Source organism: Furipterus horrens, unplaced genomic scaffold, assembly GCF_987537825.1.
Source record: "Furipterus horrens unplaced genomic scaffold, mFurHor1.1.pri manual_scaffold_5, whole genome shotgun sequence".
Classification (NCBI taxonomy): Eukaryota; Metazoa; Chordata; class Mammalia; order Chiroptera; family Furipteridae; genus Furipterus; species Furipterus horrens.
In genome coordinates, this window is record NW_028327175.1 from 131,338,490 (window position 1) to 131,482,668 (window position 144,179).

The following is a 144,179-nucleotide window of genomic DNA, read 5'->3' on the forward strand; positions in this document are numbered from 1 at the left end:
TCTAGTTTGTATGTGTGTGTGTGTGTGGCACATTAGGGTCTGTATATTGCATATCATATCATCTGCAAGTAGTAACAATTTAACTTCCTTTTTTTTGTTTTTGATTTAATCTTTATTGTATTTTTTCATTACCATTTAGTCCCCTTATAACACCGTTCCCTCCAGCAATCACCACACTGTTGTCCATGTCCATGAGTCATTTTTCCTTTTTGCTCAATCCCTCCATCCCTTCACCTCCCTCTCCCCGTCAGCTGTCATTTTGCTCTCCACCAGTGCAAGTTCATTCTTTACTTCTTTTTTAATGTTTTTGTTGTCACAAATTTTCCCTTTTTATACTGAGTTTATTTCCAAATTGTAGTGTCTGTTTTCTTCTTTTTTCTTAAATGTTTTGTAACCTTCTTTAACTTTTATTGTCTTATAGGAGAAGACAGCATTTTTTTTTAGTTTAACAAGTAAATACAAAAGAAACTCAATGGAAAAAAATTAAAACATATGAATCAGACAACTTCCCACTATCCTAACAATTTTTCTATGTATCTCCCATTGAATATGTATTAAAGTTCACAGAAAACATGAGTTTACATGAAACCTCTATCTCTACTTCTGTATACTCTAGTAATTCCATTGTTAGCTATAACGCACAATGAAGCATAACCATGTCATGATAGTGAGAGGAAAGCTCTAACTGTTGGAATCATTAGAGAAAGTGGATATGTTTTTTACAGTGTTAATTTCACTATTCCATTAGTAAACTTGACATTACTTGCTTGGTCTTGTAGGAGAACACAGCGTTTCCTTAGTTTAACAAGTAATTACAAAGGAACCTGAATGGAAAACACATTAGAGCAGAAGAATCAGACAAACTCCCATTATCTTAACAACTTTTCTATGTATTCCCTATTGAATATGTATTAAAGTTCACAGAAAACATGAGTTTCTCAAGAAATCTCTATCTATTACTGTATACTCTAGTATTTCCATTGTTAACTATAGCACACAATGAAGCATAAGAATATTATGGCAGTGAGAGAAAAGCTCTACCTGTTGGAATCATTAGAGAAAGTGTGTGTGTTTAGTAGTGTTTAATTTACTATTTCATCAGTAAACTTGACATTACTTGCTTGGCATTGTAGGAGAACAGAGCATTTTCTTAGTTTAACAAGTAAATACAAAAGAAATGGAATGGAAAACACATTAGAACAGACAAATCAGACAAATACCCACTATCCTAACAACTTTTCCATGTATTTCCTATAGAATATGTATTAAAGTTCACATAAAACATGAGTACACAACACCTCTATCTTTACTTCTGCATAACTAGTAATTCCATTGTTAACTATAACATTCAATGAAACATAAGAATGTTATGGCAGTGAGAGGAAAGCACTACCTGTTGGAATCAGTACAGAAAGTTTATGTGTTTAGTAGAGTGTTGACTTTATTACTTCATTAGTAAACTTGACATTACTTGCTTGGCCATGGAGGAGAACACAGCTTTTTCCTAGTTTAACAAGTAAATACAAAGGAAACTGAAAGGAAAAGACATTAGAACAGAAGAATCAGACGAACTCCCACTGTCTTAACAACTTTTTTATGTATTCCCTATTGAGTATGTATTAAATTTCACAGAAAATATGAGTGTTCATGAAACCTCTATCTCTACTTACTTTTAAAAATTGTTTTACTATTACATTTTCAGAGAAGGAAAACTCTGACTCCAAAAAACCTCCGCTGCCTTGCGGCATACCTCTTCAGAGGAAAGGCTAAGGGAGTAAACCCCGACAGAAAATCCGGAGCCGGAGTCCCTAAGGCGGTTTGACGCTGTAGTCAACACCGGCAACTCCTGCGGCGCACCTGAAGCCAAGCTGTGTTGACTCCGTCTTTCCCTTGGACCCTTCAGCTGCGAAGAGAGGGGGGGTCTGCTGCATGGGCAACAGCAGACCCTCCATATCACCCTGCCCAGGCTCTGTAGCTTCAGCTTCGCTGGAGAGGACACTCCAGCGTCATCGCAAGATGTCGATTCAACACGGGAGGAGACAGATACCGTGTCACTCCCGAGTCGGACTGCACAGCCATTCTCGGCGGTGCAGATAGACTCTTAAGAAGCTACACCATCGTCTCTCGAGACGGACGGCTGCCGCCGCCGCCGACGACTATTACATTTTCCCCACTTTTTCCCTATTGCTTCCCCCACCCTAACCATCCCTTCTCGCACAGTCAATCCCCAGCCCGTTGTCCATGTCCATGGGTCATTTATACAAGTTCCATGACTAGACCTTTCCCTTCTTACCCTCCTTCACTCCATCCATCCTCCCCCCTTGTCACTGTCAGTCTGCTCCTTGTTTACATGTATCTGGTTCAATTTTTGTTTGTGTTGTTCATTGTTTCTTTTTTGTTTATTTTTTGGTTTTTCAATTATGGTTGTCCCATTATTTCCCCATTGTTCACCCCCCAGTCCACCCCTTCTCCCACAATCATATACCTCCCCATTGTCCATGTCCATGAGTCATTTATACACATTCCTTGACTAAACCCTTCCCTTACTTATAGCCCTTCTCTCCCTCCCCCCACCCCTCATTGACTGTTATTCTGCTCCTTGTTCTATTTAGTTGATATGTTTACATTGTTCTTTAGATTTCTGTATTAGGTGATATCATATGGTATTTTTCTTTCTTTGCCTGGCTTATTTCACTAAGCATAACTCTCTCTAGTTCCATCCATGTTGTTGCAAATGGCAGGAGTTCCTTCTTTCTCTCTGCTGCATAGTATTCCATTGTGTAAATGTAACACAGTTTTTTGATCCACTCCTCTACAGATAGGCACTTAGGCTGTTTCCAGCACTTAGCTATTGTAAACAGTGCTGCAATGAATATAGGGGTGCATAAGTTCTTTTGAATTATTCTTGTATTAGGTGATGTCATATGGTATTTGTCTTCTGTTGCCAGGCTTATTTCACTAACATAATTCTCTCTAGTTCCATCCACTTTGGTGCAAATGGTAGGAGTTCCTTCTTCCTTCTGCTGCATATTACTCCATTGTGTAAATGTACCACAATTTTTTGATCCACTCATCTACAGATAGGCACTTAGGTTGTTTCCAGCACTTGGCTATTGTAAATAGCACAGCTATAAAAATAGGGGTGCATAGGTTCTTTTGAATTGGTGTTTCGGGATTCTTTGTGTATAAACCTAGCAATGGAATTGTTGGAACATAAGAGAGTTCCATTTTTTAGTTATCTGAGGAAATTCCATACTGCTTTACATGGTGGCTGCATTAGTCTGCATCCCACCAACAGTGCACTAGGGTTCTCTTTTCTCCATATCCTTGCCAGCACTTGTTGTTTGTTGATTTTTTGATGATGGCCATTCTGACTGGTGTGAGGTGGTATCTCATTGTGGTTTTTGTTTGCATCTCTTTGATGGTAGTGATGTTGAGAATTCTTTCATATACCTATGGGCCCTCTGTATGTCATCTCTGGAGAAGTTTTTGCTCAGATTCTTTGCCAATTTTTTAATTGGGTTGTCTGTCTTCTTGGTTTTGAGTTATATAAGTTCTTTATATCTTTTGGAGATCAATCCCTCATCTGAGGTATCATTGGCAAACATGTTTTCCTATATGATTGGTTTCCTTTTCATCTTGCTGATGTTTCCTTTTGCTGAGCAGAAACTCTTACTTTGATGTAGTCCTATTGGTTTATTCTTTCCTTTATTTCACTTGCCTTAGGAAATATATTGGTGAACATATTGCTACATGGGATATTTGAAATTTTCCTACCTGTTTTCCTCTGGAATTTTATGGTATCACTGCTTACATTTAAATCTCTTATCCATCTTGAGTTTATTCTGGTGTGTCGTGTAAGTTGGTGGTCTAGTTTCAATTTTTTGCATGTCTCTTTTCAGTTCTCCCAACACCACTTGTTGGAAGAGGCTCTTTCCACTCCATTTTATGGTTCTCCCCCCTTTGTCAAAGATTAGTTGGCCATATAGATCTGGGTTTATTTCTGGGCTCTCTATTTTGTTCCATTGATCTATATGTCTGTTCTTATGCCAGTACCAGACTGTTTTGATTACCGTGGCCTTGTAGTATAGTTTGATATCAGGTATTGTGATTCCTCCTACTGTGTTCTTCTGTCTCAAGATTGCCGTGGCTATTCGGATTCTTTTTTGGTTCAATGTAAATTTTTGAAGTATTTGTTCTTGGTCTGTGAAATATGTCATTGGAATTTTAATAGGGATTGCATTGAATTTATAAATTGCTTTGGGTAGTACGGACATTTTAATGATGCTGATTCTTCCCACTGATGAACACAGTATATGTATCTTCCATTTATTTGTATCTTCCTTAATTTCTTTCTCCAGTTTTCTGTAGTTTCCTGTGAACAGGTCTTTTACAACCTTGTTTAAGTTTATTCCTAGGTACTTTATTTTTCTTGTTGCTATAGTAAATGGGATTATTTTCTAGTTTCTATCTCTTGTATTTTATTGAGGGTGTACAGAAATGCCCTTGCTTTCTGAATTTTGGCTGTGTACACTGCTATTTTTCCAAATTCACTTATTAGGTTGGTAGTTTTTGGTGGAGTCTATAGGGTTTTCTATGTACACTATCATGTCATCTGCAAATAATGACAGTTTTATTTCCTCTTTTCCAATTTGGATGCCTTTTATTGCCTTTTCTTGTCTGATTGCTGTGGCTAGAACTTCCATGACTATGTTGAATAGGAGTGGAGAGAGTGGACATTCTTGTCTTGTTCCTGATCTCAGAAGGAAAGCTTTCAGTTTTTTTCCATGGAGTATGATGTTGGCTTCAGGTTTCTCATATATGGCCTTAATTATGTTGAGGTACGCTCCCTCTATTCCCATTTGGCTGAGAGTTTTTTTATCATAAATGGTTGTTGTACTTTATCAAATGCTTTTTATGCACCCATTGATATGATTATGTGATTTTTGTCTTTCATTTTGTGTTTGTGTTGTATTATGTTTATTGGTTTGCACATATTATACCATTCTTGAATCCCTGGGATGAATTCCACTTGTTCGTGGTGTATGATAATTTTAATGTGTGGCTGGATCCGGTTCACCAATATTTTGTTGAGGATTTTAGCATCTATATTCATCAGCAGTATTGGCCTGTAGTTTTCTTTCTTTGTCATGTCATGACGTGGTTTTGGAATTAGGGTAATACTGGCTTCATAGAAAGAATATGGGAGTCTTCCCTCTTCTTAGATATTTTGGAATAGTTTGAGAAGGACAGGAGTTAATTCTTTTCTAAATGCTTAATAAATTTCACCTGTGAAGCCATTCAGCTTTTGTGTGTTGGCAGTTTTTTGATTACTGCTTCAATTTCACTCTTTGTTATCCATATGTTAACCCTTTCTGCTGCTTCTTAATTCAGTTTTGGAAAATTATATGTTTCCAGAAATTTGTCCATTTTCTCTAGGTAGTCAAATTATTGTAATACAGTTGTCTGTAGTTATTTCTTACACTCCTTTGTATATCTGTGGTATCAGTTGTGATTTCTCCTATTTCTTTTCTGATTTTGTTTATTTGGTTCCTTTCTCTATTTTTCTTTCCTTCCTTTCTTTCTTTTTTTAGTTTTCTTTTTTTTAAAATTATATTTTATTGCTTATATTTACTATAGTTCTAATTTTTTTCCCCTTTGCTCCCCTCCACCCAGCACCCTCTCTCCCCCAGCAATCCTCCACCAAATCCATGCCCATGGTTCGTACATACAAGCTCTCCTGCTTCACCCTTTCATACATTCTTCTTCTTCTTTTTTAATAAATAAATAAATATTTTAACAATGAAAAATAACAACCCCTCCTTCTCAAATATTGACCTTTTATAATTATATAAAGAAAAATGGGCGTAGGTCTCAAGCTCCTCTAACTGCTTAAAGCTGCACATCGTCATTGTCATAACTACACTTGGATCCAGAAATCCCTAATAATCGTGGGGGATGTGGAGGGGAGGGTGGCCTTCCCACATGGCGAAGGATCATGCACAGTCCAGGTCAGTTGGTTGTCCCCGGACAACGGTATGCTTGGTTTAACAGGCTGGCATCCTTGTTGTATTCTGGGGGCAACAGATTTGGCAAAAGGGTTAAAAGATCTCATTCAATCCATAACTACTAAATGACAAAAGGCAGGGATTAATTTTTCAATATCCCACATTAGGGAAATAAAAAAGGGGGGCTTCTTTGGAGGAAGCTGTGCCAGTCACATCTCACCTGTTCAAAACCCTTTGTCCATTATAATTAGTTTGGACTGAGGGAAATATTTTAGGTTTCCCCCCTTTCAGACCTCTGGGCCCTTTTGGTCCAAACCTTTAGGATAGAAAAGAGGAAGCAGTTTTATTTTTTATTTTTTAAGTATATTTTATTGATTATATTGTTACAATAGTTCCAATTTTTCCCCTTTGCTACCCTCCACCCTGCACCCCCCCTCCCCCAGCAATCCCTCCCCCAAACCCATGCCCATGGTTTGTACATACAAGTTCTCCCGCTTCATCCTTTCATATATTCTTCTTCTTTTTTAAATAAATAAATAATTAATTATTTTAATAATAAAAAATAACAATCTCTCCCCCTTAGATATTAAGACCCTTTATAATCTTATAAAGGACAATGGGCAAAGGTCTCAAGCTCCTCTTGCTGATTCAAGCTGGACATGGTCGTCATCCCAACTAACCTTGGATCCAGAAATCCCTAATAAGAGTAGGGGTGTGGAGGGGAGGGTGGCCTTCCCACATGGGGAAGGATCGTGCAGACTCCAGGTCAGTTGGCTGTCCCCTAACAATGGCATGCTTAGTTTAACAGGCTGGCATTCTTGTTGTATTCTGGGGGCAACAGATTTGCAAAAGGGTTAAAAGACCTCATTCAATCCTTAACTACTAGATGACAAAAGGCAGGGATTAATTTTTCAATGTCCCTCATTAGGGAAATAAAAAAGGGGGGGCTTCTTTGGAGGAAGCTGTGCCAGTCACATCTCACCTGTCCAAAACTCTTTTGTCCATTATACTTAGTTTTGGCTGAGGGAAATATTTTAGGTTTTCCCCCTCTCAGACCTCTGGGCCCTTTCAGTTCAAGCCACTGGAATAGAAAAGAGAAACCAGTTTTAAAGTGAAGCCCACAGACCACCCCGTTCTTCACCAACCCAGCCACTTAGTTCAGCCAAACCATTGAGTCTCAGGAGGCAGCGCTGCAGACAGGATTAAGTGAGACCTATATGTACACACAATCATTCAGGTAATGAGATCCTAGGCTTATGCCCTTTGAAGAAAGAAAAGACATGTTAATTTATGCAACATAACCAACAAACAAGTCTCTAAATCTGTAAGACTGTCTTATTGGAAAGACACCCAGTTGGAAGGCATTTGACATTCTTCTTGCCTGTAAATTGAATATCTTTGATGATACCACATAGTTTAACTTTCAAGTGAAAACATATTCTAAATGAAAAGAAACTTTAAAGATGGTTAGCTGCACTACTTTATAGTCTACCATTGGTCATTGTGATTTTTCTTGAATAATGATTTTTCTCCCTCCTTGTCATTAAAGGGACTGCATTAAGTCCATTTTTAATTTATCCTTTTCATTTGCATAAACACAACAAGAGCAGCAAATGATCACTTATGATCTATTGTTATGCTTTTCTGGAACTTATGCAAGGAACATTTAGGGTGACCTTCAGTCTGCCCTTCAGGGCACAGAAGCTGAGCCACATACCTGGCATTCAGCCTTGCCTGTACACACCTGTCTTTTCCAAGTCTTTCTGGTTTTCCATTGTGCCTTAAAGTCCCTTCTAGACATCTTTCAGGAAAACAACCTTTATTCCTTCCCTGGAAAGACTGCTGTGGACTGCACAACCAACCACGGTACCAGACCTTTTATCTCGTGGGCTTTTATTACCTTCGAAAGTCATTCCCAGTTCCTCAGGGCTTTTTGGTAACAACCAGAGCCCAAGCATGTCTCCTTTAGGCATGACATTCCAGTCAAAGTCTTAGTAAAAAAAAAAAAAAAACCTCTATTCACAACTGGTCTTATTAATTTTATGCAGAGAAACTTATGTCATTACTTACTTCTTTAGAATGCCAAACTCTGGAGAAATCAGATAAGGAGAAAAATATACAGTGTGAAGGAAAATCCTTGTTTTTCTAATATTCACTGAACTGGCATTTCCATTTTTCATATTTTCATTTTTCCCCTACTAAAAATTTTTTGTTTGTTTTTTCATTACAGTTGTCCCACTTTCCACCCCTTCCTCTTGCTTCCTTGTACCCTGTCCCCTCCTTCTCTATCATTTCATTCCTACTCAGTTGTCCATGTCCGTGGGTCATTTATGCATGTTCTTTGACCAGACCCTTTCCCTTCTTACCCCCTTCTCTCCCTCCCGCCTCCCCCCTTGTTACAGTTAGTCTACTCCTCGTTTACATACTTCTGGTTCAATTTTGCTCATTTGTTTCTGATGTTCATTAGTTTCCTTAATAGGTGACAGCATAAGGTATTTTTCTTTCATTGCCTGGCTTATTTCGCTAAGCATAATTCTCTCTAGTTCCATCCATGTTGTTGCAAATGGTAGAAGTTCCTTCCATCTTTCTGCTACATAGTACTCCATTGTGTAAATGTACCACAGTTTTTTGATCCACTTATCTACAGATGGGCATTTAGGTTGTTTCCAGCTCTTGGCTATTGTAAATAGTGCTGCTATGGACATAGGGGTGCATAGGTTCTTTTGAATCGGTGTTTCAGGAGTCTTCGGATATAGTCCTAGCAATGGAATTGCTGGTTCAAAAGGTAGTTCCATTTTTAGTTTTTTGAGGACATTCCAAACTGTTTTCCATAGTGGCTGCACCAGTATGCATTCCCACCAGCAGTGCACTAGGGTTCCCATTTCTCTGCATCCTCTCCAGCACAAGTTGCTTGTTGATTTGTTGATTAGGGCCATTCTGACTGGTGTGAGGTGGTATCTCATTGTGGTTTTTATTTGCATCTCTCTGATGGCTAGTGATGTTGAGCATTCTTTGTTATGTTTATGGACCCCCTGTATGTCCTTTTGGAGAAGTGTTTGTTCAGGTCCTTTGCCCATTTTTAAATTGGGTTGTTTGTCTTATTGGTGTTGATTCATATGAATTCTTTATATATTTGGAGTTCAATTCCTTGTCTGAGATGTCATTGGCCAATATATTTCCCATATGGTTGGTTTCCTTTTCATCTTGCTGATGTGTTCTTTAGCTGAGCAGAAACTTTTAGTACCATGTAGTCCCATTTGTTTATTCTTTCCTTTATTTCCCTTGCCTTAGGAGACATATTAGTGAAAATGTTGCTACATGGAATATCTAAAATTTTCCTGCCTTTTTTTTCCTCTAGTACTTTTATGGTGTCACAGTTTACATTTAAGTCTTTGATCCATTTTGACTTTATTCTGGTGTATGGTGTAAGTTGGTGGTCTAGTTTCAATTTTTTGCATGTCCCTGTCCAGTTCTCCAAACACCATTTGTTGAAGAGCCTCTTTTCACTCCATTTGATGTTCCTTCCCCCTTTTTCAAAGAGTAGTTGACCATATAGACCTGAGTTTATTTCTGGGCTCTCTATTCTGTTCCACTGATCTATATGTTTGTTCTTATGCCAGTACCAGACTGTTTTGATTACCGTGGCCTTGTAGTATAGTTTTATATCAGGTGTTGTGATTCCTCCTACTGTGTTCTTCTTCCTCAAAATTGCTGTAGCTATTCGGGCTCTTTTTTGGTTCCATATAAATATTTGAAGTATTTTTTCTAGGTCTGTGAAAAATGTGATCGGTATTTTCATAGGAATTACATTGAATCTATAAATTGCTTTGGGTAGTACGGACATTTTAATGATGTTGATTCTTCGCATTCATGAGCATGGTATATGCTTCCATTTATTTGTATCTTCCTTAACTTCTTTCTTCAGTGTTATGTAGTTTTCTGAGTACAGGTCTTTTACCTCCCTGGTTGTTTATTTCTAGGTACTTTTTTAGTTTTCTTAAAGTATATGTTATTGATTATGTTGTTACAGTAGTCACAATTATTTTTTCTTTGCTCTCCTCTGCCCAGGACCCGCCTTCCGTCCAACAATCCCATCCCTCTTAGTTCATGTCCATGAGTCGTGCATACAAGTTCTTTGGCTTCACCCTTTGTTATATTATTCTTAACTCCCTCCTATTTTATACTAACCAATTAAGCTTCTTAGTCCCTACAACATTTCCTCATTTCTCCCCCTTCCTCCTACCTACTGATAATCCTCCAGGTGATCCCCATACCTATGATTCTGTTTCTATTATGGTTTGCTTAGTTGGATTTTGTTTTTGCTTTTTAGATTCAGTTATTGATAGTTGTGAGTTTGTTGTCATTTTAATGTTTATAATTTTGATCTTCTTTTTCTTAAGTAAGTCTCTTTGACATTTCATATAATAATAGCTTGGTGATGATCAACTCCTTTAGTTTTACCTTGTCTGGGAAGCACTTCAGCTGCCCTTCCATTCTAAATGATAGCTTTGCTGGATACAGTAGTTTGGTTGTAAGTCTTATCTTTTCATCACATTGAATGCTTCTTGCCAGCCCCTTCTTTCCTGTAAAGTTTCTTTTGAGAAATCAGCTGATAGTCTTATAGGCACCCCTATGTAAGTAACTCTCTGCTTTTCTCTTACTGCTTTTAACATTCTCTCTTTATCTTAAACCCCTGGCGCTTTAATCATGATGTGTCTTGGTGTGGTCCTTAATGGGTCTAGCTTATTTGGGACTCTCTGTGCTTCATGGTCTTGTATGTCTATTTTCTTCACCAAATTGGGGAATTTTTCCTTCACTATCATTTCACATAAGCTTTCAATTTCTTGTTTTTTTTTCTCTTCTCTCTTTGGCACCACTACGGTTTAAAAGTTGGCACATTTAAAATTGTCCCAGAGGTTCCTAAACTTCTCCTCCTTTAAAAAAATGTTTTTTTTCTCGTTCTGTACTGGTTAATGGCTTTTTTCTTCCTTCTGTTCCAAATATTGATTTGAACTCCAGTTTCGTTCCCTTCACCATTGGTTTTGTTTGGATTTTCTCTCGTTTCATTTAGCACAGCTTTCATTTCTTCTCTATGCGTTTGCTGTACTTAAGCATATCTATCAAGTCTGTGAGCATCTTTATCACCAGTGTTTCAAACTCTACATCTGTTACGTTGGCTATCTCCTTGTCGCTTAGTTCTTCCACTGGAACCTTGATCTGTTCCTCTTTTGGGCCATACTTGTCTCCTTATCTCGACAGGCTCCTGTTTTTTGCCTCTGTCTTATATAGAACTGTCACTCCTGTTACATTACAGGGGGCAGATCCTTATGTATTTGTCAATACAGGGTGACTTGTTTCACTATTTTGTGGTGCTGTATGTGGAGGAGGGTTCTAAAAGGGAATAGTGCTGCTTGCTCAGCACTCGACCCTTTTCCAGGCACTTTTCCCACTTTGTGTATGGGACTGGCACCTCTCATGCTGTTGCCCAAGTCTTTGTTCCCAGCGTGGGTGAGCCTGCAGTTATTCAAGGACCAGGGTGGCCCTTTAAACAAGCAGACTCTGCTGAGACATTGTCTGTTTTTTCCTCCACCCAGCCACCACTTGTTTGCATAGTCAGAAGCAATGATGCCTTATTTTCCCTGGTGCTGGGACCATGAGCTGCGTGGTCTGATCTGGAGCCGGGAGTGCTCCCCATGTGTCCCTCTCCATTTCAAAAAGATGACTGCACTTTCCGCTGGCCTGCCGCTGCATCCTCTACACCCCAGGCTCCACCCATCCTATCTGTCTGGATGAGTATTTCTTTATATCTTCATTTGTTGGACTTCCATGCAGCTTGAGTTTTTGGAACCTCTGGTTGTTTTTAGTTTTGAGGTACTTGTATTTCTTCCTAGTTGTGAAGGGAGATGCAGCATATCTGTCCAGGCCTCCATCTTGTCCTGAAGTCTCTATTTTCTTGGTTAAAGGCTTGTTGATTTTGTTTATCTTTTCAAAAAATTGACTCCTAGTTTTATTGATCTTTTGAATTGTTTGTTTAGTCTCTATGTCATTTAATTCTGCTCCGATCTTGATGATTCCCTTCCTTCTCGCTCTGAGCTTTGTATTTGTTCCTCTAGTTCTTGTAGTAGTTGGGTTAGATTTTTTATTTGATATTCTTCTATCCTTTTTAAATAGGCCTGTATTGCTATGAACTTTCCTCGCAGCTCTTCTTTCACTGTATCCCATAAATATGAGGTTGTTGTGTGTTCATTTTCATTTATTTCCAGAAAGTTTTTGATTTCTTCCTTGATTTCATCATTAACCCTTTCATTATTTAATAGAATGTTATTCATTCTTTATGAGTTTGAATGTTTTTGAGTTTTTACCTTGAGATTGATTTCCAGTTTCAAGCCATTGTGACCTGAGAAGATGCTTGATATAATTTCAATTTTCTTGAATTTGTTGAGGCTTGTTTTGTGTCCTACCATGTGGTCTATATTTGAAAATGTCCCATGTACACTTGAAAAGAATGTATATTTTGCTTCTTTGGGGTGTAAATTTATATATATATCAATTAAATCCATTTGATCTAGGAGTGTTCAATTCCTCAATATCCTTAGTGTTTCTTTACTTTGAGGATCTGTCCATTGTTGACAATGGGGTGTTAAAGTCCCCTACTATGAGTGTGTTGCTGTCTATATCCTTCCTGAAGTCTTTCAAAAATTTTCTTACATATTTGGGTGCTCCTGTGTTGGGGGCATATACGTTTACAAAGGTTATATTTTCTTGATGGATTTTTCCCTTAAGTATTATGAAATGTCATTCTTTGTCTCTTTTTATGGCTTTTGCTTTGAAATGTTTTGTCTGATATAAATATTGCTACCTCAGCTTTTTTTTTCATGCCCATTTGCTTTAAATATTTTTTTTTCTATCACTTCATTTTCAGTCTGTGTAGATCTTTTGTTCTAAGGTGAGTTTCTTATAGACAGCATATATGTGGGCAATGCTTTCAATCCATTCAGCTACTCTATGTCTTTTGATTGGCGCATTTAAGTCATTTACATTTAAGGTTATTATTGATAGGTACTTATTCATTGTCATTTCCCCTTTGTACCTGTGTTCCTCTCTGTCTCTCTCTGCTTCTTCATCTTCTTAGAGACCTTGGCATCTCTTGCAATGTTGGTTTGGAGATACATTGTTTTAGCCTTCTGTTGTTCCAGAAACTCCTTATTTAAGGTTCCATTTTGAAAGAGAGCCTTGCTAGGTAGTCTTGGTTGTAGGCCTTTGTTTTTCATTGCTTGGAATATTTTTTGCCATTTCCTTCTGGCTTTTAGTGTTTCTGTTGACAAGTCAATTGATAGCCTTATCGGAGCTCCCTTGTATGTTATTTGCTGTTTTTCTCTTATTACTCTTAGGATTCTCACTTTGTCTTTGAATGTTGCCCTTTTAATTATGATGTGCCTTGGAGGGGGCCTTTTTGGGTTCATCTTCATTAGGATCCTCTGTGCTTCCTGGATTTAATGACTTTTTCTCTCACCAAGTTAGGAAAATTTTCTGTCATTACTTTTTCAATCAGATTTTTTATCCCTTTTTCATCCTCTTCTTGTATCCATAAGATTCTAATCTTGTTTAGTCTCATGTTGTCCTGCATTTCTCTTACACTCTCTTCATTCTTTTTATATGTTTTTTCATTTTGTTGTATTGTCTGGGAATTTTTTTTTTTACATTGTCCTCTAACTCACTGCTATGATCTGCTTTGTTTAGGCTGCTTTTTATAGTTTCTACTGTGTTCTTCAATTCAGAAACTGTATTCTTCATTTCTTCCTAATTCTTATTAATAGTTGCTATGTCCTTTTTTATGCTGGTGTAGTTCTCTGTAAGTTCCTTGTAGCTTCCCTGCAATTCTTTATAGTTTCCTTGGAGTTGTTTGTACTTTCCCTGGAGTTTGTCATAGTTTTCTTTGAGGTTGTCAGGTCATTGAGCTTTTCTATAACCTTTTTTTTTGAATTCCATGTCTGATAATTGGCTTATGTCCATTTCATCTATCTTTCTTTCTGAAGATTCCTCTTTTCCTTTCTTTGGGAGGTTGTTTCTGTGTCTCCCCATGTTGACTTCTTCTTGTTTGTTTTTGTTTATTAGATTTGTCTGCTTTAATCTCCCACTTTTGTGATATGAGATTATTTATAGGAGACCTGGGGGGTTTAGTGTAGTTTCTTTGGTCTTCAGAGCCTAATGCTCTTGTGTTGCCCTTTACGCAGTTTGTTTAGGCTGTCTGGTTGTATTTCAGTTACTCTTTGGTGGACCCTTCCCTCTGGCTAGTTGATTGAGAGTCACTCTGCCCACCTTGTCTCCAGTTCTTTTGTGGAGGTGCTGTTAAAACATAAACACACAACCCAAGCAAGAAACCCACACCCTCCAAAATATCCCCCAACTACAATCCCACTATTGGCAGCAAACGAGCCCATATTAATATAAATGTAGAGAGAGTCGTCGTCGTCGTCGTCGTCGTTGGCAGCCGTCCGTCCCGAGAGACGATGGCGTAGCTTCTTGAGAGTCTATCTGCACCGCCGAGAATGGCTGTGCAGTCCGACTCGGGAGTGACAATCCCTGCCGCACTTGTTACAGGTGAAGGCAGATGGCTGTTGTTGCTGCTGTTGACGCTGCTTCCGCCTCGATCTTTTCTGGACCGCCTCCTCGTTGCGCGCAGCCTCTGCGCGTGATGTACCTTGCCTGACTGCGAGCCTCCAGGCTAGGCGGTCGTCTGCTTGAACTTCCCATGTGTTGAGATTGATGGAGCATTGTGTCATGTCCTTTTTGCAAATGTCTTTGAACTGCAGTTTTGGGCACCCTGTCATCCTCTGGCCTTTTGCTAGCTCGCCGTAGAGGAGGTCTTTGGGAATACGGCCTGCATCCATTCTTTTGACATGGCCGAGCCACCTGAGGCGTCTCTCACTAAGAACTACATGCAAACTGCTCATGTTGGCTCGCTTCAGCACCTCGGTGTTGGGGACCTTATCCTGCCAGGCGACATGCAGGACGCATCGCAGGTACCTCATGTGGAAGCTGTTGAGTTTCCTTTCGTGCCTTGCGTAGGTGGTCCACGTCTCGCTGCCATAGAGGAGAGTGCTGAGTACGCAGGCTTGGTAGATGTGCAGTCTGGTTTTCTCAGTGAGGCTGGAATTGTTCCACGCTCGCCGGTTCAGTTTGGCCATAACTGTGGCTGCCCTGGCGATTCTCTGATTGACCTCCAAGTCGACTGACAGAGAGCTTGAGATGGTGGACCTGAGGTAAGTGAAATCGTTGACAACCTCCAGGGTGTATCCGTCGATGGTGATGCATGGGGGAGTCCCTGTGCCTTGAGCCATAACGTTCGTCTTCGTCAGGCTGATGGCTAGTCCGAACTCCTTGCATGCGTGGGAAAGGCAAGTGACTAACTGCTGGAGTCCCTCTTCGGAGTGTGATGTCAAGGCTGCGTCATCGGCGAAGAGCATCTCACGGATGAGCACTTCTTTGACTTTGGTCTTGGCTCGTAGACGGGCCAGGTTGTAGAGCTTGCCATCGGATCTGGTGTGAATGAAGACACCCTCGCTGCAGTCCTTAAAGGCGTATTGGAGGAGCATGGAGAAGAAGATTCCGAACAGCGTAGGCGTGAGGACGCAGCCCTGCTTTACTCCGCTGCTGACTGGGAAGGCCTCAGAGGTTGCGCCGTTGTAGGACACCGTGCTGTGCATGTTGTCGTGAAAGGACATGACCACAGCAAGCAGATGTGGTGGTCAGCCAATCTTCCGTAGCAAGCTGAAGAGTCCGCTTCGACTGACCAGATCAAACGCCTTCGTGAGGTCGATAAAGGCGAGGTAGAGTGGTTTATGCTGCTCATGACACTTCTCCTGCAGCTGGCGTAGGGAGAAGATCATGTCCACTGTTGATCAGCCAGCTCTGAAGCCACACTGGGACTCTGGGTAGACGCAGGAAGCAAGGGTCTGCAGGCAGGCAAGAGCGACCCGGGCGAATACTTTGCCGACGACGCTGAGGAGAGAGATGCCCTGGTAGTTGTTGCAGTCGCTGCGGTCTCCTTTGTTCTTGTACATGGTGATAATGTTGGCGTCTCTCATATCCTGGGGGATGTAACCCTCCTTCCAGCAGAGACAGAGTAGATGGTGGAGTGGCTGTAGCAGGACTGGTTTCCCGCTCTTTAGGATTTCTGGAGGGATTCCGTCACTTCCTGGTGCTTTCCCGCAAGCGAGGCGGTCGATGGCTTTGCCGAGCTCTGCCGCAGTAGGTGGGGTGTCTAGCTCCTCCATGACTGGTAGGTCTGGGATGGCGTTAAGAGCAGTGTCTGTTACGGTGTTCCTCGTCGCGTACAGCTCGAGGCAGTGCTCGGTCCACCGCCGCATTTGCTGTTCCTGGTCAGTGATGACCTCACCTGTCTTGGACTTAAGGGGGGTGATCTTGGAGGGGATTGGGCCTGTTGCCTTCTTGATACCCTCATACATTCCTCGTGCGTTGCCTATATCGGCGGCTTCCTGGATGCTTCTGCACAGGTTTAGCCAATAGGTGTTGGCACAGTGGCGGGCGGTCTTCTGGACTTTGTTCCTGGCAGCCCGTAGAGCTTGAAGTGTACTGGGAGTGGGCGTGGCCTTGTAAGCCAGTAGGGCCTTCCTCTTAGCCTCGATCACGGGTTCCATTTCTTCCCAGTGAGCCTCGTACCAGTCAGCGTTCTTCTGCTCTTTCTTCCCGTAAGCAATAATGGCGGAGTTGTATATGGCGTCGCGGAGACGTGACCAATTGGATTCGATAATGTCATCTGCCGCCATTCCCTCGCTGAGTGCATCTTCCATCCTGTTGATGAATTGCTGGGTCTTAACTGGGTTGCTGGTACAACTGGTGTTGATGCGTGGGCGACCCTTCATCTTGGAGTGGTGCAACCTCTTCGACGTTATGCGCACCTTGCTTACCACGAGGGCATGGTCCGTGTCGCAGTCTGCACTGTGGTAGCTGCGGGTGAGGAGGGTGCTGCCAATATCCGTTCTTCTGGTGATGACGAGGTCAAGCTGGTGCCAGTGGCGGGAGCAGGGGTGCCTCCATGACACCTGGTGGATCTCTTTGCACTTGAAGAATGTGTTTGTCACACACAGGCCGTGGTGACACGAAAGCTCAAGCAGTCGCTGACCATTCTCATTGATCTTTCCTCTCCCAAAGTTTCCGAGGCAGGTGGGCCAGGCCATGTGGTTGGCTCCTACTCTTGCATTGAAGTCTCCAAGGAGATAAAGAGCGTTACTTCTGGGGATCTTGGATAACGCTTCGTCCAGTGCATGGTAGAACTGTTCTTTCTCTTCGGTGGTGGCGCAGAGGGTTGGGGCGTACGCGCTAAGAATGCTGACTGGGCCGAAAGTTGTTGACAATCGGAGGGTAAGTAATCTCTCTGTGCCTCCTGTGGGTGGCTCTATGGAGTTAACAAGCGTGTTCTTCACAGCGAACCCAACACCGTGCTGTCTTGGTTGGTCTGGAGACTTCCCTTGCCAGTAGAAGGTGTAGTTGGTTTCTCTGATAGTTCCGTTGTCGGCCAACCGGGTCTCCTGTAGAGCCGCAATGTCGATGTTTAGCCGTGCCAGTTCCCTGTCGATGACGGCGGTTTTCCTGGCATCATTGATCCACGGAAGGTCTGCAGTAAGTCCGGGACACATGGTCCTGATGTTCCAGCTAGCGAGGCGAAGAGCTGGAGGCTTCTTTCTTGTTCTTTGCTTGGAATTGCCTGGTGCGAGTGTTTTGTGGCCCACTTTTCGAGAGACACCTCTCTGATCCCCACGCACCCAGTGGGGCAGGCGAGCCATGGCGAGACGGCACCTAATTGGCTGGGGGCTGCCCAGCTTGAGGCAGGCGGTAGCTGTCCAGTCAGGTGCGATGACCTCTCCCACCGTCAGAGGAGACCCCTGGCGCTCGTTTCCTTCGCCAATCGGATGAGCTTATAACCGGTATCTGTCTCCTCCCGTGTTGAGTCGACATCTTGCGATGACGCTGGAGTGTCCTCTCCAGTGAAGCTACAAAGGCTGGGCAGGGTGATATGGAGGGCCAGCTGTTGCCCATGCAGCAGACCCCCCCCTCTCTTCGCAGCTGAAGGATCCAAGGGGAAAGACAGAGTCAATATAGCTTGGCTTCAGGTGCGCCGCAGGAGTTGCCGGTGTTGACTACAACGTCAAACCGCCTTAGGGACTCCGGCTCCGGATTTTCTGTCGGGGTTTACTCCCTTAGCCTTTCCCCTGAAGAGGTATGCTGCAAGGCAGCGGAGGTTTTTTGGAATCAGAGTTTTCCTTCTCTGATGTGCCCTGACTGGAAGATCGAACCAGCGACACTTAGCTCGCAGGCCGACGCTCAATCCACTGAGCCAAACCAGCCAGGGTCTGTAGAGAGAGTAAGACTCTTATATTATAGGAGAAACAGATAGGAGTAGTTTTAAATGAAAGAAAGATGATTTTTGAGAAGGAAGTTGGTAGAATAATATTAGCAAATATGGTCAAGGATATGCAAGACAGCAAGTAATATTTACACTGTATGTTTAAAAAGGAGGGGAAGAATGCAGAATGAAGTGAGAAAGTGGAAGTGTATAGTAATAGGTTTATATAGCAGTTATATGCTATATGTTTAGTGTGAGGGAAGATAAAACAAACAAACAAAAATTATGGCAGAAGGATATGAGGGATAGAAGGTAGGAAACAGATTATAGGAGTTTTTAAAATTACTAAAAGAAGAAAGAAATAGAGAAAAGAGAGAGTGAGAGAAAAGAAGGGGAAGGGAAGAAGAAAAAAAGAAAGGAAGAAGAAGGAAAAGAGAGCGGGGGAAAATTATAATAAAAAAATAGAAAGAAAGAGAAATGAGAGGGAAAAAAAGGGGAAGGGAGGAAAAAGAGAGAAAAAGAAAGAAAAAAGAAAGAAAGGGGAATGAAAATAGAGGAAAAAATAAGAAACAAGGGTTTTTACTCAGTTCAACTTTTAGGCACAGTCTCCTTTTTATTTCTGGATTCGCTCCTGGTCAAAATTCCATGGGTTTCAAATATTTCCTGGTTGGTTGGCTGGCTGTGGGGAGATCCAGCTTGATTCTGGAGTTGCTAGTCTCTTATTCATGGGCCTACCACCGCTCTGCTGTAAGTGGTGTTTAGTTGTCCCCTCCTGCGGCACCCTCAGCCATCCTCAGGCTTGTCTACTGTTGGGCCAGCATGCACATGCCAGTAATCTCTGCTCTGTCTCTGGTCTTGTCTCTATTCCCAAGCACAGCATGTGTTCAAGTCCTTTCCTACACGCATGCGCGCGCCACCTGCTGGCCTGGGATCCCCACAGAGGGGGTGCCACAGCTTTTCCAAATGGGTCCCTTTCCTTGCCTCAAAACTGTCCCTTTGTTTGGTAGGGTCCTGGCACGATCGCTTAAAGCGCCGGTGTGAGATACCTGCTGGCCTAGGGGTCACCCCCAGTCTGCAGTTCCACAGCAGCTTTCCTGTGTGGGCCCCTCTCTTGCCTCAGAACTTCCCTTTTGTTCGGTAGGGTCCTGGCACGAGCGCTGTGCATGCCTGGAGCACAGAGCTTTCAGTCCCGAGTTGCAGCTAAGGAGGTCCCCACCTAGACTCAGTTCATACAGTTTCTCCCAGTCTGAGTTGTTCACTGTCTTCCCACGCCTCTGGCCTTTTCAGCCAAACCCTCTCACTGATTTCCTGCAAGACTTCACAGTCGGTGCACCCCTGGCAGGGGGAAGCCTCTAAGCAGCTCCCGGCTAATGAGCCAGTCAGCAGCTGCCCCCTTTGGGTGCAGTACTGCAGAAGCACCAGTCCAGGAGGCCCAGAGACTCAGCCTGGTGTGTGCAGCTGAACTTTCCTCCCTCCTTCACGCCACTCCCACCCCGCTTCCCCTGTTCATGCTTTCTGAAATCCGCACTCACTCACTCTCTCTCTGTGTTTGCACTTGGAAGTCCTTCCCTGGTGGGAGCGAGCAGATAACACCGCTACCTACTCCACCGCCATCGTCTTCTATGTCCGAAATACATTGATTTTGAATGCTAAGGCAAATTTGCATTTCTGGGATAAGCCATACTTGTTAACATCCTTTATAGATTGCTGCTTCAGTCTATTTTTTAAAAGAATTTTTCCATATATGTTTATGAGATATACTGATCCATGATTTTCCTTTCTTGAGATGTTTATGTCTGGCTTTGGTATGTGTATACTGTTGGCTCATAAAATGTGTTGAAAAGTGTTTCTTCCTGGAAAAGTTTGTGTAGAATTGTTATTATGTCTCTCTTAAATGTTTGGTTTAAGTCACTTGTGCCACCTGGGTCTATATATTTTTTTTGTGTGTGAAGGTTGTCAGCTACCAATTCCATATACTTAATAGGGCTATTCAAGTTTTTTTTTTTTTAAATAATTCACTTGCTTATTTATTTTTAGAGAGAGGGGAAAGGAAGGAGGGAGAGAAATATCACTGTGTGGTTGCCTCTCACTCGCGCCCCCAACTGGGGACCTGACGCGCAACCTAGTCATGTGCCCTGACTGGGAATCAAATCAGCGAGCGATACTTGGTTCGCAGGCTGACACTCAATCCACTGAGCCACAGCAGGCAGGGGGTCAAGTTTTCTCTTCTTGAGTGAAATTTGGCAGTTTGTGCATTTGCACGGACTTTTTCAATTTCATCTAAGTTGTTGCATTTATTTGCATGAAATAAATAGAATTCTGTACCGCTTTAGCTGTATCCACAAATTTTTATATACATATTCAGTTTAAAGCATTTAAAAATTTTTTTCTCATTACTTCCTCTTTAACCTATGGCTCATTTAGGAGTGTGTTATTTAATTTCCAAATATTTGGGGGTTGTCCAGATGTTAATGATTTGTAACAATTCTGACCTGGTTATAGAACATACCTTATATGATTTCCATTCTTTTAAATCTTTTGAAACTTGTTTTTAGCCCAAAAATGTGAACTTGAAAAGTATATGTATTATGCTGTTATTGGGTATTCTAGGAACATCAATTAGTCAAGCTAATTGAAAATCTTATATATCTTTACTGATTTTTTATCCACTAGCGAGTGCTATGGATAACTTATGTACTGAAATATGTAACTGAAAATTTGCCTACATCTATTTCAATTTTACTCATTTTTATGAATTTTGCACCTCTATATCGGAGCTAGAAGATATTTGTTTTGCTGTTTAATTCCCAAATGCCAAGATACAACAGTCTCTCCCTTGGGGCCAATTTCTGCAGAGAATAAACTTCCCATCTCTTGCTAGAGGGTAAATCCCTGATCAACAGTACACAGGAGTTGGAATGAGAGGAATGTTCCATAGACAACTGGCCATTAATTTCACTACTTTCCCTCCATGTTTTCCACTCCCATTAGGCACTTATGGGCCTGCAGCCAAACTAGTTCTTTCTTATCATCATATGCAAGCAATATAAATGATGCCTACTTCTGCTCTGATACAATAGCTGTCCTCCTTCCATCTTTCGAATTTTTGTTGAGATCTCACTTGCTGGTCTTTCTCCTGTTTTTATTGCTGTGGTTTCATAGGTTAAAAATTACTTTCTAGTATATTAACTGCTGTCCAGGGGGATCAGACATGTTTAACATTTCCTAGTCCTTTCTCTGCTAGTCATTTTGCTTAGTTGACCAAACCCTGACATTTTTGCAGCCCCTGATCAGCTGCCCCATGCTTCCTATGTATTGGCTTTTCCAAGTTCTACCTTTTGTACCTACTTGTTGATATCACCTGCTCTCAGGCACCAACCCAATACCAGTTTTACTCTGGTGACATGTTTCTTTGGACTTCCCCTTGCTTTCATTACCTAGGGTCCAGCCTTGCACTCCATGCTATTATGAACTTTTCTTACCAATGAAAGTATAGTGAGGAAGGATGAGAGCTGCAAAAGTGAACTTCTGTTTCTGGTTGTCAGTGTGGGTCATACTAAAGGAAGAATTAAAAAGATTCTTTTGGAACTGTGACTACAAGTAGTGATCATATATTAACCAGTATTTTGGCAGGAAGATATTAAACAATCCATATAGAAAGCAAATATTACACTAAATAGATAAGAATTTTAAGAGTTGTAAAAGCTTGTCTCCAGTACTCAACAATAATCTGTAAACTAGATCCTTTGCTAAATTAGTGATAGAATTATCAATTGACTATAATAATTACTAAGACTACCCAAAGGTCCTTGTTGAAAATCAAGAAGTACTGCTAAAGCATCAAGCCTAAGACAACAACAAGAAGAGCCTAGGGCAATCCCTGAACTATGAAAAGGAATGGATTTTCAGCAGTCCCAATACTCATCCCCTTTTTTTGTTTTCCGTTTTCACATCTCTGAAATTGAGTTATGTCAAAAACTAATCAGAAGTGTTCCTCCCCAACCCACAATCCATGGTACCTTAACATCTGATGAAATGTGACATCCCATTGTTCTTTTTGCATTTTCATGCACAAGTCCCTCTTTTTCTAATATATTGGTTTTCTCAAACTTCCTTTCCGTAATCAGTGAAATGCTCCCCAAGGACTCTGATCACATTTCAGTTGTATTAAGGAAGGTAACGCTTAAAAGAGAATGGCTTAAAACACTGATAACGTATGTATGAAAGAAAATCTGGAAAAATAGGCTACTTTAAGCCCATTGGAGACTTTGGGTATAAAAGCTCAGTTATTTCCCTAGTTATTGTATATGGACTGCTTTGGTTTGGAGTCAAATATTCTGGACTATTTCTTGAAGTGGGGAAAATGTGTCAATCTGTCACCCTCCTCTATTTCTTATTAGAAGTTAGCTATGTTTCCTCTAAATTAATGTATACCTCCCTGTTATCTATGTCACTTAACTTTTACCTTTGGCTGGATATATCAGTTACAATTCTCAGGCTAATAAACATCCATATTTCCCCTACTTGTTTTATTCACATACAGATACTAGTCATTTGACAAAAACAGATAAGGAACACTGGGCAGCCTCCTGAGCACTGCTTGAGGAATCATTAACTATCCTTCAGAAATTCAGAGCTGCAGTTAAGAGCTCATGATATGGTAACTTCTTATTTAGTTATGCATTTATAATCCCTTTTCTACTTTCAACTGTTGCATGAGTTTCTTGTAGTAACTCATGCTTAACTTTTCAGGTGTACTAGCTCCACACCCAATTCCACCCACACTGCAACTACAAGTGAATTATATACAATAGGATGCATATCTTAGGCTTTTTCAAACATGCCCTCCAAATATGGTATAGAAATTTTTATATAGCTATTTTTATATGAAGTAATTTTAGCCAAATATAAAAATAATTTTATAAATATGAGTTAGGTGTCTATAGTGAGGTCTAAAGAGTATGGAGATGCTGCAAAAACAAATACCTTTTTGGGAAGTAAATCAAATATTAAAATGAGATAAGACAAATATCAGAAACTTCCTCTCCTTACTCCTTTGTTTTGCTTAGTATAGAACATGGTGGTCAAGAAAATTAATGAAATGAGAGAGAAGTGAATTCATTTAAATATGTTTCAACTTGATTTGACATGTTTCAACATGGTATATATAACCTACTTGGTTTTAGTTTGTGGGAGTCATGCAAGGTGGTGAGATCTGGAAGAATCCCAATAGACTAGCTGCATCCATGAAAAAGAAATACAGTTCTTATGTTCCTGAGGTGCTGTTTTGTGGGGAGTAGAGTTCAACATCCTGTAAAATGGTGTATGGGGTGTATTACACAAGTAGCTCTTCTCCAGCTTCTTGTTGTGTGGTCACAGACTGTTGTATGTTTTAGAAATAAACACAACAAATTTCAATGCTCATTATATCTCCAACCACCCCCTGGCTTAAAACCAACATATTATACAATTATAGTTTATTCAGGGCTACTCAGGGCTGGAAAGAAATATGAAAAACACAAGGCACATGTTTTGATGAGAAATCAGTGTTCTAATTTCTCAGATTGTGAACAAAGGGAAACGTACTTAAATAAATGTAAAGTTCTTGCTTTATAAATGCTGGGTAGGGAATATAGTTTTAGTAACACTGGCTGAACTACAGAGTACAGATGTTTTCACTCTACCCATCTAAAGAACTGGAACAAGCAGTTCATTGTATAGCGTAACAAAAGTTCTTGGCACTTAAATACTTAAACGAAGGAATTATTTTCAGTGAGGGAACATATCTTAATAACTCATTATCTCCCTCCTTCATAGACTATAAAGGGAAGAGTGATGTTAAAAATACTTGTCTTTAGAGTATAAGCATATAATTGAAGAGCTCTTTAACAGGGATCCTTCCTGTGAACCCGCTGGTGGATGTGGAGGTTGGAGCTCTGGCTGAAGCCCTTCCCGCACTTACTGCACTCATAGGGCTTTTCTCCAGTATGCACTCTCTGGTGGATGAGGAGTTTGGAGCTCTGGCTAAATCCCTTCCCACACTTGCCGCAGTGATAGGGCTTCTCCCCAGTGTGGACTCTGAGATGGATGCGGAGATCTGAGCTCTGGCTGAAGCCCTTCCCACACTCATAGCACTGGTAAGGCTTCTCCCCAGTGTGTATGCATCGATGAATGTGAAGGTTCGAACTTTGACTGAAGCCTTTCCCGCACTCTCCACATTTGTAGGGCCTTTCTCCTGTGTGGACTCGCTGATGGATGTGCAGGTTAGAGCGCTGACTAAAGCTCATTCCACACTCCCCACACTCATAGGGCTTCTCACCTGTGTGTACTCGCTGGTGGATATGCAGTTTGGAGCCCTGACTAAAGCCCTTCCCACACTTGTCACATTTATAAGGTTTTTCACCTGTATGGACTGCGTGATGAATGAGCAGACTTGAACTCCTTGTGAAGCCCTTCCCACACTTGTCACACTTATAAGGTTTCTCATCAATGTGGCTTGCTCGATGGATGAGGAGACTCGAGCTCCTTGCAAAGGCCTTCCCACACTGCTCACATTTGTAGGGCTTTTCTTCTGTATGGTCTCTCTGATTAAGTAGTAGTTCTGAGCACTCACTGAAGTCCTTACCACACCAATTGCTTCGGTATTGTTTCCCTGCAATGTGGATATTCTCACATGTAGGACTCTCTAAGGTGAGTTTAGGTATTTTGCCAGAGTCATAATGGTTATAGGGATGCTTCTCTGCATGAGCTCTCTGATGACTGACCACCTGGGATTCCCAACCACAAATGTTGTTACAGTTACCATCTAAGGGGTCCAAAGATTCCTTCAATTGGCTATTCTGGCAAACTAATTCCCCATTGAACAATGGTGAGACTAGTTCTATTACATCAGACACAAGTTTAATATGAAGGGTCTCTGAACAATGGCCTACAGGAGGAGAGCTTTTCCCTCCTAACACTCTCCTCTTAGTGCTTTCTCCATTTACAAACAGATTTTTGCTTTCATGAGGATCCTGGGGTTCATTCTTACAAAATGTCACCGAGGAGTCCTGTGTGGCCATTTGACTTGGAACTTTCAGAGACAAATATTCTTCACTTTCCATGTTTTTGAAATCACCACTTTGAAGGGCCACAACACTGCTCTTTCTTCTGGAAATGTGAGATGTTTCCCCCATTTTTGACAAGGGGAAAGATCTAGTTCAGGGTTCCTGTACACTTCTCCTTAAATGCTCCAGTTATTATACTGGCCATCTTTTCAAATCAGCCAGCAGGAAAAGCTCTTTATGTAATAGATTCCTAAGTTCTTTCTCTTTAGCAGTCTCCACAGAATTTTCATTCAAGTCTCCTAGAAAACAAAGAAAATTCAGTGACAGAAACAAAGGATAGATTTCAAGATTTCAGAACTGGAATGCCTAAGTCCTAAAGACTTAGCAATTTGGAAAAAGTTCCATTTTACCCTTCTAATCATGTCCTTTGGTTTAATGTCAAAGAGAAGGCTTTATACACAAGACAAACATTTCCTCTGCTTTTAAGCATGGTTAATAAAAGTATCCCTCCCCTAACTCTGCAGGAGGCTATGAATCTCACACCCTTACCACAAATTACATTTCATTTCACTTTACTTCATTTTAAGTAAATTTGCATTTAATTGGTAAACTGCTTTAATAGATGCTGGGGATACAAGGAAGAAAACAAATCTTTTTAATTAACAAGTTAGAGACTAGTGGGAAGAAAGACAAATACACTAACAATGATAACACCGTATCAGTGCTATGGAAGATGCAGGCATAACCAGGCATGGGAGTACAGAGTAAGGGCATTCAACCCAAACTCTAAATCTAATGCTTAATTTGTGGTGCTGGTGGAATCTTAAGTGTAAGCTGTAAGATATATGGGTCTGAAATTTCTGAGAGGGAATTGTGCTAAAAATACACATTTTAGACATACTGGGATATACATGTTGATCAAAATAATAACGAATATCCTAATATCCTAATATTACAATGAAATGAAAAAAAGAAATCTATAAAAAGTTTTAGAAAAAAAGAAGAGTTGTCATAATGAGAATAAATATGTATAATCTGTCCCCAGAAAGAGTGCTAAATAAAAATAGAGGGAAGCAAACTATCAGATCTGGAATTCAAAAGATGGATTACAGGGAGGCTCAATGAGCTCAGTGAGCTCAAAGAAAACTACAAAGAACTCCAGGGCAACTACAAGGAACTCCAGAAAGACTACAAGGAACTTACTAAGAATTACACTAGCGTGAAAAGAGACATAGAAGTTACCAATAAGAGCCAGGAGGAAATGAAGAATACAATTTCTGAATTGAAGAACACAGTAGAAGGAATAAAAAGCAGGCTAGAGGAAGCAGAAGAACGATCAGCGAGGTGGAAGAAAACGTAGAAAAATATCCACAGAGTATGCAACAAAATGAAAAAAGACTGAAAAAGAATGAAGAGGTTTTAAGAGAGTTGCAGGACAACATGAAACATAATAATATCTGTATCATAGGAATACCGGAAGGAGAAGAAGAGGAGCAAGGGATAGAAAACCTGTTTGAAAAACTAATGACAGAAAATTTCCCTAATTTGATGAGAAAGTCATCAAAATCCAGGAAACACAGAGGATCCCAATGAAGATGAATCCCAACAGGCCCACTTCAAGACACATCATAATTAAAATGGCAACATTCAAAGACAAAGAGAATCTTAAAAGTTGCAAGAGAGAAACAGCTAATAACGTATAAAGGAACTCCAAAAGGCTGTCATCAGATTTCTCAGCAGAAACACTACAATCCAGAAGGGAATGGCAAAAAATATTCCAAGCAATGAAAAACAAAGGCCTACAACCAAGAATACTCTACCCAAAAAGGCTCTATTTCAAAATGAAAGGTGAAATAAGGAGTTTCCAAGATAAAAGAAGGCAAAAAGAATACATCTCCACCAAACCAGCATTGCAAGAGATGCTAAAGGGTCTGCTTTGAGAAGATGAAGAAACAGAGACAGACAGAGAGGAACACAAGTACAAAGGGTGAAAATGACAATGAATAAGTACTGAAAGAAAGAAAGAACTTCTACCATTTGCAACAACATGGATGGAACTAGAGAGAATTATGCTTAGTGAAATAAGCCAGGCAACGGAAGATAAATACCTTATGCTATCACCTATTACGGGAAACTAATGAACAACACAAACAAATGAGCAAAATTGAACCAGAGGTATGTAAACAAGGAATAAACTAACAGTAGCAAAGGGGGAGATGGGAGGGAGAGAAGGGGGTAAGAAGGGGAAGGGTCTAGTCAAAGACAACTATAAATGACCCATGGACATGGACAACTGATTGGGACTGAATGTGGGAGAAGGAGGAGCAGGGTGCAGGGAAGCAAGAGGGGGAAAAAAGTGGGACAGCTGTAATGGAAAAACAAACAAAAAAATTTTTAGTGGGGGAAAAAGTGAAAATATAAAGAATGGAAATGCAAGTTCAGTGACTATTAGAAGGACAAGGACTTTTCTTCACACTGTATATTTTCTCCCTATCTGATCCCTCCAGAGTTTGGCATTCTAAAGAAGTAATGACATAGGTTTCTTTCCATGAAATTAATAAGACCAGGTGTTAATAGAGGTTTTTTTTGACCAAGACTTTGACTAGAATGTCATGCCTAAAGGAGACATGATTGGGCTCTGGTTGTTATCGAAAAGCCCTGAGGAACTGGGATTGACTTTCAAAGGTAATAAAAGCCCACGAGATAAAAGGCCTGGTACCTTGGTTGGATGCGCGGTCCATGGCAATCTTTCCAGGGAAGAAATGAAGGTTGTTTTCCTAAAAGATGGCTAGAAAGGACCTTAAGGCACATTGGAAAACCAGAAGGACTTGGAAAAGACAGGTGTTCACAGGCAAGGCTGAATGCCAGGTATGCGGTTCTGCTTCTGTGCCCTGAAGGGCTGACTGAAGGTTACCCTAAATGTTCCTTGTGTAAGTTCCAGCAAAGCGGAACTAAAGATCATAAGAGATCATTTGCTGCTCTTGTTGTGTTTATGCAAATGAACAGGATAAATTAAAAATGGGTCAATGCAGTCCCTTTAATGACAAGGAGGGTAATCTTAGGGAGAAAAATTGTGATTCAAGGAAAATCACAATGCTCAGTGGTAGACTATAAAGTAGTGCACCTAACTGTCTTTAAAGTTTCTTTTCATTTAAAATTTGTTTTCATTTGAAAGTTAAACTATGTCTGTGGTATTATCAATGATGCTTTTTTACAGGCAAGAAGAATGTCAAATGCCTTGCAACTGGATGTCTTTCCGAATAGTCTTACAGATTTAGAGACTTGTTTGTGGGTTATGTTACATAATTTAACATGTGTTTTCTGTTTTCAAAGGGCATAAACCTAGGATCTCATTACCTGAGTGATTGTCTGTACATACAGGCCTCACTTAATCCTGTCTGCATCACTGCCTCTTGAGACTCAATGCTTTGGCTGAACTAAGTGGCTGGGTTGGTAAAGTATGGGGTGGTCTGTAGGCTTCACTGTAAAACTGGTTTCTCTTTTCTGTCCTAATGGCTTAGACAGAAAGAGCCCAGAGGTCTGAGAGAGGGGAAACCTAAAATATTTCCCTCAGTCCAAACTAAATATAATAGGCAAAAGGGTTTTGGACAGGTGAGATGTACTTGGCACAACTTCCTCCAAAGAAGCCCTTCTTTTCCCTAATGTGGGACACTGAACAATTAATACCTGTCTTTTGTCATCCAGTGGTTATGGATTGAATGATGTTTTAACCGTGTTGCCTCCAGAATACAACAAGGACGCCAGCCTGTTAAATCAAGCATGCGGTTGCCCAGGGACAGCCAACTGACCTGGAGTCTGCGCGATCCTTCCCCATGTGGGAAGGCCACGCTCCCCACCACACCCCCACTCTTATTAGGGATTTCTGGAACCAAGGGTTGGTAAGACGACGACCATGTCCAGCTTGAAGCAGCTAGAAGAGCTCGAGAGCTTTGCCCATTGTCCTTTATAAGATTATAAAAGGTCTTAAGTCTGAGAGGGAGGAATTGTTTTTATTGTTTAATGAATTAATTATTTTTAAAAAGAAGAATAATACTATACGAAAGAGTGAGGCAGGAGAGCTTGTATATACGACCCAAGGGCATGGACTTGGGTGGGGATTGTTGCGGGATGGGGGGTGCTGGGTGGAAGGGAGCAAAGGGGAAAAAACTGGAATTATTGTAACAATATAATCAATATAATATACATAAAAAAGATATAACACTGATAAACATATATGCACCAAACATAGGAGCACCCAAATACATAAAGAAAATACTAGAAGACCACAAGAAGGATATTAACAACAACACACTCATAGTAGGGGACTTTAACACTCCATTATCAACAACAGACAGATCTTTGAAGCAAAGAAACAACGAGGATATACAGGCATTGAACAACACACTAAACCACATGGACTTAACTGATATATATAGAACTTTCCACCCCAAAGAAGAAAAATATACATTCTTTTCAAATGCACATGGGACACTTTCAAAGACAGACCACATGATAGGACACAAAACAAACCTCAACAAATTCAAGAAACTTGAAATCCTATCAAGCATCATTTCAGACCACAATGCCTTGAAACTAGAAATCAATCTCAAAGAAAAAAATCAAAGACATCCAAAGTCATAGAGAATGAATATCATGCTATTAAATAATGAATGGGTTAACAATGACATCAAAGAAGAAATCAAGAAATTTCTGGAAAGTAATGATTATGAACACACAACAGCCCAAAACCTATGGGACATGTAAAAGCAGTCCTGAGAGCAAAGTTCATAGCAATACAAGCATATCTGAAAGGATAGAAGAATCTCTTATAAAAAAATATAACCCTAAATCTACAAGAACTAGAATAACAACAACAAATAAAGCTTAGGGCAAGTAGAGGAAGGAAATCATTCAGATCAGAGCAGAATTAAATGACATAGAGACCACACAAAACAATTCAAAAGATCAACAAAAGTAGGATCTGGTTCTCTGAAAAAATAAACAAAACCAACAAGCCTTTAGCCAGGCTGCTCAAGGAAAAAAGAGAGAAGTCTCAAACAAAATCAGAAATGAAAGAGGAGAAATCACGACTAATACCACAGAAATACAAAGGATTGAAGAAATTACTACAAATAACTATATGGCAAGAAATTAGAAAACTTAGATGAAATGGACAAATTTCTAGATATAAATAATCTTCCAAAACTGAATCAAGAATAAGTAGAAAGTCTCAACAAACCAATAAAAAGGAATAAAATTGAAACAGTAATCAAAGATCTCCCGGCACACAAAAGACCTAGATCAGATGGCTTAACAGCAAATTTTACAAAAAATTTAGGGAAGAGCTAACTCCTACCCTCCTCAAACTATTCCAAAAAACCCAAAAAGAGGGAAAAATCCCAAACTCTTTCTATGAAGCCAGTATTACCCTAATTCCAAAACCAGGTCAAGACACAACAAAGAAAGAGAACTATAGGCCAATATCACTGATGAATATAGATGCTAAAATACTCACCAAAATATTGGCAAACTGGATCCAGCAACACATTAAAAAAATCATACACCAGGATCAAGTGGTATTCATCCTAGGGATGCAAGGATGGATTAATATTTATAAATCAATACATATAATACATCACCTAAACAAAATGAAAGACAAAAATCACACGATCATATCAATAGATGCAGAAAAAGCATTTGATAAAGTACAACACCCATTTATGATGAAAGTACTCAGCAAAATGGGAATAGAGGGAGCATAACTTAACATAATTAAGGGTATATATGAGAAATCTGATGCAAACATCATACTCAATGGACAAAAACTGAAAGCATTCCCCCTGAGATCAGGAACAAGACAAGGATGTCCACTATCTCCACTCCTATTCAACAGTGTTGGAAGCCCTAGCTATAGCAATCAGACAAGAAAAAGAAATAAAAGGCATCCAAATTGGGAAAGAGAAAATAAAACTATCATTATATGCAGATGACGTGACAGTATACATAGAAAACTCTATAGACTCCACTAAAAAGCTACTCGATATAATAAGCAAATTTGGCAAAATAGCAGGGTACAAAATATACGGAAATCTAAGGCATTTCTGTACACCAACAATAAAATATCAAGAGACAGAAACAAAAAAGAAAATACCATTTACTATAGCAATAAGAAAAGTAAAGTACCTAGAAATAAACTTAACGAAAGAGATAAAAGACCTATGCTTGGAAAACTACGTAACACCTGAAGAAAGAAATTAAGGAAGCTAGAAATAAATGAAAGCAAATACCATGTTCTTGGAAGGGAAGAATCAACATCATCAAAATGTCTATACTACCCAAATCAATTTATAGTTTCAATTCAATTCCTATTAAAATACCAATGATGTATTTCACAGTCCTAGACCAAATACTTCAAAAATCCATATGGAACCAAAAAAGAGTCTGAATAGCCAAAGCAATCTTGAGACAGAAGAACACAGCAGGAGGAATCACAATACCAGACATCAAACAATACTACAAAGTCACTGTGATCAAAACAATCTGGTACTGGCATAAGAACAGACATATAAAGCAATAGAACAGAATAGAGAGTCCAAAAATAAATCCAGAACTATATGGTCAAATAATACTTGATAAAGGGGGAAGGAACATAAAATGGAGTGAAAAGAGCCTCTTCAACAAATTTTGCTGGGATAACTGGACAGGGATATGCAAAAAAATGAAACTAGACCACCAACTTACACCACACACCAGAATAAACTCAAGATGAATCAAAGACCTAAATGTAAGCTGTGACACCATAAAAGTCCTAGAGGAAAACATAGGAAGGAAAATTTCATATATCCCACGTAACAATATTTTCACGAATATATCTCCTAAGGCAAGGAAAATAAAGAAAAAAAATAAACAATTGGGACTACATCAAGCTAAAGAGTTTCTGCTCAGCAAAAGAAAACATCAGCAAGATGAAAAGGAAACCAACCATATGGGAAAACATGTTTGCCAATGATACCTCAGACAAGGGACTAATTTCCAAAATATATAAAGAACTTACACGAATCAATATCAAGAAAACAGAGAACCCAATTAAAAAATGGGCAAAGGACCTGAACAAACACTTCTCCAAAGAGGATATACAGTGGGTCCATACACACATGAAAGAATGCTTGACATCACTAGCCATCAGAGAGTTGGAAATAAAAACCACAATGAGATACCACTTTACACCAGTCATAATGGCCATCATTAACAAATCTACAGACAAGTCTGGCAAGGATGTGGAGAAACAGGAACCCTACTGCACTGTTGGTGGGAATGCAGACTGTTGCAGCCACTATGGAAAACAGTATGGAATTACCTCAAAAACTAAATATGGAACTGCCTTTTGAACCAGCGATTCCATTGCTAGGATTATACTCGAAAAATCCTAAAACCCTAATTCAAAAGAACTTATGCACCCCTATGTTCATAGCAGCACTGTTTACAATAGCTAAGTGCTGGAAACAGCCTGAGTGCCCACTTGTAGATGAGTGGATTAAAAAACTGTAGTACATTTACACAATGGAATACTATGCAGCAGACAGAAAGAAGGAACTCCTGCCATTTGCGACAACATGGATGGAACTAGAGAGAATTATACTTAGTGAAATAAGCCAGGCAAAGATAGAAAAATACCACATGATATCACCTAATACAGGAAACTAAAGAACAACATAAACAAACAAACTAAATGGGAGAAAGAGCAGAATAGCAGTCAATAGGGTGGAGGGGAGAGGGATAGAAGGGGGATAAGTAAGGGAAGGGTTTAGTCAAGGAACGTGTATAAATGACTCATGGACATGGACAACGGGGAGGGATATGATTGTGGGAGGAGGGGTGGGCTGGGTGGAGGAGAGCAATGGGGGAAAAATGGGACAAATGTAATTGAAAAACCAAAAAGAAAAAAAAAAGAAAAGCTGGTAAGAGAAAAACTGGGGTCATTTTTGGATTCAGATGCCAAGTCAAAGACAAGGGTCAGAAGTAACTCAACGAAAATTGTGTTCCCCAATGTATAATCAAAGCTTAACAAAGGCCCAATTTGTTTATTCTTTCCTTAGCACATTCTTCCCACTTTAGCAGCTGCAGGGGCTGGAGTACAGTTCTGGAACACAAGCCAGTGCCATCGAGCCTTGGTGGCAGATGTACAGATGGGGAAATGAGACACAGGTAAGCGCTGCCACGAACAAACACTGTGCCGGACTATTGGAGCCCAAGGTGATGGTATTGCAGTTCTGAATGCTGACCCTCCTGGTGGGCTTTTGTGCTCATCAGGTCCAGGACTTCTTTTGCAGCGAGATGGAGCTGAGACACTTGGTAGTGAATAAGACATCAGGCACCTAGGGACAATCCTTTATTTTCACTCCAATAAGTTTAACCACTATGCTTCAAGTCTCCTATGCATACGTCCCCAAACGCATTTCTTGTGATTCTACAAAAGAATCCTGTTTCCACTGGTAACAAGCTGTTTGTGGGTTGCCACCAGTCTACAAGGCACAAGCAGAAAAACAGAGGACAGAATATATACAAACAACTGAGAGCCAAGTGAAGTCCAAAGAAGGAACTCAACTTTGACCCATGGAAGTGCCCAGTAACCTTCAGAAGACCTTACACCGTAGGCCTGAGGCTGAAGGGGCACCACCTACTACTCCTTTAGGAAATTGAGAACAATCCCTCCCTCACAGGACTGACTTGAATACAACTGCAAGTGGCAGTTTTTCCTCCAGGTCACAGGTCTTCACTGTGTCTGAGGAAAAGGGATGAGATTGGGCTAGAAAAGCCTGCAAGTCCCTGCATGAAGGTGGGACAAATAAGTAGAAACGGAGGTTGTTGCCCAAGAGTGACATAAATGCACTCTTTATTTTTTTTATTGTTGTTTTATTACAGTTGTCCCAATTTTCCTTCATTGCTCTCCCCTGCTCCACCCGCCCTTCTTTTCCAAGTCAATCCCTACCCTGTTATCCATGTCCATGGGTCATTTATACCTGTTCCTTGACTAGACCATTCTCCTTCATTCCCTCCTTCTACCGCACCCACTTCCCTCTGGTGGCTGTCAGTCTGCTCCTTGTTTCCATTCTTCTGGTTTTCTGGTTTTATTGTGCTCATTTGTTTATTAGGTTCCTGTTATAGGTGAGGTCATATGGTATTTGTCTTTTGCCACCTGGCTTATTTCACTTAGCATAATAATGTCCAGTTCAATCTATGTTGTTGCAAAAGGTAGGTATTCCTTTCTTTCTATTGTGTAGTATTCCACTCAGAAAACGTACCACAGTTTTTTGAGCTACTCATTTACTGACGGGCACTTAAGCTGTTTCCAGCACATGGCTATTGTAAATAACACTGCTATGAACACAGGGGTGAATATGATCTTCTGAACTGATGTTTCAGGATTCTTAGTGTATAATCCCAGCAGTGGAATTGCTGGATCTAAAAGCATTTCCTTTTTTAGTTTTTTAGGGAAATTTCATGTTTTCCACAGTGACTGCACCAGTCTGCATTCTCACCAAAAGCGAACTAAGGTACCCTATTCTCCACAATCTCGCCAGCCCTTGTTGTTTGTTAATTTGTTAATGACCATTCAGACAGGTGTGAGGTGGTATCTTGTTGTGGTGTTAATTTGCACCTCTCTAATGTCTAGTGATGTTGAGCATTCTTTCATAGGCTGATGGGCCATCAGTGTGTGCTCCTTGGAGAAGTTTCCATTCAGATCCTTTGCCCTTTTTTAAATTGGCTTGTTTTCCTGGTGTTGAGTCGTTTGAGTGCTTTATGTATTTTGGAGATCAGACCATTGTCCGCACTATCACTGGCAGATGTTTTTTCATATGATTGGTTCCCTTTTCATTTTGACAATGTTTTCTTTAACAGTGCAGAAGCTTTTTAATTTGATGTAGTCCCATTTGTTTACTCTTTCCTTTATTTCCATTGCCCTAGAGGATATGCGAGCGAAAATATAGCTGCATGGGACACCTGACATTTTACTGCCTATGTTTTACTCTAGGACTTTTATGGTGTCATGACTTATGTTTAAGTTTTTCATCTATCTTGAGTTTATTCTGATGTATAGTATAAGTTCCTGGTCCAGCTTCATTTTTTTGCATGTGTATTCCAGTTCTCCCAAAACCATTTATTAAAGAGGCTATTTTTACTCCATTTTATGCTCCTGACCATAGACACATGGGTTTGTTTCTGGGCTCTATTCTGTTACGTTGACCTATGTGTCTGTTCTTATGCCAGTACCAGAGTGTTTTGATTACAGTGGCCTTGTAGTATAGTTTGATATCAGGTATTGTGATCCCTCCTACTTTGTCCTTCTTTCTCAAGATTTCTGAGGCCATTCAAGAATTTTTTGGTTCCATATAGATTTTTGAAATATTTGTTCTATATCTGTGAAATATGTCATTGGTATTTTAATAGGGATTGCCTTGAATATATAGATTGCTTTTGATAGCACGGACATTTTAATGATGCTAATTATTCCAACTGATGAACATGGTATATGCTTCCATTTAGGTGTGTCTTCCTTAATTTCTTTCTTCAGTTTTTGTAGTTTTCTGAGAACAGGTCTTTCACCGCCTTGGTTAAGTTTATTCCTAGGTGCTTCATTTTTCCTTGTTGCTATAGTAAATGGGATTTCCCCTAGTTACTGATATTTCATTGTTGGTGTACAAAGATGCTCTCGATTTCCGAACATTGACTTTGTATTCCTCTATTTTGCTGAACTGAATTATTAGGTTGAGTAGTTTTTTTTTTGTGGAGCCTATAGGGTTTCCTATGTACAATATCATGTCATCTGCAAATAATGACAGTTTTACTTCCTCCTTTCTAATTTGGATGCCTTTTATTTCTTTTTCTTGTCCTATTGCTGTGACTGGAACTTCCAATATAATGTTGAATAAAACTGTGCTGTAATAACACCATGTATTGTTAGTCTTGATCTTAGAGGGAAAGCTTTTAATAATGGTCTGTTGAGTATGATGTTGGCTATAGGTTTCTTGTATATGGCTTTTATTATGTTGAAGTAATGTTTCTCACTTTGCTGTGTGTTTTTATCATAAATGGGTGAACTTTATCAAATGATTTTTCAGCATCTCTTGATATGATCATGTGATTTCTGACTTTCATCTTGTTTATGTGGTATTACATTCATTGCTTTGTGAATATTAAACCATCCATGCATCCCTGGTCATGGTGTACGATGTTTTTTATGTATTGCCAGATCAGGTTTGCCAATATTTGTTGAGGATGTTAGCATCTTTGTTCATCAGCTACATGGACCTATAGTTTTTTTCTTTCTGTCTTTACCTGGTTTTGTAATTAGGATAATACTGGCCTCATAGAAAGGGTTTGGGAATCTTCTTGATTTTTTTGGAATAGTTTGAGAAGAATGGTAGTTAGCTCTTCCCCCAATGCTTGACAAACTTTGCCCGTTAAGCCATCCATTCCAGGGATTTTGTCTGCTGGGAGTTTTTTGATTACTGCTTCAATTTCATTAGTCGTTACTGGTCTATTCAGGCTTTCTGCTTTTTCTTGATTCAGTTTTTGAAGATTATATGTTTCTAGAAATTTGTTCATTTTACCCAGATTGTTAAATTTCTTTTCATGCAGCTGTTCTTAGTAATTTCTTACAATGCTTTGTATCATCTTTCTGTGGTATTGGTTGTGATTTCTCCTCTTTCATTTCTGATTTTATTTGGGTCCTCTCTTTTTCTTGATGAGCCTGGCTAAAGGCTTGTCAATTTTGTTTATCTTTTCAAAGAACCAGCTCCTGGTTTTATTGATCTTTTGAATTGTTTGTTTAGTCTCTGTGTCATTTAATTCATCTTTGATTTTGATGATTTCCTTCCTTATACTCACTATGGGCTTTGTTTGTTGTTGTTCATCTAGTTCTTGTGTATGTAGGGTTAGGTTGTTTATGTGAGATCCATCTATTATTTTAAGTAGGCCTGTATTGCTATGAATGTCTCTCTCAGAACTGTCTTTACGGTGTCCCATAGGTTTTGGCCTGTTATGTTTTCATTTTCATTTTTTCCAGGAATTAAAAAATTTTTTTCCCATCACCTCATTGTTAACCCATTCATTATTTAATAGCATGGTATTTAGTCTACATGAATTTCAATATTTTTGATTTTTTTTCTTAAGGTTGGTTTCTCATTTGAAGTCATTGTGATCCATGAAGATGCTTGGTATGATCTCATTTTTCTTGAATTATTTGAGGCTTGTTTTGTGCCTTACCATGTAGTCCATCTTTGAAAATGTTAAATGTTCATTTGAAAAGACTGTGTATTTTGCTTCTTTGGTATGAAAAATTGTGTATATCAATTAAATATATTTGATCTAGAGTGTTGTTCTATGCCTCAATATCCTTGATGACTTTTGCTAGGAAGATATATCCTTCATTGACAATGGGGTGTTAAAATTCCCTACTATGAATGGGTTGCTCTTGATATCTTTCTTTAAGTCCTCCAAGATTTTCCTTTATATGTGGGTGCTCCTATGTTGGGTGCATAGATGTTTATAAGGATTATATTTTGATGGATTGTTCCCTTAACTATTATGAAATGTCTTTGTCTTTTTTTATAGCCTTTGTTTTGAAATCTATTTTGTCTGATATAAGTATTGCTACCCCAGCTTTTCTTCATGTTTGTTTTCTTGGAATATTTTTTTTCCATCCCTACACTTTCAGTCTGTGTAGATTTTTTGTTTTGAGGTGGGTCTCTTGTAGATAGCAGATATGCAGGTCATGTTTTCTTATCCATTCAGCTACCCTGTCTTTTAATTGGAGCATTTAATCCATTTACATTTAAGGGTATTATTGATAGGTACTTATTCATTTCCATTTTTCTCTCTGTACATGTGTAACCCCCCTCCCCTTTTTTTCTTCATCTTCTTAAAGCAGTCCCTTTAGCATCTCTTGCAATGCTAGTTTGGTGACGTATTGTTTTATTATTCTTTTGTCTGGGAAACTCCTTATATCTCCTTCCGTTTTAAGGGAGTGCCCTGCTGTGTAGAGTAGTCTTGGTTGCAGGCATTTTATTTGGAATACATCTTGCCTTTTCTTTCTGGCTTTTCATGTTTCTGTTGATTAATCAGTTGACAGCCTTATCAAAAAGTTCCCTTGTATGTTAGTGGCTGTTCCTCCCTTGCTGCTTTTAAGATTCTTTCTTTGTTTTTAAAATTTTCCATTTCAATTATGATGTGTCTTGGAGTGTGCCTCTTTGGGTTAATCTTAATTGGGATCCACTGTGCTTCCTGGACTTAGGAGACTTTTTGTCTTATCAAGTTAGGGAAGTTTTCTGTGATTTTTCAAATAGGTTTTCTATTATTAGCTCCTCTTCTCCTTCTGGTATCACTATGATGAGGATATGTTTCATGTTGTCCTGCAGCTCTCCTAAACTACCTTCATTCTTTCTGAGTCTTTTTTGTTGTTGTTGTTCTGTCTGGGAATTTTTTCCTACCTTGTCCTCTAGCTCGCTGATTTGATCCTCTGCTTCATCTAGCCTGCCTACATTCCTTTACTGTGTTCTTCATTTCAGCTACTGTATTCTTCATTTCTTCCTGGCTCTTATTCAGTTTCTATGTCCTTTTTCATTCTGTTGTAGTTCTCAGTAAGTTCCTTGTAGCTTCCTTGGAGTAGTGTGTTATTCTCACTGACCTCCTTGAGGATCCTTATAACTATTATTTTGAATTCTATGTCTGGTAGTTTGCTGCCTCCATTTCTGGGTATCCTCCTTTCCTGTCATTTTGGGGTTGTTTCTTTGTTTCCCCATTTTAGGTGACTCTTGTTGTTTCTGCTTCTTATATTGATCTGCTTTGGCTCCATGTCTTCATGGTGTGACCTTCTGTAGTAGAAGACCTGTGGGACTCAGTGGTGCAGTTTCCTTGATCTCCTGGACTTGATGCTCTTGGGATGCCCTTTATGTCATCTATGTGGGGTCTCTGGTTGTAATTGGATTTCTGTTGTCATTGGGTCATTCCTTAGTGAGTCCTTCCATTAGGCTGGCTGACCGAGAGTCACTCCACCCACCATATCTTGTATGGTGTTGTACAGGTGCTTCTAGAACAAAACCAAGTAGTCCAGGAAACTAATCCGTATCCACAAAAAGAACCCTTACCCACAATCACACTATCAACAGTAAATAAGCCAATATTAATAAGGGTGTAAGGAGATTAAGACTATTATAAGAAAGGAAAAACAAATATGAGATAACCAACTAAAAGAAAAATGATTTTGACAGAGCAGGGGAGGAGAATATTAAGAGCAGGGAACAGAGACAAGGTGAAGCAATAAGGAAAATAAAATTTACATCACAAATTTAAAAAGGAGGGAAGAAGACATAATGCAGTATTAGGTTTAAACATAAAGTACACACACACACACACACAGCGAGGAAGAGAAAAAAATAGAAGCCAAATTGGAGAAAAAGATCCACCAGAGCACTATCAACAACAAATGAGCAAAGATTAATATAAGAGGGATGGGAATAAGAGGAAAAAAAGAAGAAAGAAAAGCTTAAGAGGCATCTAGAGAAAGAGAGGTGATTTTGAGAGGATAGAAGAAGGGAATGAAAACCTGGCTAAGACAGGGAAAAACTGACATTTCACATGAAGAAAAGAAAGGGCTGGAGAAAGGCAAAATGGAATTGGAGAGGGGAACAGTAAAATCTGAGATTTGAAATAAAAAATAGTGAAGACCTAGAAATAAATGTGAAGAAACCCAACAACAAGCACCATATCCACAACCACAACAAGCAATGGTTGATAAAGGTAGAGAGGGAATAAGAGCATTTTAAGAATAGGGAAATAAATGTGAGACGACTAATGACAAGAAAAATGGTTTTGAGGCCGGAGTAGGGAGAAATAGTAAGAGTGTGGAATGGAAACATGTCGTAGCAAGAGAAAATAAAATTTAACATGAAAATTAGAAGAGGAAAGAAGGTAAAGAGTAAGAGAAAGGAGGAACAAAATATGAGATTGGTAATAAACTGTAATATAAAAACTAGGGACCTAAGAGGCACAAACTTGCAGGACAAGAAATGAATGTTAAAACGAGAAAATAATGCAAATAATGAAGAAGACTGTGGTGGAATTTGTCAGTATAATCTAGTGTTTGCCACTGTTTTCTATTTCTGGATCTGCCCCTGGTGATGTCAGATGGTGTCCCAGTCTGGCCCTTGGTAGCCTGTTTGAGACTACCAGTGATCCATAGTCTGGGCTGTTTCCTTCAGTTGTTAATCTAGTCAGTCTGTAATCAGCAGTCGGGCTTAAGAACCACAGGGTGGGGCAGAGTAATTCTTGTGGATGGGGCTATTGCTTCCCCTCAGGGAAGTGCCACTTGGAGGGGACTGCTCTGCCTGAGCAAGATGGTTCCTACAGTAGGGGAATGTCTCAGCACACGGATCCTGGCAACTACTCACTCAGTTCTCTCCCCAAAGCCACCATCCCCAGACTCTGTTCAATTATCTCTAGTTCACTCTGTCTGTCTTTTGATCCTGCCCAAGGTAAGTGGCTGCAAACAAAATGTTATGCACTGGCCCTTTAAGAGGCTCTCTGTCTCCAGCCGTCTCTCCCTGGCAGACAGAGACCAGCCACTATCACAGCTGGATGTTATCTGGGTTCCTTTCCAGCTCTGGTGCTATAGGCTGAGAGCCCAGCTTGGTGTTTAGACCCCATACTTCTCAGGGGAAATCCCCTGGATGCTGAAATTTCCCAATGGCACTTCAGCTGCAGCCCACGGGAGCCCAACTAGCCCTCTCATGTCTCCTCCACACTCCATACCAGTCACGTTATGATGAAGTTGTTTCTTCTTTGTGTTCATGGTTATAAGGCTTTCTCCAGCTACTGTTAAGTTGGTTGTTCTGGATGGTTTCTCTACAATTTAGCTGTAATTCCAGATTGGTCCTGGGAGGAGGTTAGTGTAGCTTTCACTTTCTCCTCCACCACCTTGGATCCTTCTGAGCAGCTTTTTTAAAAAGCTGACAGGGACTAGTTTTGCCACCTTTAATTCAGGATATGTAAGTTTTTGCTCTGACCTCAAGTTAAAGCATGTACAGAACCAGTTTTCTCTCCTCAGTGCAGACAAGCTCCAATCTCTTTTCTTTTGTCAGCTTTTTAACTTCCCTCAGAAGAGACTGAGCCAGCTCCTGAAAGGCAGATTAACTGGATAGGTGGTCATCTCGGGAGGGGCAGGGGGACCTGAAATCTGCAATTTGGCTGGGGATGGGGCTGTAGGGAGCAAACCCACAGTGCCACTCCTCAGAGTGGGCACCAGATGCACCATCCAAACACCTGTGGGGTGGACATCCGCTCTAAATGCACACTTTAGTACAATAGTACCAGGTGAATATCAAGCAGTTTGATTAGCCACTCCTGTCAACTAGACTTCTTCTTGACCTCAAGAAAAAAATGCTTTCTTTCTAAGGCTAACTTCTCCCTATGCAGTCCAGATCAAATCCTTTCTTTCCTTCTGAGATTCAAGTCCATTAGTTATCTTTTTTCCATTTTATGGCTTATCAAACTTCCACCCCATTGTCCAGATTTTCTAAGACACCTTCTCTACCTCAACAATATTCAGATAACTTCAATGCTGTCTCCTAAATCTCCCTCCAATGTATTATCTTCTTTATTCTCATTGTCACTGTCCTACGTAAGGCTTTCATTTCTTATGTAAACCATGATAACTCCCGACCAAGTCTTCAAATACAAGTTTTGTCAGTTTTCAATTCATAGATTAGATAGTCAGATTTAGTACTATTAAAAAACCCCACAGACAAAGCAGTAGGGAGAATTCTGTGCTGAGAATGATAAGATTATGGTGATGGACAATAAACTTTGTAGTACACTGATAATTCCAAGATATGAGAAATAGTATGACAGTGGCCCAAATGAAAGGAATCAGTGTGACAGGGGAAAGGAAAAAGAGAAATAGTGGTCCTGCTAAAACAAGACAAAGTTGAGACTAAAAGAATAATAGTCTCTGCTGGTATCAGTGGAGCTTATGAGTCACCCCAAGGTGGGATTCGTGCTTACTCTGGGAAAGTGTGCTCAGTATCCTGGGGGTCAACCAAAGTGGAAGGTCATGGGATCAGTAGTTTCGTGTCTCTTTGACCACCCCCTACCCACCACCAAATGTCAAACTCCTCTGAACTACATACATTATGTGGCTTTCCACTTCCTTTCCAGAGCCTTCCTTACTGAATCCAACAAAAGGGAATAGTAACACAAAAGGCAGGAAATGGACAGGAGCTGTAGTCACACTGGATTACTGTAGTTTTTGCATTAAAAGATGCACCTGACCATAAGATGCACTTAGGTTTAGAGGAGTAAAACAAGAAAAAAAATATTCTGAACCAAATGGTGTACTAAAATGTTTAATAAAATATAATAGAATAATATTTCAACCATGTAAAGTGAACAGCAGTCAACAGCAGTATTAAGAACCATCATCACTGTTATTAACAAATGAGGAGAGACTTTAAGGTTCAAGTACCCTTCTAGCTTTCTGGGAACTCCAAGAGCTCATCATTGCTAGTGTCAAAATTAATGAGGGCCTTTAATAACAGGCATTGAGGGAGCTAAGAGGTATCACTAGTTGTAACAGTCACTGAGAGTATCACTATCCTAGTTACAGGTTCTGGCAGACTATACCCAGTGCCTGTTACGGCTAGTGATACCCTTTCGTCCCCTCAGTGCCTGTGTTACTACCAGAATAGTGACCCCACCATAACTCCCTTTATATACCACAAACTTCAGCATTTATGGTTGCTCAACTCACACAGAAATCTGGTGTGCACTGGAAAGAGTATGGAGGTAGATGAGACAGCTGTAGCATCTGACGGAGCCAGTAGCCAGCTGAGAGAGAACATGTTATTTCGGCTCCACCCATCTGCCTCTCATGATTGGCAGAGCTTAAGACACAGTGATTGGTGATTGGAGGTGGTTCTACTGACACAGACACCACCCAGTGTCAAAGACAATTGGCAATCGGCACTGTGCCTCATACCAATTATTAACCTCAGCTGATTCAACAAGTCAGGGGTTATAGGTGGGAGTGTCAGGAGGCTCTCTGCACTCTCCCAGGTCCCAGGTGATGGGCAGAGGTGGACGGCAACTGACCAGATGCTCTGAGATGCTCTGAGATTCAGCAGTAAAGTGGGACATTTAAGTGTCCCCAGGGGTTTCATGTGGGCCCACTGCTTCCTCTTCTAACAGCTGTCGCCACCGCTGACAGGTCAGATAACACACATCACAGTCTGTGATGAAATATTTTCTCCATAAGACACACAGATATTTCCTCTCACTTTTTGGGGAGAAAAAGTGCCTTTTGGAATGAAAAATAGGATAATTACCTGTAGTAATCTAAATGTCATACTTTAGGTCTAGAGTAGCCCTTTATATACTGCTTCTGCTCTGATTTACATTTATCCCATTCATTTTGAAACTCCTTTCAGTTTCAGGGCAATCAGCAACCTCCTTTCTGAAGAATGAGGATGAGTTAGATGTCTCTCCTCCAACATTTCATAGTATCTTTTACATACCTCTACTATAGCTATTAAATCTGTCTCCCAAATTGGCTATATGATTCTAAAGCAGAAGTCCCCAACTGGGCCACACAACAGGGGGTGAGCTTGAATGTACTGTGCCTGAATCACCCCCAAACGACCCCCTCCAACCCCAGACTGTGGAATAATTGTCTTCCACGAAACCAGTCCGTTGTGCCAAGAAGGTTGGGGACTGTTGTTCTAAAGGACAGGAGCCATGTTCAACTAATCTTTAAATTTTCAGCAACTAGCACAACTGACTCAAAATCTAAATGGTATTTACAAGTACACATTCAATTTAAAAAATAATCAAATGCTATAAGTAGAGAACTCTGAGGTCATCAAAGTCAACTCTCATTTTCAGATGAGAAAATTAAGGTTCATTATCGTGAAGTGACTTACCCAAGTTATAGAGGGAGGGAGCGGTTAAACTGGGGCTGCTGCCTTTCAGAAGACCCAAGGACAATGTCTGGTACATAAAAATACTCAGCAAGTATTGGTGGAATGAAGTCCTTTCTTTAAATTCAAAGTTATTAACATACACCACAATCTTAAAATGCATAATACTAGCAATCTCCAACTTCAGCAGTGAATGAATAGTCTTCACTAGGAAACAAGTAAAAAAGAAAGAAGGAATGTATAGAGTACCACTTCCATTCCAGTCACGGCACATGACTGGGTTGCTGGTTTGGTCAGGGGTATGAGAAAAGTAACTGATCCATGTTTCTCTGTCACACTGACATTTCTCTCCCTCTTTTTCTCCCTCCATTACCCTCTCTCTAAAAATAAATAAATAAAATATTTTAAAAAAGAATACATAAAGGCAGCAGAGACCTGTGCAGACTGGCAACATCATCTAATAGCTATATGCCCTTAGTATATTAATGTTACTACGCCCATATTTATAAATTAACATGTCTCACAATGGAGTCTGACATAAAGAGAAAGTGACATATAGAATAAAGGCAGGGCCTGACAGCAGACAGACGTTTAATTAATGCTGATGTCCTTCCTCTGTCCCAAGAAAGAAGAGTTACTTACATTTTCAGGGAGATAGCATTTTCAGAGCAGAGACCCCAATTCACCTGGAACTTGGTCACTCCCTCCTCTTAGGACAGTCAGAGTTCCAGAAAGCTAGAGCTAGCAAAAGAGAAAAAGCCATTAAAATTAAGTCCACCTTGCAGGACTAGCCAGTCCAACAAGACTGCAGGGAAAAGCCCCTTAGCTCTTGCTACTGTGTGAAACACTCCCCTCTCCTGGCGTGCTTTTCTTGTCTCCCCATGCGGCACCTCCCTCTGCTCTCTCCACTGGGCTCAGGATCAAACAGGCCCCCCCCCCACCCCCCGACCCCCACTCCCAGGGTACATCCTGCAGTCCCTAGCAGCTCTAAGATGTCCTAGTTAGAGCAGTAGGAGCTTTCGGATTGGATGTGTCGCCTTTAGGGATGGATTTTTGGATGCCCGCGACGCGTTCCTCGGTACAGGGGGCTTGGATGTAACCTTTTAGCAAGGATAGTGCTGTGGGGACAGAAACCTCGGTCTGTCACAGGAGCCCTCTCGGTCTCCAACGTCCACCCAAAACCTTCTTGATACAAGGCCAGTCACCGGCGCGGTAAAGGCCAACTACGAAGCCCCCAGGCCCGTCAACGCGGGAGCTCAGGTGAGAGGAGGGCCCCTCTGGGCCGCAGGGGGGGGATGGGGCGCCCCGGCCCTCATGCGGCGTCTGACGTACCTCCGCCGTATCGCGCGCCTTCCTACGGACGCCCAGCCAGGATTTCGGGTCTCCGCAGCCCCAAGCCTCTCTCCCTGGAACTCCCACATCTCCATCCTCTGATGCCCCTCTGCGGAGGCGTCAGGAACCAGACGGCTCTCACCTCCCAAGTGAATCTGGAAGCGCAGAATCTCGGATTGCGACCTGCGTCTTCGCCATCCCCATGGCGAACTACAAGTCCCAGAAAGCCTAGGATGGGTCACGGCCACTTCCTGTTCACACATCCGGTGCCTGTCTTACGACTTCCAGCGAAGCTGCACAGAGTTTGGGTTCTTGGTTCCAGCCGATTGCTTTTAACTATTCTTCGAGAGTTCTTTCACGTTGCTGTTATTATTTTTAAAATTACAAGCGAGTAAGAATTATTTTAGAAATGTCCATTAAAGTGTTTTTCATTTTGTTAACGTAAATATCACTCATAATTTCGTCTTTAGCCGTAAAAACATTCTGAACCGAATATATGCCACTTGGCATCTTTATCTGCCTCTTGAAGTTCATTAGTTTAGCGAACATTTGAGGGCCTACTGTGCTCCAGGGACTGTTAAAGATGCTGAAAGAAAAATCACTTTGGATGTTAAATACTAGTGAAGGAAACAAGCAATAGTTAATAAATAAATGGTATGGTGTATTATAAGGTGATATGTATTATGGAAAAAAAGTAGAACTGAGTAGGGGATTGAGGGATGCTGGTGCAATTTAAAATAGGAAATTTTGGAGCTGAGACTGAGGAGTTGAGTCATGTGACACTCAGCCGTCAGAACTCTAACCAGGAGTTTTTAGTTTTAGGAGGGAGGACTTGGGAGAAATGGGGCTATTCCACCTTGGCTGATACCAGAAGTCCCTGTTTTAATTTTTCACCTGTTCATATTGTCAGCCGATAGTCGTTAGTGCCAATTCAACGCCAACAGGAATTCCCAGTTTGGGATGCAGTGAAGAAGGAAACTTGATTCAATGTAAAACAACTCACTTGTGATACAATATCGCTGTGATACAGCCCTGGGGCCAGGATCCTCTCAGGCTAGACAGCTCTACTCTGCTCCTTGCCAGTCTGCTTTGCACTATGCTGGGGACTTTTGGGATGGGCTCTGGTGCAGATTAAGTTTAGCTGCTGCTTTGCCAGGCTGTGGACTACCTGGTAAGAGTTGTAAAGTGATTTATGGTTGGTAGCTAGCTGTGCTGGCTTTAGAAGCACTTGGGAGAGGCGATGCTATGATCTGATGCTGGTTGCCACATATGCCGGGTTTGGGGCTGCTTAGCAAGAGGCACTGGGCATGCTGAGGCCAAGTGCTGCTTGTTTGGGCTTTGTGGACTTTTGGGAGATTTTAGTAATGTCTGTAGCACGGACCAAGGGTGGTTGCTTGTGTGGAAAAACTGTTGAAATTTGTTCAGGCTTGTGGCATGATTTGGGTGGGGCGGTGTCTCAGGGATTCATCAGGGTGGAGTGAGAGGTGTTAGCTAGGTTGATGGAGGCTCAGATTTGGTGCCTGCCTTCACTTGCTGGTGGGTATGGGGAGGCCTCAACAAAGGAATAATGGCGCCTTCCAGCAGTTCCTACTGTGCTGCCCAGGCTGTGTGTGGGGTGGGCTCAACTGTGGACAATGGTGCCCAACATTTCTGTCCTGGAAAAGAGAGCTGCTGCCAGATGATTCAGTTCCTCTCTCTATGTCCCTGGTACTTTGCTGCTCCTTTGCTGGAGCTTAGGGCTAGTGTTTATGAATGTTTGCTTGGGCTCTCTAAGAGAAAGCCCGAGTCTACAGCAGCCTTCAGTCTTACCCATATGGAATCCCTGCTGATTTTTCATAGCCAGAAATTGTGGGGACTCCTCTTCCTGGATCTGGTCTCTGGGCTGGGAAGTAGTGTATCAGAACACCTTGCTCTTTGGTGGGGGAAGGGTGAGACTTTACACCTGAGATATTCCTCCCAATCCTTAATCTCCACAGGTGGGTCTGGGACCACCTTGTTTCACATCTCTGCCCCTCTTGTCACTCTTGGAGTTACTTTATATTTTTAGAGGAGTTCTGTCCAGCTGGTCCATAGGTGGTTCTCAAGAGTGGTTGTTCTAAAATTTAGTTGTAATTTTAATGTGGTCATGTGAAGAGGCAAGCAGTGTTTCCACATTCTACCATTTTGACCAAAAATGCTCATTTTTAAAAATTACATAAAGATTGGGTTGGCCAAAAAGTTCATTTAGTTTATTTCTGCATGATGGCTCTAGTAATGTTTAGTTGTCTTTAACTTCATTCGAAACAATTTTGTTAAGATTGTATTATGACAGCTGTCATATCAGCATAAATTTAAAAAACATCAGAAATGGTGATTTTTGTGCAGCCATTTAAATATTGAAGATGGAAGAAGATACACATTTTTGGCGCATGGTGCTTTATTATTTCAAGAAAGGTAAAACTGCAACTGAAATGCAAAAAAGATTTGTGCAGTGTATGGAGAAGGTGCTGTGACTAATTGAATGTGTCAAAAGTGGTTTGAGAAGTTTCTTTGTACTATTGACATTGTGGTCAAATAAGTCTTGGCTGTCGGGCTCTCTTATGCATTAGAAGATGTTTGGCAACACCTATGGCCTCTACCCACTAGAAGCCAACATACTCAAAATATCCAAATCAATAGTCATTGATGAAAAATAATGTGTCTTTTATTTTATGGAAAAAAACCATATGGACTTTTTGGCCAACCCAGTATTTACAATGAAAATTTATATAGATGGCTAAGGTTAATAAAAAAGGAAATTCTCCCTCAAAACCGATTTCTTCTAATATCCTTCAAGTTTCATCCACTAGAGATAAAAAAATATATTAGTGGATTATCCTTCCAAATTTCTTCACTTGTGTGTCTGTTTATGTGTAGGAGGAAGACAATAGTATTGTTGGAGGATTGGATCTTCATTACTGACTAAGAATCTGGGCTCAGTAATAAGGACAGTTATGTCCTTTCTAGATGACCTCAACCCTGAGACACTGCTACTTTTGTCAAAAAAGGCGTGAATGGCATTTTCTCCCAGGGAGGAGTTAGTTTAATAGAGAGCATCATAATAGGTCTAGGATTCTCAAAAAATTGCAGTTTTCTGCTCCTTGGCTATAGGCAAATTATATCTATTTTAGTATTTAGGATTGAAGTAAATCACAGTACATAGACTTCAAATCTTTGCAAGCTTAAAAAGGAAACTGTTGTAAGGAAAGGCTAGAGCCTCTGCTATGGACATGAGTGATTTGTTAGACTACTGGGGACTATCATCTAGCTAATACAATGTTCAATAAGAGCATTATTAAAGTAGTTAGATTTACCTCATAATTTCTGCCCAATAGTCTTAAATGCAAAAAAGATTAATTTGAATATGTAAAGAAAAAAAACCTTCAGATTTATATAAGTTTTTAAAAAGGCTGATAGCGTCAATTAAAAATATAAAATCTGTATCTGCTATACACAGAATAATATCCGAGTGTACACTAGATTAATGGAAGTACTTTGGGAAATTAGATCAAAATAAACTGGCAGAAATGATAAACATCATGATGATGATAAACAAGACATTTATTTTTCATACTCATTTGGAAGAAAGAAAATTCAGTTTGTCCTACTCAATGATGGTCTTTCTGAGCATCTTCATTCACTCCATAGAATTGGATAGGCTGCCTGATCTCAGAAGATTTTGTACTCTTAATTCATAAAGAGAATTCCCTTTGAAGAATGTGGTTAAAGGGTGAGTCTTTGTGAGCAACTTCGCTTGTGCACAGCCAGACTTCCTCTCTGAGTGAAGCTTTTTCCACATTGGCCACATAGATATGGTGTCTCTCCTGTGTGGATTTTGCCATGCAGGATACAATTTCCCCTGGTATGGAAACTCTTCCTGCATTGTATGCATGCATATGGTTTTAGTCCTGTATGGACTCTGATGTGAACAATTAAGCTTCCTTTCTGACTGAAGGCTTTTCCACACTGATCACATCTATAGGGCTTCTCACCACTGTGAACTCTTCTATGAACAGCAAGGTTACTCTGGTTCCTGAAACTTCTCTGACAAATAGCACACTCATAGGGTTTCTGTCCAGTGTGGAGTCTTTCATGAACAGCCAGACTACCTCGTTGACTAAAGCTTTTCCCACACTCCTTACACTGATAGGGCCTCTCTCCTGTGTGTATTCGCTGGTGTGTAACAAGATTGCCTTTGGCCCTGAAGCTTTTTCCGCAATGGGTACACTCAAAGGGCTTTTGACCAGTGTGGATTCTCTCATGTAATGTTAGACTGCCCTTCTGCCTGAAGGATTTTCCACATTCCTGGCAGTCATAGACCCTCTGTCTCACTCCACGGGAATCTTCCTGTAGTGTCTTAAAATCTGGGGATTTTTGTTCCAGCTTCTCTCTCCTGAAAGAATTCTGGAAATCCCAGCTTGAGGATCCTGTGGCCTCAGAATGATCATATTTTTGGTGGGCCTCTGTCATCACATCTAGTAAGTAAAATGAGAGGGAAGTCATGTAAAATGTACCAATATGCTGAGTGAGAAGAAAAGGGAAAAAAAACACACAATGCTTTGTTGAGTGCTTATTAGGTGCCAGACATTATATAGTGAACTTTGCATAGATAATTTAATCCTGAAAACAATCTATGAGATTGCTATAAAGGAGATGAGAACATAGGGAGGTTGTCAAAGATCATGCAGTAGATAAGCTTAGGGCTGGGATTCAAACACAGGTATGCTCCACAGCAGTGTACTACCTCTACATTTTTTAAATTTAGACTCTCAAATAATTCTGAGGTAGACATAAATATCTCCAGACTCAGAAAAATTAAGAAAGCCACACAGTATCACATAGAGCCCTATATGCAAATTTTATCTGACTTCACTTAGGTGGGGATCCAGGTTGTGCAGGGCCTAAAGCTTTAAAATTGTGGAGGCACTCCATTACAAAAAAGTTATAAAAGTAGGAACAGGGCCTTGAAGAGATCAATGCAAGAGCGGAATCCTGAAACTTAGACTTCCTTAGCTTCATGAGAAATCCACTTCTGCACTAGTCTGCTTTCTTGACAGTGGAGTAAACTCCACGATGTCAGAAAATATATAGTGGAATCCTTGGTACTTTATACCTATTATGTCTCATTCCTGCTAGCCTTGAGGGTAGTTTATTGTCCTATTTTGCAGATGAAGACCCTGTAGTTCAAGGAAGTTAAATAACTTGTCTGATACTACAGATCTAGCCAGAACAACTATAGAATCTGATCCAAGGAATTTTTCCATTTAAAATTAATGTTACTTCAGTTTACTAAGTTATGGTGGCATTGAAATCAATTTGTTTGGAAGTTATTCTCAAACACTTCCTATGTAACAATTGACAGTATTTTCCAATATTGCCTTTTATCTGAGCCTTCAACTGCCCTTTAAATATGGGTCCAATTTATCACTATTAACAGTTTTCTTGGAGTCATCCTAAGGAGACTTTTTTCATTGTTCCTCTGCCTTACCCTTCTTTACTCAGTGACTGCACTGAGATTTAAAGCTGCTTATCCATTCTCTGAGAGACTACTTCAAGTTTACCACCATATTAGGATTGTCCTTTTGCTATTTCTGTTATTTCTAACTCCAGCTTTCTGGCTTTTCCTTTAACTCTCAGATATTCCTCCACCAAAGGAATATCTCCTTTGCTTCCTTAGCCTGCCAACCAGTGCTGGGGGTAGGGGCAGTGATCAACTGTCCCTGAGGACAGGAACAGGACTCACTCACTGAAAAATGCTACATTCTGGGCATATCTTCCATGACAGTCCAGCAGGGTAGCTGTTGGAAATCCAAACATGTCCACTTCTGCTGTATGACCTTAATCACCAACTCTTCATATGATGTTTCCATAGGCTATTCTTGAGCACCTGAGGAGGAAAATACCAACCAAACAAAACCAAAACAGAACAACAAAAATAGGAAAGAGCAGGAGAACTGATGGGTGAAAAGATTAAAGTCAACATGAGCTCCATTTTGGGGTATGAGTAAATGGAGGAACTCTGGATGGCCTGATGTAATGTCAGTCACCTAAAATGTAACAGCAAAATGGCCTTAGAGGTACCATGACCACACACAAATGAGCCCAGGAGGAAGCAGGAGGTGGAAAAGCAGAGAATACAAAAACACATATCTCTCTTTTCCTGCCAACCCTTAAGATAAAGGGCACTCCTATTTGTTCCTTAGCATTGGCATGTGAATAGAATCTCCCAATTCCTTCCCCATCTAACCATCTGCTATTTGGATAGCCTCCAAAGGAATTCAGAATCTTAAAAAAAAAAAAAGAAAAAAGAAATCAACATTCAGCCTTCATGATTGGTTCTACAATGGATATGGCTGTAGCTCTCCTCTCCAATTCCCCCTAAATTATAAGGAGAGAATAAGAGGTTTCATATGTTACCTTTAAACCATTCTTAGGCGGCTCCAGATCTAGACCCTTCCCTCTCCTACTTCTCAGGATATGAGAATACCAGTTCTAAATCAAGTGCTAAATACTTGTCCATACTTGGAAGACCTACTGTGGATTCCAAAACCAAACCCAAGGTATTCTAACTAGGGTGGGTAACTTGCCCAGATTATCAGTCAGTAAGGAGCTGAGGTGGAAGAAAGATTCAAATCCAAGATTTTCTGGATCCAAAGCCTATGCCTTCACACTAGACAATTCTCTAGCTCATCACTAAAGAGCTGGTGGGAATTTTTATAAAAGAGAACAGAATGGAACAGGACTTGGCATTACTTTACTACTCTTCTAGATCCTAGGAATTCTCTTGCCCTATATTATCTTTTTCTACACTTTTTCTTTGGAGTATTCTCTTTTTACTTCAGGATCCTGATTACTGCATTCTTATACTTTATATAGTCATACAGTGTATAATCTTTGTTTCCTTCTATTATGTCTCATGAAAATGCTAGCCACCATCCTGGCCAGGTGGCTCTCAGCTGGCTAGAGTGTTGTGCTTCCTGTACACCAAAAGGTTGCAGGTTCCATTCCTGGTCAGGGCACATACCTGGGTTGCAGGTTCCATCCCTGGTTGGGGCACATTCAAAAAGAAACCGATTGCTGTTTCTCTCTCACCTTGATGTTTCTCTTCTCTTCCTTCCTCTCTCTCTAAAACCAATAAACATATCCTCCAATGAGGATTAAAGAAAAAAAAAAAAAAGCTGGCTACCTGAGTTAATGAAATAGCAGTGTGATGTAACAATTTGTTTTCTTAACTGAAGCACCTGGTCTTGTCAACTGCACATTCTGCTACTTGTTGTGGTGCCTGAAGAGGCATTTAAAATTCTTATTTGGAGGACTCACCTCCAATCGGGAGTACAAGCTATAAAAAAATCCCCTATTAAGAGTGTCAGGGTGCTACAGGACATTAATTGGAAAATTCAAGGTGTTACCGCTCAACAAATGCACATCTACCAACAGTTAGTGGAAAGTATCTGGTACCTGCTGCCTGAGGTTGGACTCTGTCCCTGGGTAATTCAGCAAATAGAATTTGGTCAGAACAAGTGGGTAGAACTTATAGCTCTGCTTCTCCACATACTGTGAGCTCTTCAACAAGTAACAAACTCAACTGCATCTCAGGAACTTCCTTGATTAATAAAGGGAAATTGTCTTATTTTTCTCCCTAAATTACATGTCTGAGGAATTAATTTCCTTAAGCTTTTGGAGAAAGTGGTTTCATCATAGTAAATATTGTTTTTCCTAGCAGAAAGGTTATTTATCCTTTCGAAAAGCTCAGAATTAGGCTATGAGAGACTTGGTTCTCCACTCTCCACCCCCGCCCCCTCCCGTGACCTTGGGCAAGTAACCAAAAAGCTCTAACTCCATTTCCTCACTTAATAAATAGGTTATTAACAGTTTCATATCAAGTAGTTCTTGGGACAATAAAAGAACCAAATGTTAAGGGTCTCTGACAATACCTGTATATTTAAGGTCTAAAGTTGAGAGTTCTCAGAAGGAGAGGAGGAGACGAAGGGGTGACTTTGCCGTCTCCGGAGCCTACTGGGGGATACTTTCAGGATTAGCGGATTCTTGGAGGCGTGATTTGCTCCACACAACTGAATCCACTTTGTCCTTTCTCCCACTTACCCTCCCTAGAGAGAATACAAGCCTCCTGTCCATGTTCTGAAACCCTCACGGCTGGGCCAGTGTACACTCGTCCGCTGCCCCTGCGCGCCCCGCAATCCTCCCCCATCCCCTTCTCCCGCGATTCCAGGGCGAGGGGCCTTCCACACGCCATGCCGAACCTTCGTCGAAGGGCCCCGGCTCCTCGGAGCAGCCTCTCCCTCCCTCCTGAGCACCATCCCCTAGGCACGCCCAGCGTCCTGGCCCTCAAGCCGTCCCCCCACCCTTCCTCAGGTCCAGCTGGACCCTTCTCTGCAGCTGCAGACTTTTCCCCTCAGGGCTGGCCTCCCTCACAGCCGGCAGGCCTGCCCTGCTCCAGGCCCTCAGGGCGATGGAGGGCCCAGGGGGCCGCCTACCAGAGTGACCCTGGCTCGCCTCGGGGCACTGACCTGACAGCAGCCTCACTCACCACAGGCCCTCAAGCCCACAGGCAGACAAAGGCCAGCGCGGGCCGCGGAGTCAACTAGACTACAACTCCCAGGAGGCTCTGCATAATCCCGCCCTCCAGGTCGCGGACCTCAGCGCCCAGCTTTTCTGGAGCACTGTGGGATATGTAGTTCCTCAGGATGTCCCACCGTTCCGCCTAAGGTAAGGACTTATCTTTAGATAGAGCCAGGCGAAATGGACAGTCTAGTGAAATCCTCTGCTGAGCCAGGAACTGAGAAATACAGTGCTTTTGCAGGGTACTGTGGAAGGAAACAAAGTTTTGGGGTCAAGTTGGTTGGTAAAGCCTTGGGTGCTTAGGAGTTATGTGTAAGGGTTATATGTTGAATCACTGTGTGAAAGGCTAAGCGTCTCTATGGAAGCTAGATCTTTGGAAATGAATCCCCTATTTTACTTGCTGCATGTAAATAAAACTACCTTGTGACAACCACAGCTTAATCTTGAATAAAGCACCCAAAGCAGTTAACTCCTTGAGTTTGGTAACAAATTTGGCAACTCCATATGGGACTCAAAAAGTCTCCCTCTCTCTTGGCCTTGTGTGGATGCTTGATCAAGAAGTTGGCAGCAGCAACTCTTCTGGGGGCTTACCCAGTGGGAGGTTTTCCCTCGTTGCTGACCACCAGAATGGCTGCCTGGCCTGTGGGCCCCTGAATCTGTTTCATTCAGTGCTTCAGAAGGGAGGCTGGTAGGTCCGCCCTAGGGTCGCTTTAATTTGCGTTTTTTTCTCGTTTTGGGCAGAGGGTGTCAGAAAGGTAGTTTCAGTTCTAGTTCCTGCTTGTTTTCTGGTTGGTTGGGCAGGAACCTCAGGTAGGTCTAACTCTGGGGAGCTGAGGAATGCCTGCTGGCAAATCTAAGATAGGTGATCCCAATCCCTGGGTCGTGGAACGGTACTGTCTGTGGCCTGTTAGGAACTGGGCGCAGGGCGAGCGAGCTAGTGAAGTTTTGAAGCTTCCCTTGAGTTACTGCTTGAGCTCCTCCTCCTGTCCCCACTCCCCACAGTGTGGAAAAACTGTCTTCCACAGAACCAGTACCTGATGCCAAAAAAGGTTGGAGACCACTGATCTAAGACATCCTCAGGTCTTAATCTCTGGTCTGATTGTGTGATGGTCTGTCCTTAAGAAGTTGGATTTTGTTCTTTTTGTGGCCTTGTCTTATATGTAAATGTACTGGACTTGCAAAATGAAGCAGGTAGAATCAACCAAAGGTATGTATTTTGAGTAGCAGAAGCCAAAAGGTTTGGCTTCCTAACCTCATACTGTAGGACAAAGGTGGAAATGACACAGGAAAATAAATTGCTTTTAGTAAGTAATTTGCTGGTTCCCTGTCCATTTATCTGCAATGATGGTTTTGAGGTCACTGACTCTGGGCAAGTGCACATCCATGTATTTCCTATGTCAGAGCCCAATCAAGTTCAGAAGAGTACTGAGACCTCAGCTTATTTTCGGAGTAGCAACCTATTAGCTCCCCTTCTTTAATCCAAAGCTGTGGTGTAGCTGGAGGTGGGGCAGGTTGAGGGGAGAGAACTTGCTCTCTGCCTCCACAGGCAGAATGAGGTACTTCTAAGCTGTGTCCTGTCTTTGGGGAGTGGCTCCTCCTCAGCCTGGACACAGGGCCCTATGGCTTTGAGAGAGTGCTGACTGGTAGTGAAATGGGCTGACTGGGCAGTTGCCCTGCTGTGGAAACAAGGTGGAGCAGCCCAGTGTTTTTTCACAGCAGAGGCAGCCAGAGAAGTTTAGGAACAGAATACTGTACTGCTGAGTGTGAACTGGAAGGGAGACAGGTGCAGGGAGGCCACATCACTCAGAACCTCCTTTTTTAGCAGATTGGGTCTGAATTGTGGCAGGTGGGCTAAGCTGTTAAACCCTGTATGTAGCCTGGGCCTGTCCTCTGCTTTTCATAGTCCCACTTCTCTGGAGCATGGAGGGCCAGACTTGGGGAGGCCTTCTCAGCCCATATTTTCTCAGAGTCCAGGAGCCAGAGGACTGAGAGGAGCTGGGGCCTGTAAATGTAGTAGGAGATGACTGCTGTGTGGGCATCTGGGCCAGAGGGAAGAGGTGAGGCTGGGCAGTGTCTCATGTGAGCAGCTCCTCATGGCATGCTGACTCTCTTTACTTTCCCCTCCTGTTTGATTACAACATGTGCCCACAGCTGTTTCTTTTCCTCACTTTCAGTCCTCAGCTCCTAATGTTTTCAAACTAGGGACAATGAGTGGAGGAACCAGTCTGTGGGTTATGTAGGGCTCAGGTGATCTGTTCATCTCAAGGCTCATCACATTGCATAGTGGATTTGGTGGACAAAGAGGTATAGAATGACTGGTGGTTTCTTCCTGTATCTTGATTTTCAGGTCTTTTAGTCTTTGAGCTGCAGCTGTGTAGCTGGCTAACTAGGGGATGGTGTCTAAAAAGATGTCTGATCATAGAAGGCCTTGTGCTGGGGCCTAAACAGTGTGGCCTCACATATTTGGCCTTACCCTTCTCCTGTACACATACACACAGAGTTTGTATTCCCTGAAAGTGTCTGCTGCCATCATGGGGGTGGGGATAGAGGGGCTTTTTTGTGGTGCATCTAAGAGAGCAGATGCAGAGGGCCATGTCAGGACTTCTTCCTAAGTTGTGCTCCTCTCTAGGCCCAGGTGCCTTACAAGGTGCAGCTCTTCTTTTTTTTCCTGAATATGCTTTATTGATTATGCTGTTACAGTTGTCCCAGTTTCTTTTCCCTTTCTTCTCCTCCATACAGTGACACCCCTCCCTCCAGTTGTCCCCCCCTTAGTCCATGCCCATTGGTTGTGCATATAGTTCTTCTCAACATCTTCCTATCTACTCCACTCCCTCTTACTGTGCTTCTTAATTTATGTACCATCTCCTTCCCTTTCCCCCCCTTCCCCTTGACCTCCCCCCAAAATGTTCCCCATTCCTATAATTCTTTTCCCACTCTCGTTGCCTATTTAGTTTGCCTTTGTTTAGATTCCCTAGCTTCTGTTGTTGGTTGTTGTGATACAGTTTTCATCTTAATGTTCATAGTTTTGATCCTCTTTCTCCTAAACAAGTCCCTTTAATATTTCATATGACAGTGGTTTGGATCTGATGAACTCCTTTAGTTTTACTTTGTCCTGGAAGCACTTTCTCTGCCCTTCTATTCTGAATGGCAGCTTCGCTGGATAGAGTAATCATGGTTGTAGGTTTTTGCTTTTCATTACTTTGAATATTTCTAGCCAATCCCTTCTTGCCTGCAGTTTCTTTTGAGAAATCAGCTGATAGTCTTATTGGGACCCCTTTGTATGTAATTCTCTTCTTCTCTCTTGCTGCTTTTAAGATTCTCTTTATCCTTAATTTTTGACATTTTGATTATAATGTTTCTTGGTGTGGTTCTTCCTGGGTCCAGTTGTTCTGGAACTCTCTGTGCTTCCTGGACCTATAAGTCTATTTCCTTCCTCAAGTTAGGGAAGTTCTGCTTCATTATTTTTTCATATAATTTTTTTATTTCTAGTTCTTCTTCTTCACCTTCTGGCAACCCTATGATTCTGATGTTGGCCCGCTTATAGCAGCTGTCCCATAGGTTTCTGAACCTCTCTTCATTTTCCTCACTTTTCATTTCCTCTTTCTGTACTGGTTGACTCTTTGTTCCTTCCCTACATTCCAATTTGTTGATTTGATACCTGGTTTTCTCTCCCTCACCACTAGTTTTGTATGTGTTTTCATTCATTTAGGCAGGACTAGCCTTCATTCCTTCCCCGTCTTGTTTAAGATCTGCTGTTCGGTCTGTAAGCATTTTTATAACCAAAGCTCTGAACTGTGCTTCAGAAAGATTTCCTATATGCTGAGCCATTAGATTATATATTTGCTGGCTGGTCAGCTGCATCACCGGGATCTCTATCATGATCTGTGCCATCCTTACAGTTTTGTGTTTACCTTTGTTTCCTGGGCAGAGCTGTCACACCTTCTGCGCTACAGGGGGCTGAACCCCATGCACTCATCACTATTGGGAGACCCTTTTAACCACTCTGTTGCATTTTGTGTGGGGGCAGGGGTCCAAGATGGATTCCTGTCGTTCACTCTCCGCCGAGGGACCAGGAGCCTCCTCTATTGTCTCCACCCTCTCTGGTCCTCACAGTCTGAGGCAATGCAGGTCTGCCTTCCCTGGCATTGGAATCGCGAGCTGACAGGTTTGGTCTTTAGCCAGGTGTGCTCCAGGGGTGCTCCCCAGGCACTTCTCACCTCCCCTTAAATATGGGTGTCTGTGCTTACTGCCATCCTGCTGTCATCGCTGCAGCTGCTGCCACCGCAGCTGCTGCCACCAACACAGCTTGACCTCTTTGCCCCAGCTTCACCCCTCCTACCCATCTGGATGAGCACCACTTATTTATAACTTCATACGTTGGACTTCCATGTAGCTTTATTTTCTGGAACTTCTGGTTATTTCTCGTTTTGCAGTAGTTGTATTCCTTCTTAGTTGTGGAGGGAGATGGTGCTTGTAAGTCTAGGCCTCCATCTTGGCCGGAAGTCGCAAGGTGCAGCTCTTTACAGCCACATGGCAAGCATCAGTGTGCTTGAGAAACTAGGGTACACCTCCTGGATATTGTGTAGAACTGCCATATCTGGCATCCCTTCCCCCTCTAGGGTTACTGTTTTATCCACTTGGCTCTCCCTTTCTACCTAGTCACTTCTTGCCCTGCTCCTACCTGTCCTTCAAAGTCCTGGGCAGATCTAACAGCTTAAGTGATTCCTTAATTAAAAGTATGGTTTGGTGTCCTGGATCATATGGGAAGAGATTCAGATATGACAGCATCTTCCCCCTTCTCTACCTTGTTGGCATCTTCTTAGGGAAGGTGTCACTCTAGTCCACTTTGCTCATTAGATCCCCACCAAAGTGTGAGTTTATGAATAGAAGGGTCTCTGCCTCCTTGATTTTTCACACTTCTGCCTCACCTCTTATAATGCATGTCTCATGTTAGAGTAGTGTTCTCTTTATGTACTCTGGTTCTCAGGAATCCCAGAACCTAGGAGACCCCAAGACCTTGTCATGCAGCCAGAGAATTTCACTCCTTCAGCACTTACTCTGTCCATTTTCAGCAGGAAGCAGTTACAAATGTGTGACCCTTGTTCCTGTTCCTTTAAGAAAGAGGAGTGAAAAATCTCAGGGGAGGGGGCATTGTAAGATAGGACAAGGGTTTCGGTATCTGGGCAGTTCTTACTACATGTTATTCTTGCTAAATGTTAAAGGCTAAGTTTCTTCAGAAGACAGAGCATTGAATATAAATTCCTTCTCTCCTTTACTTGCTGCAAGTAAATAAAACTAATTTATGACCACCATGTCTTGTTCTTGAATAAAGTACCCTGAGTGGAAAATAGCTGCATGAGCAAAGACTATGTGTTCTTTAATTAGGTCTCTGAAGCAAAGAGCAAATATTTCAAACAGAGACTGTGGGAAAAAATAATTTGAAGCAACAAAGAATTTTGAGGGGCCAGGAGGAGGATACTTTGGTCTGGTGGAGAGAGATCTTCCCTTCCATTCCTTTAGCACACCAGATCAAGGTAGGTGAGGAGGCTTTGCAATTATCTGGAATTTACATGTTTGCTCCCCAACTGACAAGCTGCAGGGCTCTTGGATGGGCTTCTTACCAGGTAGGGAGCACAGAATAGGGTCAGATGTCAGGAATAGGACTATATAAAGGTTTCTTGGGAAGGTCAGGGTATAGGCCAGGTGACCCTTATCCTATTTCCTCAGAGTAAAGTGGGTATGTGGGTAAGCCTAGAAAAAAAATTGTTCTGCACATACCCAATGAATTTGGAGAGAAAATAGCATTTTTTAGATAAGAAATTAGATTTTTCTTCTTAATTGAAGATATGACTAACGCACTGAGAAATTGTAAGCCCTGAAAATCACTCAACACATGGGGCAAGAGTTTTATTTCTTGGGACTTCTTTGAAGAGCCACAAAAACACAGGCAATCAAGTCTCATGATACTGAGAGGATGAAAAGTTGTTTTTGGGCATCCATTAGATAAAGTCTCTCTAAAATGCCTTAAGCCTTTTACAAATGCACTTTTATATAATCCTGGCCTTCTCAAGAGGGAATTTGGACAGGAAAGAATGGCATTAAAAATCCTGATGGTTGAAGTGCTGTTGTCTGGAGCTTCCTGCCTTTTCCCATTGCCTTTGTTTTTCCTCATCCTGGAGCTCTCTTCTCATCAGTATACTTTTTGTGATTTCTCCATGATTTGCAGATAGCCTAAAAGAGTGGGGCACTTCGTGGAGGGAGGCAAAGGGGGAAAATTGGGACAATTGTAACAGCATAAACAATAAAACATAATTTAAAAAGAAAATAAATAAAATGTACAACTCAGATTCATAAAAGGCCCAAAAGAGTGTACAGATTGATATTTTTATACTCTTGACATTAAAAGGTTTTCTTACCCTTGGTAACACAGGAAGAAACAATAAAGAATAAGATTACCAATTCCCACAGATCCAAGACGGCAGAGGAGTAAGTGGAAGCTCACTAACCTCTTCCCAGGACCAGTCTGGATTTGCACCTTAACTGTGGAGAAATCATCTGGAATAACCAACTGAGCACTAGCTGGAGAGAAGTCTTATAACCACGGAGAGACACAAAAGGCTGCTTCATCACAATGTGACCAGTAGGAAGTGCAGACACACGAAAGGGCTGGCTGGGCTACCACGGGTGGCAGCTGAAGGGACTGAGAAGCAGCTCAGCAGCCAGGGGTTCGCCCGGAGAAAGGCATGGTCTAAATCCCCAGCTGGGCTTCCCATCCTACAGTAATAGAGCGGAAAGTAAAATAGCATCCAGCTCTGAAAAGCAAAAAGCCACAGGGTTTTTTGCAGGCCTGAAAGAAACAGCTGAAGAAAAAGAGCTCTAAAGCAGTACATATGAAAATATTTTGGCACCACTTACCTTGAGCTTGAGCAGAGGTAGGGCAGAGAGGACGAGAGACACTTGGGGAGAGTTTGGGGCAGTGGCTTTTAGGGGAGAACTGAGGGAGCGGCTGGCTGGATGACAGCGCTGACTCATTCCCCATGCTGCAGGCAGACCATTCCCCTCCAAGTGCTATCAGCCTGAGAAGAAGTAAAAGCTCCACCCACAGGAATTAATCTGCCCCACCCTGGTGTGTAAGCCTGATGGCTGATCGCAGATTGAATATATTTACAACTAAAGGCGACAGACAAAGGCAGTAGATCTCTGGTAGTCTCCAGTAGGCTGCCTAGGCCCAGACTGGTACACGATCTTACACCACCAGGGGCAGATCCAGGAAGTACAGATCAATCTAAGAAGCAGCAGCAAACAAGAAGAGCCACAAAAATGGGGACACAGAGAAACCACACCACATTGAAAGAAAAGGAGGAATCCCCGGGAAAAATGCTAAATGAAACAGAGGTGAACAAACTATTAGATATGGAATTCAAAACATGGATTTTAGGGAAGCTCAGTGAGTTCAGTGAACTTAAAGAAAACTACAAAGAACTCCAGGGAAACTACAAGGAACTTACTGAGAATGACACCAGCATGAAAAAGGACATAGAAGCTAACAATAATAGGCAGGAGGAAATGAAGAATACAATTTCTGAATTGAAGAACACAGTAGATGAAATAAAAAGCAGGCAAGAGGAAGAATAAGATTGGATCAGCATGCTGGAGGACAATGTAGAAGAAAATTCCCAGACAGTGCAAAACAATGAAAAAAGACTGAAAAGAATGAAGAGGTTTTAAGACAGCTGCAGGAAAACAATAATATCCGTATCATAGGAATATCAGAAGAAGAAGAGGAGCAAGGGATAGAAAACCTGTTGGAAAAACTAATGACAGAAAACCTCCCTAACGTGAGGAAAGAAAAAGTCATACAAGTCTAGGAATAAGAAAGGGTACCAATGAAGATGAACCCCAACAGACCCACTTCCAGACACTCATAATTGAAATGGCAACATTGAAAGACAAAGAGAGAATTGCCCTTACTTTGAAATCCGTTTTGTCTGATATGAGGACTGCTACCCCGGCTTTTTTTTCAGGTCTGTTTGCTTGGAATATTTTTTTATATCCCTGTACTTTCAGTCTGTGTAAATCTTTTGTTTTGAGGTGTGTTTCCTGTAGACAGAAAATATGTGGGTCCTGTTTTCTTATCCATTCCGTTACGCTATGTCTTTTAATTGGAGCATTTAATCCGTTTACATTTAAGGTTATTATTGACGTGTATTTATTCATTTCCCTTTGTACTTGTGTTCCTCTCCTCTTTTTTTTATTTTTATTTTTTATTTTATTTTATTTTTTAATGTATTTTATCAATTATATTGTTACAATAGTTCCAATTTTATCCCCTTTACTCCCCTCCACCCAGCATCTCCCTCCCCCAGCAATCCACCCCCAAGTCCATACCCATGGTTCGTAAAAAATAACTATTCCTCCCTCTCAAATATTAAGACCCTTTGTAATCTTGTAAAGGACAATGGGCGAAGGTCTCAAGCTCCTCTAGCTGCTTCAAGCTGGACATGGTCATCGTCCTACCTACCCTTGGGCCCAGAAATCCCTAATAATAGTGGGGGTGTGGAGCGGAGGGTGGCCTTCCCACATGGGGAAGGATCGTGCAGACTTCAGGTCAGTTGGCTGTCTCCAGACAACGGCGAGCTTGGTTTAACAGGCTGGTGTCCTTGTTGTGTTCTGGGGGCAACAGATTTGGCAAAAAGGGTTAAAAGACATCATTCAATCCATAACTACTAGATGAAAAAAGGCAGGGATTAATTTTTCAATGTTCCACATTAGGGAAAAAAAAAGAAAAAAAGGGCTTTTTTGGAGGAAGGTGTGCTAGGCTCCTCTCACCTGTCCAAAACACTTTTGCCCTTTATACTTAGTTTGGGCTGAGGGAAATAGTTTAGGTTTCCCCCCTCTCAGACCTCTGGGTCCTTTTTGTCCAAGCCATTAGGATAGAAAAGAGAAACCATTTTTAAAGTGAAGCCCACAGACCACCCCATTCTTCACCAACTCAGCCATTTAGTTCAGCCAAACCATTGATCTCAGGAGGCAGCGCTGCAGAGAGGATTAAATGAGGCTTATGTGTACAGACAATCACTCAGGTAATGCGATCATAGGCTTATGCCCTTTGAAAACAGAAAACATGTTAATTTATGTAACATAACCTACAAACAAGTCTCTAAATCTGTAAGACTGTCTTATTGGAAAGACATCCAGTTGCAAGGCACTTGACATTCTACTTGCCTGCAACTTGAATATCTTTGATGATATCACAGACATGGTTTAATTTTCAAGTGAAACCATATTTTAAATGAGAAGAAACTTTTAAGACGGTTAGCTGCCCTACTTTATAGTCTACTACTGATCATTGTGATTTTCCTTGAATAATGATTTTTCTCCCTAAGATTACCCTCGTCTTTAAAGGGACTACATTAAGTCCATTTTTAATTTATCCTGTTCATTTGCATAAACATAACAAGAGCAGCAAATGATCACTTATGATCTTTAGTTCTGCTTTGCTGGAACTTACCCAAGGAACATTTAGGGTGACCCTCAGTCTGCTTTTCAGGGCACAGAAGCTGGGCCACATATCTGGCATTCATCCTTGCCTGTACACACCTGTCCTTTCCAAGTCTTTCTGGTTTTTCATTGTGCCTTAAGGTTCCTTCTAGCCATCTTTCAGGAAAACAACCTTTGTTCCTTCCCTGGAAAGATTGCTGTGGACCGCACAACCAACCATGGTACCAAGCCTTTTATCTCGCGGGCTTTTATTACCTTTGAAAGTTATTCGCAGTTCCTCAGGGCTTTTTGTTAACAACCTGAGCCCAAGCATGTCTCCCTTAGGCTTGACATTCCAGTCAAAGACTTGGTCAAAAAAAAGAAAAAAGAGCAACCTCTATTAACAACTGGTCTTATTAGTTCTATGCAAAGAAACCTATGTCATTACTTACTTGTTTAGAATGCCAAACTCTGGAGGGATCAGATGGGGAGAAAAATATACAATGTGAAGGACAATCTTTGTCCTAATATTCACTGAACTGGCATTTCCATTCTTCATATTTTCATTTTTCCCCCCACTAAAAAATTTTTTTGGTTTTTCCATTTCAGTTGTCTCACTTTATTCCCCCTCTTGCTTCCCTGTACCCAGCCCTTCCCTTCCCCCACATTCAGTCACCACTCAATTGCCCATGTCCGTGGGTCATTTATACATGTTCTTTGACTTCACCCTTCACCTTCTTACCCACTTCTCTCCCTCCCACCACCGCCTTTGTTACTGTTAGTCTACTTCTTGTTTACATAGCTCTGGTTCAATTTTGCTCATTTGTTTGTGTTGTTCATTAGTTTCCTGTAATAGGTGACAGCATAAGGTATTTTTCTTTCATTGCCTGGCTTATTTCGCTAAGCATAATTCTCTCTAATTCCATCCATGTTGTTGCAAATGGTAGAAGTTCCTTATTTCTTTGTGCTACATAGAACTTCATTGTGTAAATGTACCACAGTTTTTTGATCCACTCATCTATAGATGGGCATTTAGGCTGTTTCCAGCACTTGGCTATTGTAAATAGTGCTGCTATGAACATTGGAGTGCATAGGTTCTTTTGAATTGGTGTTTCAGGATTTTTCGGATACAATCCTAGCAATGGAATTGCTGGTTCAAAAGGCAGTTCCATTTTTAGTTTTTTGAGGAAATTCCAAACTCTTTTCCATAGTGGCTGCACCAGACTGCATTCCCACCAGCAATGCACCAGGGTTCCCATTTCTCCGTATCCTCTCCAGCACAAGTTGTTTGTTGATTTGTTGATGATAGCCATTCTGACTGGTGTGAGGTGGTATCTCACTGTGGTTTTTATTTGCATCTCTCTGATGGCTAGTGATGTTGAGCATACTTTCATATGTCTATGGGCCCTCTGTATGTCCTCTTTGGAGAAGTGTTTGTTCAGGTCCTTTGCCCATTTTTTAATTGGGTTGTCTGTCTTCTTGGTGTTGAGTCATATGAGTTCTTTATATATTTTGGAGATCAATCCCTTGTCTGAGATGTCATTGGCGAATATATTCACATATGGTTGGTTTCCTTTCCATCTTCCTGATGTTTTCTTTAGCTGAGCAGATACTTTTTAGTTTGATATAGTCCTATTTGTTTATTCTTTCCTTTATTTCCCTTGCCTTAAGAGATATATCAGTGAAAATGTTGCTGCGTGGGATATCTGAAATTTTCCTGCCTATTTTTTCCTCTAGGACTTTTATGGTATCATGCCTTACATTTAAGTCTTTGATCCATTTTCAGTTTATTCTGGGTATGGTGTAAGTTGGTGGTCTAGTTTCATTTTTTTTGCATGTCCCTGTCCAGTTTTCCCAACACCATTTATTGAAGAGGCTCTTTTCACTCCATTTGATGTTCTTCCCCCTTTGACAAATATTAGTTGACCATATGAACCTGGGTTTATTTCTGGGCTTTCTATTCTGTTCCATTGATCTATATGTCTGTTTTTATGCCAGTCCCAGACTGTTTTGATTACCGTGGCCTTGTAGTATAGTTTGATATCAGGTATTGTGATTCCTCCTACTGTGTTCTTCCTCAAAATTGCTTTTGCTATTCGGGGTCTTTTTTGGTTCCATATAAATTTTTGAAGTATTTGTTCTAGGTCTGTCAAATACGTTGCTGGTATTTTAATAGGGATTGCATTGAATCTATAAATTGCTTTGGGTAGTATGGATATTTTAATGATGTTGATTCTTCCCATCCATGAGCATGGTATATACTTCCATTTATTTGTATCTTCTTTAATTTCTTTCTTCAGTGTTATGTAGTTTTCTGAGTACAGGTCTTTTACCTCCTTGGTTAAGTTTATTCCTAGGTATTTTATTTTTCTTGTTGCTATGGTAAATTGAATTTTTCTTTCAGTTTCTATCTCTGAGTTTTTATTGTTGGTGTATAAAAATACCTTTGATTTCTTAATATTGACTTTGTATCCTGCTATTTTGCCGAATTTACTTATTAGGTTGAGTAGTTTTTTTGTGGAGTCTATAGGGTTTTCTATGTACACTATCATGTCATCTCCAAATAATGACAGTTTTACTTCCTCTTTTCCAATTTGGATGCCTTTTATTTCTCTTTCTTGTCTGATTGCTGTTGCTAGAACTTCCAGGACTATGTTGAATAGGAGTGGGGAGAGCGAACATCCTTGTCTTGTTCCTGATCTCAGGGGGGATGCTCTCAGTTTTTGCCCATTGAGTATGATGTTGGCTTCAGGTTTCTCGTATATGGCTTTTATTATGTTGAGGTATGCTCCATGTATTCCCATTTGGCTGAGAGTTTTTTATCATAAATGGGTGTTGTACTTTATCAAATGCTTTTTCTGCATCTGTTGATATGATAATGTGATTTTTGTCTTTCATTTTGTTTATGTGGTGTATTATGTTTATTGATTTGCGAATATTAAACCATCCTTGTATCTCTGGGATGAATCCCACTTGATCGTGGTGTATGATCTTTCTAATGTGTTGCTGGATCTGGTTTGCCAATATTTTATTGAGGATTTTAGCATCTATGTTCATCAGCGATATTGGCCTGTAGTTTTCTTTCTTTGTTGTTTCTTGACCTGGTTTTGGAATTAGGGATATACTGGCTTCATAGAATGAGTTTGGGAGTCTTCCCTCTTCTTGTATCTTTTGGAATAGTCTGAGGAGGATAGGAGTTAGTTCTTTCCTAAATGTTTTGTAGAATTCACTTGTGAAGCCATCCCGTCCAGGGCTTTTGTGTGCTGGGAGTTTTTTGATTACTGCTTCAATTTCACTAGCTGTTATTGGTCTATTCAGACTTTCTGCTTCTTCTTGATTCAGTTTGGGAAGACTATAGGTTTCCAGGAATTTGTCCATTTCCTCTAGGTTGTCAAATTTCTTGCCATACAGTTGTTTGTAATAATTTCTTACAATCCTTTGTATTTCTGTGGTATCAGTTGTGATTTCTCCTGTTTTGTTTCTGATTTCATTTCTCTGGGTCCTCTCTCTTTTTTTCTCGATTAACCTGGTTACTGGCTTGTCAATTTTGTTTATCTGTTCAAAGAACCAGCTTCTACTTTTGTTTATCTTTTGAATTGTTAGTTTAGTCTCTATGTCATTTAATTGTGCTCTGATCTTGATGATTTCCTTCCTTCTACTTGATCTGGGCTTTGCTTGCTGTTCTTCCTCTAGTTCTTGTAGCTGTAGGGTTAAATTTTTTATTAGAGATTCTTCTAGCTTTTTTAGGCAGGCCTGTATTGCTATGAACTTTCCTCTTAGGACTGCTTTCGCTGTATCCCATAGGTTTTGGGTTGTTGTGTGTTCATTATCATTAGTTTCCAGAAACTTTTTGATTTCTTCCTTGATTTCATTGTTAACACATTCATTATTTAACAGCATGTTATTCATTCTCCATGAGTTTGAATGTTTTTGAGTTTTTTCCTTGAGTTTGATTTCCAATTTTAAGCCATTGTGATCTGAGAAGATGCTTGATATAATTTCAATTTTCTTGAATTTGTTAAGGCTTGTTTTGTGTCCCACCACGTGGTCTATCTTTGAAAATGTCCCATGTGCATTTGAGAAGAATGTATATTTTGCTTCTTTGGGGTGAAAACTTCTATATATATCGACTAAGTCCATTTGATCTACAGTGTTGTTCAGTGCCTCAATATCTTTGGTATTTCTTTGTTTCGAAGATCTGTCCACTGTTGACAATGGGGTGTTAAAGTCCCCTACGATGAGTGTGTTGCTGTCTATATCTGTCTTGGAGTCTTTCAAAATTTTTCTTATATATTTGGGTGCTCCTAAGTTGGGTGCATATATATATATATATATATATATATATATATATATATATATATATATGGGTTATATCTTCTTGATAGATTTTTCCCTTAAGTATTACGAAATGCCCTTTTTTGTCTCTTTTTTTGTTGACTTTGTTATGAAATCTGTTTTGTCTGATATAAGTACTGCTACGCCGGCTTTTTTTTCATGTCCATTTGCTTGAAATACTTTTTTCCATCCCTTTACTTTCAGTCTGTGTAGATCTTTTGTTCTAAGGTGGGTCTCTTGTAGACAGCATATATGTGGGTCATTCTTTCTAATCCATTCAGCTACCCTATGACTTTTAATTGGAGCGTTTAATCCATTTACATTTAAGGTTATTACCGATAAGTACTTATTCATTGTCATTTTTCCCCTTCGTACTCGTGTTCTTCTCTGTCTCTCTCTGTTTCTTTCTCTTCTTAAAGCAGATCCTTTAGCATCTCTTGCATTGATGGTTTGGTGGAGATGTATTCTTTTAGCTTTCTTTTATCTTCGAAGCTCCTTATTTCACCCACCATTTTGAATGAGGGCTTTGCTGGTATAATATTCTAGGTTGTAGGCCTTTGTTTTTCATTGCTTGGAATATTTTTTGCCATTCCCTTCTGGCTTGTAGTGTTTCTGCTGAGAAATCTGCTGATAGCCTTATTGGAGCTCCCTTGTATGTTATTAGTTGTTTCTCTCTTGCTGCTTTTAGGATTCTCTTTGTCTTGGAATGTTGCCATTTTAATTTGATGTGTCTTGAGGTGGACCTGTTGGGTTTCATCTTCATTGGGACCCTCTGTGCTTCCTGGACTTGCGTGACTCTTTCGTCATGTTAGGGAAGTTTTCTGTGATTAGTTTTTCAAAGAGGTTTTCTATCCCTTGCTCTTCTTCTTCTCCTTCTGGAATTCCTATGTTACGGATATTATTACGTTTCATGTTGTCCTGCAGCTGTCTTAGAACCTCTTCAGTCTTGGTCAGTCTTTTTTCATTTTGTTACATTGTCTGGGAGTTTTTGCGTACGTTGTCCTCTGGGTCGCTGATCCGATCTTCTGCTTCCTCTAGCCTGCTTTTAATTCCTTCTACTGTGTTCTTCAATTCAGAGATCGTATTCTTCATTTCCTCCCGGGTCTTATTGATAGCTTCTATGTCCTTTTTCATGCTCGTGTAATTCTCTGTAAGTTCCTTGTAGTTTTTCTGGAGTTCCTTGTAGTTTCCCTGGAGTTCTTTGTAGTTTCCGCTGAGCTCATTCAGCTTCTCAATAATCCATGTTTTGAATTCTGTATCTGATATTTTGCTCCCCTCTATTTCATTTAGCACTCTCTCTGGGGATTCTACCATTCTTTTTGATTGGGGGTTGTTTCTCTGTCTCCCCATTTTTGTGATTCCTATTGTTTTTTGGTGTTTCTTAGAATGATCTGCACTTCCTGGATCTGCATCTGGTAGCATCAGATCATGTACCAGACTGGCCCTAGACCGCCTATTGGAGACTTCCAGGGTTCTACTGCCTTTGTCTGTCTTCTTTAGTTGTTAATCTACTCAATCTGTTATTAGCAGTCTGGCTTAAGGACTGTTGGTGTGGCAGCTTAATTCCTGTAGGCAGGGCTTTTATTTCCCCTTAGGTTGACACCACTTGGAGGGGAATGGTCTGTCTGCTGTACTGGGGCTGAGTCAGCACTGGCTGGTCTTGGTAGGAGGTTGGTGTAGCTTCCACTTACTCCTCCGCCATCTTGAATCTCCGTCTGTGTTGTCCTTGATGTTATTTGTTTAATCTGTCTGGTTGTATTTTAGTTACTCTTTAGTGGATATTTTTCTCTGATTAGTTGATTGAGAGTCACTCTGCCCACCTTGTCTTGAGATCTTTTGTGGAGGTGCTGCTAAAACATAATCACACAACCCAGGCAAGAAACCCACACCCTCCAATATCTCCCCAATCTACAATCTAACTATAGGTTGCAAATGAGCCCGTATAATATACTTGTGGAGATATTGTGACTCTTATTTTGTAGAAGAAACAGATAGGAGTTGTTTTAAATGAAGGAAGGGTAATTTTTGAGCTGGAAGTTGATAGAGTAATAATATTAGCAATTGGGATCAAGGTTGTGTAAGACAGCAATTAGCATTTATACTGTATGTTTGAAAAGGAGGAGAGGGTTACAGTGTAGAGTGAGAAAGTGGCAGTGTATAGTATTAGGATTATATAATCAGTATATGCTATAAGTTTAGCATGGAAGGGAGGATAGACACAACAGACATCCAGGCAGACAGACAGCCAGAAATTGAAGCAGAGGGCTGAGGAGGTTAGAAGGTAAGAAACAGATGGAGAAAGAATTTTTCAAGAAAGAATTTTTCAATAGCAGAGTAGAAAATAGCAAGACAGGAAGAGAGAGAGGAAAGAGAGAGAGAAGGTAGAAAAGGGTAGAAGGGAGAACGAAAGAAGAAGGGGAGGGAGAAGAGGGGGGACTGGATTAAAATTTCTTAAAAACTATACATTATAAAAAAAGATTAGGAGATTAAAACATGATATAATATTGCAAGATAGAGAGAAAGAGAGAATATATAGAGAGAGGAATAAGAGATGGGAAAGCAAGAGGATTGGGAAGGGAAAGAACACGGAGGAGGGAAGGAAATCAAGAGGAAGAGGAGATATTAGGGAGGGAAAGATTGAAATTGAAGAGTTGACAAAAGATAGGATGAAGGAGAGAAATACAAGAGGGAGAGAAAGAAGTGAGGGGATTGGGTGGAAATAGAGAAAGGTTAAGGGGAGGGTGAAGGGGGAGGGGAATAGATTAGGATTAAAATTTAAATATTAAAAGATTAGAATATAAAGTGGAATAGGGAGAGAGAAAGAAAGAGAGAGAGAATATTTATAGGGATAGAAGGAAAATAAGGGCAAGGGAGGAAAGAAAAACGAATGTAGACTGAAGGGGGACAAAATAAAGAAAGAAATTTATTAAAATTGAAAGTGCTTAGTGCAGAGAAAGGAGAGAGAAAGGAAACGGAGGGAGGATGAGGATAAGGGGGAAGGAAGGGGATTAGAAGAAGGGAATAGGAAGGAAAGGGAGAGAACTTAAAATTAAAAAATTAACAAAGAATAGGATGCAGGGGAGACATGCTAAGGGGAGAGAAGGGAGGGAAGTGGAGGGGAGAAAAGGAGAGAGAATAAGAAAGGAGGGGAGGGGCAGTTAGAGAGAGAGTGAGAAATAAAAGAATGAGAGGATTTTAACTCAATTCAACTTTTAGGCACAGTCTCTGGGTATTTTTGGTTTGTTTTTTGTTTTTCCTTCCTTCCTTCCTGAGTCCGCCCCTATTCAAAATTCCATGGGTTTCAAATCTTTTCCGGTTGGTTGGCTGGCTGTGGGAGGGTCCTCCTTGATTCTGGGATTGCTAGTCTTTTATTCATGGGCCTACCGCTGCTCTTCTGTGAGCTGCATTTAGTTGTCCCCTCCTGTGGCACCCTCAGCCCTCCTCAGGCTTGTCCAGCTACTCCTTCTCCCTGTTGGTCCAGCCTGTGCCTGCCAGCAGTCCTCACCCTGCCTCCAGTAGTGTCTCTATTCCCAGGCTACAGCTTCTGCTTTCTTCCCTGTCTATATGCCTGCGCACCCTACCTCTCTCCCTGTCTTAAGACCGTCCTTTTGTTCTGCAGGACTCTGGCATAGTCGGTCAAAGCGCCGGGCCCAGTGGCACCTTTCTGCCCAGGACCTCTCCCCTAGTCTGGAGCTCTGCAGTGGTTTTCCTGTGTGCACTCTTCTCCTTGCCCCAAAACTGCCTCTATTCTGAGCTACAGCTTCCGCTGGATTCCCTGTCTATAGGCCTGCGCACTCTCTCTTCCCGCCCTAGCACCGTACCTTTGTTCTGCAGGATTCTAGTGTGGTCAGTCAGTGCAGCACTCTCCTACCCAGGAGCTCTCCTCCAGTCTGGAGCTCCACAGCAGCCTTTCCCTGCGGGCCCTTCTCCCCGCCCTAAAACCATGTCCACTCCAGAACCACCGCCTTCGCTCTCTTCCCTACTTACACGTCCTGCGTGTCCTATTTCTCTCCTAGCCCCAAACCCTCCTTTTGTTCTGTGGGATTCTAGGGCGATTTCTCAGAGTGCCGGGGGCATGCACTGCTCTCCTGCTCAGGAGTTCTCCCCCGGTCCGGAGTTCCGCAGCGGCTTTTCTGTGCAGCCCGTCTACTTGCCCCAAAACTGTCCCTTTGTTCTGTAGGGCCGTAGCGTAAGTGCTGCGCGCGCCCGGAATGCCGAGCTTTCGGTCTTGGGTTGCAGCTGAGGAGGTTTCCCTCTAGACTCAGATCACATAGTTTCTCCCAGTCCTGGTTGTTCAGTGTTCTCTCACTCCTCTGGCTTTTTCAGCCAAATCCTCTCCCTAACTCCCTACAAGAATTCACTTATCAGTGTGCCCCTAGCAGGGGGAGCCTCCAAGCAGCTCTTGGCTAGTGAGCTCTCCGCCTTGGTACTGCAGACTCACCGGGTCCCGGAATGACTCAGCCTGCAGTCCGTGGTAAACCCCTCCACCTCCCTCCACGCTGCTCCCATGCTCTCCTCCCTGTTCACGGTATGAGAGATCCACACTCACTCAGTCACTCCTCTCCGCATTCGTTCCTGGAGTTTCTCCTTAACAGGAGTGAGCTGAGAACACTGCCCCTACTCCGCCGCCATCTTCCCCTCCTCCTCCTCTTTTTTTTTTTTTTTTTCTTTTTTCTTAGAACACTCCCTTTAGTATCTCTTGCAATGCTGGTTTGCTGGAGATGTGTTCTTTTAGTCTTACTTTGTCTGAGAAACTCCTTATTTCACCTTCTATTTTGAATGAGAGCCTTGCTGGGTAAAGTATTCTTGGTTGTAGGCCTTTGTTTTTCATTGCTTGAAATATTTTTGACCATTCCCTTCTGGCTTGTAATGTTTCTGTTGAGAAATCAGTTGATAGCCTTATCGGAGCTCACTTGTATGTTATTTGCTGTTTCTCTCTTGCTGCTTTTAGGATTCTCTTTTTGTCTTGGAATGTTGCCATTTTAATTATGATGTGCCTTGGAGTGGGTTTTGGGGGGTTCCTCTTCATTGGAACTCTCTGTGCTTCCTGGACTTGCATAACTTTTTCTCTCATCAGGTTTGGAAAATTTTCTGTCAGTATTTCTCCTATCAGTTTATCTGTTCTTTGTTCTTCTGATCCCTCTTTAATTCCGATTACTCTTATATTGTTTTTCCTTATGCTATCCTGTAACTCCCTTAGCTCTTCTTCGTATTTTTTTAATCTTTTTTCATTTTGCTGTATCATCTGAGAATTTTTTCCTACATCATCTTCTAACTCACTAATATGATTCTCTGCTTCGTTTAGTCTGCTTTTGACTGATTCTATTGTGCTTTTCAGTTCAGAGATTGCATTCTTCATTTCTTCCTTGTTCTTGTTGATAGTTTCTATGTCTTTTTTTATGCTGGTGTAGTTCTCTGCAAGTTCACTGTAATGTTCTTGGAGCTGTTGGTAACTTCCTTGGAGGCTGTCATAGTTGTTGTTAAGGTTGTCGAATATATTGAGCTTCTTCACCACCATTGTTTTGAATTCTGTGTCTGACATTTGGGTTATGTCTATTTCATCTACCTCTCTTTCTGGGGATTCCTCTTTTCTTTTCATTGAGAGGTTGTTTCTGCGTCTCACCATGTTGGATTCTTCTTGTTTGTTTTTGTTATTTGGATTTGTCTGCTTTGCCTTCCCACCTTTGTGGTATGAGATTCTTTATAGTAGATCTGGGAGTTTCAGTGGTGCAGTCTCTTTGATCTCCTGAGCCTGATGTTCTTGGGGTACCTTTTATATCGTTTGTTTATGCTGTCTGGTTATATTTCAGATGTTTTTTTGTTAGGATCTTCCTTCTGGGTAGTTGATTTAGAGTCACTCTATCCACTTTATCTTGAATTCTTTTGTGGAGATGTCAGTTCAGCCTTTGTGTGTTGTCTTGTTTTCCTGTATCCACAGCTGGTCTAATGAGGTGGGTAAGAGGTTCCTGTTCCTTGCAGCAGTGGACCCCTGCACGGCACATTCCTTCAGTGCCTGTTGGAGCTAGCCAAGATGTCTTTGCAGGCACGCCTGTGAGCGGGTAAGGTGGCCCGAGAGCTTGCCTCAGGCCTGTCATGTAGCACTCCGGGAGTTTCCCAAGGTGGCCAGGGAGCTAGCCTCAGGCCTGCCGCACTGTGCTCCAGGAGTTGGTCTCTCGCCTGCCAGTGCTAGGCCCCAGACACTCGTGCACAGTGGAAGTGAGCAATTGGTGCCTATTGATGTCGGTGAGGTGTTTTTGTGCTTGCGCCCCGTGCTAGCCCAAGGCGGCCAGGGAGCTAGCCTCAGGCCTTCCACCTCTCCGGGAGTTGGTCTCTCACCTCTTAGGGTGGGGCCCTGAACACTTGTGCTCAGTAGAAGTGAGTGCCTGTGAGTCGCTGCTGCCTGCTGTTCTGGCGCCACAGCCGCCCACCGTTCCGCACCCGCCTGGACAGGCACGAGCAGAGCCTGATCTGAGTAAATGCTTTGCGCTCCGGCCTTGCACTCGAGCCTGGCATCCATTGGAGTTGGCCAGGGGCAACTGCGCACAGTCTTTCGCGTAACCAGTGGGCAGTCCCTGCACCCGTTGGGGCACTGATCTTATGTCTGTTGGGGTGTGTCCGAGGGGCACCTGGACTCGCGGCCCTGTGCTCCTGGTCCAATGAATGAGGGGACTTCCCTATGCGCACCGCGACCCAAGGGGTGGGTTGGGGAGTGGGCGAGCGCACTTCTGCGCCTGCGCTCCTCAAGAATGTCCTATCACCCCCAAACATTCCCCCCCTCTTTGCAGTTCACAAGAGAAAAATACAAAGGAAAAATTACGATTTCACTTGCTCAGCAGTATGCTGTCTCCCGTCTTTCAGCGCCAATGCCGGCTGGTCGAGTCCTGTCTCTGCCAGTGGGTAGAGATCCACTTTCCTCCTGACTCCCCTCTGGGGAAGCCTGTGGTCGCCAAAAAGCCTTTGTGTCCTTTCAGCCACAGCTCGGGCAACCACCCCAGTCAGGAATCCCATTTCGTCCCTTTTTCTTCCACTATCCTCACTAAAGAGGTTGTTCCCAGATGGTTTTTCTCTAATCCAGCAGTGCCAAGGCTTGACTCCTGCCAGTGTCCAGCTGCTCACTGAGATGTTCTGTCTGCAATTAGTCCAAACTACAGATGGATCTCGGGAGCCTGAGAGTCCAGTCTCCCCTCACTCCTCCGCCATCTTTTCTCTTCAGAGTTCCTTCTTTTTTGTAGCTCTGTAGTATTCCATTGTATAAATTTACCACTTTTTATTCAGTCATCTGCTAATGGGCACGTGGACAGTTTCCTGATCTTGATTATTGTTAATAAGACTGATATGAACATAGGGGTGATAGGAGTGTGGAGGGAGGAAGGGAGGGAGACAGAGAGAGAGAGAGAGAGATTAACCCTTTATCAGATGTACTATTGGCAAATATGTTCTTTTATATAGTGGGTTTTCTTTTATTTGTTGATGGTTTCTTTCACTACACAGATTTTTAGTTGGATGTAGACAAATTTGTTTACTTTTTAAAATTTTCATTACCCTAGAAGACATATCAGCAAAAATATTGCTTTGAGAGACGACTGAGATTTTACCACCTACATGTTCTTCTAACATTTTTGTTGTTTTGTGACTTACATTTATTGTTTAACCCATTTTGTGTTTATTCTCGTGTATAGTGTAAGTTGATGGTATAGTTGTATTTTTTGCACATATTTGTTTAATTTTCCCAATACAATTTATTGAAGAGACTGTTACCCCATTTTATGTTTTTGCTTCCTTTGTCAAATATTAGTTGATCATATAGGCATGGGTTGACTTCTGGGCTATCTGTTTGGTTCCAATAATCTATATGGCTGTTCTTATACCAGTACCAGGCTCTTATGATTAACATGGTCTTTTAATATAGTTTGATATTAGGTAATGTGATGCCTCCATCATATTTTTCTGTCAAGATTGCTAAAGCTATTTGGGGTCTTTTTGGTTCCATACAATGGAGTATTTGGTCTAGACCTGTGAAATATGTCATTGTTATTTTAATTAGATTTGTGTTAAATCTATAGATTTCTTTGAGTAGTATGAACATTTTAATTATATCAGTTCATCCAATTCATAAACATGGTATATGCTTCTACTTATTTGTATCTTCCTGAATTTCTTTGTTCAATGTTCTATAGTTTTCTGAGTACATGACTTAACTTCCTTGGTTAAATACATTAGTAGGTACTTTATTATTATTTTTGTTATTGTTGCAATAGCAAATGAGATTATTTTCTTGGTTTTTCCTCATAATTCCTTGTTGTGTAGAAATGCCACCTATTTCTGGATGTTAATTTTGTATTCTGCTACTTTGCCAAGTTCACTTATTATTGATAGTAGCTTTTTGGTGAAGTCATTTGGGTTTTCTATGTATAATATCATGTCATCTGCAAATAGTGACAATTTTACTTCCTTTCCAACTTGGGTGCAATTTCTTCTTCTTGTCTAGTAGCCATGGCTAGGACTTCCAGTATTATATTGAAGAAGAGTGGTAAAAGTAAACACCCTTGTTTTGTTCCCTGTCTTAAGAAAAACACTTTTGGAGGGGGCAAGATGGCAGAGGAGTGAGGAGAGGTTGCGGTTTCAAGCTCCGGAGACCCGTCTCCAGTTTGGGCTTATTGCAGACAGAACATCTCAGTGAGCAGCTGGATACTGGCAGGAGTGGAGCCAAGGCACTGCTGGATTAGAGAAAAACCATCTGGGAACAACCTGTTTAGTGAGGATAGCGGAGGAAAAGGGGACGAAAACGGGATTCCTGACTGGGGCGGCTGCCCGAGCTGCGGCGGGAAGCACACAAAGGCTTTTTGGCGACCACAGGCTGCCCCGGAGAGGAGTCAGGAGGAGAGCGGATCTCTGCTCGCTGGCAGAGACGGGACTCCACCAAGTGGCATTGGCGCTGAAGGACAGGAGACAGTGTGCTCCCGGGCAAGTGAGAACATAACTCTCCTTTATATTTTTCTCTAGTGGACGGTGGAGAGGGGAGGAAAGTTTGGGGGTGGTAGGCCATTCTTGAGGAGCGCGGGCGCGGAGGCGCGCTCATCCACTCCCCAACCCTACCCTTGGGTCGCGGGGGCGCACATAGGGAAGTGCTCTCACTCACTGGCCCAGGTGCGTGGGGCCGTGAGTCCAGGCATCCCTCGGACCCTCCCCAACGGACATAAGATCAGTGCCCCAACGGGCATAGGGAGGGCCCACTAAACACGCAGAGGTCCTTGCGCAGATACCCCTAGACAGCTCCCGTGGGTGCCGGGACCCAGGCCGGAAAGCAGACCACTAACGCAGGCTCTGTTTGTGCCTGCCCAGACGGGTGAGGGAAGGCGGGCGGCTGCAGCATGGGAACAGCGGGCAGTGACTCACAGACGCTCACTTCCACTGAGCACAAGTGTCTGGGGCCCTGCCCTAAGAGGCGAGAGACCAACTCCCGGAGCTCGGTTCAGCGGGACTAAGGGCACAGGAGGCGCACGAGCGCGAAAACACCTCAGCCCCAGGACAATAGGTGCCAATCCCGGGGCAAGCTCTCAGGCTGCCCACGGGTGCAGGGACACGCGCAGGGACACCTCGGCGCTAACGCGGAACCACCGCGGCCCGGCGACAATAGGCGCCAATTCCGGGGCAAGCTCTCGGGCCGCCCGCGTGTGCAGGGACGCGCGCAGGGACACCTCGGCGTGAATGCGGAACCACCGCGGCCCGGGGACAATAGGCGCCAATTCCGGGGCAAGCTCTCGGGCCACCCAGGCGTGCAGGGACGCGCGCAGGGACACCTTGGCGTGAACACAGAAACACCTCCGCCCGGCAACAATAGGCTCCAACCGCGGGGCAAACTCTTGGGCCGCTGGAGCGCGCAGGGGCTTGCGCGCAAGGGCACCTCAACTGGCTCCAGCAGGCAGGAAGGGAGCGCACCATGCCGGCAACTGCGGGCGCACACCAGTGCTGCAAGAAACAAGAACCTCTGAACTGCCACACTAGACCAGCTGCGGACGCAGAAAAAGAAGGCAACACACCAAGGCTAAAACGGAGTAAAAACATCGCTTTTATTTTTTTTCAATTCTTTTTCTCCCTTTCCTCTTTCTTTCTTTCTTCTTAATTATTTCTTTTCTTTCTTTCTTTATTCTTTTCTTTCTTCTCTTTTCTTGGGTTTTTTTTTGTGGGGTATTTTATTTTTTCAATTTTTTTTTCTCCCTTTCCTCTTTCTTTCTTTCTTCTTAATTCTTTCTTTTCTTTCTTTATTCTTTTCTTGGGTTTTTTTGGGGGGTATTTTTTCCAATTTTTTTTCTCTCTTTCTTCTTTCTTTCTTTCTTTCTTTCTTCTATATTCTTTCTTTTCTTTCTTTCTTTCTTTCTTCTTTTCTTTATTCTATTTCCTTGGGTTTTTTGGGGGGGATGTTTATTTTTTTTCTCCCCTTCAAAAAGAATAACAAACTTTATCTCTAACGAGTTGCATATAACCTCTCCTTCTCATCCTTTCTCTTCAATCGTTGTTTATTCGTTTGTGTGTCTAGTTTAGCCCCCCTATCACTCTAAATAATAGAATATAATTACTATATAAATCCAATACAATACAAACCACTTTCTTACTATATTATGCATTTTTCTATCATTTTCTTCTATTTTTATTAACATACAATGTAAATATTACCTACTGGCTTGCACAGTCTCAACTATTATTAATCTATCACCCCCTCTATCAAAAATTATATTTTTCCTCCCCAAAAACAACTCTTATCTATTCTTCTTATAGTATAAAAGCTCTAATCTCTTTACATTTATATTAATACGGCTCATTGGCTGACGATAGCAGGATAGAGTGGGGGATACTTTTTGAGGGTGTGGGTCTCCTGCCTGGGCTGTGTGTTTATGTTTTTAACAGCATATCCACAAAAGAACTCAAGACAAAGCAGGTAGAGTGACTCTCAACCAACTAGCCAGAAGGAAGATCCTATCAAAGAACATCTGAAATATAACCAAACAGCATAAACAAACGACATAAAGGGTAACTCAAGAACATCAGGCTCAGGATATCAAAGAGACTGCACCACTGAAACCCCCAGATCTCCGATAAAGAATCTCACACCACAAAGGAGGGAAGTCAAAGCAGACTACCCCCCCAAAAAACAAATAGATAAATAAAAACAAACAAAAAGAATCCAACATGGTAAGATGCAAAAATAACTCCTCAATGAAGAGAAAAGAGGAATCCTCAGAAAGAGAGATAGATGAAATAGACATAGCCCAAATGTCAGACATGGAATTCAAAACAATGGTGGTAAAGAAGCTCAATATACTCGACATCCTTAAAAACAACAATGAAAACCTCCAAGTAAGTTAGCAGCAGCTCCAAGAAAATTACAGGGAACTTGCAGAGATCTACACCAGCATAAAAAAAGACATAGAAACTGTTAACAAGAACCAGGAAGAACTTAAGAATGCAATCTCTGAACTGAAAAACACAGTAGAATCAGTCAAAAGCAGACTAAACGAAGCAGAGGATTGGATTAGTGAGTTAGAACATAATGTAGAGAAAAACTCCCAGACAATACAGCAAAATGAAAAAAGATAGAAAAAATATGAACAAGATGTAAGGGAATTACAGGATAGCATGATAAGAAACAATATCAGGATCATAGTAATTAGAGAGGGAGAAGAAGAGGATCATGGAATTGAAAAACTGATAGGAGAAATAGTGACAGAAAATTTTCCAAAGCTGATGAGAGCAAAAGTTATACACGTTCAGGAAGTACAGAGAGTTCCAAGGAAGAGGAACCCCCCCAAACACACTCCAAGGCACATCGTAGTTAAAATGGCAACATTCCAAGACAAAGAGAATCCTAAAAGCAGCAAGAGAGAAACAGCAAATAACATACAAGTGAGCTCCGATAAGGCTATCAACTGAGTTCTCAACAGAAACATTACAAGCCAGAAGGGAATGGTCAAAAATATTTCAAGCAATGAAAAACAAAGGCCTACAACCAAGAATACTTTACCCAGCAAGGCTCTCATTCAAAATAGAAGGTGAAATAAGGAGTTTCTCAGACTAAGGAAGACTGAAGGAATACATCTCCACCAAACCATCATTGCAAGAGATGCTAAAGGGAGTGTTCTAAGAAAAAAGAAGAAAAGAACAAGAGAGGAGAGGAACAGAGGTACAAAGGGAAATGAATAAATACATGTCAATAATAACCTTAAATGTAAATGGATTAAATGCTCCAATGAAAAGACATAGGGTAACGGAATGGATAAGAAAACAGGACCCACATATTTGCTGTCTACAAGAAACACACCTGAAAACAAAAGATTTACACAGACTGAAAGTAAAGGGATATAAAAAAATATTCTAAGCAAACGGACTGGAAAAAAAAGCCGGGGTAGCAGTCCTCATATCAGACAAAACGGATTTCAAAGCAAGGACAATAAAAAGAGACAAAGAAGGACATTTCATAATACTTAAAGGAACAATCCATCAAGAAGATATGACTTTGATAAACATATATGCACCCAACATAGGAGCACCCAAATACATAAAGCAAATACTAGAAGACCACAAAAAGGATATCAACAACAACACACTCATAGTAGGGGACTTCAACACTCCATTATCAACAATAGACAGATCATCAAAGCAAAGAAACACCAAGGATATACAGGTATTGAACAACACACTAAACCACATGGATCTAACTGATATATATAGAACTTTTCACCCCAAAGAAGCAAAATATACATGGAACATTTTCAAAGATAGACCACATGATAGGTCACAAAACAAGCCTCAACAAATTCAAGAAAATTGAAATCCTATCAAGCATCTTTTCAGATCACAATGCCTTGAAACTAGAAATCAACCTCAGAGAAAAAAATCAAAGACACCCATACTCATGGAGATTGAATAACATGCTATTAAATAATGAATGGGTTAACAATGACATCAAAGAGGAAATCAAGAAATTTCTAGAAACAAATGATAATGAGCACACAACAGCCCAAAACCTGTGGGACACAGCAAAAGCAGTCCTGAGAGGGAAGTTCATAGCAATACAGGCATATCTGAAAAGGATAGAAGAATCTCAAATAAAAAACCTAACCATAATGCTACAAGAACTAGAACAACAACAAACAAAGCCTAGGGCAAGAAGAAGGAACGAAATCATCAAGAGCAGAGCAGAACTAAATGACATAGAGACTAAACAAACAATCCAAAAGATCAACGAAACTAGGAGCTGGTTCTTCGAAAAAATAAACAAAATCGACAAGCCTCTAGCCAGTCTAATCAAGAAAAAAAGAGAGAAGACCCAATTAAACAAAATCAGAAATGGAAGAGGAGAAATCACGACTGATACCACAGAAATACAAATGATAGTTAGAAATTACTTCAGACAACTGTATGACAAGAAATTTGACAATCTAGAACAAATGGACAAATTTCTAGAAACATACAACCTTCCAAAACTGAATCAAGAAGAAGTGGAAAGTCTCAACAGACCAATAACAAAAAAGGAAATTGAAACAGTAATCCAAAATCTCCCTGCACACAAAACCCCTGGACCGGATGGCTTCACAGGCGAATGCTACAAAACATTCAGGGAAGAACTAACTCCTATCCTCCTCAAACTGTTCCAAAAAAATCCAGGAAGAGGGGAAAATCCCAAACTCTTTCTATGAAGCCAGTATTATCCTAATCCCAAAACCAGGTCAAGACACAACAAAGAAAGAAATCCACAGGCCAATATCACTGATGAACATCGATGCTAAAATCCTCAATAAAATATTGTCAAACAGGATCCAGCAATACATCAAAAAGATCATACATCATGATCAAGTGGGCTTCATTCCAGGGATGCAAGGATGGTTAAATATTCGCAAATCAATAAATATAATACATCACCTAAACAGAATGAAAGACAAAAATCACATGATCATATCTATAGATGCAGAAAAAGCATTTGATAAAGTACAACACCCATTTATGATGAAAACACTCAGCAAAATGGGAATAGAGGGAGCATACCTTAACATAATTAAGGCTATATATGAGAAGCCTGAGGCCAACATCATACTCAATGGACAAAAACTGAAAGCATTCCCCCTGAACTCAGGAACTAGACAAGGTTGTCCACTCTCTCCACTCCTTTTCAACATAGTGTTGGAAGTCCTAGCCACAGCAATCAGACAGGAAAAAGAAATAAAAGGCATCCAAATTGGGAAAGAGGAAGTAAAACTTTCATTATATGCAGATGACATGATAGTATACCTAGAAAATCCTATAAACTCCACTAAAAGACTACTCGATATGATACGTGAATTTGGCAAAATCACAGGGTACAAAATAAATATACAGAAATCTAAGGCATTTCTGTACACCAACAATAAAATAGCAGAGACAGAGACAAAAAAGAAAATACCATTTACTATAGCAACAAGAAAAATAAAGTACCTAGGAGTAAACTTAACCAAAGAGATAAAAGACCTGTACTCTGAAAATTACATAACATTGAAGAAAGAAATTAAGGAAGATACAAATAAATGGAAGCAAATACCATGTTCTTGAATGGGAAGAATCAACATCATCAAAATGGCCATACTACCCAAAGCAATTTACAGATTCAATGCAATCCCTATTAAAATACCAATGACATATTTCACAGACCTAGAACAAATACTCCATAAATTCATATGGAACCAAAAAAGACCCCGAATAGCAAAAGCAATCTTGAGACAGAAGAACACAGCAGGAGGAATCAGAACACCAGAAATCATACAATACTACAAAGCCACTGTAATCAAAACAGTCTGGTACTGGCATAAGAACAGACATATAGATCAGTGGAACAGAATAGAGAGTCCAGAAATAAAGCCAGGCCTCTATGGTCAACTAATATTTGATAAAGGAGGAAGGAACATAAAATGGAGTGAGAAGAGCCTCTTTAACAAATGGTGCTGGGAGAACTGGATAGGGACCTGCAAAAAAATGAAACTAGACCACCAACTTACACCACACACGAGAATAAACTGAAGATGGATCAAAGACTTAAATGTAAGCCGTCACACCATAAAAGTCCTAGAGGAAAACATAGGCAAGAAAATATCAGATATCTCACGTAACAGTCTCTTCACGGATACATCTCCTAAAGCAAGAGAAATAAAGGAAAAAATAAATAAATGGGATTACATCAAACTAAGGAGTTTCTGCTCAGCAAAAGAAAACATCAGCAAGATGAAAAGGAAACCAACCATATGGGAAAACATATTTGCCAATGACATCACAGACAGGGGACTGATTTCCAAAATATATAAAGAGCTGATTCGACTCAACATTAAGAAAACAAACAACCCAATTAAAAAATGGGCAAAGGACCTGAACAAACACTTCTCCGAAGAGGACATACAGAAGGTCCATAGACACATGAAAAAATGCTCAACATCATTAGCCATCAGGGAGATGCAAATAAAAAGCACAATGAGATACCATTTTACACCAGTCAGAATGGCCATCATCAACAAATCAACAAGCAACAAGTGCTGGCGAGGATGTGGAGAAACGGGAACCCTACTGCACTGTTGGTGGGAATGCAGACTGGTGCAGCCACTATGGAGAACAGTATGGAATTACCTCAAAAGATTAAAAATGGAACTGCCTTTTGAACCAGCGACTCCACTACTAGGATTATACCCGAAGAATCTTGAAACACCAATTCAAAAGAACTTATGCACCCCTATGTTCATTGCAGCACTGTTTACAATAGCTAAGTGCTGGAAACAACCTAAGTGCCCATCTGTAGAGGAGTGGATCAAAAAACTGTGCTACATTTACACAATGGAATACTATGTAGCAGAAAGAAAGAAGGAACTCCTGCCATTTGCAACAACATGGATGGAACTAGAGAGAATTATGCTTAGTGAAATAAGCCAGGCAAAGAAAGAAAAATACCATATGATATCACGTAATACAGGAAACTAAAGAACAGCACAAACAAAGGAACTAAATAGAACAAAGAGCAGAATAGCAGTCAATAGGGGGGAGGGGAGAGGGAGAGAAGGGGGATAAGTAAGGGAAGGGTTTAGTCAAAGAAACTGTATAAAATACTCATGGACATGGACAACGGGGAGGGATATGATTGCGGGAGAGGGGGTGGGCTGGGTGGGGGAGAGAAATTAGGGGAAAAGGGGACAACTGTAATTGAAAAACCAAAATTAAAAAGAAATAATAAAAATAAAAATAAAATAAAATAAAAAGAAAAACAGTTTTAGTTTTTGCATATTGAGTATGATTTTGGTTGTTGGTTTCTCATATATGGCCTTTATTGCATTGAGATAAGTTTCCTCTATTTTCACTTTGGTGAGAGTTTATTAATTATAAATGGGGGTTGAGTTTTATCAAAAAATTTTTTCTGAATCTATTGATATGATTGTGTGGCTTTTATCCTTCATTTTGTTTATGCAATATATCATGTTTATTTATTTGCAGATATTGTACCAAACTTGTATCCCCAGGATAAATCCCACTTGATTATGCATGGTATGTGATTTTCTTAATGTGTTGCTGGATCCAGTTTGCTAGCATTTTGTTGAAAATTTTAGCATCTTTGTCGCTCATGGATATTGACCTACACATTTTTTTTTTCATGTACTGTCTTTATCTAGTTTTGGAGTTAGAATAATGCAGGCCTCCTAAAATGAGCTTGGGAATCTTCTGTCCTTTTGGACTTTTCGCAACATTTTGAGAAGGATAAGTGTTAGTTCTTTTTTGAATGTTTGGTAAAATTAACCTGTGCAGCTGCCCAGTCCAGGACTTCTATTTGTTGCGATTTTTTTTATTACTGCTTCCATTTAACAGGTTGTAATCTGTTTATTCAGATTCTCTGATTCTTTAAAATTCAATTTTAAAAGATTGTGTTTTTCTAGGAGTTTACCCATTTCTTCCAGATTATCTAATTTGTTGTTATAGAGTTGTTCATAACATTTTTTTACATTTTTTTGGTATTTTCTTTGGTGTCAGTGGTCAATTTAAAAAAAAATATCTGATTTGATTTATTTGGATCTGCTCTTTTTTTATTCTTGGTGGATCTGGTTAAATGTTTGTCAATCTTGTTTATCTTTTCAAAGAACCATCTCTTGGCTTCATTGATATTTTGTATTGTTTTTAGATTCTATTTCATTTACTTCTGCTCTGATCTTTATTATTTTCTTCCCTGTACTCATTTTGGGCTTTGTTGTTTTTCCAGTTCCTTTAACTGTAAAGTTAGATTGTTCATTTGAGTTTTCTTTGTTTTCTAAGGTAGACCCAATAATGTTATAAATAAAAATTCTTAAGACTGCTTCTTCTGCTGTGTCGCATAGATTTTGGGTTTTGTGTTCTCATTTTTATTTGTTTCAAGGTAACTTTTGATTTCTTCCTGGATCTCATTGTTATCACATTCAGTGTTTAGTAACATTATATTTAGCCTTCATGACTTTGTGTGTTTTTCAATTTATTTTTGTGGTTGATTTTTAATTTTATACCATTTTGGTGAGGAAAGATGCTTGATATAATTTCAGTTTTCTTTAATTAATTGAGACTTGTTTTCTGTTCTAATATGTGGTCTCTTCTAGAAAATGTTTCATGGACATTTGAAAAAAATGTATATCTTGCTTCGTTGGGGTTACAGTGCTCTGAAGATATCCATTAAATCTGCATGCGTCATTTAAGGCCACTGTTTCTTTGTTGATTTTCTGTCTGGAAGTTCTATCCATTTATGTTAATGGGGTGTTAAAATTCTCTACTATGACCATACTACTGTCAGTCTCTCCCTTTATGTTCATGAGGTTAGCTTTACACATTTAGGTGTTCCTTGTTTGGTACATAAATGTTTACCATAGTGATGTTATCTTGTTGGAATGTTCCTTTTATCATTATGCATTGTCCTTCTATGTATCTTACTATATCCCTTGTTTTAAAGTCAATTTTGTCAGATATATGTATTGCTTCACAAGCTTTTTTTTATTTATAGTTGCATAAAATATCTTTTCCTATCCTTTTACTTTTAGTCTCTGTGTATCTTTCATTCTGAGGTGGGTCTTTTATAGACATCATATATATATGGTCTTTCTTTTTTTTTTATGGTCTTGCTTTCTTATTCATTCAGCTATCCTGTGTCTTTTGCTTGAAGCATTTAAGCCATTTACATGTAAAACCATTCTTGATAGGAATGTATTTATTGCCATTTTATTTTTTTACTTCTGTTTTTGTCTTCTCCTCCTACTCCCTTTTCCTCTTCTTTTGCTTCCCCTTGTCCTCCTCCTCCTTCCTCCTCTTTCTCCTCCTCCTTCTCTGTTCCCTCCTTCTCCTCCTCTTTTCTTCTTCCTTTTCCTCTTCCAGCTTGCACTTTAACATTTCTTGTAATGCTGGTTTGGTGATAATAAACTCCTTTGGTTTTATGTTGTCTGAGAAGCTCTTTATTTCTTCTTTAATTTAAAACTATAGCCCTGGTGGGTAAAGTAGTCTTGGTTGTAGGCACTTGCTTTTTATCACTTTGATCATGTCAATCCCATGTCGCTTGAAAAAATTCTGTTGAGAAATCAGTGACAATTTTATGGGAGTTCCCTTGTAGTTAACTGTTTTTATCTTGCTGCTTTTATGATTCTCTTTTTGTATTTAACCTTTGCCATTTTTATTATGATGTTTTTTGGTGTGGGCCTTTTCAAATTCATCTCATTTGGGACTGTCTGAACTTACTGGACTTCTGTGTTTTTGTCCTTCAACAGATTTGGGAAGTTTTCAGCCATTATTTCTTCAAATAGGTTCTCGACCCCTTGCTCTGTCTCTTTTCATTCTGGTACCTTATGATGTGAATGTTGTTAACATTTCATGTTGCCTTAAAGTCCCCTTAAACTATCCTCATTCTTTAAAAAAAAATTTTTTTTTTCTGTGTAACAGCATTATTTATAGTAGTCAAAAGGTGGAAACAACCCAAATGTCTAAATGAATGAATGGATAAACAAAATATGACCTACAAATTCAATGAATATCAGTCAGGCTTAAGTAGAAAGAAAATTCTGACGGATGCTACAAAATAGCTGAACCTTGAGGACACGCTAACTGAAATATCCAGTCACAAAAGGACAAATATTGCATGATTTTACTTACATGAGATACTTGGAGTAGATAAGTTCATGAAGACAGAAATTAGAATGGTGGGTGCCAGTGCTTGGGCCAGGAGAGAATAAGAAGTTATTGTTTAATGGGGGCAGGGTTTTAGTTTGAGATGATGAAAAAGTTTTGAAGATGGATAGTGGTCCTGGTTGCACAACAATGTGAATATGCTTAATTCCACTTAACTGGATATCTAAAAATAATTTAAAAATGGTAAATTTGTTTGCATATTATACCACAGTAATAAAAAAGTAAATACATTTCAAAAACCATATGCACAGATTTGTCATCACAGAAATTGTGAAGGCAAGTCAAAGTTTTTGCCACAGTTTATGTGATGTATCTCCAAAGGACAAAGAAGGAGCTAGTGTGTTCCTTTAATGGTGCACCCCAAGTTTGTTCCAAAGTTCCTCAGGGGCTCTGCAAATAAACAGTCATTTAACACAGTACTTACTGGGTACTTGCTCTGTGTGAGCCCTCTTTCAGGTGCTCTCTGGATATTGAGTTATGTACCCTCTCCACAGCTTTAGGAGGCAGGTAACTATTATTAGTATTTTGAGAAAAAGGGTTAGTCAGGGGAGCCATGGTAAAGAGTTTTCCCATTGCCTCCAAAGCCAGGAAAGTGGTCCCCGCAACCCGCTGGAGTCCAGCCTCAGGTTCACACTTCTGATCACTAGATTCCTTGTTCCCTCAGTGTCCCTTTCAGCTCCCTCTGCCATTCCTTGGGCTTTACTTTCAGGTATTTGCTGTCCTTTTGCTCATGTCAGCAGCCCTTTCCTCATCCGACAGCATCCTGTTCTGTTTCAGAGGAAAGAGAGGACCAGAAGGCCTGAGACCTCAGCTCTTCTGTACCACATCAAAGCAGACCACATGCTGGCCACCTGATGCCTCTTTGGGAAGCAGATGGAGTTTTCTTTTTGCCCAAGGACAAGCACTCTAAACTGCTATCTTCCTGGGGAATTGTTCTTCATATATCCTCTCTTGTTTCCAAATGTTCTTTCTTTTTTTAAAATAAAAATGTTTTTAGGATTATAAGTACGATATAACTTGTACTATAAGAATACAGAAAAATAAGAGAAAAATTTTCCTAGACATTTCTGTTTTTTTGATGCATTTTAAAAACACAATGTGGTAATATTAATAAATAAAAATTGTTCCCACAGTTAAATGACTATTATTAATTATAACATAACTAAACTTGGAATTTTAGTAGGTTTCAAAGTTAACATTTAATGTTGGGTGGCTTTCTAAAAGTTTTAACATTTTTTCTGATTATGACAATTTTACACTACTCTCATTTTATGGATCCAGCTGCTGCCCTCCCTCAGAAAGTTCCTCAGAGCTACCCCTGATAATTACTGCTCCTGAGTCTCATCCATGAGGTGGTTCTAGGGACTTTCTGGGCCACAGAAGCCACATGGAATTACTCCTTCACTGCCATGAAAGGGTCTTCTGTTGATGTACCAGCGAATGGTGGAAGGGACAGCCACTTGGGATCTTAGTGGCAACAGAGCCTGTATCCCCACATGGAGACACAAGCCACCTCTTGAGCCTCCTCTTAGCTCAGGCTTGGCTCCCATAGTTGCCAGCTTGTCTCCTCTATGGGCATCTTGTGGTCCCGATGCAGCTCACATGGCCCAAGTCAGTGTCTGGCATACAACTTCTCAGAATTAAGAACAATGCTATTCATTGGAAAATCATATTCATAGATATTAAAGTCAAATTTAAGGTAGGACTAGAGTTGAAGAAAATACAAAAGCAAAAGCTGAAGTCTTCAAGAAATACTCTGGGATAAATTCAGGTTATTTCATGATAACATCCTATATCTTTGGAGAGCCCTCTTTTAGAAAACAAATAAAAAATTACAGGTAAACATCATAAAACTCTGGAAAAATACTATTAATAGTGTTAATTTACTGTCTGACACTTCCATAACTCTTTGTTTCCACATTATTTGACTGTTACTCACCTAAATCTTCTTTTGTTATCTTTCCATTCAACAGTGATTTTGTAATATTTTCTACAGAGGAAACAACAAAATAATTCTGCCTTTTCTCAAGCATGGTTGATGGAAATTTGGGAGGTTTGTTTTCTGTTTTTTAATTATTAAAATTTTTTTCTTTCAATAAAAAAAAGAACAATGCTATTCAGAAGGCTACTTAGCTAGTGTTTATAATGAAGACAGACATGTTAGCGGTGAAATGTTGGTTGCTCAAAGCTCTGAGCGCTCCTCTGGTTCACACGCCAGCCCTGGTACTGGAGAGCTTGTGGATGACTGTGGTGCATAGCTACTGGAAGCTTCCAGCAGGGGACAGTGTGGGCACACTTAGGAACCTGTTTCTTGACTACACCAGAATACATTGCAATATCATTGAAAAGGTTGGAGAAGCTTGATCTCTGTTTGTGGCCTGAAGTTTATTGACTTTCACTCCAAATGAATCATTCCAACCTGAAGGAATCCTTTTAAAAAGCAGTAACTTAAATTACAATCAAGTCAATCATGTCAACTGATAATTGATGCCATCAACTCAGTGCCAACAAGAATCCCCAATTTGGGGTGCAGTGAAGAAGGAAACTTTATTCAGTGAAAAACAGCTCAATTGTGATATAGCATGATGAGCATCCAGATGGCTGTAGAACAGCTCTGGGGTCAGGTGGTCCTGGGGCCCCTTTCTGGCTAGACAGCTTTGCATTGCTCTGGACTACTTCATAGTGGTCTGTCAAGGTGAGTCATTTGTGTTTCAGCTCAGCCAGGAAGACTCAGTCTTTGATGGGAAGGAAAAGCTCACTCCTTGGCTTATATGGACAGAGGTCCCCATCCCTGGTCCTTGATTATTCCATCCTCATGCAAATGAGGACTCTGAATCCTTACAGTTTGATGAGCTCAAAAGGCATTATCCTGACTAACTGGTCAGAATAGAGCCACTATGATTGATCAGACCTGCATAGATCTGATTGGATGAGGAAAGCCTCGATCTTACTGATTGCAATAGAATTCCATGAAACCTTAATAAGGGCTGGTTCAGATGGCAGAAACAGTACAGGCCAGTAGTTCAATGCAGTCTTCTCCATGAAGTGCTGTTTGTGCAAGAAGTCCCTGTGCCAAAATGGCTGCTAGGCTCTGCTTTTTTATTTGAGCCCAGTTAGCCACCAGGAGCCCTTCTTAGTAAGTGGCTCTTTCTGTTTGTTTTTTCTTCAGGGTTTACAATCCAATGGAACTTGTTTTCTCCTCTTGTTTTGGACATCTGTCACACTGGTGTCACAACCCAGCTGTGAGTGGGGTTGGGCCTATGGGGAGAAGCAGGGGAGGTAAATTCTGCTTGGTGTAGGCTGTCAGTGGGGACTCGCAGATTGTGAAAATGTCTTCACAGTGGTTCAAAGCTTTCAGTTAGACATAGGTATGAAAGAAATGTAACTTGCATTATTTTCCATAATTCTGGTCTATTTTTTTTTCTTTTGTGATTGATGGACGTAAACCAACCACTTCCTGGTTAATTCTATTGAGTTAGTAATTGCTCAGTTGTTTTAGGTTTAAAACTCACTAGCTCCTCCTTATCTCATTCTTGGCTTGATTCTAGCTAGAGAGCACAGGGCTTGACACAACCGCCCATCTGGTACCATCAGGACAGCAGCTTCTCCTAAGGCTTTGTTCTTTCCTGGCCTCTGATAATCCCCACCTATTTTTCAGCATATGTTTCATATCCTCTGGGGCCATCTGAAGAAGTACTGGCAGGGCTCTGGGAATGGTGTCCACGGTCTCTTGGCTTCCTGGGACAGAGATATGCTGAGATAGTAGCAGCATCTGCACCTGGCCTCAGTGGATACTGCCCAAGTGGGTTCCTTTCCTTGCATTCCAGTTTAAAGACTCTGAGTACATCCACTTGGGTTATCTAACTTCCAAGTCCCACTTGGGTCATTGGTAATTGAGGGATATTCTTTCATGTTTTTCAGGTTTGGGACAGATGAAGCTGCTATGGGTCCTTTGGTATCTAGACACACCCATTCATACTACTCCTCTGAGACCTGACAACACAGGCATCTGAGTTCTGATGCTGGTTCTTCCAGGCTATTATCTGGTCTCAGTTCTAGATCAGACTCACATACTTCAAGGTAGAGTCCACTGTGTGCCCACCACTCTGCCCAGGGAAGGAAGGGTCAAGAGCATGGCAGTAGGGCTGTGCCTAAGCCTCATGTTTGCTGTCAACAGTTTTTTCCCTGCTCAGCTTGGAGAGTGCACACACATTAACACACACACACAAACACACAAACTAGATTACATATGTTTTTTAGTATACATTGAAGGCACATCCTTAGCTTCCCTTTTATATATATCAGTGCATTGCAGATGAGGATGGTAGTGAGGGTGAACATCAAACCTTGTATTTTTCCACTTCATCACATTTTAGATCTTTGGTCTCAAACTGGATTATACTTTTTGAAATAAAAAACCAAGGGTGTACCTTTTTTATTTTCTCCTTGCACAGTGACTCCCTTTCCCCAAAGCACTGGGTGAGTCTGCCTACCTGTCTGGAAAGCAGAAAAACCCTAGGGCCACATGGAGCCTGTCAGAGTGGAGGGAGCTGCTGGCATCATGATACATTTTCTCACTTCATCCTCTGCATCTCACAGGGGATAGTCGGGTCAAGGTCTCAAGGTATGACCACACCAAGAGTGTAGGGGGTTTCCCTGAAAGGGAGTGGGCCTTTATTGCCAATCAGCTAGGAAGTGGTGGATTCTAGGCAGGACCTAGGACTTGTAAGGTATTGAGGTCTCTGAGAAAATTGAATAAATACACTCCCAAATATCTGAATTCTGAAAAAATTGAGAAATATCTCACAGGAGTGGCAGATGAAGGCCAAAGTATGACCTTGCTAGTACTGGTGGTGATCACTTATGGCCATGGAGAGGCTGACTGATGTGAGGTGAACAGTTAGTCAGAGGCCTGCAGGACAGGTGTGGGACCCAATTCTAAGTCATTTTGTTATTTATCCCTTGGCTTGTTCTCAGGTCTTCAGGAAATTCCCATGAAGTTATAATCTGATCTCAAATTGTGGTTAGGTGGTGGGGTAAAAAGGATTTTGTGATGGCTTGGTGAGCAGCACAAGACACAGTGCCAGCTCTCTGAGGACAGACACATGTCTGCTTGGAGGCCAGGGCAGCTATGTTCTTCCTGCATGACTGGTAGGGCTGCTGATGGCGAAAAGTGGTGGCAAATGGGAGCACTTCAAGAAGGAAGGGAAGAAGAGAGTCTGAGGGTCTTGCTCTTGATCCTCCTGAGAGTTTTGTAGGAAGTGTTGGCAGGTGAGCCAATGGTGGTACCCATCTTTCTTATCTGAGTCAGAGTGAATGTGAACATTGGCCTGTGTCTTGTGTGCTGTAGTGTCATGCCAAATGCCCTTCACATCACACCAGGCCCAGAGAAACCCCGTGTTCTCAAAAAGAAGCTTCAACGTGGAAGTTTAGTCACAGGGTGTGAATGAAGAGGCAGAAACTTGTTTTTAGGTTTATAAAGAATAATTTACATCAAGTGCCTTGTCAGTGTGTGGAAGACACAGCTTTTCTCTAGCAACATTCCCCACACTGGCATCCTTGATGCCCAGCTGCTTCTGTGCAGCTGTCATAACACTGGGATCTGCTGGATCTTCTTCAGACAATTTTATTACCAAATCTGGGTCTGATGTTTGCACTTTATGCTTTCCCCTACTCCAGACCTGAAATGAGGCTCTCTGCATCCCAATTCCCCTAAGTTCCAGCTGATGTGCACCTTGGGTTTCCTGAGTCTTAGCTGTGCCCACACCTATTTTGCTGTGGAAACTCTTGACCTGGATTCTTAACTTCCCTGAGAGAGCTGGAAATATCCAGGAGACTGCTTCAAGGCAAAAACAGATCACCCTCTGCTTCTTTCTTCCCTGATTCCTTAGAGTAAATAGTAAAGGTTTTTGTTTTAAATTAGAGAAGGTTGACCTTATGGACTTTGCAAATACCTCTTGGTCTCAGTCTCTGACCCTTCTCCTGTTTTATTTTGACACCTGTGGATTCATTGCTAGGTCCTGAATGACTGCAGTCATGATATCAATTACCTTTGTGCTTCGTGGCTCTTCTATTACACTTGACATAAGTAGAACTGGCCCTTTTTCTTTCACTTCCTGTTTTCACTCCAGCTGTTTGGTCACTGGATTGCACATGTTGTACAAAGTATGTTCATTCTACTCTCATATAACTTCTGTGAGACAGCATTGTCCAGAAATGTTGTTTTCATAAAAGGTACAGATAAGCTAAGGCATGAGGATGCCAGGTGCTATCCCAACATCATACAGTCAGTGGAAAAGCTTAACTTCATTCAGGTTCTCCTTGCTGTCATCTTGGAGTCCTTTCAAAATTAATAGAATCCCCATGCTGTGTGGACTGCAGCTTTGAAGGTCTGTCATACTAATGGCTTCTCCTCTTCTCTATCTTTCTAGGGTTCGGTGGAAGCAAGTTCGTGGGACTCTCAGTTACCTGAGAAAGATTTTCTGTTGGCAGAACACCTCAAGTGTAAGGCAGAGCACTAACTAATCTAATTCAATATAGGGGAGAGACAAATCATAACAAGGTATGCATACTGGAATGTGCATTTGGAGAAACCAAAAGGTAGCTTAAATAAAGTATTTAGTTTACACCAGGAGATTTCATCTTAAATGACCACTTTGAACTAAAGCAAGCCCAAACCCTGTGTAAGAAGAGATGAGATCTCGTCCTCCCCTCCTTTCTTCCTTTCTTCCTTCCTCCTGTCTTTTCCTAAATTCTAAGAGGTTGTAGAAGAGAGGTCTTTTTGTCATGTGCACGGCATCTTCTGGTACTCCTGTGAGTTAGTTACTTTCCCTTCTATATTTCCTGAATCCAGGGTCACTGCTTAAATTGAACAAAAGACTATTACAAAACTCCAAGGAAATGCTATTCAAATACATAGGTTAGAGATCTAGTTATTACTATAACAGTTTTCCAGTAGATGGCAGGAAAGTGTCATGGACAGCAGGTGACTTATTCTAATTCGTGTGGCTTCTCTGTGAGTTATCAGAGGGCCCTGATCTAGCACATCTGACTTAACAGCACTTACCACTGAGCTGGAGCTGCTGCAGAAAGACAACCATAGCAAGCATGACCTTGAAGCTCTGTGCTCAGCCTGACTGCACCTGAGGGAGCAGAAGGCAGGAGCCTCCCTTCCAGTACAGCCAGTAGGAGGGCCTGGCCCTGGTGATTGCCCAGGTAGCCACAAGGGCCCTTCTAAGACACACTGTTCAGTCAGGGCTGGCAGACCAAATCTAGCCACTGCCTGTTTTGTTTTGTTTGTTTCTTTTTTTTTTGCCCAGCAAAATGATAATGGTTTTTACATTTTAAAGTGGTTGAAAAAATACAAAAATAATATTTTGTGGCATGTAACGATTATATAAAATTCAAATTTTGGTGTTCACAAATAAAACTTTATTGGAATACAACCATGATAATTTTCTTATTTATTTACATATTGACAATAGCTGCTTCTGCCCTAATATAGCATATCTGAGAATTGTTAGAGACACTGTGTGACTGCAAAGCCTAAAATATTTACTATCTGGCCCTTTATAGAAAAATGCTGACAACTCCTGGATTAGTCCTTTGGTACTACCATGGGCTCCAAACTATCATGATATTTTTGGGGTATGTATAGTGCCAAGATAGAATGCAGAGACCTGGGGGCTGATGTGTGTTGATCCTTGAGACCCTCCAGAAAATTGGGTATGAGCTCTCCTATCCAGACCACGGCACCATTTTCAGAGGGTGCAATGCCCTGGTGGAAGGCATCTCCCCTCAGCCCCATGCCTGGCTGCAGTCCATGCAGCCTTAATCATGAGGGTACATTTTTGCTTCAGTATCCCCATCTGTCCATGTACCAACTATGACCCCTGGGCCTAGCAGAATGCTTCCAGTTTTCAAATGCCTTTGGTGGCAATTTGAGCATCTACTAATATCTTAACTTTTTCCAAAATCCAAGCTGATTTCCAGAAATGTGTAAGGGAAACGCTTCATAGGGGAATGTTTTACTTTGACAAGAGGTTGCTATATGCTGAAAACCTAATCTTGTAGCCCCCAGTCCAGCAATCCCGGGGTCTTTATAAAAACATCTCCAACAGACAAATTCAATGAAAATAATTTCCACAGTTCAATGTGTGACTTCCTGGGCCACATTTTGTTCAAAAGGATATGCTTATGATATTTGATAAAATATCTACCATCTGTCAAGATGTACAGCTACCTCTACATCGCTAGAAAAAATTGAAAAGTTATGGGGATGGGAAGTGGTGATCATTACACAACAATGTGAGTGTATTTAATGTTTTTGAGCTGTACACTTAAACATGGTTAAGATGGTAAATATTATGTTATGTGTATTTTACCACATTAAAAAAAAAAAGAAAAAAAATGCATTTGCTTCCTCTGCTGTCATCTTGTGCAAGACACTTCTACATCCTTTCTAAGAATTATTATGAGAACCTTCCTAAGAATTATGAGAACTTTCTAACAGGTCTCCCTAGTTTACCTGTACTCTGTTGTAGTCTGTTCTCACAGAGCCATTGGAATGATCTTATTAAAACATCAGAGAACCCATGGTCCTCTTCTGTTCAAAATACTGCAATGCTTCTCAGCTCACTGAAAGTAGAGGCTGAAATCCTTGCAACCATCTAACAGTTCTTTGAAGTCTGGTCCTGTATCTCTCTGACATCTACTTTTTTCTCACTACAATCCATCCCCAGGTTTCCTTGCTATTTTTCTGGTGCATCAGGCACATACCTGAGAACATTCACACAGTCAGGTACCGCTGTCTGGATATTCTTCTCCCAGGTATTCTCCTCCTAGCCTTTGCTCAGGTGTCAAATTCTTCAAGAGGCCAAGCTTAACTCTCCTTGATACTGCAACCTGTTTCTACACTCCCTTTGTGCTGCTCTGTTTCTTACACTATAATACTTCTCATCTCTGACATACCATGTGTTTTTTTTAATTTAAATTTTATTTTTTAATTACAGTTTACACTCAATATTATTTTGTATTAGTTTTAGGTATACAGCATAGTGTATTAGACAATCACAGAGTTTACAAGTGTTCTCCTTGATATTTCCAGTACCTACATGACACCATACATAGTTATCATAATATTATTGACTACATTCCCTATGCTATACATTACATCCCCATGACTATTTTGTAACTACAAGTTTATATATTTTAATTCATTCACCTTTTTCATCCAGTCTCCTAACCCCCATCCCCTGTTTGGCTACTATCAATTTGCTCTCTTACATCTATAAGTTTGTTTCTATTTTATTTGTTCATTTATTTTGTTTTATAGATTCCAGATAAAATGAAATCATATGGTATTTGTCTTTCTTTGACTGACTTATTTCACTTAGCATAAAGCTCTCTATTTCCATCTGTGCTGTCACAAATGGTGAGAGTTTTTTTTTTTTATGGCTGAGTAATATTCCATTGTATACATGTGCCACCATTTTTTAATCTACGTGTCTATTGATGGGTGCTTGGGTTGCTTCCATACCTTAGGTATTGTAAATAATGCTGCTATGGACATAGAGGTGAATATATTATTTCAGATTAGTGTTTTGGGTTTCTTTGAATATATACCCAGAAGTGGAATCACTGGGTCATAAGACATTTCCATTAAAAAAAAAAATCTATCTATCTATCTCTCTGTCTATCTTTAGAGAGAGGGGAAGGGAGGAAGAAAGAGAGGGAGAGAAACATCAATGTGTTGTTGCCTCTCAAGTGCCCCCAAATGGGGACCTAGCCTGCAACCCAGGCATGTGCTCTGACTGGGAATCAAACTGGTGATACTTTGGTCCACAGGCTGGTGCTCAATCCACTGAGCCACACCAGCCAGGGAGACAGCTCCATTTAAAAACTTTTGAGGAATCTCCATATTGCTTTTCACAGTGGCTGCACCAATCTGCATTCCTACCAACAATGCACAAGTGTTCACTTTCCTCTACATCCTTGCCAGCCCTCATTGTTTGTGCATTTATTGATGATAGCCATTCTGATAGGTGTGAGGTGGTATCTCATTGTAAGCTTAATGTGTATCTCTCTTATGATTAGTGACACTGAGCATCTTTTCATATGTCCATTGGCCATCTGTATGTCCTCTTTGAGGAAGTGATTATTCAGATCTTCTGCCTATTTTTAAATTGGATTGTTTGTCTTTTTTGGTTTTAAATTGTGTGAGTTCTTTCTAAATTTTGGATATTAACCCCTTTCTATATGATTTGTTTATTTATTATCCAGTGCTTAATATGACTAGAATGTAGACTCCATCAGGTCAGGAATGTTTTCTTCATGATGTACCCACAATGTTTAGAATAATATCTGGTACATAGCAGGTGCTCAACACATGTTTTTTCCATAGGTAATGTTGTATTTTGAATTTTTAATTGTTCAATTAGAGTTGACCTTCAATATTATACGATTTTCAGGTGTGCACCATAGTGGTTAGATATTTACATAACTTTGTTTAAAGAGTATATTTATATTTAAAAACTTTACTTTTTAGAGGGAGGGAAAAGGAGGGAGAAAGGGAGGGAGAGAAACATCAACATGTGGTTGCATGTTGCATGATCCCAAATGAGGACCTGGCTCACAACCCAGGCATGTATCCTGATTGGGAATCGAAATGGTGACCCTTTGGTTCTCAGGCCAGTGCTCAATCCACTGAGCCACACAAGCCAGAGTGATATTTATATAAATTAATGTGATCCTCCTGGTAAATCTAGTACCTGGCACCATACTCAACACATTTTTTGAATGAATAAATAAACAAATCCTTGAGAGGTAAGCCTGTCCAAGTACTTAAGATTATTGGAATTATAGGTAGCCCTTCCACTAACAAATTATCTCTAAAAGATTGGGTATTGTTTTAACAGGGATTTTGGTCAGAATTCTTGAGGCAGCTTTTTAAAGTGTGAAAGGTACTCTTGCTATCCTTGTGAACAGAAGAGAAAACCTAAGAAGCCCTAGGACTTGAACCCAGGGTTGTTGTTTCCAGAGTCCCTGCTTTTAACACTACACAATGCCACCTTTCCTGCAGTGCACCAGAATTTGAATTTGTCTTCTCTCCAGACAAAATCATGTCTTGCCTCTGCCAAGTATGGCTATTTTCTTAGTTGCACCATCTCTGTATCCCCACTTTTATGAAAGGGAGCACAGATAATTTTCCACTTATTATATGTGTGAAAACTGAGGCCCAGCTTTTTTTTTTTTTTAGTAAATTGATGCTAATCACAGCAATTGTAGTGGCAGAGCTGGTCCTGGAACCTAGGAATTCCAGACTCCATAGCTGTACTGACTTCCATTCTACTCCTCATTCTTTTCAATAAATTGGATAAAGACATGGAGTGGATGACAATTAGATTAATAATAGTAGAAACTGGGGTGGGAGGTGGGTTAGGAAAGCTCACTAGAAGGTGACTGAGGTACATAAAATATTCAGAATCATGGGGAATAGTGGAAGGATCAGAGTGATTTTAGTTTGAAAAGTCTCTTCTAATATTTGAATGCCTATGTGGAAGTGTTAAGGGTGTCATGGTGTCCTAGAGAGAGCAAGAAATCTGGAGAGATGCCATTAGAGGATGGGAGACAAATGTATCTGAACTTGAGTTTCCATTATGACCCACTTTGCAATTATGCTAGAAAGTCATGTAGGAAAGGCATGCAGTAAAGCTCTTCATACCTTATAAGTGCACCCCACTGCAAATGTGGTTTTGAGTAAATTGTGATAAAGATGAAAATCTACAAGATGAGAAAACTACTTTGGCAAGTTTTTGAGGATGATTTCAAAGACTGAGATGGAGGAGATGTACTATCATTCCACCCTTAACTGTTTTATTTAAGTAAAAGCAATCTAGTTTAGCATGGCTGCCATGACAACTGCAATATTTTGTACAATTTCATTTACTTTGACAAATAGAATGTAAGTAATATTTTTTATATATCTCAGGATGTAACTAGGTTAACTGACACTGAAATATTGTACATTTGAATGGCTATAGTTTTTGTAATGCATTCACATTATATGCATGTTCTATGGCTTACAAGTAATCAGTAAATACTTCATGACTTATTAGTTTTCATGTGGAAAGATGAATGAAAATCAATCATGACATTACAGCATGATAGGGTCAGGGAATTTGGAAATGAAATGGAAGCTAGAAATGGGTATATAGTGAAATTCAACATCTAGAGGAAGGATTTAGAAGTCTCACTAGACCCCCCTTTCTGGTAGTCTGTAGCAGTCTCCCCTCTTGCAGAAGTGTCACATTGGCACGCACCACTGGGATTCCAACAAACTTTTTCATCTTTTTCAGTTAAATTCTGTAATGAGTCCCTCTTGCCAACCTGATGCTAATTTGCCTCCTATTGTTGCACCTGCAGTGGTTTCCCATATCCTTTAGTATACTGAAACTGTTACTTTCCTTCCTGTGTCTTTCCTTCCAGTCTTGGCCTCAGTGTGAGCACAGATTTCTGAGTCAGGGCTGCAGTGCTCAGGGGCTGCAGAGCACAGGGCCTGGGAGTATCAGCGTAGGCATTACCTTATCTCCCATGCTCTAGGATTCGGCAGTGCAGTGAAGGTTGTGATGAGCAGGAAGGGAAAGTCAATGTTATGGAACAACTGCAAACCTCTGTGAATCCAGCCATATTAGAGCAGTTTGCATGTAGCCAGCATTCAGTAACCAGCACATCCCAAACTTGGACAATCCTTTGTAGTGAGGGAGGCATCCTGATTGTGCTGGGTTATTTGATCTTCACACAAGAACCCCTCCTGTAGCTAAAATACAGCTCACAAGTCTCCCACGCCACCTGCTCACCTAAGTATACCTATGTCCCTCATACAACACCTTCTGTCTTTCTTGAAGTTCAGTCTGGTATAATGTACTCCTAATGGTGATTCTTTACATTACATCCTTTACTCTTCTTTCTTCTCCTTTCTTCTTTTTCTTCTCCTTTCTTCTTCTCCTTCTCCTTCTTCTTTCCTCCTCCTCCCCTTCCTCCTCCTCCTCCTCCTCCTCTTCTTCTTCTTTTTCTCCTTCTCCTTTCTTCTTTTTCTTCTCCTTCTCCTCTTCTCTTTCCTTCTTTTTTTTTTTGTCACAGGGCTCGATTCAGGTCACAGGAAAGAAACACAAAACAATTCATTTCAGAGTTAAATATGACTGGCAAAGTGCTATCCAGTGAACATTAATGTGAGCTGTATATATAATTTAAATATTTCCAGTAGTAGGTAAAATTAATTAAAAAATATTTTATTTAACCAAATATATTAAAATATTATTTCAAGACATAATATTAAAAATGATCAGGCAGCAGAGGTGGGAAGATGGCAGTGGAGTAGGTAGCGGTGTTGTCTGCTCGCTCCCATCATGGAAGGACTTGGAATGCAAACATGGAGAGGAATGAGTGAGAGTGTATTTCAGACAGTGCTAACAGGGAAGGCAATGTGGGAGCAGCGTGAAGGAGGGCAGAAAGTTTGGCCTTGCACTCCAGACTGAGTCGCTGGGCCTCCTGGACTGGTGCATCTACGGTACTGCACTCGAGGTGGGCAACTGCTGACAAGCTCATTAGCCAGGAGCTGCTTGGAGGCTTCCCCCTGCCAGGGTGCACTGACCAGTGAAGTCTCACAGGGAGTCAATGAGAGGGTTTGGCTGAAAAGGCCGGAGGTGTGGGAGGACAGTGAACAACCCGAACTGGGAGAAACTGTATGAACTGAGTCTAGGTGGGGACCCCCTTGGCTGAAACCTGGGACTGAAAGCGCTGCACTCTGGGTGCTCGCGGCACTCGTGCCAGGGCCCCACTAAGCAAAGGAGCAGATTTGAGCCATGGAGAGGGGCCTATACAGGAAAACTGTGGCAGAACTGCAGACTCGGTGGGGACCCAAGGAGGGCAGGTGGCGTATGCCCTGGAGCATTAAGCAATCACACCAGGGCCCTACTGAACAAAGGGGCAGTTCTGAGCCATGGAGAGGGTCCCATATGAGAAAGCTGCGGCGGAACTTCAGACTCGGTGGGGATCCCAGGCTGGCAGGTGGTGTGTACAGGTGTATAGGCAGAGATGTGAACGCAGGGACTGTAGCTCGGGAATAAAGACAGAACTGGAGGCAGAGCAGGGATTACTGGCATGTGCACACTGGCCCACCAGCACAACAACGTTGCTGGACAAGCCTGAGGAGGGCTGAGGGTGCTGCAGGATGGGACTCAACTAAACATGGCTCACAGCAGAGTGGTGGTAGGCCCACGAGTAAGAGACTAGCAACCCCAAAATCAAGCTGGATCTCCCCATAGCCAGCCAACAAGAAAAGATTTGAAACCCATGGAATTTTGCCAGGGGTGGATCCAGAAATGACAAAGAATTGCAGGGAAGCTGCAAGGAACTTATGGAGAACTACACCAGCATAAAAAAGGACAAAGGAACTATTCAGCATAAAAAAGGACAAAGAAACTATTAAGAAGAACCAGGAAGTAATGAAGAATACAATTTCTGAACTAAAGAACACAGTAGAATCAATGAAAAGCAGGCTAAATGAAGCAGAGTATCAGATCAGTGAGTTAGAGGACAATGTAGAAAAATATTCCAAGACAATACAACAAAATAAAAACTATTTAAAAAGAATGAAGAGAGCTTAAGAGAATTGCAGGACAACATGACACTAAACGACATTAAAATCATAAGGATACAAGAAGGAGAAGAAGAGGACCAAGGAATAGAAAACCTGATTGAAAAAGTAACGACAGAAAATTTTCCTAACCTGATGAGAGAAAAAGTCATGCAAATCCAGGAAGCACAGAGGGTCCCAATGAAGAGGAACCCATGAAGGACCGCTCCAAGGCACATCATAATTAAAATGGCAACATTCAAAGACAAAGTGAGAATCCTAAAAGCAGCAAGAGAAAAACAGCAAATAACATACAAGGGAGCTCCGATAAGGCTATCAACTGACTTCTCAACAGAAACACTACAAGCGAAAAGGGAATGGCAAACAATATTTCAAGCGAAGTAAAACTAAGGCCTACAACCAAGATTACTCTACCTAGCAAGGCTCTCTTTCAAAATGGAAGGTGAAATAAGGAGTTTCTCAGAAAAAGGAAGACTAAAAGAATACACCTCTTGATGGAGGTATATTGCAAAAGATGCTAAAGGGAATGCCTTAAGCAAAAGAAGAAAAAAAGAGAAGGAGAGGAACACAAGTACAAAGATAAATGAATAAACACCTATCAAAAATAACCTTAAATTTAAATGGATTAAATGTTCCAGTTAAAACACATAGGGTAGCAGAATGGACATGAAAACATGACCCACATATATGCTATCTACAAGACACACACCTCAAAACAAAAGATTTACACAGACTGTAAGTGACAGGATGGAAGAAAGTATTTCAAGCAAATGGACATGAAAAAAAAAGCTCGGTTAATAATACCTATATGAGACAAAACAGATTTCACAGAGAAGGTCATAAAAGAGACAAAGAAGGACATTTCATAATGTTTAAGGGAAAAACCAATCAAGAAGATATAACCCTTATAAACATATATGAACCCAACAGAGGAGCATCAAAATAAGTAAGAAAATTTCAGAAAAACTTCAGAAAGGATATAGATAACAATGCACTCAGAGTAGAGGACTTTAACACCCCATTGTCAACAATGGACAGATCTTCGAAGGAAAGAAACACCAAAGATATTGAGGCATTGAACAACACTCTAGGTCAAATGGACTTAGTTGATATATGTAAAACTTTTCACCCCAAAGAAGCAAAATATACATTCTTTCCAAGTGCACATGGAACATTTTCAAAGATAGACCACATGGTAGAACACAAAACAAGCCTCAACAAATTCAAGAAAATTGAAATTATATCAAGCATCTTCTCAGATCAAATTGGCTTAAAACTGGAAATGAACCTCAAGGAAAAAACCCAAAGACATTCAAACTCATGAAGAATGAATAACATGCTATTAAATAATGAATGGGTTAACAATGACATCAAGGAAGAAATCAAAAAGTTTCTGGAAGCAAATGATAATGAACACACAACAACTGAAAAACTATGATACAGCAAATGCAGTCCTTAGAGGAAAGTTCATAGCAATACAGACCTACCTTAAAAAGGACAGGAGAATTTCTAATAAAAAACTTAACCCTACAACTACAAGAACTAGAGGAAGAACAACAAGCAAAGCCCAGAGCAGAATTAAATGACATGGAGACTAAACTAACAATTCAAAAAAATCAACAAAAGTAGGAGAAGTTTCTTTGAAAAGATAAACAAAATTGACAAACCTTTAACCAGGCTCATTAAGAAAAAAAGAGAGAGGACCCAAATAAATAAAATCAGAAATTGAAGAGGAGATATTACAACCGATACCACAGAAATACAAAGGATTGTAAAAAATTATTACGAATAACCTTATTACAAGAAATTTGACAACCTAGATGAAATGGACTAATTTCTGGAAACATATAATCTTGAAAAACTGAATCAAGAAGAAGCAGAAAGCATGAACAGACCAATAACAACCAATGAAAATGAAACAATAATAAAAAAACTCCCGGCACACAAAAGCCCTGGACCAAATGGCTTCACAGGTGAATTTTACAAAACATTTAGGAAAGAAATAATCTTATCCGTCTCATACTATTTCAAAAAATCCAAGAAGAGGGAAGACTCCCAAACTCGTTTTATGAAGCCAGTATTACCCTTTTTCCAAAACCAGGTCAAGGCACAACAAAGAAAAAAAACTACCAGCCAATAACGCTGATGAATATAGATGCTAAAATCCTCAACAAAATATTGGCAAATTGGATCCAACAACACATTAGAGAGATTACACACCACGATCAGGTGGGATTCTCCCCAAGGATGCAAATCAATAAATGTAATACACCACATAAACAAAATGAAAGAAAATAATCACATGATAATATCAATAGATGCAGGAAAAGCTTGTGATAAGTACAACACTCATTTATGATTAAAAAAAAAAAAAACCGTGAGCAAAATGGGAGTAGAGGGAGCATACCTTAACATAATAAAGGCCATATACAAGAAACATGAAGTCAACATTATACTCAATGAACAGAAACTGAAAGCATTCCCCGTGAGATCAGGAACAAGATGAGAATGTCCACTCTCTCCACTCCTATTCAACATAGTCTTGGAAGTTCTGGCCACAGTAATCAGACAAGAAAGAGAAATGAAAGGCATCCAAATTGGAAAAAAGGAAGTGAAACTGTAATTATTTGCACATGACGTGATAATGTACATAGAAAACCCTATAGACTCCATGAAAAAACTACTCAACCTAATAAGTGAATTCGGCAAAATAGCAGGGTACAAAGTCAATATTCAGAAATCGAAGGCATTTTTGTATACCAGCAATAAAATATCAGAAATAGAAACTAAAAGAAAAATCCCATTTACCAGAGCAACACGAAAAATAAAGTACCTAGGAATAAACTTAACCAAGGATGTAAAAGACCTGTACTCAGAAAACTACATAACACTGAAGAAAGAAATTAAGGAATATATAAATAAATGGAAACATATACCATGTTCATGGATAGGAGGAATTAACATCATTAAAATGTCCATACTCCCCAAAGCAATTATAGATTCAATGCAATCCCTATTAAAATACCAATGACATATTTCACAGACATAGAACAAATACTTCAGATATTTATATGGAACCAAAAAAGAGCCCGAATAGTCACAACAATCTTGAGGAAGAAGAACACCATAGGAGGAATCACAATACCTAATATCAAACTATACTACAAGGCCACAGTAATCAAAAGAGCTTAGTACTGGCATAAGAACAGACATATAAATCAATGGAAAAGAAGAGAGCCCAGAAACAAACCCAGGTCTATATGGTCAAGTATTATTTGACAAATTGGGAAGGAACATAAAATGGAGTGAAAAGAGCCTCTTCAACAAATAGTGTTGGGAGAACTGGATAGGGAAATGCCAAAAATGAAACTAGACCACCAAGTTACACTGTATACCAAAATAAACTCAGGTGAGTGTAAGCCGTGGAACCATAAAAGTCCAAGAGGAAAACATAGGCAGGGAAATTTCAAATATCCCATGTACCAACATTTTCATTGATATATCTCCTAAGGCAAAGAAAATGAAGGAAAGAATATACAAATGAGACTAAAACAAACTAAAGTGTTTCTGCTCAGCAAAATAAAACATCACCAAGATGAAAAGGGAACCAACCATATGGGAAACTATATTTGCCAATGATGCCTCAGACAAGGGATTGATCTCCAAAATATATAAAGAACTTATACGACTCAACACGAGGAAGACAGACAATCCAATTAAAAAATGGGCAAAGGACCTGAACAAACACTTCTCCAAAGAGGACATACGGAGAGCCCATAGACATATGAGAGAATGCTCAACATCACTAGCCATCAGAGAGACGCAAATGAAAACCACAATGAGATACCACCTCGCACCAGTCAGAAATGGCCATCATGAACAAAACAACAAACAAGATGTGCTGGTGAGGATGCAGAGAATAGGAATCTCTGGTGCACTGCTGATGGGAATGCAGACTGGTGCAGCTACTATGAAAAACATTTTGGAATTTTTTCAAAAATCTAAAATGGAACTGCCTTTTGAACCAGCAATTCCATTGCTAGTATTATATCTGAAGAATCCTGAAACACCAATTCAAAATAACCTATGCACCCTATATTCATAGCAGCACTATTTACAATAGCCAAGTGCTAGAAGCAACCTAAGTGCCAGTCTGTAGATGAGTGGATCAAAAAACTGTGGTACATTTACCCAGTGGAGTACTATGTAGCAGAAAGACGGAACTTCTACCATTTGCAACAGCATGGATGGAACTAGAGACAATTATGCTGAGCAAAATAAGCCAGGCAATAAAAAAAAAAAAACGCTATGCTGTCACCTGAAACCGGAGACTAATGAACAACACAAACAAATGAGCAAAATTGAACCAGAAGTATGTAAACAAGGAATAGACTAGCAGTGACAAGGAGGGGATAGGGAGGGAGAGATTGGGGTAAGAAGGGGAAGGGTCTGATCAAGGAACATGTATATATGACCCATGGGAATAGACAACTGGGTGGGGACTGACTGTAGGAGAAGGGGTAGGCAGGGTGCGGGGAAGCAAGAGGGAAAAAAGTGGGACAAATGTAATAGAAAACAAACGAATTTTTTTTTTTTTAGTGGAGAAAAAAGAAAATATAAGTAATGGAAATGCAATTCTAATGAATATTAAAAGGACAAGGATTCTCCTTCACACTGTATTTTTCTCCCTACCTGAGCCCTCCAGAATTTGGCATTCTGAAGAAATAAGTAATGACATAACGTTCTTTGCATAAAACTAATAAGACCAGTTGTTAATAGAGGTTTTGTTGACCAAAACTTTGACTGGAATGTCATGCCTAAAGGAGACATGTTTGGGCTCAGGTTGTTACCAAAAAGCCCTGATGAACTGGCATTGACTGTCGAAGGTAATAAAAACCTACGAGCAAAAAGGTCTGGTACCTAGGTTGGATGTGCGGTCCATGGCAATCTTTCCAGGGAAGGAATAAAGGTTGCTTTCTTGAAAGATGGTTAGAAGGGACCTTAAGGCATAATGGAAAACCTGAAGGGCTTGGGAAATACAGGTGTTTACAGGCAAGCCTGAATGGCAGGTATGTGGCATAGGTTCTGTGCCCTGAACTGCAGATTGAAGGTCACCCTAAATGTCCCTTGTGTAAGTTCCAGCAAAGCAGACTTAAAGATCATAAGAGATCATTTGCTGCTCTTGTTGTGTTTATGCAAATGAACAGGATAAATTAAAGATGGACCTAATGCAGTCCCTTTAATGACAAGGAGGGTAATCTTAAGGAGAAAAATTGTGATTCAAGGAAAATCACAATACTCAGTGATAGACTATAAAGTAGTGCAGCTAACCATCTTTAAATTTTCTTTTCATTTAAAGTTTGTTTTCATTTGAAAGTTAAACTAGGTCTGTGGCATCATCAAAGATGCTTAATTTACAGGCAAGAAAAATGTCAAATGCCTTGCAACTGGATGTCATTTTAATAAGACAGTCTCACAGATTTAGAGACTTGTTTGTGGGTTATGTTGCATAAATTAACATGTGTTTTCTGTTTTCAAGAAGTTCCGTCTTTCTTTCTGCTACATAGTACTCCATTGGGTAAATGTACCACAGTTTTTTGATCCACTCATCTACAGACTGGCACTTAGGTTGTTTCTAGCACTTGGCTATTGTAAATAGTGCTGCTATCAATTTAGGGTGCATAGGTTATTTTGAATTGGTGTTTCAGGATTTTTCTGATATAATTCTAGTAATGGAATTGCTCGTTCACAAGACAGTTCCAATTTTAGATTTTTGAGGAAATTTCAAACTTTTTTCCATAATGGCTGCACCAGTCTGCATTCCCACCAGCAGTGCACCAGGGTTCCCTTTTCTCTGCATCCTTTCCATCACTTTTTGTTTGTTGATTTGTTGATTAGGGCCATTCTGACTGGTCTGAGGTGGTATGTCATTGTGGTTTTTATTTGCATCTCCCTGATGGCTAGTGATGTCAAGCATTCTTTCATATGTCTATGGACTCTCTGTATGTCCTCTTTGGAGAAGTGTTTGTTCAGGTCCTTTGCCCATTTTTTAATTGGGTTTTCTGTGCTCTTTGTGTTGAGTCGTATAAGTTCTTTATATATTTTGGAGATCAATCCCTTGTCTGAGGCATCATTGGCAAATATAGTTTCCCATATGGTTGGTTCCCTTTTCATCTTGGTGATGTTTTATTTTGCTGAGCAGAAACTCTATAGTTTGATGTAGCCCCATTTGTTTATTCTTTGCTTTTTTTCTCCTTTCCTTAGGAGATATATCAGTAAAAATGTTGGTACATGGGATATCTAAAATTTTCCTGCCTATGTTTTTCTCCAGGACTTTTATGGTGCCACGGCTTCTATTTAAGTCTTTGATTCATCTTGAGATTATTTTGGTCTATGGTGTAAGTTGGTGGTCTAGTTTCATTTTTTTGCATGTCCCTGTCCATTTCTCCCAACACCATTTGTTGAAGAGGCTCTTCTCACTCCATTTTATGTTCCTTACCACTTTGTCAAATATTAGTTGACCATATAGATCTGGGTTTATTTCTGGGTTCTCTATTCTTTTCCATTGATCTGTATGTTTGTTCTTATGCCAGTACTAAGCTCTTTTGATTACCATGGCCTTGTAGTATAGTTTGATATTAGGTATTGTGATTCCTCCTACTGTGTTCTTCTTCTTCAAGATTTCTGTGGCTGTTCAGGCTCTTTTTTGCTTCCATATAAATATTTGAAATATTTGTTTTACGTCTGTGAAATATGTCATTGGTATTTTAATAGGGATTGCATTGAATCTATAATTGCTTTGTGGAGTACGGACATTTTAATGATGTTGATTCTTCCTATTCATGAACATGGTATATGCTTCTATTTATTTGTATATTTCTTAATTACTTTCTTTAGTGTTATGTAGTTTTCTGAGTACAGGTCTTTTACCTCCTTGGTTAAGTTTATTCCTAGGTACTTTATTTTTCTTGTTGCTCTGGTAAATGGGATTTTTCTTCTAGTGTCTATCTCTGAAACTTTATTGTTGGCATATCAAAATGCCTCAATTTTTCAATATTAACTTTGTACCCTGCTATTTTGCCAAATTCACTTATTAGGTCTAGTAATTTTTTTGTGGAGTCTATAGGTTTTTCTATGTACACTATCATGTCTTCTGCAAATAATGACAGTTTCACTTTCTTTTTTCCAGTTCGTATGCTGTTTATTCTCTTTCTTATCTGGTTGCTTTGGCTAGAACTTCCAAGACTATGTAGAATAGGAGTGGCGAGAGTGGACATTCTTGTCTTGTTCCTGACCTCAGGAGGAATGCTTTCAGTTTTTCTCCATTGAGTATGATGTTGGCTTCAGGTTTCTCGTATGTCACCTTTCTTGTGTTGAAGTGTCCTCCCTCTATTCCAATTTTGCTGAGAGTTTTTATTATAAATGGGGATTGTACTTTATCAAATGCTTTTCCTGCATCTGTTGATATAATCATGTGGTTTTTGTCTTTCATTTTGTTTATGTGGTGTATTACTTTTATTGATTTGTGAATATTAAACCATCCTTGCATGCCTGGGATTAATCTCTCTTAATCACGGTGTACAATCTTTCTGATGTGCTGCTTGATCCAGTTTGTCAATATTTTGTTGAGGATTTTAGCATCTATGTTCATCAGCAATATTGGCCGGCAGTTTTTTTTCTTTTTTGTGTCTTGACCTGGTTTTGGAATTAGGGTAATACGGGCTTCATAGAGTTTGGGAGTCTTCCCTCTTCTTGGATTATTTGGAATAGTCTGAGCAGAATAAGAGTTAGTTCTTTTCTAAATGTTTTGTAAAATTTACCTGTGAAGTCATCTGATCCAGGGCTTTTGTGTGCCGAGAGGTTTTTTTATTACTGCTTCAATTTCACTAGTTGTTATTGGTCTCTTCAGACTTTCTGCTTCCTCTTGATTCAGACTTGGAAGATTATATGTTTCCAGGAATTTGTCCATTTTATCTAGGTTGTCAAATTTCTTTCCATACAGTTCTTCATAATAATTTCTTACAATCCTTTGTATTTCTGTGGTATTGGTTGTTATTTCTCCTCTTTTGTTTCTGATTTTGTTTATTTTGGTCCTGTCTCTTTATCTCTTCATGAGCATGGGTAAAGGCTAGTCAATCTTTAAAAATCTTTTTAAAGAAACTGCTCCTACTTTTGTTGATATTTTGAATTGTTTTTTTAGTCTTTATGTTATTTAATTCTTCTCTGATCTTAATGAATTTCTTCTTTCTATTCACTCTGGGCTTTGCTTGTTGTTCTTCCTCTAGTTCTTGTAGCTGTAGGGTTAAAATTTTTATTAGAGATTCTTCTAGCTTTTTTAGGTAGGCCTGTATTGCTATGAACTTTCCTCTCAGAAGTGCTTTGGCTGTATCATAGGTTTTGGGTTTTTGTGTATTCATTATCACTTGTTTCCAGAAACTTTTCAATTTCTTCCTTGATGTCATTGTTAACCCATTCATTATATAATATCATGTTATTAATTGTACATGAGACTGAATATTTTCGATTTTTTTCCTTAAGGTTGATTTCCAATTTTAAGCCGTTGTGATCTGAGAAGATGCTTGACATATTTTTAATTTTCTTATATTCGTTGAGGATTGTTTTGTGTACTGCCCTGTGGTCTACCTTTGAAAATGTTTTATGCACATTCAAAAATAATGTACATTTTGCTTCTTTGGAGTGAAAAGTTGTATATATCTCAACTAAGTCCATTTAATCTATAGTGTTGTTCAATGCCTCAGTATCCTTGTTGTTTCTTTGCTTCAAAGACCTGTCTATTGTTGACAATGGGGTGTTAAATTATTCTTCTATGAGTGTGTTGCTGTCCATATCCTTCCTGAAGTCTTTCAAAATTTTCCTTACATATTTTGGTGCTCCTAAGTTGTGTGCGTATATGTGTACAAGCGTTATATCTTCTTGATGGATTTTTCCCTTAAGTATTATGAGATGTTTTTCTTTGTCTTTTTTATGGCCTTTGCTGTGAAATCTGTTTTTTTCTGATAGAAGTATTGCTACACCAGCTTTTTTTTTCATGTCCATTTGCTTGAAATACTTTTTTCCATCCCTTCACTTTCAGTCTGTGTAGATCTTTTGTTCTAAGGTGGGTCTCTTGTAGACAGCATATATGTGGGTCATGCTTTCTAATCCTTTCAGCTACCCTATGTCTTTTGATTGGAGCATTTAACCCATTTACATTTAAGGTTATTACCGATAGGTACTTATTCATTGTCATTTTCCCCATTTATACTTGTGTTCCTCTCTGTCTCTCTCTGTTTCTTCATGTTCTTTTTTTTTTTTTTTTTTTGCTTTTATTTTTTTTAATTTTTGGTTTTTCTTTTTCTTCATCTTTTTAATGCTGACCCTTTATCATTTCTTGCAATGCTGGTTTGGTGAAGATGTATTCTTTTAGCCTTTTTTTTTTGTCTTGGAAGGTCTTTATTTTACCTTCCATTTTGAATGAGAGCCTTGCAGGGTAGAGTATTCTTGGTTGTAGGCCTTTGTTTTTCATTGCTTGGAATATTTTTTTGCCATTCCCTTCTGGCTTGTAGTGTTCCTGCTGAGAAATCTGATGATAGCCTTATCGCAGCTCCCTTGTATGTTATTAGTTGTTTCTCTCTTGCTGCTTTTAGGATTCTCTCTTTGTCTTGGAATGTTGCCATTTTAATTATGATGTTTCTTGAAGTGGGCACGTTGGGGTTCTACTTCATTGAGACCCTCTGTGATCCTGGACTTGTGTGATTCTTTCTCTCATCATGTTAGGGAAGTATGCTGTCATTAGTTTTTCATACAGATTTTCTATCCCTTGCTCCTCTCATTCTCCTTCCGGTATTTTTATGATACAAATATTATTAGGTTTCATGTTTTCCTGCAGTTGTCTTAAAACCTGTTCATTCTTGTTCAGTCTTTTTTCATTTTGTTGCACTGTCTGGGAGTTTTTGTCTACATTGTCCTCCAGCTCGCTGATCCAATCTTCTTCTTTCTCTAGCCTGCTTTTAATTTTTTCTACTGTGTTCTTCAATTCAGAAATTGTATTCTTCATTTCCTCCTGGCTCTTATTGATAGTTTCTATGCCCTTTTCCATGCTGGTGTAATTCTCAGTAAGTTCCTTGTAGTTTCCCTGGAATTCTTTGTAGTTTTCCTTCACCTCGCTCAGCTCACTGTGCTTCTCCATAATCCATGTTTTGAATTCCATATCTGATAGTTTACTTCCCTCTATTTCATTTACCACTCTTTCCGGGGATTCTTCCTTTTTTTTGTTGGGGGCGTTGTTTCTTTGTCTCCCCTTTTTTGTGACTCTTCTTTTTTGTTGATGCTTCTTAGATTGATCTGCACTTCCTGGATCTGCCCCTGGTGGCATCAGATTGTGTACCAGTCTGGCCCTACGCAGTCTGTTGGAGACTACCAGGGATTGACTGCTTTCGTCTGTCTCCTTTAGTTGTTAATCTATTCAATCTGTGATTAGCTGTCAGGCTTAAGGACTGTGGGTGTGGCAGCTTAATTCCTGTAGGCAGGGCTTTTGCTTCCCCTCAGGCTGATGCCACTCATTGGGGAATGGTCTGCCTGCAGTATTGGGAATGAGTCCGCCCTGGGTCCCAGTCGGCTGCTCCCCCAGTTCTCTTCTGAAAGCCACCTCACCAAATTCTCCCCAAGTGTCTCTAGTTCTCTCTGCTTTCCCTCTGCTTGAGGCCAGGCTAAGTGGGGGCCAAAATATTTTTATAGGTGATCCGCTTAAGTGCTCTTTTTTTCCAGCTGTTTCTCTCTGGCTAGCAAGAAATCCTGTGGCTTTTCTCTTTTCACAGCTGGATACTATTTTGCTTTCCACTCTGTTGCTTTAGGCTGGGAAGCCCAGCTGGGGGTTTTGACCCTGCCTTTATCAGTGGGAACCTTTGGCCGCTGAGCTATTTCTCAGACCCTTCAGCTATTACCCATGGGAGCCCAGCCAGCCCTTTCACATCTCCACACTTCCTATAGGTTACGTTGTGATGTAGCGGCCTTTTCTGTCTCTCCGTGGTTATAAGACTTCTCTCAAGCTAGTGTTCAGTTGGTTATTCCATATGATTTCTCCAAAATGAAATTGTAAATTCAGAGTGGTCCTGGGAGGAGGTTAGTGTAGCTCCCACTTACTCCTCCACCACCTTGAATCCTCTTGCCTTGACCTTTCTCATCAGGAAGAGTAAGGGAGGGATTCATATAAATGGTGTTTTAATCATTTAATAAGTTATTAATTTAAACCAGACAAAATGCCCTAGAAGATTCTTTATTCTGCATAAGGTTATTTAAAATTAAATTTCCATGATTTTCCACGTAACTCTCCTTTGTTTATTTTGTTGAAATATTGCAATATTTTATGTTTAGACTTTTTCACCTTTGAGAAGAACGCAGACTTGGAAAAGTGTTCTGTCAGAATGAATTTAGAGCTGTGTAATATATGAAACCAGGCCTGCTAATTTTAGGGAATATGATGGATGGAGTGCTTTCTAGCCTGGGTCAGCACTGGGCCTTCTGATATCAGCCCCAGGTACAATGAACTCATGGCCTTCTAGTCCACATCTCCATTTTGAGTGGAATGGGACCACCTGTATTTTCATTGTACTCATCACAAAAACCCTGGTTGAAAGAAACCACATGAGAAGCTAGTACCTTTCTCTGGATATTTAATGAGATTGGCAAATGATTGTGATGGAATAGTTCACTGACCACCTTTTGGGCAGAATTGACCCTCTTGCATGTGGCAAATTTATCTCAAAGGATCAAAGGATGTAGTGAACATAGTTAATTAACATCCAATGTTTTTGTCCTGAAAAAACCCACTCAGGGAGACCAGACATTGTGATTAGCTATTCAGTATCTATTATTGGCCACATTATCTCTAGAATTTCCCCCCTTTTTGTTCTTGTAGCATTTGGGATGAAGATGAGCATTCATCCCAGGACTTACCATGGGTCAGCACCGGTTTGTGCCCTGGCCAAACTCTCTGTGGCAGCAGTGCAGCATCATGTATGTTGAAATCCTGGGAACTCCTCTAAGCATGAATGAAGAATTAGGTAGTCTAATTTTTACAGGCACTGAAACCACAGTTTCAAGGAGCAGATGGAACTAATACTGTGGTAGTAAGACAAAACCTTAGAACTCCATAACTTTGGAGAGTCTCTGGGTTAACCAATTCTGAAGCTGTCTTAAGTCTTGGATCACCAGTTATGTGTGTTGTTTTTAAGCCAGGCTGATGTTGGGCTCTCTATCACGTATACTTTTACATCTTCTGAGTAATACACACAGAGAAATTTTCTCTGTAATGCTCTGAGTGTAAGACTCCAACCTACCCTTTCTGTTGATGCCCTCACTTATGGTCTTAAAGTTATAAATCTCTCAAACTAACCACTTCTTTTGAATTGTTTCTTTTTAGTAGCGTTTCTGTCTTTCCTTCCTTTAAAAAATTATTTTCTATTATAGTTGTCCCATTTCCCCCCATTGCTCTCCCATGTCCCCCCATTCACAGTTAATAACCACCCAATTGTCCATGTCCATGGGTCATTTATACCAGTTTCTTGACTAGACCCTTCCCCTTTTTTCCCCACTTCCCCCTTCCCCACTCCCCTCTGGTCACTGTCAGTCTATTGTTTGTTTACATGCCTTTGGTTCTATTTTGCTCATTTGTTTCTTTTGTTCATTAGTTTCCTGTATTAGGTGAGACCATATGGTATTTGCCTTTTGCTGCCTGGCTTATTTCACTAAACATAATACTCTCCAGTTCCCTCCATGTTGTTGCAAAAGGCAGGAGTCCCTTTTTTCTGCTGCATGGTATTCCATTGTGTAAATGTATCAGTTTTTTGATCCACTCATCCTATGATGGGCACTTAGGCTGTTTCCAGCACTAGGCTAACGTTAATAGAGCTGCTATAAACATAGGGGTGCATACATTATTTTGAATTGGTGTTTCAGGATTCTTCGGGTATAATCCTATCAATAGAATCACTGGATCAAAAGGCATTTCCATTTTTAGTTTTTTGAGGACATTCCATACTGTTTTCCACAGTGGCTACACCTGTCTGGATTTCCACCAGCAGTGCACTAAGATTCCCTTTTCTCCAAATCCTCATCAACACTTGTTTGTTGATTTGTTAATGATGGCCATTTTGACCAAGGTGAGGTGGCATTACATTGTGGTTTTAATTTGTATCTGTCTGATGGTTAGTGATGTTGAGCCCATAAGCATATGAAAGGTCAAATTGTTTTATTAAAAGTTTCTTTTTAAAGAGATTTTTAAAAGAGTTTTCTATTTGGTATTATTGCTTACTGCAGAGATTTAAAAACATGGCTGCCAATTCTTTGATATTCTTTCCATTGAGAGGTGGTGTCTATGTCCTTACCCCTTGAGTATAAATGAGCTGCTATGAACCAAAATATATAGCAAAAGTGATGCTATATGACTCTGAAACTAGATCATAAAAAAGACCATGCAGTTTCTGCCTTTCTTTTCTTTTCTTTTTTGTTTTTTTACCAGAACACCAACTATTGGAATCCTCATGCACCATTGGAGAAGTCCAGTTAGTCTCTGAGACCATCATGATGAAAAGTGCATATGTAGGAGCCCTGACAGTGCCAGCTGAGCTGTCTCCCCACATCTTCCAAATTACTAGATATGTGAGTGAAACAAGCTTGGTCTCTCCAAAAGAGTACACCTAACAGCTGAATACCCCCTAGTGACCTCAGCAATGTCACATGGAACAGAAGAATCACCCAGCAAAACTGCCAAATTTCCTGAGCCAAGAAATTGTGAGATATAATAAAATTGTGGTTTTTAACCACTAAATTTGGGTTTGTTTGGTCCACAGCTATGTATAACTGGAACACTCCCCAGTGAGTATTTAAACTTAGAGGAATAGGCAGTGTGTCCCTGGACAAACCTAAAACTCTGGATGCAGTGGTGCTCACTAAGCATCATTTTATTTTTAACTATGATTTTTATATCATGCTTGGAAAGGTACGTTATGAATATTGTGTGGTGGTGATGCTGAGGCAGTGGAATTACCTTGATTATCACCTTGGTGATAAGACAGTTATCCAATGGCTATCAAATACTGTTACATATGTTACTCATGACTCACTAACTGCAGAATTTGGAAAGGTGGTTAAAGACCATCTGTTTCACCCCTGTATCAAGCAGGTGGGCAGTGAGGCCAGAGTGGGAAGCAAGGACCTGGAGCACCATGTTTGATTTCTGGCTCCAAGTGGATTAATCAAGGCTTCTGTTCATAAATGTGGATGGGCCACAAAGAACCACTGGTAGCTCTGTGATCCAACAGAGCATGTGGAGGGGCCTAGCCAGGCAATCAGAGGACTTTCACCCAGTTAATGCAGAAAACAGAAGTGTCATTACACAATTCTGGTCTGTAGTTTCAGTAGGTGTTTGGGAGATATTGCTTTGATTAGACACAAATGTAGGCAATTATGAAAAAAAAGCAGTAGGAATCTAGAAAGTGTTTTCAGAAATTAAAAAAATTACACAATGGTGCAAATTAAAACAAAACTCACCGGAGGTAATGAGTGACAAATTGACTCAAATTTGAGGCTGAGAAAGAGTACAACATGAGGGATCCTCACAGATCAAAGTGAAAATTTAAAAAATAATAGAAATTATAGGAAATAAGGTAGAAGAAAGACATGATTTATCCATGCATTTTATTGAACAAATATCTACTGGGAAATTTCTCTTGGTCTTGGCAGTGGACATCAAGCACTGAAAAAAGCAGAAAAAGATCCTGGCTTGCTTGGAGCTTATGTTTAGTGAGGGATGGAACAGAATGGGAGAAAGAAGACAGTAATAAGCAAATAAACTAGGTAAATATATATCAAATGAGAGAAAATGATTAGTGTTCTGGAAATACACAGAGCAAGGAAGAGGAAAGGGAGTAGGGATGGTGAGGAGGGAGACTACTGACAACTAAATCAGTGGTCAGTAGGAAGGTGGCTTAAGAGAGATCTGAGCTGATAAGGGAGCAAGCTAGGAGGAGACCTGGGGGAGCACATTCCAAGCAAAAGGGGACAGACAGCCTGTGAAAATATGGAGACAGGAACCTGAGACCAGTGTGGGTAAAGCCAGAATAAGTGCTGAGTAGAGGAGGCCATGGGGAGGGAGGTGCAGATGGCGAGGGACTCCAGGCCATGGTAAGTATTTGGGCCATTTAAAGGACTCTGAGAGGGAAAGGCATGGAGGGATTTTGAACAAGAAGTAATTAATTTTACTTTAGTTTTAAAAAGATGATTCTGGCTGTTGTGTTGTGACTAGATTGAGGGGGGAGTAATGTAAAGGCAGAGCAGGGAGAAGATGGAGGAAGCTCATGTATGATTTGAGGAGAGATGGTGGTGGTTTGGACTAGCCTGATAGTGATGGAGGTGATAAGAAGTGGCTACATTCTGAATTTACTTTAAAGGCAGGTCCTACAGGATTTGATGACAGATCATTCTGGAATGTAAGAGAGGCAGGATCATCAAAGATAACTGAGATTTGGGGCTAAGCAACTGACAGAAGATCCAAGGGGAGCTTTTTTATTTTCTGGGGGTAGGGGTGGGGATCAGGAGTTTGCCTTTTGATTTTCCATTTTAAGATTCAACATTTGGAGCTATCTTATAGAGAACTGGAAATGCAAGAATGGAGTGTATTTCATTTGTATTTCATTAGTATATTGGTCTCATTTAAACTGTGAGAGTGAACGAAATCCTCAAGGATGTGTGTAGATAAAGACAGAGTATATAGGCAGACACCAAGGACTGAAGCATGTTAACCATTTCAAATTATACATCTCAATGGTATTAAGTACATTCACATTGTTGCAGCCATAACCTCTACTCATCTCCATACATCTTTGTATCTTGCAAAAGTAAAATTCTACCCATTAAGCAATAATTTTCCATTTTCCCCTCCTCTCAGTCCCCTGGAAACCACCATTCTATTTCCTGTCCATATGAATTTGAATCGTCGGCAGCCGTCCGTCTCGAGAGACGATGGTGTAGCTTCTTAAGAGTCTATCTGCACCGCCGAGAATGGCTGTGCAGTCCGACTCGGGAGTGACACGATATCTGTCTCCTCCCGTGTTGAATCGACATCTTGCGATGATGCTGGAGTGTCCTCTCCAGTGAAGCTGAAGCTACAGAGCCTGGGCAGGGTGATATGGAGGGTCTGCTGTTGCCCATGCAGCAGACCCCCCCTCTCTTCGCAGCTGAAGGGTCCAAGGGAAAGACGGAGTCAATACAGCTTGGCTTCAGGTGCGCCGCAGGAGTTACCGGTGTTGACTACAACGTCAAACCGCCTTAGGGACTCCGGCTCCGGATTTTCTGTCGGGGTTTACTCCCTTAGCCTTTCCCCTGAAGAGGTATGCCGCAAGGCAGCGGAGGTTTTTTGGAATCAGAGTTTTCCTTCTCTGATGTGCCCTGACTGGAAATCGAACCAGCGACACTTAGCTCGCAGGCCGACGCTCAATCCACTGAGCCAAACCAGCCAGGGACAGGTGAATTTGAATACAGTGCTATATAATGAATGTTTGTGTCCCCCCCAAAATGCCTATGTTGAAACCTAATCCCCAATATGATAGTACTAGGAGGTGGGTCCTTTGGGAAATGATTAGGTCATAAGGGTGAAGCCTTCATGAATGGGATTCCCTCTAAGATGAGAATTCTTCTAAAAGAGACCCCAGAGAACTTTCTTTCCCCTTCTGCTGTGTGAGGACACAGTGAGAAGACAATAGTCTATGAACCAGGAAGCGGGCTCTCACCAGATGCCAAATCTGCTGTCATCTTGATTTTGGACTTGCCAACCTCCAGATTGTGAGAATAAATTTCTGTTGTTGATAAACCACCCAGTCTGTGGTATTTTTTGTTACAGTACCTCATACCAGTAAAATCAGACCATATTTTTCCTTCTGTGACTGGTTTATTTCATTTAGCATAATGTCTTCAGGGTTCATCTGCATTGTAGTATGTATTAGAATTTCCTTCCTCTATAAGACTGAATAATATGATATTTTGTGTATTCATTTATCCATCAATTGACACTTAGGTTGCTTCCACCTTTTATTTATTGTGAGTAGAGCTGCTATGAATGTTTGAATAGTGCTACAAATATCTGTTTGAATCCTTGCTGTCAATTCTATTGGTTATATATGGAGAAGTGGAATTGCTGGATCATATGGTAATTCTGTTTAATATTTTGAGGAACCACCATACTGTGACAGTTGCATGATTTTTGACAGTGGCATACTTTCAACACATTTTCTAAGGTAATATTTTGAGCCAAAAGGTTATTAAGACTATGGTGAAGAGGGCCAAAACTCTGGGAAGGTGGTCAAATGGTGGCATTCTTTTTCATTCTTGCTTTCTGGCTATCCCTCTGATGTGTCAGCTTGGCATGCCATTTTCAATAGCATCCACTCACTTTTTTTCCCTAAAAGAAATGTAATGTCCATGTAAGTCTCCTTCACTCTCGAAATAGCTCTCACACTACTTAAATATTTCTTGCTTTGCATGGGGGAAAGGGTCTTAGGAGGATGAAGAAGAAATGACTATAGACTGGCCACTCAGCAAGAAGGAAAGGAGACTTACTGCTAGCATTTTGGAGGTATTAAGCCTAGGCCCTATTTTACAGATAGAGGAACAAAGAATGTTGCAAGGAGAAGAATGTGGGAGATGACAGTTCCAAGGGAACAGCCTAAAAGGATGTACTTATCTGTCTTGGAGGACAGCCTCAGTACTCCTGCATTCCTGGGACCTGGGGCCACTTATTGGTACCATGTAGGCACTGAGAACTCCTGTGTATGTGAACAGTTCATATTTTTCTCCATGTAGCTTAGATGACCCCATAGCTTTGTTTTTCTTTCTTTCTTTTTTTTAAATGTTTTTTATTGATTATATTGTTACAACAGTTCCAATTTTCTCCCCCTTGTTCCCCTCCCCCCAGCACCCCCCTCCCCCAGCAATCCCCCCCAAGTCCATACCCCTGGTTCGTAAAAATTAACTATCCCCCCCCTCTCAAATATTAGTACCCTTTGTAATCTTGTAAAGGACAATGGGCGAAGGTCTCAAGCTCCTCTAGCTGCTTCAAGCTGGACATGGTCGTCATCCTACCTACCGTTGGGTCCAGAAAACCCTAATAAGAGTGGGGGTGTGGAGGGGAGGGTGGCCTTCCCACATGGGGAAGGATCGTGCAGACTCCAGGTCAGTTGGCTGCCTCCGGTCAACGGCGTGCTTGGTTCAACAGGCTGGTGTCCTTGTTGTGTTCTGAGGGCAACAGATTTGGCAAAAAGGGTTAAAAGACATCATTCAATCCATAACTACTAGATGACAAAAGGCAGGGATTAATTTTTCAATGTTCCATATTAGGGAAAAAAAAAAAGTTTCTTTGTAAGAAGGTGTGCTAGGCACATCTCGCCTGTCCAAAACCCTTTTGCCCATTATACTTAGTTTGGGCTGAGGTAAATAGTTTAGGTTTTTCCCCCTCTCAGACCTCTGGGCCTTTTCTGTCCAAGCCATTAGGATAGAAAAGAGAAACCCGTTTTAAAGTGAAGCCCACAGACCACCCCATTCTTCCCCAACCCAGCCATTTAGTTCAGCCAAACCGTTGAGTCTCAGGAGGCAGCGCTGCAGAGAGGATTAAGTGAGGCTTATGCGTACAGATAATCACTCAGGTAATGCGATCATAGGCTTATGTCCTTTGAAAACAAAAAACACATGTTAATTTATGTAACATAACCCGCAAACAAGTCTCTAAATCTGGAGAAGAAACTTTTAAGACGGTTAGTTGCCCTGTTTTATACTCTACTACTGATCATTGTGATTTTCCTTGAATAATAATTTTTCTCCCTAGGGTTACCCTCCTTGTCTTTAAAGGGACTACATTAAGTCCATTTTTAATTTATCCTGTTCATTTGCATAAACATAACAAGAGCAGCAAATGATCACTTACGATCTTTAGTTCTGCTTTGCTGGAACTTACCCAAGGAATATTTGGGGTGACCTTCAGTCTGTTCTTCAGGGCACAGAAGCTGTGCCACATATCTGGCATTCATCCTTGCCTGTACACACCTGTTTTTTCCAAGTCTTTCTGGTCTTTCCTTGTGCCTTAAGGTCCCTTCTAGCCATCTTTCAGGAAAACAACCTTCGTTCCTTCCCTGGAAAGATTGCTGTGGACCGCACAACCAACCATGGTACCAGGCCTTTTATCTCACGGGCTTTTATTACCTTTGAAAGTCATTCCCAGTTCCTCAGGGCTTTCTGGTAACAATCTGAGCCCAAGTATGTTTCCTTTAGGCTTGACATTCCAGTCAAAGACTTGGTCAAAAAAAAAAAGAAAAAAAAAAAAAAAAAAAAGAACCTCTGTTGACAACTGGTCTTATTAGTTCTATGCAAAGGAACTTATGTCATTATTTACTTGTTTAGAATGCCAAACTCTGGAGGGATCAAATAGGGAGAAAAATATACAACGTGAAGGAAAATCTTTGTCCTAATATTCACTGAACTGGCATTTCCATTCTTCATATTTTCATTTTTCCCCCACTAAAAAATTTTGGTTTGTTTTTCCATTACAGTTGTCTCACTTTTATAGCCCTCTTGTTTCCCTGCACCCTGTCCCTCTCCTCCCCCACATTTAGTCCCCACTCAGTTGCACCTGTCTGTGGGTCATTCATATATATATATATATTTTTTTTTTTTAACTTGAGCCATCCCCTTACACCTTTCTTTTCCTCCCCCCCGGCCCCCTTGTTACTGTTAGTCTACTTCTTGTTTACATACCTCTGGTTCAATTTTGCTCATTTGTTTGTGTTGTTCATTAGTTTCCTGTAATAGGTGACAGCATAAGGTATTTTTCTTTTGTTGCCTGGCTTATTTCACTAAGCAAAATTTTCTCTAGTTCCATCCATGTTGTTGCAAATGGTAGAAGTTCCTTCTTTCTTTCTGCTACATAGAATTCCATTGTGTAAATGTACCACAGTTTTTTGATCCACTCATCTACAGATGGGCACTTAGGTTGTTTCCAGCACTTGGCTATTGTAAATAGTGCTGCTATGAACATTGGAGTGCATAGGTTCTTTTGAATTGGTGTTTCAGGATTTTTTGGATATAATCCTAGCAATGGAATTGCTGGTTCAAAAGGCAGTTCCATTTTTAGTTTTTTAAGGAAATTCCAAACTGTTTTCCACAGTGGCTGCACCAATCTGCATTCCCACCAGCAATGCACCAGGGTTCCCATTTCTCCGCATCCTCTCCAGCACAAGTTGTTTGTTGATTTGTTGATGATTGCCATTTTGACTGGTGTGAGGTGGTATCTCATTGTGGTTTTAATTTGCATCTCTGTGATGGCTAGTGATGTTGAGCATACTTTCATATGTCTATGGGCCCTCTGTATGTCTTCTTTGGAGAAGTGTTTTGTTCAGGTCCTTTGCCCATTTTTTAATTGGGTTGTCTGTCTTCTTGGTGTTGAGTCGTATGAGTTCTTTATATATTTTGGAGATCCATCCCTTGTCTGAGATGTCATTGGCGAATATATTTTCCCATATGGTTGGTTTCCTTTGCATCTTGCTGATGTTTTCTTTAGCTGAGCAGAAACTTTTTAGTTTGATGTAGTCCCATTTGTTTATTCTTTCCTTTATTTCCCTTGCCTTAGGAGATATATCAGTGAAAGTGTTACTACGTGGGATATCTGAAATTTTCCTGCCTATTTTTTCCTCTAGGACTTTTATGGTGTCACGGCTTACATTTAAGTCTTTGATCCATTTTGAGTTTATTCTGGTGTATGGTGTGAGCTGGTGGTCTAGTTTCATTTTTTTGCATGTCCCTGTCTAGTTCTCCCAACACCATTTGTTGAAGAGGCTCTTTTCATTCCATTTGATGTTCTTTCCCCCTTTGTCAAATATTAGTTGACCATATGAACCTGGGCTTATTTCTGGGCTCTCTATTCTGTTCCATTGATCTATATGTCTGTTTTTATGCCAGGACCAGACTGTTTTGATTACCGTGGCCTTGTAGTATAGTTTGATATCGGGTATTGTGATTCCTCCTAATGTGTTCTGCCTCAAAATTGTTGTGGCTATTCGGGCTCTTTTTTGGTTCCATATAAATTTTTGAAGTATTTGTTCTAGGTCTGTGAGATATGTTGCTGGTATTTTAATAGGAATTGCATTGAATCTATAAATTGCTTTGGGTAGTATGGACATTTTAATGATGTTGATTCTTCCCATCCATGAGCATGGTATACGCTTCCATTTATTTGTATCTTCTTTAATTTCTTTCTTCAGTGTTATGTAGTTTTCTGTGTACAGGTCTTTTACCTCTTTGGTTAAGTTTATTCCTAGGTATTTTATTTTTCTTGTTGCTATGGTAAATGGGATTTTTCTTTCAGTTTCTATCTCTGAGTTTTTATTGTTGGTGTATAAAAATGCCTTCGATTTCTTAATATTGACTTTGTATCCTGCTATTTTGCCGAATTTACTTATTAGGTTGAGTAGTTTTTTTGTGGAGTCTAAAGGATTTTCTATGTACACTATCATGTCATCTGCAAATAATGACAGTTTTACTTCCTCTTTTCCAATTTGGATGCCTTTTATTTCTCCTTCTTGTCTGATTGCTGTGGCTAGAACTTCCAAGACTATGTTGAATAGGAGTGGAGAGAGCGGACATCCTTGTCTTGTTCCTGATTTCAGGGGGAATGCTCTCAGTTTTTGCCCATTGAGTATGATGTTGGCTTTAGGTTTCTCATATATGGCCTTTATTATGTTGAGGTATGCTCCCTCTATTCCCATTTTGCTGAGAGTTTTTATCATAAATGGGTGTTGTACTTTATCAAATGCTTTTTCCGCATCTATTGATATGATCATGTGGTTTTTGTCTTTCATTTTGTTTATGTGGTGTATCACGTTTATTGATTTGCGAATATTAAACCATCCTTGCATCCCTGGGATGAATCCTACTTGATCGTGGTGTATGATCTTTCTAATGTGTTGCTGGATCCGGTTTGCCAATATTTTGTTGAGGATTTTAGCATCTATGTTCATCAGCGATATTGGTCTGTAGTTTTCTTTCTTTGTTGTGTCTTGACCTGGTTTTGGAATTAGGGTTATACTGGCTTCATAGAACGAGTTTGGGAGTTTTCCCTCTTCTTGTATCTTTTGGAATAGTCTGAGGAGGATAGGAGTTAGTTCTTTCCTAAATGTTTTGTAGAATTCACTTGTGAAGCCATCTGGTCCTGGGCTTTTGTGTGCTGGGAGTTTTTTGATTACTGCTTCAATTTCGCTAGCTGTTATTGGTCTATTCAGACTTTCTGCTTCTTCTTGATTCAGTTTGGGCAGACTATAGTTTTCCAGGAATCTGTCCATTTCCTCTAGGTTGTCAAATTTCTTGCCATACAGTTGTTCGTAATAATTTCTTATAATTCTTTGTATTTCTGTGGTATCAGTTGTGATTTCTCCTCTTTCATTTCTGATTTTATTTATTTGGGTTCTCTCTCTTTTTTTCTTGATGAGCCTGGCTAAAGGCTTGTCAATTTTGTTTATCTTTTCAAAGAACCAGCTCCTACTCTTGTTGATCTTTTGAATTGCTACTTTAGACTCTATGTCATTTAATTCTGCTCTGATCTTGATGATTTCCTTCCTTCTACTTGATCTGGGTTTTGCTTGTTGTTCTTCCTCTAGTTCTTGTAGCTGTAGGGTTAAATTTTTTATTAGAGATTCTTCTAGCTTTTTTAGGTAGGCTTGTATTGCTATGAACTTTCCTCTTAAGACTGCTTTCGCTGTATCCCATAGGTTTTGGGTTGTTGTGTGTTCATTATCATTGGTTTCCAGGAACTTTTTGATTTCTTCCTTGATGTCATTGTTAACCCATTCATTATTTAATAGCATGTTATTCATTCTCCATGAGTTTGAATGTTTTTGAGTTTTTTCCTTGAGGTTGATTTCCAATTTTAAGGCATTGTGATCTGAGAAGATGCTTGATATAATTTCAATTTTCTTGAATTTATTGAGGCTTGTTTTGTGTCCTACCATGTGGTCTATCTTTGAAAATGTTCCATGTGCACTTGAGAAATATGTATATTTTGCTTCTTTGGGGTGTAAACTTCTATATATATCGACTAAGTCCATTTGATCTAAAGTGTTGTTCAGTGCCTCAATATCTTTGGTGTTTCTTTGCTTTGAAGATCTGTCCATTGTTGACAATGGAGTGTTACAGTCCCCTACGATGAGTGTGTTGCTGCCTATATCTTTCTTGGAGTCTTTCAAAATTTTCCTTACATATTTGGGTGCTCCTAAGTTGGGTGCATATATATTTATAAGGGTTATATCTTCTTGATGGATTTTTCCCTTAAGTATTATGAAATGCCCTTCTTTGTCTCTTTTTATGGACTTTTCTGTGAAATCTGTTTTGTCTGATATAAGTATTGCTACCCCGGCTTTTTTTTCATGTCCATTTGCTTGGAATACATTTTTCCATCCCTTTACTTTCAGTCTGTGTAGATCTTTTGTTCTAAGGTGGGTCTCTTGTAGACAGCATATATGTGGGTCATTCTTTCTAATCCATTCAGCTACCCTATGTCTTTTAATTGGAACATTTAATCCATTTACGTTTAAGGTTATTACTGATAAGTACTTATTCATTGTCATTTTCCCCCTTTGTACTCGTGTTCTTCTCTGTTTCTCTCTGTTTCTTTATCTTCTTAGAGCAGACCCTTTAGCATCTCTTGCATTGCTGGTTTGGTGGAGATGTATTCTTTTAGTCTTCCTTTGTCTGAGAAACTCCTTATTTCGCCTTCCATTTTGAATGAGAGCCTTGCTGGGTAGAGTATTCTTGGTTGTAGGCCTTTGTTTTTCATTGCTTGGAATATTTTTTGCCATTCCCTTCTTGCTTGTAGTGTTTCTGCTGAGAAATCTGAGGATAGCCTTATTGGAGCTCCCTTGTATGTTATTAGTTGTTTCCCTCTTGCTGCTTTTAGGATTCTCTCTTTGTCTTTGGATGTTGCCATTTTAATTATGATGTGTCTTGAGGTGGGCCTGTTGGGGTTCATCTTCATTGGGACCCTCTGTGCCTCCTGGATTTGCGTGACTCTTTCTCTCATCATGTGAGGGAAGTTTTCTGTCATTAGTTTTTCAAAGAGGTTTTCTATCCCTTGCTCTTCTTCTTCTCCTTCTGGAATTCCATTGATACGGATATTGTTACGTTTCATGTTGTCCTGCAGCTGTCTTAGAACCTCTTCAGTCTTGTTCAGTCTTTTTTCATTTTGTTGCATTGTCTGGGAGTTTTTGTGTACGTTGTCCTCCAGCTCGCTGATCCGATCTTCTGCTTCCTCTAGCCTGCTTTTAATTCCTTCTACTGTGTTCTTCAATTCAGAGATCGTATTCTTCATTTCCTCCTGGCTCTTATTGATAGCTTCCATGTCCTTTTTGATGCTGGTATAATTCTCAGTAAGTTCCTTATAGTTCTTCTGGAGTTCACTGTAGTTTTTCTGGAGTTCTTTGTAGTTTCCGCTGAGCTCATTTAGCTTCTCCATAATCCATGTTTTAAATTCCATATCTGATAGTTTGCTCCCCTCTATTTCATTTAGCACTCTTTCTGGGGATTCTACCTTTCCTTTTGATGGGGGGTTGTTTCTCTGTCTCCCCATTTTTGTGATTTCTTTTGTGTGTTGTTGCTTCTTAGAATGATCAGTTCTTCCTGGATCTGCCTCTGGTAGCATCAGATCATGTACCAGACTGGCCCTAGGCAGCCTGTTGGAGATTTCCAGGTATCTACTGCCTTTGTCTCTCTTCTTTAGTTGTTACTATACTCAATCTGTGATCAGCCATCAGGCTTAAGGACCGTGGGTGTGGCAACTTAATTCCTGTAGGCAGGGCTTTTATTTCCCCTTAGTATGACACCACTTGGAGGGGGATGGTCTGTCTGCTGTACTGGGGCTGAGTCAGCACTGGCTGGTCCTGGGAGGGGGTTAGTGTAGCTTCCACTTACTCCTCCGCCCTCCTGCATCTCCGTCTGTGTTGTCCTTGATGATATTTCTTTAATCTGTCTGGTTGTATTTCAGCTACTTTTTGGTGGATCTTTTTCTCTGGTTAGTTGATTGAGAGTCACTCTGCCCACCTTGTCTTGAGATCTTTTGTGAAGGTGCTTCTAAAACATAATTACACAACCCAGGCAAGAAACCCACACCCTCCAATGTCTCCCACAAATACAATCCCACTATAGGCTGCAAATGAGCCCGTGTTAATATACTTGTGGAGATACTGGGACTCTTATTTCGTAGGAGAAACAGAAAGGAGTTGTTTTAAATGAAGGAAGGGTAATTTTTGAGCTGGAAGTTGATAGAGTATTAATATTAGCAATTGGGATCAAGGTTATGTAAGAGAGCAATTAACACTTACACTGTCTGTTTGAAAAGGAGGGGAGGGTTACAGTGTGGAGAGAGAAAGTGGAAGTGTATAGTATTAGGATTATATAATCGGTATATACTATATGATTAGCGTGGGAGGTAGGGTAGACACAACAGACATCCAGGTAGACAGACAGCCAGAAATTGAAAGAGAGGGCTGGGGAGGTTAGAAGGTAGGAAATAGATTGAGAGAGAATTTTTTAAGGATAAAAATACAGAGTAGAAAATAGCAAGACAGGAAGGGAGAGAGGAAAGAGAGAGAGAAAGTAGAGAAGAGAAGGGTAGGAGAGAGAACAAAAGAAGAAGGGGAGGTAGAAGAGAGGGGACTGGATTAAAATTCTTTTTTAAATTATATGTTATAAAAAAGATTAGGAGATTAAAACATGATATAAAGTTGCAAGATAGAGAGAAAAGGTGAATATAGAGAGAGAGGAATAGGAGATAGGAAAGCAAGAGGATTTGGGAGGAAAAGAGCTCAGAGGAGGGAAGGAAATCAGGAGGAAGAGGAGATATTAGGGAGGGGAGGATTGAAATTGAAGAGTTGGCAAAAGATAGGATGAAGGAGAGAAATACAAGAGGTAGGGAAAGAAGTGGGGGGGTGGAGTAGAAAAAGAGAAGGGGTAAGAATAGGAGAGTAAAGGGAGAGGGGGATAGATTAGAATTATAATTTGAATATTAAGAGATTAGAATATAAAGTGTAATAGGGAGAGAGAGAGATTATGTATAGGGAGAGAAGGAAAATAAGGACAAGAGATGAAAGAAAAATGAATGTAGACTGAAGGGGGACAAAATAAAGAAAGAAATTTAATAAAGTTGAGGGTGAGTAGCGCAGAGAAAGGAGAGGGTGAGAAAGGGAGAGAACTTAAAATTATAAAATTAACTGAGAATAGGATGCAGGGGAGAATGCTAAGGGGAGAGAAGGGGGGGAAGGGGAGGGGAGAAAAGGAGCGAGAATAAGAAGGGACTGACGGTAGGGGTAGTTAGAGAGAGAGTGAGAGATAAAAGAATGAGGATTTTAACTCAATTCAACTTTTATGCACAGTCTCTGGGTACTTTTGGTTTGTTTGTTTTTTGGTTTTTCCTTGCTTCCTTCCTGAGTCTGCTCCTATTCAAAATTCCATGAGTTTCAAATCTTTTCTGGTTGGTTGTCTGGCTGTGGGAGGGTTCTGCTTGATTCTGGGGTTGCTAGTCTTTTTTTCGTGGGCCTACCACCGCTCTGCTGTGAGCTGCCTTTAGTTGTCCCTTCCTGAGGCAGCCTCAGCCCTCCTCAGACTTGTCCAGCTACTCCTTCCCTCTGTTGGTCCAGCCTGTGCCTGCCAGCAATCCCCGCCCTGCCTCCAGTCCTGTCTCTATTCCCAGGCCACAGCTTCTGCTCTCTTTCCTGTCTATGTGCCTGCGCACCCCACCTCTCTCCCTGTCTCAAGATCGTCCTTTTGTTCTGCAGTTCTGCAGGACTCTGGCACAGTCGGTCAAAGTGCCGGGCCCAGTGGCCCTTTCCTGCCCAGGGCCTCTCCCCTAGTCTGGAGCTTTGCAGTGGCTTTCCTGCCTGTGCTCTTCTCCTTGCCCCAAAACTTTCTCTATTCCGAGCTACCGCTTCCGCTGGCTTCCCTGTTTATCGGCCTGCGCGCTCTATCTTTCTTCCCGCCATAGCACCGTCCCTTTGTTCTGTGGGACTCTAGTGTGGTCGGTCAGCGCAGCACTCTCCTTCACCGGAGCTCTCTGCCGGTCCGGAGCTTCACAGCAGCCCCTCCCCGCGGGCCCTTCTCCTTGCCCTAAAACCGTCTCCCCTCCAGAACCTCCGCCTCCGCCCTCTTCCCTACTTACACACCCTGCCCGTCCTATTTCTCTCTTAGCCCCAAACCTGCCTTTTGTTCTGTGGGATTCTAGCGCGACTAAAGAGCAAACACTGATTTCAAGAACACAGTTCTCCCCCGGTCCGGAGTTCCGAAACAGCTTTTCTGTGCGGCCCGTCTCCTAGCCCCAAAACTGCTCCTTTGTTCTGTAGGGCCCTAGCGCAAGTGCTGGGTGCGCCCGGGATGCCGAGCTTTCCGTCGGAGGTTGCAGCTGAGGATGTTTCTCTCTAGACTCAGGTCACACAGTTTCTCCCAGTCCTGGTTGTTCACTGTTCTCTCACTCCTCTGGCTTTTTCGGCCAAATCCTCTCCCTAACTCCCTACAAGAATTCACTCCTGGCTAGTGAGCTCTCCGGCTTGATACTGCAAACGCACGGAGTCTCAGAATGACTCAGCCTGCAGTTTGTGATAAATCCCTCCACCCCCCTCCATGCTGCTCCCACGATCTCTTCCCCGTTCACGTTATCAGATATTCCCACTCAGTCATTCCTCCCCGAGTTTGTTCCTCCTGGATTGTCTCCTTAACAGGAGCGAGCTGAGAACACTGTTCCTACTCCGCGGCCATCTTGGTCCCCCTCCGTATATTCGCTTTGTTTTTCTTTATGTACTGAGGCAACCTGGGAATTTTGTCTAGTTAGTATTTATCTACTGTATGTTGACCCTGGCTGGTTTGGCTCAGTGGATTGAGCGTCGTCCTGTGAGCTAAGTGTCGCTGGTTCGATCTTCCAGTCAGGGCACATCAGAGAAGGAAAACTCTGACTCCAAAAAACCTCCGCTGCCTTGCGGCATACCTCTTCAGGGAAAAGGCTAAGGGAGTAAACCCGACAGAAAATCCGGAGCTGGAGTCCCTAAGGCGGTTTGACGTTGTAGTCAACACCGGCAACTCCTGCGGCGCACCTGAAGCCAAGCTGTATTGACTCCGTCTTTCCCTTGGATCCTTCAGCTGCGAAGAGAGGGGGGGTCTGCTGCATGGGCAACAGCAGACCCTCCATATCACCCTGCCCAGGCTCTGTAGCTTCAGCTCCACTGGAGAGGACACTCCAGCATCATCGCAAGATGTCGATTCAACACGGGAGGAAACAGATACCGTGTCACTCCCGAGTCGGACTGCACAACCATTCTCGGCGGTGCAGATAGACTCTTAAGAAGCTACACCATCGTCTCTCGAGACGGACGGCTGCCGACCACTGTATGTTGAAAGAGATATGGGCTAAAAATTAGGTAACCTTTAACTAAAGCTTTAAGGAGAGCTGTCTTAACATTATTTAAAACTGAGAATTTGGATGCCTGGTAATATAAAAGTCCTACCAATTCCCATTACAACGCATATTGCAACATGCCTCTCTTCTCATAAATGCCTTTTCATGGTCATTCCAGCTCTCTCTGATCCCTCTCTCCCTTGGCTTTTTACCAATGCTTAGCTGTGAACCAGTAGAGCTGTCTGCTGTCTCCTTGCTCACTTGCAGCTAAGGCCTAGTTAAGGACATGGCAGAGTTATACTAGTGCTCAATGACCAGGGTGTGGTATTTACCCTCTGCTACACACAGGCTTCTGCCTGGTAATCTGTTCTTTTTCACAGAATGGTCATTCCACACACACCCCCTTACTCCTAGTGCCTGCTCTCACCTCCTCCTTTATGTTAGATGAGGGTCTTTCAGCATCCTGCCCCCAAATTCACAAATGCCTGTCCCCCTCCCTGCTGTTATTCGTAATCTCAGGATTCTGAAGCACAAATGCAACCTCTCATTCAGTATAATTCCTTCATCTGGATTTTGATTCCTCACCTCCTTTCTTTTAGATACTTTGTTTCTTTCTGTATTTAATTCCTGCTTTCCCAAATCCTCAAATTTTCCTTCTTTGAATTCTTTACCACAGAGTATGAAAATGAATGTTTAAAATATCATTGGCGGTGGAGGTGGGAAGATGGCAGAGGAGTGAGGGGAGGCTGTGCTTTCAGGCTCCTGAGACCCATCTGCAGTTTGGGCTAATTGCAGACAAAACATCTCAGTGAGCAGCTGGACACTGGCAGGAGTCGAGCCATGGCACTGCTGGATTAGAGAAAAACCATCTGGGAACAACCTGTTTAGTGAGGATAGCGGAGGAAAGGGGGATGAAACGGGATTCCTGATTGGGGTGGCTGCCTGAGCTGCAGTTGGTAGGCCGTTCTTGAGGAGCACAGGCGCAGAGACGTGCTCATCCACTCCCCAACCCTACCCTTGGGTCCCGGGGGCGCGCATAGGGAAGTGCCCTTATTCACTGGCCCAGGTGCACAGGGCCGTGAGTCCAGGTGACCCTCGGACACTCCCCAACAGACATAAGATCAGTGCCCCAATGGGCACAGGGAGGGCCCACTGAACACGCAGAAGACCGTGCACAGACACCCCTAGCCAGCTCCAGTGGGCGCCATGCCCCAGGCCGGAATGCAGACCACTTGCTCAGGCTCTGCTCGTGCCCTCCCAGATGGGTGAGGGAAGGCAGGCGGCTGTTGCATGGAAACAGCGGGCGGGAGTGACTCACAAACGCTCACTTCCACTGTGCACAAGTGTCCGGGGCCCCGCCCTAAGAGGAGAGAAACCAACTCCCAGAGCTCGGCTCAGCAGGACTAAGGGCACGAGCACGCGAGCGCAAAAACACCTCGGCTGGCTACAATAGGCGCCAATCGCAGGGCAAGCTCTCGGGCCGCCCTGCGCGTGCAGGGGCGCGAGCGCAAGGAAACCTCAGTTGGCTCCAGCGGGTGGCAAGGGAGTGCGCTGTGTCAGCCATCGCGGGCACACAACATTGCTGCAAGGAACAAGAACCTCTGAACCACCACATTAGACCAGCTTGGGAACGCAGAAAAAGAAGACGACACACCAAGGCTGAACTGAGTAAAAAAATTCCTTTTTTTCCCCCCTTCCTTAAAAAAAGGAAAAGGGAGGAGAGAAGAGGAGGGGAGGGAGAAGAAAGGAAGGGAGAAAAAAAAGAAACCCCACTATATCTCTAATGTGTTCAATATAATCTCTCCTTTTCATCCTTCCTTTTAAATCGTTGTTTATTTGTGTGTCTAGTTTAGCCCCCCTTTCACTCTAAGTAAGTAGAATATAATTACTATATAAATCCAATACAATACAATCCTACTTTCTTACTACATTCTTCATTCTTCCATCCTTTTCTTTATTTTTATTAACATATAATGTAAATAATACCTACTGGTTTGCATAGTCTCAACTATTAATAATCTATCATCCCCTCTATCAAAAATCATATTTTTCCTCCCTAAAAACAACTCTTATCTATTTTTCTTATAGTATAAAAGCTCTAATCTCTTTATATTTATATTAATACTGGCTCATTGGCTGACGATAACAAGATAGAAGGTAGGGGATATTTTTGAGGGTGCGAGTCTCCTGCCTGGGCTGTGTGTTTATGTTTTTAACAGCATCTCTACAAGAGAACTCGAGACAAAGTGGATAGAGTGACACTCAATCAACTAGCCAGAAGGAAGATCCTACCAAAGAACATTTGAAATATAACCAGACAGCATAAACAAATGACATAAAGGGTAAACCAAGAACACTAGGCTCAGGAGATCAAAGAGACTGCACCACTGAAACCCCCAGATCTACCATAAAAAATCTCACACCACAAAGGTGGGAAGTCAAAACAGACAATCCCCCCCCCCAAATAAGAACAAACAAGAAGAATCCAACATGGCAAGATGCAAAAATAACCCCTCAATGAAAAGAAAAGAGGAATCATCAGAAAGAGAGGTAGATGAAATAGACATAGCCCAAATGTCAGACATGGAATTCAAAACAATGGTGGTGAAGAAGCTCAATATACTTGACAACCTTAAAAACAACTATGACAGCCTCCAAGGAAGTTACCAACAGCTCCAAGAACATTACAGGGAACTTGCAGAGAACTACACCAGCATAAAAAAAGACATAGAAACTATTAACAAGAACCAGGAAGAAATGAAGAATTCAACCTCTGAACTGAAAAACACAGTAGAATCAGTCAAAAGCAGACTAAACGAAGCAGAGGATTGGATTAGTGAGTTAGAAGATAATGTAGAGAAAAACTCCCAGACAATACAGCAAAATGAAAAAAGATAGAAAAAATATGAACAAGATGTAAGGGAATTACAGGATAGCATGAGAAGAAATAATATCAGGATCATCGGAATTAGAGAGGGAGAAGAAAAGGAGCATGGAATTGAAAAACTGATAGGAGAAATAGTGACAGAAAATATTCCGAACCTGATAAGAGAAAAAGTTATACAAGTTCAGGAAGCACAGAGAGTTCCAATGAAGAGGAACCCCCCAAAACCCACTCCAAGGCACATCATAATTAAAATGGCAACATTCCAAGACAAAGAGAGAATCCTAAAAGCAGCAAGAGAAAAACAGCAAATAACATACAAGTGAGCTCCGATAAGGCTATCAACTGATTTCTCAACAGAAACATTACAAGCCAGAAGGGAATGGTCAAAAATATTTCAAGCAATGAAAAACAAAGGCCTACAACCAAGAATACTCTACCCAGCAAGGCTCTCATTCAAAATGGAAGGTGAAATAAGGAGTTTCTCAGACAAAGTAAGACTAAAAGAATACATCTCCAGCAAACCAGCATTGCAAGAGATGCTAAAGGGAGTGTTCTAAGAAGAAATAAGAGAAAAAAAACCAAAACAAACAAACAAACAAACAAAAAAAAAAAAACAAAGAGGAAAGGAACAGTGGTACAAAGGGAAATGAATAAATACACGTCAATAACAACCTTAAGTGTAAATGGATTAAATGCTCCAATTAAAAGACATAGAGTAACGGAATGGATAAGAAAACAGGACCCACATATTTGCTGTGTACAAGAAACACACCTCAAAACAAAAGATTTACACAGACTGAAAGTACAGGGATATAAAAAAATATTTTAAGCAAACGAACCTGAAAAAAAAAGTCACGGTAGCAGTCCTCATATCAGACAAAACGGATTTCAAAGCAAGGGCAATAAAAAGAGACAAAGAAGGACATTTCATAATACTTAAAGGAACAATTCATCAAGAAGATATAACATAGATAAACATATAGGCACCCAACATAGGAGCACCCAAATACATAAAGAAAATACTAGAAGACCACAAGAAGGATATCAACAACAGCACACTCATAGTAGGGGACTTCAACATTCCATTATCAACAATAGAAAGATCATACAAGGAAAGAAACACCAAGGATATACAGGCATTGAACAATACACTAAACCACATGGACTTAACTGATATATATAGAACTTTCCACCCCAAAGAAGCAAAATATACATTCTTTTCAAATGCACATGGGATATTTTCAAAGATAGACCACATGACAGGACACAAAACAAGCCTCAACAAATTCAAGAAAATTGAAATCATATCAAGCATTTTTTCAGACCACAATGTTTTGAAACTAAAAATCAACCTCAGAGAAAAAAAACAAAGACACCCAAACTCATGGAGAAAGAATAATATGCTATGAAATAATGAATGGGTTAACAATGACATCAAAGAAGAAATCAAGAAATTTCTAGAAAATAATGATAATGAGCAAACACCAGCCCAAAACCTATGGGACACAGCAAAAGCAGTCCTGAGAGGGAAGTTCATAGCAATACCGGCATATCTGAAAAGGAGAGAAGAATCTCAAATAAAATATCTAATCCTAAAGCTACAAAAACTAGAACAACAACAACAAACAAAGCCTAGGGCAAGAAGAAGGAACGAAATCATCAAGATCAGAGCAGAACCAAATGACATAGAGACTAAACAAACAATCCAAAAAATCAACAAAACTAGGATCTGGTTCTTCAAAAAAATAAACAAAATTGACAAGCCTTTAGCCAGTCTAATCAAGAAAAAAAGAGAGAAGATCCAAATAAACAAAATCAGAAATGAAAGAGGAGAAATCACGACTGATACCACAGAAATACAAATGATAGAAATTACTACAGACAACTGTATGGCAAGAAATTTGACAATCTAGAAGAAATGGACAAATTTTTAGAAACATACAACCTTCCAAAACTGAATCAAGAAGAAGTGGAAAGTCTCAACAGACCAATGACAAAGAAGGAAATTGAAACAGTAATCAAAAATCTCCCAGCACACAAAAGCCCTGGACTGGATGGCTTCACAGACGAATTCTACAAAACATTTATGGAAGAACTAACTCCTATCCTCCTCAAACTATTCCAAAAAATCCAAGAAGAGGGGAAAATCCCAAACTCTTTCTATGAAGCCAGTATTATCCTAATCCCAAAACCAGGTCAAGACACAACAAAGGAAGAAAACTACAGGCCAATATCACTGATGAACATAGATGCTAAAATCCTCAATAAAATATTGGCAAACAGGATCCAGCAATACATCAAAAAGATCATACATCACGAACAAGTGGGATTCATCCTAGGGATCCAAGGATCGTTTAATATTCGCAAATCAATAAAGATAACAGATCACCTAAACAAAATGAAAGAGAAAAATCACATGATCATATCAAAAGATGCAGAAAAAGCATTTGATAAAGTACAACACCCATTTATGATGAAAATACTCAGCAAAATGGGAATAGAAGGAGCATACCTTAACATAATCAAGGCTATATATGAGAAGCCTGAGGCCAACGTCATACTCAATGGACAAAAACTAAAAGCATTCCCCCTGAATTCAGGAACTAGACAAGGTTGTCCACTCTCTCCACTCCTTTTCAACATAGTGTTGGAAGTCCTAGCCACAGCAATCAGACAAGACAAAGAAATAAAAGGCATCCAAATTGGGAAAGAAGAAGCAAAAGTATCATTAAATGTAGATGATGTGATAGTATACATAGAAAACCCTATAAACTCCACTAAAAGACTACTCGATATAATAAGTGAATTTGGAAAAATAGCAAGGTACAAAATAAATATACAGAAATCTAAGGCATTTCTGTACACCAACAATAAAATATCAGAGACAGAGACAAAAAAGAAAATATCATTTACTATAGCAACAAGAAAAATAAAGTACCTAGGAATAAACTTAACCAAAGAGATAAAAGACCTGTACTCTGAAAATTACATAACATTGAAGAAAGAAATTAAGGAAGATACAAATAAATGGAAGCAAATACCATGTTCTTGGATGGGAAGAATCAACATCATCAAAATGGCCATACTACCCAAAGCAATTTACAGATTCAATGCAATCCCTATTAAAATACCAATGACATATTTCACAGACCTAGAACAAATACTCCATAAATTCATATGGAACCAAAAAAGATCCTGAATAGCAAAAGCAATCTTGAGGCAGAAGAACACAGCAGGAGTAATCACAACACTAGATATCAAACAATACTACAAAGCCACTGTGATCAAAACAGTCTGGTACTGGCATAAGAACAGACATATAGATCAGTGGAACAGAATAGAGAGTCCAGAAATAAAGCCAGGCCTCTATGGTCAACTAATATTTGATAAAGGAGGAAGGAACATAAAATGGAGTGAGAAGAGCCTCTTTAACAAATGGTGCTGGGAGAACTGGACAGGGACATGCAAAAAAATGAAACTAGACCACCATCTTACACCACACACGAGAATAAACTCAAGATGGATCAAAGACTTAAATGTATGCCATGACACCATAGAAGTCCTACAGGAAAACATAGGCAAGAAAATTTCAGATATCTCATGTAACAATTTCTTCACAGATACATCTCCTAAAGCAAGAGAAATAAAGGAAAAAATAAACAAATGGGATTATATCAAACTAAAGAGTTTCTGCTCAGCAAAAGAAAACATCAGCAAGATGAAAAGGAAACCAACCATATGGGAAAACACATTTGCCAATGACATTACAGACAGGGGACTGATTTCCAAAATATATAGAGTTATACCACTCAAGATCAAGAAAACAAACAACCCAATTAAAAAATGGGCAAAGGACCTGAACAAAACTTCTCTGAAGAGGACATACAGAAGGTCCATAGACGCATGAAAAAATGCTCAACATCATTAGCCATGAGGGAGATGCAAATAAAAACCACAAGGAGATACCATTTTACACCAGTCAGAATGGCCATCATCAAATCAACAAACAACAAGTGCTGGCGAGGATGCGGAGAAACGGGAACCCTACTGCACTGTTGGTGGGAATGCAGACTGGTACAGCCACTATGGAAAACAGTATGGAATTACCTCAAAAGATTAAAAATGGAACTGCCTTTTGAAACAGCGATTCCACTACTAGGATTATACCCTAAAAATCTTGAAACACCAATTCAAAAGAACTTATGCACACCTATGTTCATTGCAGCACTGTTTATAATAGCTAAGTTCTGGATACAACCTAAGTGCCCATCTGTAGATGAGTGGATCAAAAAACTGTGGTACATTTACACAATGGAATACTATGCATCAGAAAGAAAGAAGGAACTCTTGCCATTTGCAACAACATGGATTGCACTAGAGAGAATTATGCTTAGTGAAATAAGCCAGGCAAAGAAAGAAAAATACCATATGATATCACGTAATACAGGAAACTAAAGAACAACACAAACAAAAAACTAAACAAAGAGCAGAATAGCAGTCAATAGGGGGGAGGGGGGCAGGAGAGAAGGGGGATAAGTAAGGGAAGGGTTTAGTCAAAGAACGTGTATAAATGACTCATGGATATGGACAACGGTGAGTGGTATGATTGCGGGAGATGGGGTGGGCTGGTTGGGGGAGAGAAATGGGGGAAAAATGGGACAACTGTAATTGAAAAACCAAAAATATATATATATATATATATATATATATATATATATATATATATATCATCGGCAGCAAAAAAGGGGAAAAACACAAGTGCTCTTGCTCACAAGTCTGCAAAAATAGTATCGTCTTTGCAGTCAAGGTTCTGGCAAGAAAACCTGGCCTACGTTGCTCCTTTTCTGACCTCTCCTTTAGTCAGTCCACCTCCTACTTATCAAGCTCCATGGGAACAAATGAAGTGGGCAATCACACCCTAACTGTTCAAGGAGATGAGAAATTTTGTCTGTCTTTTTCTTACCTGCTCTCTTTCCAGAATTTGAAAGTTTGACCTTTGCATTCTTCTGCAACAATCCTGGTGCTGCCTGGCATTGTGGAAAGGATGTATTTTCCAGTACATTTGAATCACAGCTCTGCCAGGTAACAGCTGTGTGATTGTGGACTTACCAGCTCTGAGACTCATTTTTCTCATCTATAAAATAGGGAAGGAGCAATGATTGACAATCTTTGGGGAGACCTATGAAGCAGTGGACATCAAGTGACACACAGAAAGTGCCCACTGTAATGTCTACTAGTCCACTCTTCACCTTCTTTCCAGATCTGGGGATATCTGTTCTGCAACCTTTCTCCAGGCACATCTTCCTCTGCATACACTGTACATATTTTCATTCTTCAAACTCCATAGAAAATATGTGCTCCACATAGCTCTGCTCTCTGCTAGTTTATCAGAACTCAGACTATTGTTTGTTTGTTTTTTTTCCTATCATTGATCCCATCCCCTGATAACTAGAGAAGCAAAGCTAGAGATCTACATTGGACTGTCCCACAGGCATGATCAATATCAATTCCTTCCTGGAAATCTGTTTCTTCCTATTCCCAGTTCCAGTCAGAGACACTGCCTTTTGGCTCCTGCTCCTCAACGCTCACATGGGCTCATCTTTTTAAAAATTTTTTACGGCTAATTTTTTTTTGTATATTTTATTGATTATGCTGTTACAGTCATCCCAATTTCTTTTTATTTTGCTCCCCTCTGCCCAGCACCCCTCTTCCCTCCAGGAATCCCACCCTGCTCAGTTCATGTCCATGGGTCATGCATATAAGTTCTTTGACTTTACCCTTTCCTGTACTTTTCTTAACATCCCCCTGTCTATTCTGCACTTTTCTACTATGCTTCTTAATCCCTGCACCATTACCCACCTCCCCTTTCCCCTTCCCAACTTACATGCCTCTGCTTGCTTCCCATACCTATGATTCTGTTTTCACTCTGGTTGTCTGCTTAGTTTGTTTTTGTTTTTATTTTTTAGATTCGGTTGTTAATAGTTGTGATTTTGTTGTCATTTTAATGCTCATAGTTTTGATCTTCTTTTTCTTAAATAAGTCCCTTTAACATTTTATATAATAATGATTTGGTGATGATATACTCCTTTAGCTTTACCTTGTCTGGGAGCACTTTATCTGACGTCCCATTCTAAATGACAGCTTTGCTGGATAGAGTAATCTAGGTTGTAGGCCCTTACTTTCCCTCACTTTGAATATTGCCAGTTCATTTTTGCCTGCAAAATTTCTTTTGAGAAATTAGCTGATAGTCTTAAAGATACTCTTTTGTAGGTAACTTTCTTCTCTTGCTGCTTTTAAGATTCTCTCTTTATTTTTAACCTTTGGCATTTTAATTATGATGTGTCTCGGTGTGGTCCTCTTTGGGTCTAATTTGTTTGGGACTCTCTGTGCTTCCTGGACTTATATGTCTATTTTCTTCCCCAAATTAGGGAAGTTTTCCTTCATTATTTTTTCAAATAATTTTCAATTTCTTGCTCTTCCTCTTCTGCTTCAGGCACCCCTATGATTTGAATGTTGACACTTTTAAAGTCTCAGAGGTTCCTAAGACTCTCTTCACTTTTTTGAATTCTTGTTTCCTCCTTCTGTACTAGTTGACTGTTTATTTCTTCCTTATATTCCAATTTGTTTATTCGGACCCAGGTTTCCTTCCCTTTACTAGTAGTTTTGTGTGGATTTCCCTTCATTTCACTTAGTATTGCCTTTGTTTCTTCCCTGTCGTACCTAATCTTGTCTATCAAGTCTGTGAGCCTCATTATCACTAGTGTTTTGAACTGCTTATCTGTTAGGTTGGCTATCTCCTTGTCACTCAGTTCTCCCACTGGAACCTTGATCTGCCCCCCATTTTGGGCCATATTTCTCTGTCTCCTCATCTTGACAGCTTCCTGTGTTTGCCTCAGTGTCTTAGGTAGAGGTGTTGCACCTATTATGTTGGAAGGGGTGGGGCCTTAGGTATTCATCAATGCTGATGACCTGTTTCACCACATTGTGGTGCTGTATGTGGGGGAGGGGTCTGAGAGGGAACAATGCTGCTTGCCTTGTACTTGCCCCCTTTCCAGGCACTTCTCCCACTTTCCATATTAAACTAGCTGACTCTGTTGAAAGACTGGCAGTTTCTTCCTCCACCCCAACTCCCACTAATTTTCACAATCAGAGGTAATGTGGCTCTGTTTTCCTCAGCACTGAAACTGTGAACTGAGCACTCTGGTCTGGGGCTAGAATAACTTCCCAGGTTTAAAATGTATGACTGCACATTTTGCCGCAGCTACAGCCCCTGTACTGCTGCCACCACTGCCAGCCATGCCAGCAGCTGCCTCCACGAACCGCTGCAGCTGCCATGCCTGCACTGTGTTCTCCCCCCATCCCCAGCTCTGCTCCTCCTACTGAGTATTTCTTCTTTATTTATTTGTTTGTTGAACTTCTATGTAGTTCAATTTTCTGGATCCTCTGTTTTTTTTTTTTTAGTTTTGAAGTGATTGTAAATTTCTTCTTAGTTGTGAGGGAGACACAGCCTGTCTACCTATGCCTCCATCTTGGCTGGAAGTCGGGCTCAGCTCCTTAACTCCCATTATGAAAGGTCTTTCGGATTCACTCTCCTTTAATAAGTTCTCAATTTATAATGTTACTTCCTTATTCTAATTCTTCAAGATTTTGGCCTTTGCATGAGGCATTTCTTCTCTCTGAACTGCTTTTTTCTTTTCCTCTGCCCAGCAAAACCTTATTTTCCTCGAGCTCTGTCCTTCTTCTTGACCTCACTGCTTATCCTCCGTACTTGTTGCCTCTACTTCTGTGTCACACCTCGGTTATGTTAGCCTGTCCCCAAGCAGCAGGAGCAAAGATATTCCAGTCTCCAATAACCTCTGTTCCCTGTATACCTGTGGCATTCACAAGAGTTCATGGAATGAATTAATCTCTTGGAAAATGTGCCTCTGACTAGTGTGTTTATCTCAAAAAATATTCAGTAAAATTAAAATTAGATTCAATAAGATAATGGCAATCACCATGGTCTTTGACCTGGGATGTTAACAGACATAACATCTGTCGAAGCTGAAATGGAAACTCGTTTTGATAAGCCTCTGGGTCTGCTAGTGAATAGACTGAACAAATGACACTTACAACCAAAGCACAGTTCTTTCCACTAGGGGAGAATCCTGTGCATCCAAGGGCCCCTCTGGCAGGGACATGCACAGGGCATGATGAAGCTGTGATTTGGCACCATGCTCTGGTAAAGAAGTAAGTATCTGGCCACTTAGAGAATGAAGTATAAACTCCAGGGCTTTCTTCAAGGTTTGTTAAGAACAGTTTTAATCCTGGATCTTCTTCCCATTGTGCACATTCTCAGGCCAACCTGCCCCTTCCACTGGATCCCCAACCCCAGTCTACTCCAGGCTTCATGCCCCTGAGAACCCCCTCTTCTTTTCTCCAGCATGCTTTCACCCTGTAGGATTTTTTTTGGCTAGCTGACTGGTTAATGAGAGTGATGGTTTTGGAAAAGTCAGCCCTCTGGTGACAAGCAGGGACTGAAAATGAGAGAGCCACATGCATGGCTGACTCTGACCTGGGACCAACACTCCTTGGTACTTAAGACTAGCCATCTGTTCTCTGCCTTCTTCTCTCATTAGTTCCTTTCCCTCAACCACACTCTGGTTTACTCTTGGTGCCAATGGCTTCTCATTAGCTATTTTAAACAGCAAGAAAGCACTGACAGGAGGATTATTGTAAAAAAAAAAAATGGTGTAATCAAGACCCTTGACTATGCTCCCACTGAACTACCTCATTCCTCAAAGGAAATAATTTGATCAGAACATGAGGACCTGGTCACCACTAACTGAAAGTGGAATTCCGGGGGAACCAGTGTAGCAATAAGTTTGTGTATGAAGAAATCCCAATGATTAAAATTCCAGCAAGAAACAATGAAAAAAATTAGCAAAAGTTTTACTGTTAATAAAGGCAAGGTCCTGGCAAAGCAGAACCACCCAGTCTTCTATTTGAAAAAATAGTTAATACCAGAATAGGTCTTGGGTTTTTCAAACACATGCATACACTTAGGATAGGTCAGACATGCATTCTGGGAATGCTCAACATTCTCTTTTCCTCACTTGGGGCTTCATGGTCTTTCTCCCTAGATTTAATGGTTCTTCAGCTGAGAATTTGCAGGCAATAAAGGATAATAACAGTGCCCTACCACATTTTTTTATGCTGGTAGAACTTTTGCATCAGGATGAGTTCTTCTTCTTTTTCTCTACAACTAGTTTTTTTGGAGATACTGAGGCTCTTCCTCTGCCTTTTTGTTTCTGTAAATGGCATTGTCTGGGAAGAGTTTTTTACTTTTCTATGCACTCACACTGCCAATTTGAGAGAAACCCTGGTCTTGTCCATTGGCCTCACATTTGCAGCTTAATGGCTTCAACCACATCCTTGAATGTCTCTGGACTCACTCAATTCAGTCCACTTCCCACATCACCACTAGACTGTCCTCAGTAAGACATGTATCTGAGAGTGTCACTCTCCTGCTCTCATCCTTCACTGATTTGCCTGTGCCTATGACATGGCTTTCAGACGTCTGAATGTGGAGTTTGAGGATACATCACCATTTGGTTATAAACTACACTTCAGTCTGTGCCTCTGGGAATGTTCTTGTTTTTTTTTTTTTTTTTTTACCAAATTATATAATTTCTTCTCAACTCACTTCCTCTATAAAACATTCTGACCTTTTCATCCTGGTCTGTTTTAGAATTACCTATGGATGTGCTCTATCAATTCCAGCAGAGGGAAGCCTCAACAACAGATACTGCTGTTATTAATTTCTAATTTCCCAATGGCAGCTAGCATGGAACAGTGTGTGTGAATGTGGGTGTGAGTGTGTGTGACTACAAGTGTATGTGAGTTTCAGTGTGTGAGTTTGTGTGTGAGTGTATGAGTGTGTTTTTGAGTATGTGAGGATATGAGTGTAGGTGTGGATGTGTGAGTGTGAGAGTGTGAGTGTGAGTGTGCAGGCATTGATTCTCTAGGCTCAGTCTTTAAAGTTCTGAACAAAATTAATTTTGCCTTATCAGATTATCCCAGATAAATTGAAAGGATCTCAACATGCTTTTCTACAATCCAGCAACTATTTTCAAAATAAAAATGAAATTATTCATACTTGCTCTTTATAATAGATGAATGGTATCCTACATAGTTTAATGATAAATGATAATTGATTTGAAGAAAACAATCTATTGTACTGATAAAATTACATTAAGCTGAGGAAATTTTGTTTTGACTTATGTTGATTTCAAACACCTAGATACAAAGTTGTACAAAAAATTTCATGCTCATTCTGCATTATGGGGTGAATATCTTCCACAATTTTATTGAGCTATTATTATTCAGTTAAAAACATCTTTTAGGATGTAAATCTTAAGTTTCATATTCCAAGATGGAAAGAGATAAATGTTCCTGCACAAATCCCACAGACCAAGTGGGAGGCTTCCATTGCCTCCACAGAGGCCTGAGATCCCCATCTCTGGAGGTATGGTGGCTGCAGTGTGACCCAGCTGACATGACCAGCCAACTGAAGGGACTGACATTGTATTCTATTTCAGGGTTCCCAGGAACCAGCTCCACTTTCAGCATCTGCCCTTTTGCCTTCATGGTATTGATTTCTCTCGTGAGAAGAACTTCTTCAATAGTTGAAAATCCCCAATTTTACCTCCAGCACACATTGCTGCTGCTATCTGAGAGGTTTTAGTGTTCTTGTAAAATGTGATAGTAATATCTGAGTTACACAGAGACAGTCTTAGGCTTGACTTTATCTGTGTTAATCAGTGCTCAATTCTAGCTAGCCACCTTTAGGACTCCAGCA

The 144,179-nt window shown here is 40.6% G+C and overlaps 2 protein-coding genes and 1 long non-coding RNA gene across 9 annotated transcripts; 1 reads left to right on the top strand and 2 right to left on the bottom strand.

The window, feature by feature from the left end:
• Positions 1-23,843: 23,843 nt before the first annotated feature.
• ZNF239 (zinc finger protein 239) lies at positions 23,844-46,084 on the bottom strand. Of its 5 annotated transcripts, XM_090277817.1 has the most exons (4): positions 45,725-46,084; positions 45,035-45,133; positions 30,937-31,006; positions 23,844-25,720 (listed from the first exon to the last, which is right to left on the bottom strand). In XM_090277817.1, exon 4 carries the CDS (start codon positions 25,548-25,550, stop codon positions 24,261-24,263), a length of 1,290 nt encoding a protein of 429 aa, XP_090133943.1. In that variant the 5' UTR covers positions 25,551-25,720; positions 30,937-31,006; positions 45,035-45,133; positions 45,725-46,084; the 3' UTR covers positions 23,844-24,260. The 5 variants fall into 5 exon arrangements, with proteins under 5 accessions (XP_090133943.1, XP_090133942.1, XP_090133947.1 ...); XM_090277816.1 differs by lacking the exon at positions 30,937-31,006 and having other exon boundaries at positions 45,725-46,082; XM_090277821.1 differs by lacking the exons at positions 30,937-31,006; positions 45,725-46,084 and adding an exon at positions 45,598-45,679.
• Positions 46,085-49,285: 3,201 nt separating this feature from the next.
• Positions 49,286-54,351, bottom strand: ZNF32 (zinc finger protein 32). 3 transcript variants are annotated; one of them, XM_090277829.1, is made up of 4 exons: positions 54,271-54,351; positions 52,767-52,867; positions 51,490-51,629; positions 49,286-50,217 (listed from the first exon to the last, which is right to left on the bottom strand). In XM_090277829.1, exons 3-4 carry the CDS (start codon positions 51,557-51,559, stop codon positions 49,466-49,468), a joined length of 822 nt encoding a protein of 273 aa, XP_090133955.1. In that variant the 5' UTR covers positions 51,560-51,629; positions 52,767-52,867; positions 54,271-54,351; the 3' UTR covers positions 49,286-49,465. The 3 variants fall into 3 exon arrangements, with proteins under 3 accessions (XP_090133955.1, XP_090133956.1, XP_090133957.1); XM_090277830.1 differs by having other exon boundaries at positions 54,291-54,312; XM_090277831.1 differs by lacking the exons at positions 52,767-52,867; positions 54,271-54,351 and having other exon boundaries at positions 51,486-51,551.
• LOC150009845 (uncharacterized) lies at positions 54,113-115,773 on the top strand. The gene is made up of 3 exons (XR_016511206.1): positions 54,113-54,469; positions 93,760-93,890; positions 115,504-115,773. It is a non-coding gene; the product is annotated as an uncharacterized LOC150009845 (long non-coding RNA).
• The last annotated feature ends 28,406 nt before the right edge of the window (positions 115,774-144,179 follow it).

What these genes read in the sequence shown, in the direction of transcription:
- ZNF32 (XM_090277829.1), bottom strand. Translation starts at nt 51,559, where the DNA reads ATGTTTGGATTTCCAACAGCTACCCTGCTGGACTGTCATGGAAGATAT. An exon ending in CCAGAATGTAGCATTTTTCA is followed by an intron (nt 50,218 to 51,489) that starts GTGAGTGAGTCC and finishes TTTACTTACTAG; the next exon opens with ATGTGATGACAGAGGCCCAC.
- ZNF239 (XM_090277817.1), bottom strand. Translation starts at nt 25,550, where the DNA reads ATGGGGGAAACATCTCACATTTCCAGAAGAAAGAGCAGTGTTGTGGCC.